Source organism: Haliotis asinina, chromosome 16 (genome assembly GCF_037392515.1).
Source record: "Haliotis asinina isolate JCU_RB_2024 chromosome 16, JCU_Hal_asi_v2, whole genome shotgun sequence".
Taxonomy (NCBI): domain Eukaryota; kingdom Metazoa; phylum Mollusca; class Gastropoda; order Lepetellida; family Haliotidae; genus Haliotis; species Haliotis asinina.
Genome location: NC_090295.1, coordinates 7582434 through 7726612, shown reverse-complemented (window position 1 = coordinate 7726612; position 144179 = coordinate 7582434). Strand labels below are relative to the sequence as shown.

The 144179-nt window shown below is 39.9% G+C and overlaps 3 protein-coding genes and 1 pseudogene across 4 annotated transcripts; 3 read left to right on the top strand and 1 right to left on the bottom strand.

The window, feature by feature from the left end:
- The first annotated feature begins 7137 nt into the window (after nt 1–7137).
- Nucleotides 7138–19222, top strand: LOC137268113 (uncharacterized). The gene is made up of 2 exons (XM_067802636.1): nt 7138–7307; nt 17803–19222. Exons 1-2 carry the CDS (start codon nt 7233–7235, stop codon nt 18775–18777), a joined length of 1050 nt encoding a protein of 349 aa, XP_067658737.1. The 5' UTR covers nt 7138–7232; the 3' UTR covers nt 18778–19222.
- Nucleotides 19223–21559: 2337 nt separating this feature from the next.
- On the top strand, nt 21560–35485 carry LOC137268797 (uncharacterized). The gene is made up of 7 exons (XM_067803366.1): nt 21560–21787; nt 32309–32456; nt 32585–32920; nt 33347–33640; nt 34436–34603; nt 34688–34834; nt 34920–35485. The coding sequence occupies exons 1-7, from the start codon at nt 21560–21562 to the stop codon at nt 35483–35485; spliced, it is 1887 nt and encodes a 628-aa protein (XP_067659467.1).
- Nucleotides 35486–70049: 34564 nt separating this feature from the next.
- On the bottom strand, nt 70050–111895 carry LOC137268306 (uncharacterized). Of its 2 annotated transcripts, none has more exons than XM_067802858.1 (3): nt 111570–111895; nt 71267–71419; nt 70050–70833 (listed from the first exon to the last, which is right to left on the bottom strand). In XM_067802858.1, exons 2-3 carry the CDS (start codon nt 71360–71362, stop codon nt 70510–70512), a joined length of 420 nt encoding a protein of 139 aa, XP_067658959.1. In that variant the 5' UTR covers nt 71363–71419; nt 111570–111895; the 3' UTR covers nt 70050–70509. The 2 variants fall into 2 exon arrangements, with proteins under 2 accessions (XP_067658959.1, XP_067658958.1); XM_067802857.1 differs by lacking the exon at nt 111570–111895 and adding an exon at nt 93636–93719.
- On the top strand, nt 76416–77618 carry LOC137268698 (uncharacterized; annotated as a pseudogene).
- Nucleotides 111896–144179: the final 32284 nt, after the last annotated feature.

Sequence of the window (144179 nt, the reverse complement as noted above, 5' to 3'; positions counted from 1 at the left end):
GTTGTGGAACATACATTAATAAACTAAAACCATGAAAGAACCATATCAGCAAATGACTTTCTGCTGACCTTTAGGACATGCTCAAATGGAAAGAACGTGTAGTGATCGGGTACTTGTAGATAAAGGCCTCCTCATATAGTGATTGTAAGTAACAAAGGCGCAGTGTCAAAGAATGGGAGTTCCCCTTGATCTTGTTTCGTGAAAGGAGCCCCAGAGCCACCAAAACGATGTGATTATGAAACTGGGGACGGATGGCCTTTCTGATGCCACTGTTTAAAGGATGGCAACAGAGTTGAAAGGAGGCAGGGAGATCGCCCCTGTTCCGGACAGCCTGTCACTTCCAAGCGAAAACTGTCAGACCATATACCTAATTCATAAAACAACACACAAGACAAAACACCGATTGCTGCGAACAATTATGCTTGATTCTAGTTTCAACAAACGCGTCAGGAACATTAGGCCAATTTCATCATTGAGATTACTGGTATTAGCCTTCTGAAAGCTTTAACGTTGTGACTATTTATTGCAGAAAAAAAGCTTCTGCGTGTTGAGGACGTGATCTCATCATGACAAATGTTAACAGCCTTACAATCATATCAGAAACTGGTCTAATTAGGTGCAACTAATGGGATTAGTATCGATTAGGTATATACCTGTAACATAGCTGAGAACAGAGTGTATACTATTTCAACAGAGCCCATATCGACTCATATTGAAAGTTATCGAAACAGTTTGAAACAAACCCTACTTTAGTCACCTTATATTGTTGCAAATGAACACTAAACAAATCTGGGCTGTTTGTATGTTTTAACAACAAACAAATGTTTCTATAAACATATATCAAAGAAGTTACGCAATTTCAAATTAAATCATGAGGTTTTGTGATGAAGTGATTTGTACTTGCCTCAACAATGCGGCGTCTAACGGTGCTGTGAATTATAACACATAAACAACCATGAATGCATTTATGTGTAAATTTTATCGGTGACAGACATAATTATAATCATACAGACCAACAAATTAGACAGCTTCTTCCAAAGATATCTTAGATATCAATGGTTGCCGACTACGGACCGAGTGGTGGTCATAGTAATGCAGCTACGCGGTCCTGTTGGAGGTATTCTGTTTCAATACGAGTCTGGTGTGCTTTTGCTTTTTGCATCCTGAAACACAAAACGATGTCCATACCGGCGCTCAAATGGCACCATGTGAGTCTCCAGATTGTTGTCACGGTATTGCTGCCCAGTCACACGTCCGAAAATAACATGGAATGGTATCATGCCTGATCAAACTCTACAATATTACTGAACCACCCCAAACAGGTCGTTCTGGCTGACGTTAATTAACGAACGCTCATCCCGTCTACGTTACAATTGTTGGAAAATGACATTAGCGAAAATTAAACCTCGATTAACCCGAAAACATCGTCTGGCACACCATATCCTAAGTGAATGTATATCTTCCACAACATTGCGTGTTCTGTACAGGATGTCCTCGTTATATACCTTTAATAATCATTTACGTACGTTCAAAAATATGACCCCTACTTCGATATTTTAAGAGCTATTTTCCAAAGCGGTTTACAGAAGTTCCTCACATTCCGGAAACTGACCCAAACAAAGAGTAGAATACATGGGTTTGTTCACCAACCACTCCACTGATATCTGTAGATGTCATGGCATGGTCACGTATGGTCTTACCGTACGGTTCTCCACATATTATCATACACAGTGACTATTCAGCATCACATCAGGATTTTCTAAGGCAGTTAAGAGCCCCGTCTGAGGTGTATACACATATCCTAATTTGTTTAGGCTCAGATGTCGGATGTCAGAACCTGCACGATTGACCGTAACTCAATGCAAATACGAGTTCCCCAATACATTAAGTTTGCTCATGTGGTATGGTACATGCAGCATCGTAATCGCTACAGCTTTGGAGTTATGTACTTGTGCTAAGAAGAAAACAACATCTTGGAATCGTTTTAAGCCAATGTTAGGCGAAAGGAATTGAATGTTGTGGTTAACAAGGAGTCTACCATGTCTCAAGAAAATACTGGATTCTGATTGGTTGTTTAGAAAAAAAATCAGACGGCATCAATTCTGGATTGACGGCATCTGATTTTAGGCCGTTTCACGGCGCATTAACAAGTCTTATTGGGAGAACTATTTCCATTTGACCACAATGATGGCGGGTCATAACAACAACTCCATGGATTTTGACGCTGACTCGGGAATTTGCCACATAGATCTATGTAGTTCGAATTTTTTGGATTGAACATGCGTCTGATTTCACGGCGCTTCACTACGCATGTATGTACAAGATTGCCGCACTACTTCAGCTTGACCACCAACATGACTGATATGAACACAACAGACGTGATGGAAATGCTGATTAAAAACATTTATTCAAACTCAAAAAATACAATTATATGATATTTCATCCACAATTCTATGGGAATTTCACTATCATATTTCCTTCTATTATAAAAACATTATTACAATACACAGCCCCTCACATAAACAATATCTAAACCATAATTGGCATAAATCAGAATGCCTTGTAAAATACACCCCTATCTATAGAAAATTGTGCAGCAAAATGTTAGTAAACATTTACCTACCTGGAATATGCTATATTTGTTTCCATTTAGACTGGGAAATTCGCAAGATAACGGTTCTGGCGAAACACCAGATTTATGCTACTCATACGCTATCATGTCACGATGACATCTATATGTAAAAATTGAACCACCGGAGTTCTGCTCTGCCATCATCCCAGCATCACTGTTATGTTAGTACACTTTGAGAAAAACTTGGCCTCAATTCATCCATGATGAAAACAAAGTTTCCAGAAATCCCAAGTTAGTCGCATGAACACACATTTTGACAACACGGCACTGTCACTCTTTTGCCGCATGCCGGGGTGGAGGCACGTACATGAAAGCAAAATCGACACTCACCGAGCGTAAAAATCAACAGTTTTTGATGAGATACAGATCGTAGGTCTGTTAGAAAGGGATCTGTTCTTCGATTGTGGAGGGTTCTGATTCGACATCCAGTCAAGTATTTTCTCCTGGAAATCACGTCAAATTTAAAACTCTCGCAAAACGTAAACACTGTCTCGTCCGCCATTTCAAACTGTTGCGTAACTCTACTTCCATGAAAATAAGTAGGTCAGACGATTCCATTATTGTGTAATCAAGGGGGTAGAGTATCACGGCAAACAAAACAATAGGCTGGTTTCAGTCATTGGGATGAAAAAAAACCAAGCTCTTAGGCATTACATTATTGCATTGAATATTAAACAATTGTTTGTTTTCTTTAGACTGAATATTTTTTATGTTGAAATGTTTATAAAATACGAAAGGCACCAACCACTCCCTTCACAGACGAGATTAACTCGCCTCTCATCCCTTGCCGGATCACGCAGTGTCTTCCGCAAAGCGAGGAAGCTCGATTTTAAATGGGTTATGGTAGAATGGAGATAAACCTGGTGTGTTTGAAAATCAGAGACAAGCTGTACTGAATTGATGGCGACTGATTTTCGAACACAGTAGGTTTATCTCCTAATTAACAAGGACTTCTGACAAGTATATCAACTGAAACAATGGACCCGTGAAGGTCTGGGGTAGAATAGGCCTTCAGCAACCCATGCTTGCCATAAAGGAGACTATGCTTGTCGAAAGAGGCCACTAACCAGCGCCAGGTTCGCTGACGTGGTTGACACATGCCATCGGTTCCCAGTTGCCCAGATCGATGCTCATGCTATTGATCACTAGATTCTTTGGTCCAGACCTCCGCCATGTAGCTGGAATATTGCTGAGTGCGGCGTAAATCTAAACTGACTCACTCACTTAAACAATCACCTTAAGTTTCCTATATCAGTATGAAATCACACACTGAGTAGAAGGATCGAAAGTCTGTTTCAAGTAATAATGTTGGCAATAGTATATTTCTAAACATTGACATGAGAATATGCATAATATGTGTGACCATAAACCAAACTTGAGTTTCTAAAGAGACATCGGTGAGTTTGAATAGCGAGCATTGCCCAACTGAAGCCTGAACGACGATAGCACCTGGTCACTCGCTACTACATTAAACAGTTATTGCGATAGTCGTTGAACTACGGACACTCGCCCAGGGCCACTTAAACGTTTTTATACAGATTCTGTCCAGGAGGAAATTATCTTTTTACTCAGGAAAGATTTTTTGACGAATGAAAGGAACAAAATCATTTCGTATTTATAAGTCTTAGATATCTCTGCAAAAAGCATGTTCCTAAAGCAATTTGTACAATTGCAACTGTATCGTGAACTTTTGAGTATGAATTACACTGACAAGTCACCGCACTACTAGTTCGCGGACATGTAAGCCTGTCCAATCATTCGTCCCCACCGTAATCATACACAAAGTCAGCTGTCCATCTGACAAAAACAACAACACGTGAGAGCGTATGGTCAAGGTCAAAATCGGGAAGTCTACCAGTTTTACACTGAAGAGTCATAGTTTGGAATGCCATCCAAAGCATCAACGCGTTTCAATCTTACAAAGAATTGGCATGTCGCTAGATTCGAAGTCAGTTGTTGATGAAACTGGTGTATCATGGACACAGCTGATGTTTTCGACAAGTCACGCTGGGAGGTGTAACATTGACGGAAAAATGAAAAGTAGCTAACACAAAACAAACAAACCAACAAAAACAAAAGCAAAAAACCAACAAAAAACAAAACAAAACAAAACAAAACACAAAAAACAAAACAAACAAAACGATCAAACAAACAAAACCCAGTAGGAAGTCGGTGATGTAGTGGTTAAAGCGTTCGATCGTCATTCCGATGACCCGGGATGTTTTCCCACATGGGTATAATATGTGAAACCCACATCAGATGACCTCGGCGGTGATATTACTGGAATATTCCTAAAGCGGCATAAAACGACACTCCTTTACATGGCTATGGGGTCGTTGTTTTCTGACCAAAGCAAGTATTCACGCAATAGCATACAAATATATATGACATTGCGAGAACATATGTTGTATAGTTTAGCGTTACAGCCGACAGTGGCAGCTTAACTAACAATGGTCCTCTCATGCAGTGTGTTTTTAGACGGCTTGTTGATGTTATGGTGATCTTATGTTCATGACAACCGACCTGAGGTGTTGAAAGTTTGCAAAAGGTATGATGTAAAGTGGATTTAATGAGTGTGTGTGTGTGTGTGTGTGTGTGTGTTTATTTTCGTGGATATTTTTTATACCTATGTATACATGGTTGGCAAAGTGTAGAGAGAAAGTGCTACAGATTATACTTAGTGCATTGATTATTGGGGAAGATCTTTAGAAGCAAACTTTTCATCTTTACAGGATGAAGATAGAACCGGATGCAATTAGGTTTGTTCCACAACGCTGCATGAATATTTTACTCGAAATATATTGTACATGCAGAAATGGTTATTTAGCCTGATCTTTCTTTGAAGTTTAAGAACCTTTGTGCTCAAAGTATTAACTGATGACTTTACATTGCTTTGCATATGGCACAGTTAGAACATTGGTTTCCTTCGATTTCCCTAAACAGGCTGAGAATTTCAATGTAAAAATATCTATGGTTGTTGTGATGCTGGAAAAAGTTTTATTATTAGTATTATTATTATTATTAGTAGTAGTAGTAGTATTAGTGTTAAAACAGGTCACCAGGAACATATCCCTGTCCACGAGAATCGGTTGGCTATGCTTACTAACATAGTTTATTGCGTTCCATCTTGGCCAAGCGACGCGGATGAATGCTCACCATATCGACCACTGGTCCAGTCTAAAGGTGTAGCATGAAACACGGACAGGTACACAGAAACTATGAATGGATGTTTCTATCGTTTGTTTGTTTTTTATTTAACGCATCATATGACGGTGATCTGTAGACAAAAGAGTCTGACGACAAAGTAAGTGATATTGTGAAAATCGATCTCCGCAATGTGTTGGGATACTACATCAAGAATCCAGAAAGTCACTGACCCGAACACCCGGTCCCGCTTCTTACGACAAGCCCTATGAATGTTGGTACATATATCTTTTTTCTTAGTTTTGTGCATGTGATTAAAATCATTTTATCTTTATATTTAGTTTTTATTTCAGACGTTTCTAGCAAAACCTAGAAAATATTGCTCCTTGTGTGATTGCAACTGTGAAAGTACAGCACAGCCAAGACATCGCTAATACAATGTGGATCAAGGATCTCTGGTACGGTTCGGTGTCTTTTACGATTTGTAAAACTCCCGATTTATGATCTCCTCAAATAGTTATCGTCATATTCAACAGTATTCGGTATCAATAGAAAGGAACGACAAACGTGTCGATACAACTAAATACTCCTTAAACGAAATACGGTGATGGTTAATGTTCATACAAATCGGCAATGAAGCAACTTTAATGCATTAAGCGATGTGACCCTCAAACATCTGCAAGACACAACCATCTACATGGCTTGGTTTGAATGAGAAGGGTGTTAAAGGATGTTCTTAAAGGGATGCCGTTAAGCCATAATGTGTATGGTGGTTTTACTATCTGAGCCATTCCTTTCGTCCCGACCATTACAATTCCTAATCAAGCTCCCTGGTCACTTTAAATGCACGATAAAGTCTCACTTTATCTCACACCCACACAAACACACACATATATACGCACACGCAACGGCGCACAATTATGCATTATAATATTGCACAATTTTTATTCAAACTGAGATTATGTAGTTTTATTTTAACCTCCTAGGGCTGTATGAAAGTGTCTGGAGTTGAATTGTTTGTTTCAGACGTCCGATTTCCTATATGGTTACAATATACCCGTAAAGATTTTAACCGAAAGATTTTGAAACTCGTAACTCGCCTTGATACGTTGACTAGAAAAGTCTTAACGATAACAAGAAAAACAAACTTGATTCTTGTAACGATATATATATATACCTCAACCGTTCGCTGAAACAAAAGCGAACACTGTAGCTATCGACGACTTGTGCCATCGTATATAGGCTTGGTAATGCTTGTCCCTACTGGAAGATCATTGGAGCACGCACGTCGCGTATAACTGGATTACCTCGACATATCGATCAGCAAGTATTGTTGACAGATCCACGTGCCCCATCCTTATAAAGTGGAACTGACTCCGTGGTCGTCCACGAGTCGGTGGCCTTGTCGACCGAGAGAACACTTTGATACCAGAGCCACTTGTTTGACGCTACTATAATGAAACTGGTATCTCTTCAACCTGGGCTTGTCCTTGCTCTTGGTCTATGTCTTGTGCTAGCAGAAAAAGAAGAGGTAAGTTTGATTGCCTTTAATTGTTTCAGTTAATCAAGTTTCCTTCAGTGGGCAAAATGTGATTTGCGCGTGTTGTGTTGCGGCACTTGTTTGAGTAAAAGAAAATTCTCCAAATGTTTTCCACAATATTATGTCATGTAGTTTTAAGAGATACAATAAGAAATATTTTGTAAGTCAGAAGTCTATACCCAGGTTAATGTTACAGTGCAAAAATATGAACTGGAAAAACGATGTGATGCATTTGGTTGTAGTAAATGTATGGATTAGAGGCGTTGTGTCTTCAGTTGTCATTCGGATGCTACTACAAATACAATGACACTGTTTCAACGACGTTATTTTCCTGTCCTTTTGTCGTGATCAATTAGACATGTAATATCAGTGTACAATGAAAACACGGTCATCATTTAAAATTACACAAACTGTTTTGACAGAGTGGATTTCTGTAATTAGAAACATAATCATTTTGTATCTTCAAGAACTGTTTTCATAGCACCTAAACAATGGCGTGCATAATTTCACCTGACATGTGACAAGTTTATTTAAAATTGCCTTTCTTAAAAGGAATGTAAAACTTCGACAGTCCCGTTAAGGAATGTTTGACTGAGAACCGCTTTCAGATATCTCCGCTGAAGTTATGATTGCAGTTGCGAAAGAAATTACAAGCTTCCTCGTGAAAGATAAGCGTAGGAAAAGTAACAAAACTATTCCGATATATGATATATCTAGTAAATGTGCTACCTGCTAATTGCCAGGTAAGCACTGACACCACATGGACGTATAATAAATAAATAAATATGAATAAGGTTCTCATGATATGAAGCAAACAGTGACTTTGAGTATTGTTTCCCGTCCTTGTTCCGCACCGTAAACCGAACTATTTCATTCTACAAAAGACAGAGAAATAAGTTATTTAAGGACATAAAACGTTATGTAAATGTAAACATAGATAATCGTGTTGCACTCCATGTTATTATAAAGCTTTTGCTTTAAGTAGTTGATAATTTCCTGGAAATCTGCACCATTATGTTTCCATAGAGAATGCATTAAGTGTGAATGGTAGTAGTTTTTGCATGGCAGTCTATAAATAGGATGAGTTGCTCGCCGATTGATAAACGTTAACTCACCCTCAGTGCACTTGGAAGATTAAATATTATCATATCAGCAGGCTACATTAAGCTTCATCTTTTATTCTTAAAGCCAACTCATGTGCAGAAACTCTCATTCAGCGTTAAACCTTCTTTCACTGTATTTCAAACCAATTAAAGAGAAATGTGTAACATGACAGAATACCGTAGCAATTACCTTCACAGTGAAGACATACAAGACAGAGGTCACTGTTTACACGTTTACATATACAAATTAAGTCATTTGAGAACAACGACATTTACAAACGTGTACATGAACAATATTATCAACGAGCGCTAGTATCTTCTCGGTACCACAGAAATAAACTTTTCTGATATTTATGAAAGTCTCTTCAGTTTGTGTTCTAGAACCGGGTGTTAGGTTACTCGAACCAACACATTTGTGCGTTTTCACAACCTCAATACATGTATTTTAAGGGCACAAGAGCATTGTTTTGCCTTGGGTGTGTTCCCAAAGAACATGACATGACACTCCATAACTTAATCATTTCATTTATTTACTTTGCGCAAGATAGTCTCCATACCAATGTTGACCCAGACAGACAGACAGACAGACAGACAGACAAAGAACATATTTTATTAACGTCTCATCGCTGTATACCGTACGAAGAAAAATATATATACAGACAAGACTTGGTAGAGTAAGAATATGGCATAGCGCCGCTCAAATTGGGTTATGAAGGACAAACATTACGTTTATGGTAAAACAAAATTATACAAGCAGGCACGAGTACGTACATAAAGCGATTGTTTATTCATATATATTATGTTTTCTACGTTGTAGTATTGGGAAGCAGGGTTTGGCCCAAAAATGGACCTCGTGCTTAAAAAGGACACGTAACTTTGTGTTGCCTAACAAAATTAAAAAGTTGGACACTTTGACTGTAACATTTGTGAAAAGAGCTAAAAAGTCGTCATATCAGAGGCACTGGTGATCACCCATGATCCTCATCTTAAATAACTCCATTATGATAAAACAATGCCCTCAATCCTCAACATTTAAATCTATATGTCTGCCCTTTTCAATTCTTAAAGGCATAATACCACGTATACATTTGGCAAAGGCCGAACGGTTATTCCAGGGCATAACTACTGACATCACTTTCAGGGCAATATAAATCGTTGCAAGATCTGTAGGTATGAAGTTTATTTCTACCATTCATATCAATATCACCCTATTAACGTTTTTGCCAAAGCTGAATGTAGTTGTAGCCCCGTGACGTAACCATTAGCACTGCAACGTACTGTTTTGATTCCTATACTTATACAGGACATTAATGCACCCAAGCAATGGTCTCTGCATGATGCATTTCACCATGCCCAATACAAAGCGTGTACTCGTCAAATAGTATTCTACTTTAACATTAGGCATAATTATAACTGGTTACTTTGAAGAAGAATTTCTATGTGACTGGACTTTCGTAAAAAGTTGTCTTTATGACATTCGAAGAAAGTATAGGATCAAATAAAACTGGAGCTCTTGTAATTTAGAACGGATTCTATAATTTTCGTGAGCAATTTCAATGGCATTCAAGAAATGGAGATTCCGTCGAAGCTGAGAAATGTTCTTTGGTAAGAAGCAACAATAACTGTGTCTCTTCAACCTTTCATGTCATGATGCACATGAAAATATGTTTTTAAAAAGAAGAACAACAACTGCTAATTATGCTGTTGAAACGTAGTCTTTGGTATGCAAGTAGAACTTTACAGAACACGACGACATGAAACGCCTATGAAATAAATATTCGTGTCATAGTTAATGACGGTTGAATGCTACATGAGACCCATTCTTCAGTAAAATACAGAGTAGGCTTAGAAGAGAAGCTTAAAGAGTATATATGGCCGCTGATACCATTACCCAGGTAGCACTTATAGACAAAGGTACCTCTACAACGACGCATGTAATACGAACAGAAGAAGAAAATGCACCTAACCTAGTGATGGAAGTCATCCATTACTCTTACGGATGTAATGTAGAACAAAAGAGCGGGTAGTTAAGTCCCATGTTCTCTGCTGATCTCATGCAGTATTTGAATTGCCATGGTTTCTTGGTGTTCGCCCTGTTTCCATTGGTTGACGATGGTGTGGAAAAAGCTGTCATGTTACCAGACCAATGTGGTTAGAATTGTGGGTGTTCGTAAGTACGGATTTCAATCCGATTAACACGCATATTTAGTGTTGCCTACAAATGCCTATTGGACATTCCTGTTATACACGAACTACATGCATGTTGGTAATCCAATATTGAACCCGAATTTCAAATGAAACAGCACAAAGACCATGGTTTCATGTAGATATATTTGGAAGAAAATATTTGCACACACATAAATATATATTTCCCTAAACGGTTTAGACATTGTTTACGCATTTACACTATTTAAAATTCGTTGTGGATATTCAACAAAAAGGTGACACAAGTAGTTTAGCAGTGTAACAGGGTTATGTGACCGAGATTTGCATTTATCGTTAAACGTCAGGTGACAATGGGTTTTGTAAGGTTATTGGCAAAAGTGTACATAACGTCATTTACCTTGAAAAGTCAAAGTCATTAATATTGCGAGCGTGCGTCAAGACCACCAAGGACATTCTACTAATCAAACGTCCAGAGTCAGCTTGGTTCATTCCATCCGGCACACTCATCCATCCCGCAGAGCACCGCCAGTTCCGCTGACAGTGTTCCGTGGTTCTTGACGATGATGTCGTCAAGGGATATCTTAGACATCAATGGTTGACAAGTACGGACCATGTGGTGGCCACAGCAATGCAGTTAGGTTCTGTTGGAGGTGCTCTGTAACAATACGAGTCTGAGCTCTTGCTTTGTCATCCTGAAACACGCAAATGCGCGTAAATGCTTCAAGGGGTCACGGTGCTGCTGCCGTATGACACGTCCGTGAGGAACATATAACGATGTTCTGCCAGCCAATATTACTAAGTCATCCCCCAAACGTCCGTCCATGCCACGTAAGTACATCACTACAGCCCTGGATACACTGATACCGCTGGATAACACGTGGGTACCATGTGGGCGTCGGGAATGCTGACTCCATATGTGTAGTCTATACCGAATCATCTGTTCAGTTACTCTAACACCTGTAAATTTTTGAAGCTCATCTCCATTTTAAGAGGCACTTTTGCCAACAGTTTTGAAACATAGTCGTTCTGATGGAACTGTGCAGTTGTCACCAGTGTCAGCTAGATGGACCTTTGTCATTAACGTGATATGTCCGTCGATGTCGTGATTGTTCAGTGGTAATTACCGACCGCTAGACATTAACGTTTTTCAGAGCATCTGTCTGTTTTTGTCCGAAGAAATGTAACAGACTGGCACGTTTAACTGTAAACTTTTACCTCTACAATGTTCTCATGCACATCCTGATAAAAGTTCGACAATGGAGTCTTTCTCTATGGAATTGATTACACTCAATAAATAGGATATTATAGCAATATTTTTTTCTAAACCTACACGCTAAGATACAGTTTGGGTATCCAATAAATCCCCACATCATGAAATGTCCCCTACCTTTTAAACAGTATATTTTGTCCTGATCCGATCCTTCTGAAAAGACGATCTTTATGAATGAAGGTCACCGTGACATCCCAATTGTGCAAAACATCTGATTTGATTAAGTGGCTGTTTAGTCCCGTGTATGCGGAGGTCACTAGTACGGGTGATGGGGCTGCTTTGAACTGGTGGCATTGTGACTGATTTCCTGTTTTTTTCATAATTCTCTCTCTGCTCGAGATACCTGCATACAATTGAATGTTAGACAAACCGGAGAAATCGTCACCTACCCAAGACATGAAAACACTTAATGTTTTGTTAACTGTACACGACAGTCAAGGGATCAAATTTCCAATGTCAGCCTGGTTTATTCTATCCGGCACATTCATACCTCCCGCAGAACTACAGGTAATGTCCGTGAGAGAACCGGATGATGTTCAGATGATGCTCTGATGTCATAGTGTATATTCAAGAGGTAGATGTGTGGCATTAATTAAACGCCTAGTTTATATTTATGAGAGTATTTTTCACATAACGTATCAATATTTTGGTGATAATTTGTATTCCCAAATGAAAGGGTTGTTAAATAAACTGTCATCATTTATTTGTACGTGTACCAAGTTAGTTACAATGGGGCAATGTCAACTAAAGGAACAGCACAAAAAGCGAGATGCACATGCGTTAACGGGTTCTCAACAATTTTTGGAGCTGGCGAGGTGACACCCCAACTGCATACGCGGTGCGCTGTGTGTACTAAGTGCATACTGGGATTTCCCCGTCATTTTCATCCTCATAGAAATCACAGCCGTTTTAACGTTACAGACTTTACTTCCGGAGTAATTATCACTTTCTCTCACTTTGTCAATCAGCAGTAATCACATGCCTCTGACGTCACTAATGCACGCGTATCTCTCCTTTCGCGCTGTTCCTCTAGTTGCCACTACCCCTTGTAACAAGCTGGTAAAACTTACAAATAACTGATGAGTCTCTGCAACAACTTTTCTATTTTTGTCACACAAATTATGCCAGACTCATCTAGAGTTCGTCGGTTGCTTTTACTGCACTATGCGTTGGTTTGATACATCGATGTCTATTTTTGTGTCAGATTGCAATTCACCGGTTACATTTTTGTTTCAAACGCGCTGTCGTGATATTAATAACGTCACATTATGTATTTATACGCACAGATAACGTAACATAAGATAAAGGTGTTCAAACACGGGAGATATGCAAAATAATGTTATACTCAGTGTAAAACGTCGAATAATGTATTTGTATATTTAAGCGAAAGGTAAGACCAGAAAATATAATGAGATCTTTCTTGAGGGCTAAAGTCTCACAGTGTGTATATAGTTATATAACGTCATAAAACATAAGGTTTTCAGACACGAGAGATAACGCTACATAATGTAAGGGTGTCTCTACCTGAGGAATTAAGTCGCACAATGTATTTATACACTGTCACTAGAAATATTGTCAGACAATGAATTAGTGTGTACACGCGGAAAAAACGTCAAATTGTATACAGGTATTCATACAAGGTAAAACAGCACCACGTAACGGAAGGGGATCTTTTCTCGAGGAAGAACATTGCACAATGTATTGACATTTATACACGCAAGTAACGTCACATGGCAAGAAAGGTCTTTATATACCGTCAGCGGAGATAACTAGAAACAATGGGATCTCACAATGTGGCCGTATTTATGCACAATGGTACGTCACAAATCTGTTGATATTGATCCACGATAGATAATGTCAAATCATATATTGGGATTTATAGTCATTATGAAATGGATTTTATACTTGGAGATGCCAGGTAACTTGATTATAGAATCCCAAGTTCCTCTAGGGTGCTGGCACAAAATGATTCTGTTTCAAGAAACGTTATTCTCTGAAGTCCGATACATGTAGTCGACTTTGGTATTGCTGGCCTGAAGAAACCTCGCACAATTATGTTTGTTTGTGACCTGACGTTACGCACATAACCTGGTCACTGCAGCGTTGTGCATTGGGCAATGAACTGAACGGGCATGGTCCATCTGACCACCTGGTGTGCACGAATGTCCCGAAAGGAGCAACGTGTCATTCGGTTTCCTCTTTGTCGACGTGCAGAGTGATACAGGCAATGTTTGCAGTAGGTTTTTGTATGAGTGCGTGCAGAAATAAAATTCTGGATATGTAGTCAAAATCTTTTGCGCGTGAAATTTTCATTACAATCCTGAATCATTTCAAAAGTTATTGTTTCTATATGTTGCTGTTTTAATGTACTTCTTAAAATTGAGTAGATCATAATCTATGCGTCCAAAAACACGCACGCAAAATATTTCTTGCGTTTTTGATAATTCTTTTTGGCGTGAAAAACGCAGGTTCTGCGTTGACGCAAACACTAGATGTGTCACTCAGTCCACTGTGCGCATGTTCGGCTGAAACGACCCTCAACGTGGTTGTTGCAACGAGGGTACAACTGGACTTCTCCCTGTCATTGTGAATTTCTGAAACATTTGGCTGCAAATAGTAAAATTACTCTTGTTTTGCACATTAATTCACAAATGGCAATATTGCACACTGCCCAAAGGCATTGATATAAGTTGTATTTCGGAGATTAATGTCTGCGGAAAGTAAGAACTAGGAGAACATTACAATAGTCATATGAACTATGCCGACTGACTCACGGGTGTGAACATAATGGAAGATGTCGGGTGTTCGTGTGTTGGCAGCCTACTCCACTCATGACCTCTGCCGCAATCACTATCAAAATGAAATCAGTTGTACAAATGAAAAAAAGCCACGGCAACATAAGCTGTAACTTAAAAACAGGGCAATGCATCGGATATCACGTTTGACACTCTTCCGTAAACTGTGGAAGTATGGAAGCAACACTTCGCTGGATGGGTATGCCCGAATGTACCTCTATAGGGAAACGCAAACCATAAGGGTAGGACCTACCTGTATACTGCACTATTATTTGAAAAAAACGTGTGGATGTACGTTTGAAGACTTCTATGACGTGTCAAACATGCAAGACACTAAGTGCTTCCACCCTGCCAGGAGTATAGTCCTTGGAATTATGTCAAATTCAGATGTGATTTGGGTCCCATCAGTGAGTGAGTGAGTTAATATATAACGCCACCTGGGCAATATTTCAGCCACACCGTGACTCGTCCCATCAGCAAGTATTCAGATCGGAAAGGTGGTATTATGCGCACAGACTGCATTTCATTTCAAGCATTCCACGGTAAAACTAGAGTATTATGTAAAAGTTAAAACAGACTGACATTGTACTGCTGTGGCACTGATAAAAACAATATGTTTGTCTTCTGGCTTGATTTCCACCCAGTTTTTATCTGTGTCAGAATAGTGTTACATGAGAGGAGTTATGTCGTTTCCCAGTGTCTATGTAACCGTGGCTTGTTTCAGTGGGATTCTAGAAGTTGCTGGCATAGAGATGACACAACTTTATGGATTATCATCTTCTGTATTTTAACAATTGCGACGATTCGGTATAGGTTCTTATACCATATGCTTGAAAACGGCATACGAACATATACCGAAACGTCGCAACTGTTAAAATAAAGAAGCTGCTGATCCATAAAGTCTATATAACCGTGTCTGTGCCACCAGGGTACCTTTCCACATGTGCCATTCAATTTTCTGTTTTCCTTTATGCTATGTTTCCCGTTCTCTTTTAAGTAAGACGTGGGGCATCGATGGGGGAGAATACGCTCACATTTCGCACATAGGTGATGCCGATTCATACACATATGCATAATTGTGGACGAGTAGGATTCGTAGACTGACTTTTGTGCGTGAAAGGGGGATGTTATGATGATGAAAAAGCGTTTTATCCTAGGTATATAGATTGTTGCATAAGTTCATCATCACCCAAAAAGCCAGAGGGCATGAAGAAAGACGGTCATGGATCGCAAGGAGGTGAATCCAATTGTCGACTGAATTGCCTTCCACGTTATGCTTTACCGTCTCAGTGGATACCATACAAAGAGAATAACGTGTGTGTGTCCTCCATAGAAGAGGTAGCCTATACATGATACACGGAGCAGTATAAACGACAGGAGGTGACATTTAAGGACTGAATGTGCTGTGAGATTTTTGTCAGCGATCTACAACATCAGTCTCCTCTTAATATAACTATGAATGTCTGGCACATACACGTTGTATCTGATTATCATGTGACAATTACTTAGATTTATTTGCAGCATACATGTAACAGTGACCAAGCCATACATTTCCTACATCCAAATACCTCGACATGGAGTCCCTGTTCTCAAAAATACAGCCATAGTCATTGCGTCTAATTTGATTCTCATTTATTTACCAACGCTCGGCTAAGCATGACGGTATAAATACTTACGTCTGTGTCCAAGGCGACTGGGAACAGTCTATAGCTCATCATGTTCCTATTTCCTAGGATAATGACACAAAAGCATTTCACACTCCCTTGAAAAGAGGATCGGAGAACAGGAAAGACCCGGTTTATCACCAGTATCTGCTCATTGTTATCGAATCGCATGTTTCGTTTGATGTTGTATATTGACGTCCCTAACGTATCATTTGGCGGTGCGATTGATGGCTTCTCTTCACCGACCCGCACTTAACTGAGAGCTGTGCCGTGTCATTATTTTACAAGCCTTATCTAAACTAATTGGAGTTGGGTTTCCAGGTGAAATCATTCTTTGACCACTTAAGGATCCAATTTTGATGTTTACCGTTATTCCCTGAAATCGCACGTGTGCGGCGTAATGTTGGCCTGAGCAAATTTATTGACAGATGTTTAATGATCATCCGAAAATGTGAAACCATTGTACAGGAATAATGGCGAAAAGTATGGCATCATGATAATTAGTTGACGTTGATTATCCGTTGATATTGCCATTACTGTGTAGCGTATCAATTGTGACAACGAGAATATGTACTTGTTTCATTATTTGTCAGTCATTACGTGCTTTATTATACGAATGCATAAATGCATTGATACATGACATAGAATGAGAGATGATAAACCAGGGGACGGCGCCAAACCCTCATGTAAATATTTAGGGTAATACCATAAAGGTTCAGCATTGTAATCCAATACGAACTGATCTCTAAACCGTTCTGAAGCCATGCGAGCGTGATGGTGTCCACAATATAAATAGTAACCTTAAGAGATATTACCAATAAGTTACATAAATACGCGGATCAGTATAAATGTCAGTATCTGCGACTTAAGAACTGAATATATTACCAAACATCAAAGATTTTATCACCGATCGACGACATAACTCTCTTCTTTCAGAAATTATGAATGTCTGACACATACAATTTCTTTCAAATGATACATGTTATTTCTTGGATTTGGGACACTTTATAACCTCATATATAAATCCTTGGTCCTAAATATACCTGTCGTTTATGCATTGACTTAACTGAAAGCTGTCACAGACACGCACATGTGAAAAATATGGTTAAGTAAACGATGTGTACATACACTTGTCTGGTCATACAACTGTTATAAATATCAATGTGTATGTGCTTCCCCATCCTTGGCATCTGTTTGCCCAAGACAATCCACACCTCCCAAGTGCTACTTCAAGACATAATGCCGTCAAATAATGGACTACATGAGTAGGCAGTTAATTATTTAGCGTCTCTTGTTTGCTTCATGTTCCCGAATTCTCCTTCAGCGTCCAACATCCCAACACTACAAACGGATTTCTCATACCATAGTTAACCTTATGAACACAGAGTCAATATGGCCTCTTGTCTTTAGTAAATCGTTATTCAACCGGACACCTGTCATATTCAAGAATGCAAATGTTGAATGAGATGGTGTTTTGTTTTCTTTCAGGTGAAGGTTGGCAAGTCTGATGTTACGTCTGTAGCAGTGAAGAGATCATTCGATTCAATCAACAAGGGCAGTGGCTTAAGTGGCTTCATGAAGCGTGGGTTCGATAAGATATCTCACAGCAGTGGGTTTTCGGCCTTCAACAAACGACCCTTTGATTCAATATCCGGTTCAAGTGATTTCTCTAACTTCGCTAAGAGACCGTTCGACTCCATTGCTTCTGGTGGAGGAATGGCAGGGTTTGCTAAGCGTCCATTAGATTCAATTTCTGCCGGAAGTGGGCTATCCGGATTTGCCAAACGTCCCTTTGATTCCATAGCAGCTGGTAGTGGTATATCGGGGTTTGCAAAGCGATCCTTTGACTCCATAAACTCTGGCAGTGGACTGTCGGGATTTGCCAAGCGTCCATTCGACAAAATCGAGGGTGGAACTGGAATTTCGGGATTTGCTAAACGACCATTTGACTCCATTGCATCTGGTAGAGGTATGTCCGGATTTGCCAAGCGTCCCTTCGACTCTATCGCAGCAGGGAGCGATCTCTCCGGCTTCGCGAAGAGGCCATTTGACTCCATTGCCTCAGGGGGAGGTATGGCAGGATTTGCAAAACGTCCTTTCGACTCAATTTCGTCTGGAGGCGGTATGGCTGGCTTTGCAAAGAGGCCGTTTGATTCCATCAGCGCCGGAAGTGGCATGTCAGGGTTTGTCAAGAAATCCTTCGATAAAATTGCCCATGGTGGCTTCGCATCTTTCAACAAAAAGTCAGACAGTGAGGAAGCAAAACGTCGATTCGATTCAATCAGTCGGGGTGCTGGAATCACAGGCTTTGCTAAACGACCATTCGATTCGATTGGTTCAGGGGGCTTCTCCACGTTCGTCAAGAAAGGCTTGGACTCAATTTCACACTTCAGTGACATGGATGACTTCGGTAAGAGGTCAGTTGATAATGCTGTCGAATCTGACAGTGGTGAACGAAAATGAATGTTGAACAACAATTAAGACACATGCAAGGCTAACATGATCGTCCAGAAAAGAGTATGCATATCAAAATGATACTTTTGCACTGAAATATTTTACCCCTTCTAACATATATGATATCACGAAGCCATTACTGACAGTGGACAAGTTCACATCCAATTTGAGAAAGAATGTTTGTGCATCCTACTGACTGCATGCATACTCAAAAGTCCTACACATACATATATGACAAACAAGTCAAACCACAAGCTTAACTGTTTACACACGAATACTGCTTCTCTGGAGTATGTCATAAAGACGCTTAACACTATATACAAACAGCCTTAATCTTTCTGAAAGAGTTTATATCAAAACTGAAAGGAATATATTTTGTGTTGTTAGATATTTATTTGTTATGAACCGCTTCGGCAATAAAGAGTTGAAGAGTGCCTAAGTTTCATATTGTTGATCAATGTTTTGTTTTTTATTATGTAAATTCCTTAGGCTAAACCCTTTACCTACGCAATGCATATTAAGATTTAAACAAATTAAATTGAAGTTTTAAACCCAATCCCAGACATAAGAAGCTGAAGATTGTCATGGCCTTTGTCGTTCATGAAGACGGAATAACGGCAAAGTGTGTAAAGCACATCGCTGGACCAAAGGGTGATGTGAGCTGAAGTAGAGGTGAGTGAGGTTTCTCGACTTTTCATAAAACCCCCGTCGTAATACAGCGTATCAAATCTATATATGTGGGAGGAGACTACATCATTTTGTAGGTTTTAGACAATTGGTTAAATCAAATGAAATAATGGTCTGATTCTTCCGTGAATGCCTTTAAGTTACTAACTTTGTCCTCCTGACACACACTATTCACCATATTAACCTCCACAGTGCCTCATCTGCCCCACCCGGACCCGTCCAACCTACCCGACTCTCCTGGACTTTAACCATGTGATTGACCGCGTCACTCTTTCTTCAACCTGACTCTCCTTGACCACCCTGACCATCTGATTCACCTGACCCATCTGTCCCACCCGGACCACTTGACCCGTCCAACCTACCCGACTCTCCTGGACTTTAGGGGCGATGGGGTAGCCTAGTGATTAAAGCGTTCGCTCGTCACGTCGAAGACCCGCGTTCGATTCCCCACATGGGTACAATCTGTGAAGCCCATTTTCTAGTTCCCCCGCCGTGATATTGCTGGAATATTGCTAAAAGCGGCGTAAAGCTAAACTCACTCACTCACCCCTGGACTTTAACCATGTGATTGACCATCTGTCCCAACAGAACCGCGTCACCCTTTCATCCAACCTGACTCCAACCTTTACCAAACTGATCCATCTGTCCTACCTGGACCACCTGACCAGTCCAAACCGACTCTCCTGGACCACACTGACCATTCACCTAAACCATCTGGCCATCCGACCTTTCCAACCTACTGTTGACCAATCTGGGCCATCCGGTCCATCCGACCTTTCCAACCTACCTGACTCACCTGGACCACCTTGCCCACTCACCTAAACCATCTGACCCATCTGGGCCATCGGAGCCATCCAACCTTTCCAACCTACCTGACTCTCCTGGACCACCTTCACCATCTGATTCACCTGACCCATCTGTCCCACTCGACCCTTCCAACCTACTTATCTCTCCAGGACAACATGGCTGTTCCAATCTTCCTGACTCTCCTGGACCACCTTCACCATCTGATTCACCAGACCCACCTAATTCATCTGGCTCATCTGACCTCTCTGGTCCACGTGACCCGCCTTGCTCACCCGACTTACCTAAACCACATGTCCCACATAAATTACATAGGGCATTTTACCCAGAGAGAGTATCTACACAGAGTCTCTGCAATGTAACTGTTTCTTTTTGAGCTGGACAGTAGAAAACTTTACACAGAAACCACAACGGATTTGGAAAATCTGATTGTGTTTTGAACCTGTTTCACATCATTCAATACGGCACATATATTAAACCTTTTTCCCCTTCGCCAAACGTATCGGTGATTACATGTACTTTGGTATGCCAAGTATGCTCTGGACACAAAAGAAATATAATCCAAAACAATCAGCGGCCAATTATTCCTATTCAGTGCAGTCCTAGGAAGTGCTTGCGTCAGAACCATACCTCTATTCATCGTTTTGGAAAAGGTTCCTGTGGTAATTGTGAGACAGAGCTTGTCACATATGACGACGTTTATAGGAATACAGTCTGGTTATCGTCCCCGTAGCTGAAGTCTACCAGTAATGATCTCAAGACCGACGGCTTCGAACCACGCACCCCCAAAACGGTTCCAAAAGAAGACACCACACTGTCAGTGTATGGCTGCATCCAATGACCTAGCGATTGCCTGATCCTTGAGCTTTCCTCGGAGGAGGTCGGTCATCTAATGCCGTGAATGCTCACCAATGCTTTGGATAAAATATGTTTACATTGCGATTTATTGTGTTTTGTGGAGGCAAATTCCTCTCACTGTAGTGACAATATGACTTCTTCCAAACTCTCACACACACAAACTCACTCACACACACACACACACACACTCTCTCTCTCTCTCACACACACACGAAACGCATATGGGATTTGTATTTTTAAAAATCTGTTAATAACCTATTGTGTTCAAACAATCGTTAACATATGTATGTTGATAATATGATTTTGCACAAATGCACAAGTTAAAAGTCGATTTTACCTGAAAATTACCAATCTTCTGTTGCAAGACGTCTGAGTGTGCGTCTGAATGAGCAAAATACCATGACTTGCGGCTCGTTGCAAACAAACAGGTATAATAAATTTAATGACCGTCCCCGCACAGGCTGACCTCGAGTTACCACTGCAGCCTGCGATCGGTACATCCAGGTACTACAGTTGCTTGGTCGTACTGCCACGGGTACCTGGTCTTCAGAGGATACCCGGTCAAACTGTACGGAACAGACTGAAAGAGATTGGTCTGAAAGTCAGAAAGCCCGACGTTGTGGTCGGGCTGCGTCGTCGCAATCGAGCTCAGCGTCTCCGCCATCTAAAAGTATCCACCTGGTTGTAGAGACATTACCTGCTTCTAAACTGGTGTAAACTTACATGCACTGAAAGCTCTGTGGACGAGTTATACATGTTTGAAGATAGAACATTATCGCAACAGACTTCTCGCCTATTCATCTCCTTTTTGGGATACATATGGCATTCATTTTGAGGGATATATCAGATTATGTAATCTATATAATAAACTATATCACGAAGTGAACTCTTTAAGTAGCAGGACAGGATGAGATGGTTTATGTATGTAGGTGTCCTTCTTCAAGTGTAGACCAGAAGCACAATGGACGTAATTACACGCGTTTTAAATATTTATGGTGTAAACATTGGGTCAGGATGCTAGGAGTAGCTGCACTATCAGTGGCAACAGGTTTGTACTGAGATAGTTTATCGTTCTCTGCACATTCTAATATCATTCACCGCGAGTTACACGTACCCTGAAAATTCTTTCACTTCAATTTACAATATAAATTACGGGTAAAAGGAATGGTGTGCACTTCGTTTTTAATAAATACTTTTACAGGATACTTTTCATGGTTATTTTTAATCGGATGCGTAAACCTAAAAATCACATATCAGAGCAATTCTTAAAATTGGCTAAAATTTGGATAATGATATTCCAGGATATCGATGTTAAACTATACCCATTCAGTCACGTTTACTACACTTGATCAAGGTTCGTCATTCTGATCATTTTACATACCTACAGCGTACTGCAAAGCTGTATAATCTGTGGTGCCGCAATATGCTGTGCAGTGTTGCGTCATTTGGCCACGTCAAAAAGCGATCTAACTTAACGTGAATTAGATGCAAATAGGTGAAGCACCTCTCAAGTTGGTTCTAGATCTTCGTTTTGTCGTGCTTGCAAATCTTCATTCTAGAAAGCTTTGCTGAAAGATCAAAGATTTGAACAGTACTTGGTCATTTGATAAAACTCGGGTTTTGCGTTATGTCATAATAATCTAACATCATTGTGTTCATCAAAAAACACGCTCCCCAGATCTGATTGATCTTGGCCAACATTCTATCATTTCTCTCAATCAACATCTTCTTCCATGCCAGAAGTTTGATGAAAGTTAAAATGAATAAGAGCCACTAATGTTGGAAACTTCCTTGCTGAACAAAATCAAATATTGCTTACTTGCTGTGTTCCCTAGCTTAGACGTTCATAGTTAAGAGCAATACTATATTGCATTACACCACTCATGACCACTGAACAAACTTAAATTATTTCTTCATTAACTCACTTTTGGTGAAATAAAACGCTGTGCCTTCCACCGTTTACTTTTTAAAAAACATTTCGACAGTACTAGCAGAGATCTGACCACAAAGGAAACCGATGTGTATACTAATATCGTTAATTAATCCAATTCACTTGATACCCACACAACGTGTAACATGACAAGCTGCCCTTCATTCACACAACTGGCGAAGGGAATGCTACTTTTCGATGAAAGTAAACACGAATGCGTCTTCTTACGATCAAAAGCATGCTGCACAATGTATAAAGAAGTCTCATATTCGCAGGGATAAATGTAGTTTCCATCATAACCTTTCAGCAAACCGGCACTCGCTACATTAATTTCCTCTTAGCCTATCTCCCGTTAGAAGGAGTGAATGGGCTATATTGCATGCCATCTTTGAAGTGGTCTAACAATGTTTGAGAATTACCACAACATATTGTGCCCTCCCTTGGAACAAACAGACACCGTCAGTGTCGTCTCTCAGTAATATGCCACGTAACAACAGGCCTTCTAATGTTGCTTTTTTACGACTGAAGTTCAAAATGTGTCTACATTTTTCATGTGTCAATATATTTGAAAATATGGACATTTTGAGATGCTATCGTATCAGTTAGATATGATGATACTAATTAGTGTTTCTGTGAAACACGCACTTTACCGTCCCAGTGTTAAACGAACTATAAATAATCCGTGCAATGTGTCAGTGAAAAAACTAAAGACTATATTCGGGCTGTATTTAGGTAGATGTATCCAGGCGATAGTGTATACTCTCCCTGCATGGCCATGATGTTGACGTTATCACTAAACTCAGTTAAAAGTGTAAATATAAGGTTAAGCACTACTGCCTAAAACTTCATTTCCCTTGAAGGCGTTGAGAAGGCATGTAGCACGCATGTGACACAGGCGCGCACACATCACATATCAAATCCTCAGTACGTTTTAGTTGCAATATGAAATACTTCTGCGTAAATTAATCTTTTTTCTTCTTGCGCTGAATAATGTATGAAGTAGTGAGTGTAGAACAGGTTTTGTCAGGATCTTAGTTTCCCGCATTCTCTTCCCACAGAGGTTACTTGTCATATCTTCCTACGAACCTCTGTTCTAATACGGCCACATTTCGCGGTTCTCATAAAATACCCTAGCGGCAAAAAATGGCAGCAGATTTATCTCCCTTTTTTCTTTCCAATCCGAACACGTGTTACATCGACCTACATTCAACTTGACAGATTCAAACAATGCGGAGAAACAAATATGAGATGACTGAGTTCTGTCTAGAAGAAACATTTGAGTATTGCGATCTGGAAGAGGTTCTGTTTTTCACGATGCATCCGGAAGTAACCGTGATCTTGCGAACGATCACTTTTGAAACAAGGTCGCTGATTGCACTACTAAATCTGATTCTCTCCAATCACGTGTCTTCAACACTCGCACCACGAAAGGGTCGTATTAGAACAGAGGTTACGTAGGAAGATGTGACAAGTAACCACTGTGGGAAGAGAATGGGTTTCCCGGGGTAATGTAAAACATTCATATGGCCTGTGCTCTGTCTGAATACCGGCCACACTGTGGTACATAATAAAACATAATGAACAATTAGGTCAGAATAGTTCTTCAACAACCTATTCTTGTCGTATGAGGCGAGTAACGGGATCATGCTCGCTGACCCCGGTAGGCACGTGTCATCACATCCAAATTGCGCTGATCGATGTTCATGATGTTGATCACGTGTGTGGTCCAGACAGATCGCAGCGATATTTACTTGAATGTCGTTAAACAACAAACAACAAAGCACAATTCCAACTAAAACACGACAACATACTGCCATACTGTTCACAAGCAGATTCCAGTAACGTGGCAGTTTGTGTTGGCTTGTATCATGATAAGTCAGAATAAAATATTCATATATAGCAAAATATTCATTTGATGTTAGACAACTGTATGCTATATATATAGGATGTGTTCCGTCGATGCTGTACTGGAGAGATATCGAACATGTCAACAGTAGGTGATATATGTTCGGGATAGACTATTGAGTTCTTGTATAACTCGTCCTCCAACAAAGTATACTGCAACATAGCCAAATAAAGCTTTCTATTGACATATTAACTGCAAACCAAAAAACGGCGATACTGCTACAACTTTTACTGAATAGACCTGCTATTATTATCTCATGGTGTAATGATGATATTATATTTCGGTTTTAACTGACTTGCATGGACATGAGTGTTCCCCAATGGCTAGTTGCTGTCAGTGATGTCTGCATCTGTAGCAGGCTCGAAGACGCGAGGGATAACGGTCTCTTGGCCCTAACTACTCCCTATTAACGTGAATCTCACGTCATTTAATATGATATAAAGTCAGACTTTTAAACACCATCTCTCAGGCGAAAAGATAATCCAATCACTACAGGTTAATCTTCTGTTGGAGAATATAACGAAGTGTTGTCTACATTACTAAGGAATAGCTCCGCTTAATCTTAACTCCTCGCTCCACCAACTTGAATAATGTCATCACTTATGCTTATCCTGTCTACCACGATACAGACGCTCACTGGAGATGACCCTGTATGGAGCTGATAAGTCGGATGTAATTAAATCAGCATTTTGTTAGGCTACAGGTTCCCGGCATGAATACAAACGAGATTTGGCGTTAGTTCATGGATGCGTGCTCCACGTTATTAATTCGCAGTCAAACAAACGAGCATTGCATTCATAATTTTAATTTTCGTTACAACATTGAAATGCTTCATTTTTTACGCAAGCAAAATGTTTAAAAATGCTACCGGCACGAACAGGAGTTCACTCTCACACAAAGCAAACAAAAAAAAATGAAAGTAAATTAAGCTTAAAAGTATGAGCATCAATGTGATATAATGTGAAATGGCTCAAAGAGAACGGAGTGGAGAGAGCGAGAGAGATAGGGGGAGAGAGGGAGAGAGAGAGAGGGAGAGAGAGAAGAGAGAGAGTGTACGATCAGATTCGGTGTGTGTGCGCGCTCGCGCGTGCTTGTGTGTGTGTATGTGTGATGTGGTGGTGATGTTTGTGTGTGTTTTGCAGTCGTGTTACCTGCAAAGGACCGGGTCTGGATCAGACAATCCGATGACTGACATGACGAGAAACGATTCTGGTATTTTAGGTTGGATGTTAGACTATCTATCAAGTTGGAGAACTTAGCTCCCCGATCGAGTGCATGGCCCGGTACGGTGGGAATGAATGTGGGTTGAGGGAAGATGTCAACGGAAAGGTTAAGTGGGGCTGGGTGGCCACGGGAATGCGTAATCTAGTCAACGCTACTCTGTAGGCTTCGTGACTCTCAACAATAAACGCAGCTTGTGCACACCTGTGTGGAATTTCCCTGCGGGCTGGACGGTGATTGTGAGAGCAGATATCACTGGAGTGGACTGTGGTGACAACTGAGGTCTTAATAGGTTATGCTTGTACAGTTATTGGTGGAGCTTTTCTTCGATGTGCTGCGGCTACCAAGTCTCGCCAGTGATCGTTGTCATTAAAGGGAACAGTATGTTACAGTAATGACGATAATTGGTTAGAAGGCTGTCTAGCACAGATTTTCCAAAGATAAGGAATGTTTATGATAATTTTGATCAAAGCATTTTCTCAGTCCACCATCTGCATTGAAGAACATAAATGTGAAACTTTCGGAAATAGAACTTGGATCGTTCCATTACGACTATCTCCAGTATTGAATCACCATGTGTTTGTGGTTGAAGCCTGTATAAAGTACCCCTTATCTTCAAACAGTTATTAATCGAAAGATGCACTATGTTTTCTGACCAGAAAATGAGATTCAGTTAGACTGTGAGGAAACACCTCACACATCTGTCTGCATTTGTCATATACTGTGGCCATGCGCTGTTATCCTTGAGTGAAACAGTTTATTAGACTTTGTTAATCTGCTAAATGGTGACATATGCAACGTACTCTAACCCTGTAGTTTATAATATAATAAATAAGTATAACCCCCCTCCCCTCTCACACACACACACATTGACACATACACACTCAATACCAGTACCTTCAATACGAACACTTACTTCAGATGGGTCTGCATTGACGCCTCTCTGTTTCTACTAACACGTCGAGACCTCCTAAAGACAATAAGGAATATGAATGGAACATTTGTTAACAAAGTGCCAAGTGTTGTTCCCGATACTCCATCTCTTGATGGGACTGCAAGCAATATCTCTTGGCTAAATTTCACAAATTAGCAAGACATACCATCCTTGCCATACCATTGCAAAACTCACACTATCCCCCAAAACCTAAGAAAGAAAGTCAAACAAGCAACAACCACAAAACAGTAACAAACAGAACAGTGGTAATGAGTATTTTTAAATTAAAATGAATGTGGTCATCTTCTAACGTCATATGGTTAACACCTGCATTTCCGCTTTGACATCAGCTTGTGCAGCAATACTGTGAGCTGTTTGTTTTGTTTCTCCCAACCGAATGAACCATGTATAACAAGCTAGATGCTTGCTTATAATGTCTCTCAGTAAGATTAGCCCCATGTGTACAGTTAAGTGACGATATGTCATGGACCATCACTGGACATACTGGGAGATGTAATATAATAAGCAAAGGCGCCATTAACATGCTGCTGTCTCCGCTGTGAACAGAAAAGGTAGGCATGTTCATGGTTTGGACGGAATAGTTACAGGAGGACATATGATAAAAATCTTGATCATATTTCGAAGACAGATCCTGTTTATATGGTTTCCCCGCTCATTGTTGCTATACCATCTTTATCTCTCTCATCCCTCACTCGTTAGGGTTCAGTAGGTGAAAGAGGCTTACAGAACCATCTCCTGGTCCCACAATAATTATCTAACAATAATATAAAAGCAAATCTCACGGATAACTGCTCATGTCCCTATTGCATCAAGTTTGCTCATTTTCAATTATCGAATCTGAAGTATGAGGATTGCTCGGATTACCTCCCTTTGAAGTTGGCTGAGTGTCAGATTTTAATCATGGCGAACGTATTTCAGCCGGTGCTTTCGAGAAGGCGTTATGTGCAGCATTGAGAACAGACTTAAGATAGATTTTTCTACATTAAGCATTTTTGAACACGGATAATATCTGTCTTATTTGATTAGGCTTCTTCTCGACCATATAACAACAGTACTGTGTTACTTAATCGTGATTGATCACGTTTTTGAAAAATGACAGGAAGGAGCTACAGACGGGGTCTCCCCAAATATGAAACTCCAGAATATTATTTGTGGACATTCAAACGGTAATTGAAAAAACGGGAAAATCATAACTTCGTAAAAAAGTAAACAAACCAGAATAGACATGCTATAGAAGGGCATAAAATTAATGAAGGACTACTCTTTGGTGAGGTGGTGTGATAGGGTAGTATAACCCGTGATGGCTTACTCTCTGTACTGTGGTGAGGAGATGTGACGGGATAGTATAACCTGTGATGACTTACTCTCTGTACCGTGGTGAGGAGATGTGACGGGGTAGTATAACCAGTGATGGCTTTCTCTCTGTACCGTGGTGAAGAGATGTGACGGGGTAGTATAACCAGTGATGGCTTTCTCTCTGTACTGTGGTGAGGAGATGCGATAGGGTAGTATAACTAGTGATGGTGTACTTTCTGTATAGAGGTGGGAAAGTGTTGTAGGGTATTGTAACTACTGATGGTATTGTACTGTGGTAAGGAGGTGTGATAGGTTGCACCCTAATGAAGGATCACACTCAGTATTATAGAGTCACAATTTAGCTAATGAAAGATCACACTAAGTACTGCAGTGTATCAGTGTAGCTAACAAAGGATCACACTTAGCATTGTAGTGTGTCAGTGTATCTAATGGATGATGGCACTTAGTACTGTAGTGTCACAGTTTAACTAATTAATCATCACACTTGGTCCTTTAGTTTCAGAGAGTAGAAAATGAAGGATCACAGTTAGTATTATAGTGTGTCAGGGCAGCTAACGAAGGATCACACTGACTGATAAAATGTGACAGTATAGCTAATGAAGGATCACACATGGTACCATGAATGATTACCCCTAGTACTGTAGTGCGTTTTGCTGTTAATATAGGGTCATAAACAGAACTATGAATGATTACATTTAGTACGGCATACCATCACATACCGCGCTGTAGTGTTGCAGGGTAGCTAATACTGGAACACGGGTATTTCTGTAGCTGCACATTTCTAATGCTGACGTTGGCCAGTGCACCTTGTAATACTTAGATTTATTTTACGATATTTTACCAGTGCATATAGAGAAGGCTTCCACTTCCTTCTGTATTGTGGTGCTTAGTAGTGCAGGAAGTCTATCAAGTGACGGATTAAGACCGCCAGCGACGCAGTGTACCCAGCAGGGACGGAGTACAGTTCCGTAATGGATGACGGTATGCAGATAAGGACTACTCTCTGAAGGATAGCTCAGTTTCCGTCTGTTCTTAAACATTCCACGTGTGGGAATCCTTAAGTGATTTGGGGGAGTAGCAACTAATATTTAAAAGCTTTGTATTTTGCTTACAGAGTTTACAATACACGATTCGTCTTCGATTTTCATACGTCATATCCTTGTAGTGCACAGCTATGGTTCAGCAAATGTTTCAGTAAATATACCATCATTTAGTCTCACTCTAACACACATAATCGATGTGAATTTAGTTTTGTATACAGCTTACGTCGTGATTTCATACAGGTATATTGAATCGGGTAATGTCTTTGTGCCATTTTGGTAAACCAGTTTGCGTCAATACGTTGTCAGTACAGATGAATTTCCCATTACGTTTCCCATAATATATGACTTGGTGTTGAATTTCGTGATTCGGTTGCAAGATCTGAAAGTGTAATTGCATTTTTATGTGCTTGAAATGGATATATTTCCTAGTCATGTTTGAAATACATAATATTTTAGTTTTGAGTCAATGATTTGATTAATTATGGATATATTCCAATTTCATGGTTATGCCAAATATCTCCAAATTCAGTAGAAAGTAACAATTGTTTGATATCACATTTTATGTGTTCATTTCTATCAAACAAAAGCACCATATTGTAACATTTCTTTCTTAAACGATAGGCTGGTACGTGTAATAACTTTATCCAATTACCCTTTCAAAAGTAGATATTTGGAGTGTTTTGTTTAACAAAATTTACAATCTTTAAAACCACCTGCCCCTTGTTTTGGCGGTCTCACTGTGGTTGAAATGGTCAAAGAAACCAGAAATTTCCTGTAATATTATGTTTTCTGTTATACTTTGTGTATTCAGTGTTCCTCTCTCTCACACACACAGATACGAGTATATATATATTCCAAAGTCATCACTATTTTTCTCAAGTATAGATTATTCCATTTCAGTGCATTATGTGTGGCCTCTATGGACATTGTAACTAGTTACTGGATGTATGACTAGCTATATACGTAGTAGGAATAGCTGGTTTAGCTTACTGTGTTTCATGGGACGGGTTATGCATGGCGTCATACTGTATACTCTCCATCACAACTCAACCGTCAATCAAGGGGGAATAAAACCCCGTGACTGTTTATGTTGATCCTACAAAACTAACCACAATCCACACGTTGTTGATTGTGTGATACTACCTCTTATCTAGACGTTGTAAATCAGTACAATAATAATGGTTGTTATTCCCTTTTCATGGCATACATCCCAGTTAGGCACAATACACCACCTGCTGCCCTCTTTCGAATTCCACGCCGTGAATGGCTGTTTTTGATTAATCCCCTCAGTAGACACGTGAAGACATGATCAAAGTTGCGACCAGTTATTAGCATAAATTGAGGAGACGGCAATAAAAGCAAACAGAAAACGTCAGTAATACAATTGGAATTCCAATGGTGGAAGCGTTAAGACGGGGCTCTGTCCCGAGCGTTGCAACTGCGCATCAGACTAACTTACGAAACCCTATTTAACCCCGGGAAAGACTTTTTCGTTGGATGGCGACTAATTTTAGTCTATCATATTTCCATCATATTTTGTTGCCTCTTTTACGCGATGTGAGTCAAAAGTGTGTGAACAAGCAAGCAGTTACCAGTGAAACCTAAAAAAATATATGTAGTCAGAACGAATGTCATAAAAGAAAAATACAGTTATATATTTGACAGCTGTTTAGCGGTCACATTGTGGTGAATGTGAGTTATCAACATTAAGTTCGTTTCTGGGAGATGACGATTCTAAATTCAGTTAACGCATAAAGTGCTTGGACCTTTCCAACGATAATAAATAATTGACGGTTGACCGGGCATGGCTGCCCTTATGGTGTTATTGATCCTCTTTAAGTGGCCCTGGCAGAGAACAATGTTCACATATTTCTATTATTTGTAGGGTTAAAAAACCCGTTTCAATAAATAACGGCGACGCAGAATGTTTTGAAATATTTTAAAATACATCTTTACTGTTGAACCGAATTACCGCATTTATTGGTACACAGAACCCGACCCGTTAATCAATTTCTAAATCATGTTCAAACAAAGAAATATTGTCGTTCTTGGAGGTGTGGATATGTCCAGACTGTATTTCAAAGTTGCATAGCAAGGTAGTCAATCAGTGTCAAGTACCAATTGTGAGTATAGCGACTTTCCTTGTTGGTGGCTATTTCTGACGTGTTTCATGGGCGAGATTTACAGCTTGCTGACACGGAAGAGTTCACACCGATGGACGGAAATGTATCGTGAACAAGAAGGATGTGTTTCCCACATCCACCGTTTCAGAAGGACATATCACACGCAGTCAAATCTTATTGTTTTCAAATATTATTTTCCCATGAAATGTAAAATTAATTATTTGCAAATAATCAGCATGGCGGAGTCGACATGATTTGTCTTCTACATTTAAAAAACTGTACCAATAATAAACGCTCCAGGCGCTGGGCTCCTGCTGCCTCGGCACTGGGTTGATACAGCTTCCCGGTATGGGATACAGAAAGTAGGTGATCAAGACTATCAGGGGGCGCGATGAGCGAGGGGGTTTAATCGCTGATATTCCGTGTTGGCCTCAGGGATTAGGTGCCTTACTCTCATAGCATGGGTTTGCGTTCCCAATAGGACTCTACCAAACAGAACACTGAACTGTTTAACTAAGACAGTAAAGGCATATATGTCAAATAGGCATATGTTAGGACTGCATCATAGTATGGTTCGACATAGGAGCCCAGGTACCTTCATGTATCCCCAAGGTGCCTTCATACATCCCTAAGATACCTTCATGTATCCCCCAGGTGCCTTGATGTATATCCAAGGTGCCTTCGTGTATCCCCCAGGTGCCTTCATGTATACCCCCAGGTGCCTTCATGTATCCCCCAGGTGCCTTCATGTATCCCCCAGGTGCCTTCATGTATCCCCCAGGTGCCTTCATGTATACCCAAGGTACCTTCATGTATCCCCCAGGTGCCTTCATACATCCCCAAGGTACCTTCATGTATATGTATACCCCAGGTACCTTCATGAATACCCCAGGTGCCTACATCCCAAAGGTACCTTCATGTATCCCCAAGGTGCCTTCATACACCCCCAAAGTGCCTTCATGTATCCCCCAGATGCCTTCATGTATACCCAAGGTGCCTTCATGTATCCCCCAGGTGCCTTCATAAATCCCCAAGGTACCTTCATGTATACCCCAGGTGCCTTCATACATCCCCAAGGTACCTTCATGTATACCCAAGAAGCCTTCATGTATCCCCAAGGTGCCTTCATGTATCCCCAAGGTGCCTTCATGTATACCCCAGGTGCCTTCATACATCCCCAAGGTGCCTTCATGTATACCCCAGATGCCTTCATGTATCCCCTAGGTACCTTCATGTATACCCCAGGTGCCTTCATACATCCCCAAGGTGCCTTCATGTATCCCCAAGGTGCCTTCATGTATCCCCAAGGTGCCTTCATGTATACCCCAAGGTGCCTTCATGAGTGAGTGAGTGAGTTTAGTTTTACGCCGCACTCAGCAATATTACAGCTATATGGCGGCGGTCTGTAAATAATCGAGTCTGGACCAGACAGTCCAGTCATCAACAACATGAGCATCGATCTGCGCAATTGGGAACCGATGACATGTGTCAGCCAAGTCAGCCAGCCTGACCACCCGATCCCGTTAGTCGCCTCTTACGACAAGCTGAGTCGCATTTTATGGCAAGCATGGGTTGCTGAAGGCCTATTCTACCCCGGGACCTTCACGAGGTGCCTTCATGTATCCCCCAGGTGCCTTCATGTATCCCGCAGGTGCCTTCATACATCCCCAAGGTGCCTTCATGTACACCAAGAAGCCTTCATACATCCCCAAAGTGCCTTCATGTATCCCCCAGGTGCCTTCATGTATCCCCCAGGTGCCTTCATGTATCCCCCAGGTACCTTCATGTATCCCCTAGGTACCTTCATGTATCCCCCAGGTACCTTCATATATCCCCCAGGTACCTTCATGTATCCCCCAGGTACCTTCATGTATACCCCAGGTGCCTTCATACATCCCCAAGGTGCCTTCAAGTATACCAAAGAAGCCTTCATACATCCCCAAGGTGCCTTCATGTATCCCCAAGAAGCCTTCATGTATCCCCAAGGTGCCTTCATGTACACCCCAGGTGCCTTCATACGTCCCCAAGGTACCTTCATGTATACCCCAGGTACCTTCATGTATACCCCAGGTGCCTTCATGTATACCCCAGGTACCTTCATGTATCCCCAAGGTGCCTTCATGTATCCCCAAGGTACCTTCATGTATCCCCAACGTACCTTCATGTATCCCCTAGGTACCTTCATGTATCCCCCAGGTACCTCCAAGTATCCCCAAGGTACCTTCATGTATCCCCCAGGTACCTTCACGTATCCCAAGATACCTTCATGTATCCCCAAGGTACCTTCATGTATCCCCAAGAAGCCTTCATGTATCCCCAAGGTACCTTCATGTATCCCCAAGGTGCCTTCATGTATCCCCAAGAAGCCTTCATGTATACCCCAGGTACCTTCATGTATCCCCCAGGTGCCTTCATGTATATGGCGGCGGTCTGTAAATAATCGAGTCTGGACCAGACAATCCAGTCATCAACAACATGAGCATCGATCTGCGCAATTGGGAACCGATGACATGTGTCAACCCAGTCAGCGAGCCTGAGCACCCGATCCCGTTAGTCGCCTCTTACGACAAGCTGAGTCGCATTTTATGGCAAGCATGGGTTGCTGAAGGCCTATTCTACCCCGGGACCTTCACGAGGTGCCTTCATGTATCCCCCAGGTGCCTTCATGTATCCCGCAGGTGCCTTCATACATCCCCAAGATGCCTTCATGTACACCAAGAAGCCTTCATACATCCCCAAAATGCCTTCATACATCCCCAAGATGCCTTCATGTACACCAAGAAGCCTTCATACATCCCCAAAATGCCTTCATGTATCCCGCAGGTGCCTTCATACATCCCCAAGATGCCTTCATGTATCCCCCAGGTACCTTCATGTATCCCCCAGGTACCTTCATGTATCCCCCAGGTACCTTCATATATCCCCCAGGTACCTTCATGTATCCCCTAGGTACCTTCATGTATACCCCAGGTGCCTTCATACATCCCCAAGGTGCCTTCAGGTATACCAAAGAAGCCTTCATACATCCCCAAGGTGCCTTCATGTATCCCCAAGAAGCCTTCATGTATCCCCAAGGTGCCTTCATGTACACCCCAGGTGCCTTCATACATTCCCAAGGTGCCTTCATGTATCCCCCAGGTACCTTCATGTATCCCCCAGGTACCTTCATGTATCCCCCAGGTACCTTCATATATCCCCCAGGTACCTTCATGTATCCCCCAGGTACCTTCATGTATACCCCAGGTGCCTTCATAAATCCCCAAGGTGCCTTCATGTATCCCCCAGGTGTCTTCGATGTATCCCCCAGGTGCCTTCATGTATCCCCCAGGTGCCTTCCTGTATCCCGCAGGTGCCTTCATACATCCCCAAGGTACCTTCATGTATCCCCCAGGTACCTTCATGTATCCCCTAGGTACCTTCATGCATCCCCCAGGTACCTTCATATATCCCCCAGGTACCTTCATGTATCCCCTAGGTAACTTCATGTATACCCCAGGTGCCTTCATACATCCCCAAGGTGCCTTCAAGTATACCAAAGAAGCCTTCATACATCCCGAAGGTACCTTCATGTATCCCCAACGTACCTTCATGTATCCCCCAGGTACCTTCATGTATCCCCTAGGTACCTTCATGTATCCCCAAGGTACCTTCATGTGTCCCCAAGGTACCTTCATGTATCCCCTAGGTACCTTCATGTATCCCCAAGGCACCTTCATGTATCCCCAAGGTACCTTCATGTATCCCCTAGGTACCTTCATGCATCCCCAAGGTACCTTCATGTATCCCCCAGGTACCTTCATGTATCCCCAAGGTACCTTCATGTATCCCCAAGGTGCCTTCATGTATCCCTTAGGTACCTTCATGTATCCCTAAGGTACCTTCATGTATGCCCAAGGTACTTTCATGTATACCCCAGGTACCTTCATGTATCCCTAAGGTACCTTAATGTATCCCTAAGGTACCTTCATGTATACCCAAGGTACTTTCATGTATACCCCAGGTACCTTCATGTATCCCCTAGGTACCTTCATGTATCCCCAAGGTACCTTCATGTATCCCCAAGGTACCTTCATGTATCCCCTAGGTACCTTCATGCATCCCCAAGGTACCTTCATGTATCCCCAAGGTACCTTCATGTATCCCCAAGGTGCCTTCATGTATCCCTTAGGTACCTTCATGTATCCCTAAGGTACCTTCATGTATGCCCAAGGTACTTTCATGTATACCCCAGGTACCTTCATGTATCCCTAAGGTACCTTAATGTATCCCTAAGGTACCTTCATGTATACCCAAGGTACTTTCATGTATACCCCAGGTACCTTCATGTATCCCTAAGGTACCTTCATGTATCCCCAAGGTACCTTCATGTATCCCCAAGGTACCTTCATGTATCCCCCGGTTGCTGCTGACTGCCTAGCTCGAATACCATATGAAATGTGCATGAATCATGGTGGAATCACAATGAGCCAAATATCTTCCAATATCACCAATTGAGCATTTTACCTTTTACACATACGCAGATTTATATGGCAAATACGTTGCTATTTTCAATAATTATCAGTATAACCTCAAAGTTTGAACAGACACAGTTAACTAAATATCATGCCGATGTCAAAAAAGACATCTTGCTAATTTCAAACACATACTCGGTGGGGAATGTAGACGAATGAGTAAAACAAGATCCTGGGAGGAAACCAGTATTAATTACAAACCTCTAATGGGCCATATTTGCTGTTAGGTTACATCCTTAAGACAGACACACACACAGACACAGACACACACAGACACACACACAGACACAGACAGACAGACACACACAGACACACACACACAGACACACACAGACACAGACACAGACAGACACACACAGACACACACAGACACAGACACACACAGAGACAGACAGACACACACACACAGACAGACACACACACAGACAGACACAGACACAGACACACACACAGACACACAGACAGACAGACAGACAGACAGACAGACACACACACAGACACAGACACAGACACAGACACACACAGACAGACAGACAGACAGACAGACACACACACACACAGTCTGCTCCACGATAGCTAAGCCCCGTTATCCAATTGTCGTGGGCCTCCTTTCACATAGGTGATCACTAAGCTACCTTTCACTAAGGTAACCTTATAGCAATGTTAAAGAGTCGGAGTTAAGGTTAACGTTAGTAAAGGTTATTTCGTGAAAGAAGCCCGTGACGTTGGAGTTGGTGATTATGATATACATTTTCAGAATGTAACGTGATGAATGCTGTTTATATTAATTCTTCCAAACAGTATCCAACTAACCTAAAGTCGGAAACATAAGGATGACATTTTCTGCTTGGAAGACGAACTTGTATACTATCAAAACGTAAGCCAACTTCATTTTTCATTTATGTTTTACGGGAAATATATTGGAGTCAATCAATGTTGATATAAAAATAATGAATGTTTTGTGAGTAGATCACCACATGCACTTCCTTATGACTATGGTGTTTGTGCAGTAATCGCTCTTGAAATATGATTGGTGTGTGACGTAAAATAGCATGTGTATCTAATAGTTTTATTCAAACAAACAAACAAACAAACCCGAACTAGAAACACTAACAACTGTGTGACGCAAGATGCATGTCAATATTAATGGTGTACGCTGATTTATCAACCTTGGTGACAACTTTTAAAATGAAAAGTGACACCCCATGCGCATGCATGGGGGCTGCTGTGTTGTGCACGTGCATCCTAGGCGTTTTGTTTAGGGAGGTGCTGATAAAGAAGCCTGATGGAGCGCACATAGGATATCTGTCTTTGATCATTTTTTTAACACGCACACTTCCTATCCAAAATTGAAAGTTCGGGTCCCCTACAATGTTTAAGAGTATCGTGAGGAAAACGTTCAATTGAAGTAACTGAATTGTGGATGCTTTTGCCTTTGATTGAGAAACGTTGTACGAAATACTTAACAATAGGTTATGTGCGTCTAATTTTGTTCCGACACATTCATAAAATATAGTTTCTCCTCACATAGAGTAAGGATTGTATATGTAGCTATAACTATAGTTCCCTCACAGAGCTATACACACAACAAAAACTGACACTGCTATATACACACAGATGAAACACAGCAAAAGACACAACAGCAATTGACTTCTGCTACACAGACAATAATCTACCATTGCTATACACACATCAATCGAACACTCCGATATACTCACAACAATCGAACACTGCTATACACAAAAGAATCGAACACTCCTATACATACACCAGTCGAACACAATCACACACACTCTCGCACACACACAAAGATCCAACACTATTACGCACACACAACAATCGAATACTGTAATATACACAGAACAAACGAACATTGCTACGCAAACACATACACACCACAATACAGGCACCACAATCGAACACTACTCTACACACACTACAGTCGAACACTGCTATACACACAACAAAAATCGATCACTGCTTTATATACACAATGGGACACTGGTATACACATAATGGAACACTGCAATACAGACAATAATAATCGAACACTGCTATACACACAGCAATAGAACACTGTTGTACACACAATAACAATCGATCACTGTTGTACACACCACAGGACACTGCTACACACATACAAATAGTGCAACAGAACGCAGTTATACGCACATACTAAACTAAACTAAAAGTGCTTTATGGTTCAACTTCTTTATTATACAAGGTCACAACGTTTCACCTGAAGAAGAGACTAGAATCTGTCTCGAAACGTTGTGACCTTGTATATTAATAAAGAAGTTGAACCATATAGCACTTTTAGTTTGATTCCTCCAACTTCTAAATGCCTTTCAAACAACTTATACGCACATAATTATCGAAGACTGTTTTACACACAACAATCGAACACTGTAGTACACACAATAGCAAACATACAGTACTATTTACTCACTGCCATGTACACTATATGTATACGCTTGTACTATATACTCAGCTATGATATACAACTTGAGACATTATCATTGTCTTGGTTTACAGATGCTATCTTAAGACGGTTGTTAATGTCTAAAGGTGTGAAGTCATTTTGGAAATGTAACCCAAAGACTAGTTGAGCCATGCGGAAATGAAGATGGTCACCATGGCCTAGTAGGTAGGACGGCTGCTTGTTGAGCGGTGCTTCGCTGTTTGCTCCTCCTGCATTGAAACCTTAAGGGCAATGATACCATGATATGCTGGCAAAGAGCTGATGGTCTTGCTAAAACCCGCTACCACGAAACTCGAGAGAGGTTAACAGCCCTTGATGACTTACGTAACAACATAACTTAAATGATCTTGAATGCGCCTCTATACATTGTGGAAAATATTGCTTTGTGTCAATAATTACTAATTATATGTATAAACAGGTACATGCACTTGTGGTTATTTAAACTCTGTCAGTTTTGTGGCTGCACATCTTCTTCGTGTTTTGGGTACATATAAACACACAGCTGAAGTCCAAACATTGCTGTATTTACACACCATCTGTTGGCAGTGTCCGCACCTCAACCGAGCAAACATTTCTTGTTACTCTCAAATGACGTTATGCATTATTACCTGGGATACACAAATACAAGAAAGACAATATAAATATACTGAGCTTCTTGGTGCTGAAGTGTTGTCTTACACCGGAGAAAATACGATATTGTTGTTTAATAGGAATATACAACTGCAATCACTGTATTTGCATTGTAATAGCGAGAACAGGATGGGCAATAATGCACCTGTACTGAGATAGTGTCTTTATATTCAAAATGTGAAGACAATGGCCGTGAAGTGAGAGACGCATGCAGCACATGAAAAGTTGCCAAACGATGAAGTTTATTTCAAATAAACACACCTACTCTGAAACACCAAAACATTCGCACAAAGACGGAAATTATATCCAGAAAGCTATCTACGCCATATCTGTATAGGAAAACCCGATGAAAATTATGAATTATTGATTTCTTAATTGACGTTCCATTGCAGTAATAGCCTTAGTGTATGGAACAATACAATTGTAAAATACCGTACTATAGCATAATGTGCACACTATCGACCCGTGGACGCTTTCCTAATGGTCCAACGTTAACATCCAGCACCGCCTATGGCTTTCTTCTCATCACACCGGCCATGAAACTGGTAGAGCCTTGATACGTGAGATGTTTGGCTTCTTAATGTCAATTGCATTTACACGTTTTAAAAAAAGTACTGTTTTGAATTGGACGGTATATTTTGTATATTTCCTACCAGTCGTCATTCAGTACCGTATCATTCTTAGTACATGTGTAGTACAGTCCTAAACTGGTAATGTTCACTGACTGTGCACTTCTAAGATGATTTATAACACATACAGTAGTATATACAATGGGGGTTGTATATACTACACATACAGATGTACTTTCACCTTCGTTATGGTGCTTCTTAGTGTGCTGTGTTATGCATGTGTTTGTGCTGTTAGAATATTTGTCACAGCATCACGTATTTATCTCCTGTAATGTATCAGGACATTCAACGGCGTTTCAAAGTTGTCTACCTCAGACATATTTCACTCATTACTCATGGCATGTTGTGGCAGGCTGTTCAATTCAGTTGTCTTGTTCTTTGACGAAGTAGATTACGTAAAGTTCTGTTATCTCCACAAAGGTACTCACTTAGTTGACACACAACGATTACATTTTAAATAATACAAAAAAAACAACTTTTTTATAAAACTGATGACACTTGATTTATTGGCAAGTCCTCAGTATAGCAGCTGACAGCATACATGTTCACAGACAAAACTGAGGCACTCACACTCGGAAATAATGCAGTGACAATCGGTATGTACATATACGCTATATGTGTACATCACGCCGAAGAGACACATTTAAGTTCAAAAGATGATCTCTGCTTCTAACACGAACATAACCAAGTTTGTCATACGTCTTCCAACATTCATTGTCAATAGTAAGAACGTGTTCGTAGTCTATCTTGGTTCGCCATTTAACTGATTCATATTCTGTATTTGGTCGCACGGCACATGTCATGCAACCATCGGTTTCATTCCCAGTTGTTAAAGCTTGTACAAGTCCAGGAAGACTATCTCTGTATTGAATTTCTAGAAAGTCATAAACGTATTTTATGTTTGAAAACATGTCAGCAACCAGGTCCTCATAAAACAACACTTTTATATTCCGGGGCCGATACTTCAATAAAATCTTCGTATCATCGAAATCGCTTTGCAGTCTTGCGCATTGATGTCTGGCAATCGATTGCACCATTGACCAATTTCCAAACATTCGTTCTACCTGAGATTTAATGACTGCACGTGGATCGCGGATGAGATGAATTATCTTGATGTTTGGGTCATTTTTAATCATTTCCCTGGCTGCTTGCATTGGGAAATTGATAGTTTTGACAGCGGTAAATTTTGCACGCAGGCATACATCTTTGAAATAGCCCATACAAGGATTAATGTCGTCCAAAAACGATGCAGGGTCTCGGAATGCTGTCTTCATACATTTCAGAAAGAGGCTAGAAGATTCGCTCTGCCGCTGATGACCCTGAACGAGCGTCTCAACAGGGAGATCGTGGAGGTTACATGTGAGGTAGTTCTTGATGATCGTAATGGCCTCGGAATTGTAGTTGATAATCTTCCTGCAATATTTAATAAACAATTCGCAAAATATGAATTTAAAACAAAATCGGCATCACTATTAAAAACAAAATTACAACCGACAGGATAAATGCGACAAGTAAACAAGTGATGCTCGAAAAGTGTTCCAGTAGTTCGTCGATGTATATTCAAACTTGTTTGTTGCCTGAGAAGTCATCCTAAAATACCTCGACATCCACTCAGGGCCTGTTTTTCTATGCTGTGTACACGTATGTATATGTATGTAAGTATGTTGGACGGAGGTAAATACACACAGCAGTGCACGTGGTCTGGTGGAGCAGATCTGTAGAGCAAAAGGGGTGGTGGGTCATCATAGTTATAAAAGCGTTAGCTTGTCATGCCGAGGACCCGGGTTCGATTCTCCACATGGGTGTAATGTGTGAAGCCCATTTCTGCTGCCTGATATTGCCCGAACACAGCTAAAAGCGGCGTAAAACCACTCTCACTCTTTCACTTTTAGATATATTTCCTCAATATAACGGCGGGAGACACCCCAAATGGGTTTCACATATTGTACTCAGTCTAGTGTGAAACAGTTAACATGTGTAAAAAGGTCCATGTGAAAAAAGAAACCCCCAAGAACAACAAAACATGAAGGTAAAGACTGATGCCACATGCGCACTCTGAAGGCAATAACGATGACGTTGTCAAATTAGGAGTAAACAACATATTTGAAACACTTATATACATGAAGTTGCGACTATAAAATTCTATTTCTCAGATAAAATGAACTTCACTTTGACAACGTGTGTGGTCGCTATCATCGTTTTGAACATGTGCTACGTGACGCAAATTCAATTTGAAAACAGTCGTTTGGAATTCTTCGCATATAGAGGTTTGTTCTAAACTGCGAGACATACACTCACGACATCAATAGTGCCTTTGCATTGATCTTGATTGATCGGTGCAGGACGTTCCCACATTCTGTGATCAGAGTGATGAGAAGATCATGAACTTTATACTAAGTTGGTGACATAACGAACTCAAGTATGTCGAGTTTTAGGTTTCGACTTGGTCCATAAATGTAGGGAATAGACCCAGACCCCAACGAGTCATTATATCAGCATCAAGGACGTATAGAAATGAACGTGTTACAATCAGATTGTGAAATCAGTCGTTTCGTGAAATGACTAAGAGAGTCAGCCATTTCCCGTCATTTTGTGTAACAACAATAAATTTACTTCATTCATTTCATGAAATTTTATTTCATCTATATGTAATGGACAGGAGTTTGTGAGATGTGACAGCTCTGGACACAGCAGGTGTCAAACAAACAGGTGTAAATGCTTCAATTGAAGTGTTGAAGTGGTAAATGCCAGGTGGAAGTGCAACAGTCGCTGCTACAATAGGTTTAACTCTTAGTGACAAAAAGTGATATTGAAAATGTGATTCAAATTGTTATTCCGATTAAGACATAAAGTGAAATTTCATGAAATGACTGAAGTATCGACTGCTGTTATACAAAATGACGCGAAACGGCTGACGGAAAGCTTTAGTCGTTTGACGATATGACTGATTTCACAGTCTGACAGTAACATATATCCTTGTACATCGCAGTCCTGCAGTGCTGTTGGTGGCCAGCGTCCTAATTATTTTATCCCAGATGCATCCAGTGATTGACAAATCTGGTCATCTTGCAGAACATTAAGATCGTTCTGATTAAAATACTACTGTACAACTCGAGCAAATATTTGTCTGGAGTGATCATGGTGATGCGTCACTCCGAGGTGTTCTGTTGCTCACACGGTACAGCGGCCACACATATCATCTTGGTACCTTGCAACATTCAAGTTTCCCTCAATCACAATCATTGGTGTGATAACTTGATGCTGCTGGTATCACAACACAAATCCTATAGCCCCCATCTGCAACACGATCTCTTTGCAGGACAAATGGCCTGATGTAACGTTCACTTGTTCGCCAGTTCCGCCGTTCGTGTTGTCCTCATCGTAAGTGTCGTCTGCTCTGATGAAAACTTGAACATCGATGTTCTGTCGTCAGAAGGGGCCATCGTGCTGGGCGTTTCGTGCGGATGCATTAGACACGTAGGGGTCTCTCCTCTCCGCTCAGTTACAACGCGTTGCCAAGGGTGGAAGAAATTGTTGGAACATTCTTACCGATGCCTTGTTTGAATCCATCGGTCTTGGAGTAATGTCGATACTGTTGGGCGGCCACAGGGCGTCGGATGGACGTTACGTGATCAGCAATACCATACTGTCAAGTGTCTGACTGAATCATATCAAACTTACATACCATCTTTCCCGAGGCGTGGCATCCACCATTCAACGAAAACGATTGTTGGAAGTGTTTTTCTTCAAACTGCGTTGCGTGATAATAATACGCGTCCTGTTCTAAATCTGAAGTGAACATTTGTCGAGTATGTGTTTCTCTTGCCTTATAAGTCGGGCAACAACTGCTTTGTTGCGTATCGTAGACCGTTTTAGCATACTCTTATTCCAGTTCAAACTCCAATCTATTCACAAGATTAGAACCCAAAATATCCATGTCACAAAATCCCTTACATGCGAGTATACTTGGAGAACACAAATATCAGTTATCTGAATCACTCTTCACAGAGTGTGTTTCCGACATTTAAAGGCTTCAGAACAAAATGTTTTAGAATGGTAGACTAGATTAGTGTATACTAGGTAATAATTATTTATAGCGTAATGGATGGTTGGCAGTTTAACGCTGCACGCTGCACGCTGCAATATTCCAACCGTAAATAATAGAATCTACACCAGACAGTCTAGTGAACAACGGCATGAGCATCTATATATACGGGATGTGAGGACACGTGTCAAGGAAATCCGACAGTCTGACCACCCGTTAGTTACCTCGCTAGTCACCATACGACAAGCACAGTGTTGCAGTTTAGAAATTATAAGAGGTTTATGAGTCCCCTTTAACCAGCAAAATAGACACAATCAAGTTTTATGTTCAATAAACAAAGTTACAGGTTACAATACTATAGGATCATAAGTCTAAAATATAGTGTCACAAATGTGCAGACTAACACACCAATGTACTGATATTCCCTATAAAAACAGATTGATGGTAGATTGTTGACAACTGCTAAAAGTTCAATGTAGACGAGGAATCTAGAGGTGGTCCTGAAACGTGGGATGTTTGAATACAGATGAGCGTAAATGCAAAGCAGTAGCTCCCGGCGTAGCTCTCAGCAACCATCCCTTATGCACCTAACATAGCCTAGGTGGTCCTGAAACGTGGGATGTTTGAATACAGATGAGCGTAAATGCAAAGCAGTAGCTCCCGGCGTAGCTCTCAGCAACCATCCCTTATGCACCTAACATAGCCTAAGATGAAGATGAAGTTCAAATCCACACTCAGCGCTTTAATCGTCTGTGACCCATAACAACTGAAAGGTAATCAGTGCGACATATCTGACAAAAATACTAATCCGGATCTTCATGGGTTCTAGCTAATGGGGTTTGCAGGTTTTATTATATTTTTGTAAAGACTTTTGAGGAAGGTGAGGCATTAGAAACTATGGCATATTGACTTACCATTTAAATTGAATAAATTCAGTCCTACCTCGTTTGAAGATTTATGGAGGTAATTTCCATGCTGGCATGGTAGGCTAAATTCAGATAATGTAGTGGTTCGTAAATATAAAAGGCATCTGGGTTGAAGTCAAACATTTTCCCGGCAAATGTTGATCCACTTCGCATGTAAGTGTTCAGGATGACTCTTGTTTGTGGATCCCGTTTGTTCCTGTTGCCTGGTACAAATATTCACGATTAATGATTTTATTATTTTCAATATTTTTACGGACACATATCGCACAATAACAAGTCAGTATTCTGTCTTCCATTATAATGAATAGAATAATTCTGAGCACTGCTTATTGAGTCCAATCGTTTGTTTGAACAGACAACTATATATCACATGTGTTGATAAAATTTCAGATTTAACATCGGCTCATTTAACATAAAATATCTGATTTCGTAACTTGATAATATTTTATATATTCTCACCATTGATCACACATCGTATTGACGACTGCCAAGTAACTATACACACGGCCACGCAGATAATACAGGTTCTTCTTATATTGGATGAGCAGGCCATCTGTCCCTCTGTTCATAAAATCTAAAGGAGAAAACACACATATCACTAACAAATCAACAGACGAAGACCGGTTGAAAATTAATACTCACTTACCATTTCTGTGACAGGAAACCCAATATTACACCCAATAAATACATCATTTGAGCATGTTAGCGCTTACCTGTTCTAGATCACCAAAGCAATATATACACATGTATGTTCGTGAGGCTGTCTCTCATGCGTTGCAGATATTACCGCGACGTCAGCTAACAGGTCCAACATGTGTATGGTACTGACACAGATGTTGCCGTCTTGTGCAAACAGATTGTTCAGCACTGATAGGCAAGCAACAGTTGTAGACAGAGTGGATGGAACTAGAATGGAGTTAAGGTGCCGTTATTTCAGTCAAAGTGTGATCTTTATCGGACTGGTTGTCGGATGAGGAATGGTTATGTGAGGGAATGGCTACAACACACCTCAAGGTACCAGTGGAACAAAAAGGACAGTTCATACCAATGGAGCTGTATTTCTTACACCAATATACCGGATCCTGTAAACTGTGCAGGGACTATAGTTAAAGTCTCGTAAATGTGCCTTTTTAATAACACCGCGGGAGACCATCCCCGGCACTCAACGTGAGTTCGGACGCGTTCATTTAAGTATGAATGACATGAACGCGCATTAAACAGTGCGAACCTCCGAACTTGTTAAAATAAACCCACGCAAACTGACGTTTAGCTCTTATATATTCTCACCTCGTATTTTTCTCGACTCTCTCATTATTGTCACAATGGTAAGTTCTTCCTTTGAAGTTGTTCCAGCACAGGACATTGCCGCAATGTTATATATAATGCTTGATTATAATTTCATGTCTTACGGTCCCATCATTTCCCTCACGTGTACCTGCCGGCAAATAGTTCTTCTAATATGAACCGCAATAGCTCTAAATATTTGAACATCATAATAATCATGTTCTCTGAACACTTTACAAATAGTAAACGAGATAAATCCCACCGTGGTCAAAGATAGCAGGATAGTGAAACACTACTCGATCTAGTGACGTCAGGTTTACTGTTAATATTGAATCATCACGAGCACTCATCACGACAATGAAGTTTGCAAACAGATACAGTCCAAGTGAATTCATAACGTGTATCATGAGATTTCACCATGTAATGTTCAGTGTGCTCAGCAGTTATTGAGACGAATGAGACCTGAACCATCCAATGGTGTGATGAAATCGAGAATACGACCGGAAAGAGAAGGCTTGTCTCTAGTGTTGTGATGATTCGAACCGTTTCCGACGACCTATGCTTCACTGCAGTATTTTCAATGAGATGCCTTGAAAACCCTTAAGCGTTCTTCCGGCGAATATGCACTCGATCAGTTTCACACAAATACGTGATCACATGCGAGTAAATCCATACATCATATCACTTGACTTCCTCTTCAACCAATCAGGATCAAAGAGACAGTGTAAAGTTGTAATGTGAAATAGTTATTTCTGTGGATAGACCCTTGGAGGCAGATCCTTTACATTCTGAAATACATATTCAGGCATGATGTATTTCAGTAAATAAATATAAACAGGCCACCATACGTAGGATGTGTTAGTAAAACTGGTGTTTTCATAAAATCCTTATGCCATATGGGCATGCAGTCTTAGAGATCTAAAATCTATAGCCTTTTTGTAGACAAGGCAACGTTCTGATGTCCTGGGGCACTGAATACTGTACTTACTGTCACTGTTTTATGATACTGGTGTCTGTCGATTGTAATGCCTGTCAAATATATTTCAGCAATATAGTTCCGTTAATTTGAGTTACATCCCTTTGTATTTCCAGTCAAAACATCGTCCATCTGATCTCGAGACAACTTCGTCGGGGTCCAAAACACAGCTCCTGGAAGGACAGTACGGGTACATATTCTGTGCCTAGATAGGCGCGAACGAGGAAGATTAAAGGAGTTCCTGGCGTCAACGTGACCTTTCAGCGACCTATCGCGACAGTTTCCACACACTGGTTTCTTGAAACAAACGTGATCTAATGACGATTTTCAAGTGTAACATATGTTATAGGTGGGATTGAGCTGAGTCCCATCCAACCCACACCCTCACAGGTACCCAGAGTCAGCAAATGGTTATTCAACAATGTGCTGAGTTTGTGACTGCCTCATATTGTAGCAGCTGTATGTATTTATACTTTATCTATCGCGTTTGCTTCAGTTACATGTCAACCTTATCTTGTGTCATTCGTTACTGCCTTCACAGTTTTGTTCGATACCTTATGCACATAATTCTGTCGAGTGGATCCACAATACTGTTTTAATACACAAAAATGCACTATCTAACAATAATTTACAAATAGTTTACATTTATACAATTATGAAAAGAATCAGAAAAGGTTTTGATGCTTACTGAAATATTTTTTCATGTCCAGATAATATTCACGGTATATTGACGCAAAATATCTCATATACTACCGATCGCAGGTTCAGACTCACAAGTGTAAATGTAACCACTTTTTGCAAAATATTCAGTTATGCTTAGAGATACTGTTTACACATAAACTGGTGTATTTTTAGACAAATTCGTAAAGGTGAAAAGGCTATTGTTATGACTTCAGTAAATACTGAAACTCTGTGAAAACAGGCGAATTCTTAACAAAACTTTGCACCCAAACGCAGCTGTTCACATGAAATACATACATACATACATACATACACACACACACACACACACACACACACACACACACACACACACACACACACACACACACACACACACACACACACACACACACACACATACATCAGTAACACAATGTATTTGAAATTTTGTTTTTCTTGTGCTTCTAATACTGTCAATTTAACCCCCTGGATGCCACAGGGACATATATGGCCTTCCTCTACATACCTCACTTGGAAGTCCAATAAAATTCTAAATATACGACGCATATATAAATACTTCACAGTTTTGTATTCTGCGGACATTTCCCTGTTTCTTCATACTATCCACTATTATCTCAGATCAAGCTAAAGTGCTTAAAATTGCCTTTCAAAATCGGCTTCATCGTAAATGTCGCCATTTATCATACTGTACAAAATCGAGATTCACAGCGTTATTTGCAGTATGTTTTGAAATGTGAAAATCGGATAATTACTGGGAGTAATGAATTTCAAAAACAGCATATTAATGATCACTGATATCATGTTTTCATGTAACCAGTAATGAGAAGTCTGAAACGTCGCCGATGAACAAAGAATCGGTGGGGATTTTTTCGAAAATACATTTACACGAACGCCGAAGTGCGCTTTCCGCCATATTGGTTAGTGTTTACGAAATCACGTTTCGAGAAGGCCGGTATTAAGACGCCTATAACATCACGTTTACTTCATAGTCAGCTGCGACAAATGCTGTGCTCGAAAGACAGCGCTTGTTTGAAACGTAAACCAAGAAAATTCCAATTTTACACTTCGTAGCATTTTCGGAAATTTTCCAACATCCAGTCGTCTAATCATTGCTTACGATGGTTCAAAACGCTTAGTATATTCATGGGAAGAGCATCGTGGCAAGAAATAGCAAATTAAAAATAGATACAATGAAATCATTTGGTAATTCATAAGAAAATGTAAACCTTTTAGTGCAGCGTGACGCCAGGACTGACGCAAAATCACGCAGAACGACAGCGGTATTTATCGGCATTTCTGTCTTCTTCCGTCACTTACATTGTAAACGATGAAAACATATAACAATACACAGATAGTCAGAATAATTCTGATAACTTACATCTCACATTTATGTACAAAAGATCCCTGAATCAAGGAAAAAGTCGTCGCAAAATCCTGTGTACCCTTGTCAGCGAAGTCGCCATTTTAAAAGAAATCGGTCATCCGTAGTGATGTCACACGTCAACATTGTTGCACATATTAGGCAATTTCTTTGAGGTGAAGGTCGGTTGAACAAGAGTAAACACAATGCCCATACCATTCCGAATGCACTTAAAATTAGTATTGTGATGTATATTTTTTAATGAAACTGATTTCAGTATCTACATATATCCATGTTCAACACCATATCATGTGTGGATATAAGGTATCCGTTTTTATTCTTTGAAAGCTTTTGATTGTTTGAATAATATTTACATGGGAAATTGACTCAGTAAGTGTATTATACCACATTTTAAGCCTCTACACAAGTGTTGGTAGATCACACATAGCCATTACTGCAACATGTGCTTTCGTTCACATGATGTGCAATATTCAATACATTGGGACAAATATTGCAGTTACATATGAACAGGTTAATAAACAGCGATTTAATTCCAACTTATAAGTAAAACTGATAATATTAATGAAAATGATTTTGTACATTATATGAAATGTATGGGCACACATACTACTATTTAAAGGTTTGAAAAGTGAACGTTGTGCGAGATTTGCGCTCGCGTGGTCCTGGATCTGCGTACGCATGTAGAATATCTAATTTCCTATCCGGTGGTATAAATATAACTGCGACTAACTCAGGGGGTTGAGAAATAGACACGACTAAATGTTGTCCAAAACTTGTGTCCGTTAAAAAACAGTAAATTTCTTATCATTGTTTTTCGATAATAAAGTCAATTCAAATGCGATTAAAATATATCTGATGGCAGAATGTCTAACTCAAACAATATTTATACGGAAATTGTTAAAAATATATACATCAGGTCAAGTCTTAATTTCGACAAGCATTACGTCCATTTTCTAATAATTCTTTACTGAAAAAGCGATCTCTTTGTACCTTTCATTGCATACTTATGAAGGGAATTGATCTCATAATCATGAGAAGAAAAGTCTTTTTCCTAAATGAATACTCAATGAATATTCAGGTGTTGTGAAATTTTCATTTAAGCTAAATTGATGGTAGGCAGGTGCGCGTATTGCTCACAATAAGATATGTTGTAAAACCGTGTAATTGTTGATATATTCAGGACACTATTTCAGTGATAAAACCATTCATCTCATATTTTGGCTAAAAAGTGTTGAATTCTGACAGAGAAGCCGATATCTTTTACACATTGAGTGGAAATTAGGTTAGATATATACTAATCAGCAACCAGAGTTGTCTTTTTCCGACGTCACAAAATGCACAAAACATGCTGTGACGTGAACTAAAATGTCGCATTATTTTCCGTTATTTCATTACGTTTGAAAATGCGGCTGTTACTCCTTTAATAATGATGGAAAATTAATAAAAATACATATACACAAACAGGAGAATATGGGAATCTAAGAACTAAAATATGTATCGGATAGGGACATCCAAATCGCTATTGCATGATTTTTGATGTAGTACACCTGCATCTTTTCTTACAAATTGTGAAACTACCAATAGGTGTCCTCTCACATTGGGGAACTTTGTATTGGAATAGTTTGGTTCACTGTGAACAAAACATAATGAAGCTATACTGTCCGTATCCACAGCAAATTCTCTCCATGTGATCTGAGTTACATTGACCTAAAGTAAACCATAGCAGAGTTATGCCCCCCTTATATTTATACGTGCATGACCTCTCTGTCGACGTTTGACGTCATAGTAGAAAATCGATTTTTGACATTTATTGCGGGTCATTTTTGATTTTGTGAGTATGACGTTATGCATTAGCACATACATCCATTTCATATACACTTATGTCGTTCAGATATCAAGCTGTATTTTCTTCGCTCACACTTTCCGTAAAAATGCCAAATTAAAAAAATCGTAGCAGAGTGCTTTTATTGGTGCACGATAAAAAACTGAGAAAATTTACTGTTTTTGAACACACACACAAGTTTTGGACAACATTTAGCAGTGTCTATTTCACAAACCTCTGAGGTAGCCGCAATTATATTTATACCAACGGATAGGAAATCAAATATTCTACATGTCTGTGCAATTTCATAGCCGTACGCAGATCCAGGACCACGCTAGCGCAAAACTCGCACAACGTTCACTTTTCAAACTTTATGAAAATGTGCGCCTGAAAAAAAACTCGGCATCCAGGGGGTTAAAGCCGCCAATGTGACGTTATGGCAATGTCTCGTCACATCTGCATTGTGACGTAATGATAAAGTGACGTCATAACAATATGTTTAACTGTAATCGCTTCTCCCTGTAATTATTTCAGAAACCACCTGTTATATATGCGCTACTTAAGAAATACAGTTCGTTCTACCACCATGTATAGTGTAGTAAAGCACACTTTCGCCATGAACTATTATAGTTAAAGCATGAGGACGCTACACTATACATGGTGTTAGAGCGAACTGTATTTCTTTTCTAAGATGCCGTATTCAATAACTTCTAAGCCTAATTTCGAATAATCTACGGCAGAAAACAAACTGTGACCTAAATTAAGAATCCTCGCACAGGGTTAACTGACGCGCTGTTCTTTTGACGTGTCAGCACCCTACGTTAAGACAAAGGTTACTAAAAAAACAAATGATGAACAGTTTGATGATGGTTTATGTTCGGGTTAAGTATCTTCTCTAGATCATTTTATTTACATCCGTGATTCTCTTAAACTATACAAGGCAATATCGCCGCCACATTTCTACTACCAACGAAAGTTTAGATCAGCACATTCAGAGGAAGCTGACAAGTCAAGCGACATTCCACGATTGCATTATGGGAATGTAAATAGTGCCAACATGACCGTTTCTCTATAAGATTTTGAGTCGAACTATGAGACATTTTACCTTCGGAAAACATACACTTAATGTTTCCACAGTGATGTTGGCTGTGTGGTGCAACTGCAAACCAAGAAACGGGATGCGACGAAGCAGTTTACTGTGGAAGGCTGTACGAGGCGATGGCAACTGACATCCACCCTGACGTCGGTTACATTGTGACGTAATGCAAAAACGTTCGATTACGAGGGGGCAGACTGGAATGGCGCATTGACGTCAACACATTGTGACGTAATGCAAAAAGTGCACATTATCGTCTGATAAAGTATTGTCGGCGCCTTTGATCTTTCGCCGAAGCATCTTAGAATTAGGAGATAAACATCATGTGTTGGCCAATTTCCGGGTGTTATTGAGTACTTGAAGCACGGGAATATTTCATTTGAAACCTCCGGCGTTAGCCGTCGGTTCCAAATGCATTCCCGTGCTTCAAATACTCAATAACTCCCGGAAATTGGCCAACACATGATGTTTATCGACATTGTAAACACAAAAGTAAACCAAAGGGGTTTTACTGTCTGCACTCGTTTACATCGAATACGGACATAGCAGTGAAGTGTCATCAGCTGGCCGTTTCAGCTGGTTCTCATGGTAGCATCTGGAGTTGCTCATTTGTGACGTCATTCTAACTTTACGTCACAATATGATTTGAATGACGTCACCACTGTTGATGACACAACAAAACAATTGTTTACGTGTCAATACGCGGTGAATAGTCTTTCAGTTTCCGGGAATCTAATACCATTTAATCATGTTTTTCAACCAATCAGATTACAGAACACAGTAACTTTTGGTTTACAATGTACGTTCGGTGTTCTCATCACTTTCTAACTACCTATCTATCTATCTATCTATCTATCTATCTATCTATCTATCTATCTATCTATCTGATTTCTGCAGGTGTATAAGTAATACATATATCATCGATGATGAGTCTCCTTTATGTCTCCACAAGATCTTTCGCCGTAAACGGCTCTTCAGGTGGTTAATGAAAGCTAAGCGACGCACAAGTTTAATAGATATGTCGGTATCATGAGTATGACGTTTATTTAGTGAAAATAGCGGGAGACGTAAAACGTAGTCATGGGTAATAGTAAGGATGTGTTTGTGACAGCATATAATTGTTTGACGTCATAGAGTTTGCATTATGGTTTCAGTGCTCACGTGAATTACATTCGGAAGAACACAAAATTATACTTTTGAACTGAGCTTAGGTGTAGACAACCTTTTGAATTTTTTTTCTTTTTCCACCTGTAATAAATTATTGCTTACCATTGTTAAACGGTTGATAAACCGGAAAGAAAGGAAACTGGCCATTTCCGCATTCATCAATGTGTTTGCTTACATTTATACATCGACATATCCGGATCTCGAATTTGCTGTCGGTGTGCAGTGACTCGGTCCTTTAGTTGCATTCCAGTTTCTCCAGTATAATGTCCACCACATCCCGCACATGTACAAACATATATAACATTTTTGCTGAGGCAGTTCATGTTGGTTTTGATAGTAAATACAAAATGTAAAATTGCAGTCTCCGGTTATGACTGAACAAGTTCCGAATCGAGTGTGTACGTGCGTGCGCGTGCGTGTGCGTGCGTGCGTAGGTGTGTGTAAAATCCTGGAAGATTCTTCTGATGCATATAAAATTCCCAACAGACAAAAGCGTTATCCTTTTCTCAATGTTTGTATATCGACTGACTAAAAACGAACGTGTTTCAGAAGACTGTAGAAATCTCGTGACAGCAATCTAACATTTATCGTATCGTCGTCAGTATGACTTGAAGAACGTGACATAGGTCACTAAAGGAAAGGTGCTAGCTGATCATCACACTAGCCAAAAAAGGGCGCTTGCATGGTACGTGCATGGGTTCCATCAGGAGTTAGTCGCTCTTCCTTCAGCTGTTATTGACAACTTTGGCCGAACTTTTAAATTAAGAATATTCTAGATTAAGAACATGTTTTAAAATTATATTGAAGGATGAAGACGTGTCTACATTGTCACGTCAGGCTTTTTCGAAGTTCCCTTGTATTTCAACGTTATGTTTATAACTCAGCTACAAGTAACCTATGCAGATAAAATTGCTTTTGGGAACAGTAAATGATGCGCAATGCCATGATGCTCTGAAAATTAATATCTACTCGTGTCCAAGAAGATAGACTCGTTGATGCCTGACGTCCCTGACGGGAGTACACACCTCATCATTATTCAGCATCGATATGGTAAGCTTCAACTCGTCCATTTTCTTTGATTCGAGTTCACGAGAGATCAGAGTCGACTCGGGTCCGAGAACTCGAAATTTTGTAAATGAAGAATGGTAGTTTATTGTGACACATTGTCTTGTCATGCGTTACACTTTTTTCAGACAGCATGCCATTGCCGTGCCACCATGGCTAGCTGTCTCTACAAAGTCTGTCCAAAAGAAAATACATGGAATAAAGGACATGTTCAACCAGTAACACCATTTCGGATGACTCAGACTTTGGTTACCATGGTTTAGCATAGCATCCAACAGGTTCTTTTCATTCATTGCTTCACATCATTCACAGTTATAGCACTCGCCATGCTGACATCAGATACGGACTTCTTCTCTTCTTCTCTCACTGCTCCCTGTTCCTGTATGTGCTACACAGCGTTTATTTCTAATACACAACATTTACTATTATTAAAATACACAATCATGACAACCTTGGTAATAAATGACATATTTACATTCTCCGAAATACTGTAATAGCGTCAGAAAACGCACCCAGTAAACTCACGACGTGAGGTAACAAACGACCAAACCCAGCTGCATAAATATTCTTGATCACTTTTAATTAATGTCTCTGATGCCTCATATGGCAAGCTGGAACTCTTAGGACAAATGTACAAACACAACCTGGATGCATTTTGTTTAATTACACTAGCACCGGAGTGCGTGCATCAGGATGAAGAGGTCATGCTAAAGAGTATTAGCCCAGGATGATAAATTAGGCCAGGAAGTGGTCTACAGTGATCAACTCTTGTCTTGAAAAGGAAAGGATGTCTGACTCGTCTCTCCGTGTTAAACCGAAAAAGAAGAGACTCACTTTTCACTCAGTTTTGTCTCTTTTATAATGTATCGTCGTTGTTTCCGAAGAGGTTCGTACTTTTCGGTTTGTTTCATGGGTGTTCTGTTGATGAAAACATCACTTAGTTTCATTTAGTTGTCTGGGGTTTCACAATCAACGTTTCTGATAATGTGTACGGTTAAGTCATTTTACGAACGTTTCCCTCAATACAAAACAAACCCCGTGTTATCGGTTTTTGCAGGTCGAGCGTATGGTCATGCTGAAGGAATGACACTGTTAAATTGTCAATAGACGCCAAATCTATGCTAAGCATTGATCCTTAAGGACCGTGGAAGATTTTGTATGTTTGTTTTAAAACGTTGTACCAGCCTTATGTATGCGTTGTACGTGGGATTGGTCGTCCTCGTTAGTTTGACATAGTGCCGAACTAAGCGATCTCGCTAAGCCGCAGTCACCTCTATCTCCTGTTCAGTATATCTGGAGGAAACATGTGACCTAAGCGCTATCACCCCTTGTCCTGTTCAGTACATATGGGTGACATTCACCAATCGTCTCCACCTCCTGTGCAGTATATATGTCTATCACTCTCTCTCTCTCTCTCGATCGATAGATAGATAGACAGATAGATAGATAGATATTAGCAAGTAAGTAAATAAATAAAAACAATGTACTAGTCTGTTGAGAAGATGTGACCTAGGTGCAATCGCCTCTAACTCCTGTTCAATATATATGGTATTGTTAGGGGGAATACCTGACCAGACTGTCTTTCCCTTTAACGCTTACTCCTCTGCTCCAATTATTCAAATGTGAACTACATATGTTGGAACTTTATTAGGGCCAGGCCACTAATCGCCGCAGCTATAACCCACCCAGTCACCGCAGGTAATACTTTCACCTAATGTTTGTACATAGTCAGAAGGAAAATCAGCTTTGTTGTGTATGTGTAACAGCAAGTTCTACATTCAACAATGGGAAGATCGATTCAGGTTGCCTAATTGGAGAATTGCGACTTCTGTATCGCACCATTAGTCTGATTTCACTTCTTTCCATGTGCCATTTTGTGGGAGTTTTGATGCTCAAACGAGAAATAGAAACAATCCATTCTGTGGGCAAGTGTTGATTTCGGTAATGATAATGTATGTATTGATGAGGTCAATGTCCCTGTTGAGGTGCGGGTGTCACATGACACAGCTGTTAATAGCTTCCACGCGTTTAATTGAATTATGATATGTTTATCATCTGTTGATATTGATGGGCGAGTTAAAGGCTGTGACGGTGGCCAGTTAACACATTTGGGTGGTAGTAAATCTAGTGCTGTTCATAAAATTCTTGTGTGTATTGTATCTGTATGAATTTGTATGTTTAATGTTAGTGAGCGATAAGAATCTGACCATCTTCTTCCAGTAGCCACGATACACTCATGGTAGATTCGGAAGATCATGGCTCGAGGTTTAGACTTTAGGATGGTTGGTGTTTTTCGTCTGTCAGCAATATGCCAGCTACATGTGTGGTAGACACATGAATAACAGCGTCTGGCCCAGACAATCCAGTAACGAACAGCCAGAGCATAGGTCTCCACAAATGGGATACGATGACGTGTCAGACAAGTCAGCGAGTCTGACCACGTTATTCTTTGACGACAAGCATGGGTTGCTGAAGACCTTTTCTAACATGGGTCGTCATGAGTACATGCTTCAGGAGATTAGAAAATCGTTCAGGATGAATCACATATTGTTGGAATTAATCTACACAGGAAAATTCCAGATATGGTTCTTATCGTTAGTTTAAGTCGTTGATTAAAGCAGCGTCATATTTAGCGAAATTATGCCACAGAAATATTCGTATTGTCTTTATACGTTTTAGACGAGGCTTTCATCATTAGGATTGTCTCCCGTTTCACGACACACTCGTTTATCTCACTAGCCTTAGATAATTGAATATTATATAACATAAAAATCCCAACGATTTTGACTAAAGTGGATGCACATCACGATGGGCATTCCAGGCGACGCTTGGAGAGGCAGGATTGGAAGATTCTGCCTCCTAAGATTGTGAAACAGAAAAGAACTGTGCTACCCTGCGACATGACCAGTGAGAGGCGGTCATTGATTCATTTTACAGTATTCGTCTGTGCGGATCGCTAGTTCTCACTGTGGTGTGAGCTGCACCATGTGTTGGATCTTATATGAGGGATCTGATGCATTGGTATCGACCAATGATTAAGGAGTCGTGTGTGACATATCTGCACTTCGTCATTGTTTATATGGCGAAATCAGGAGACACTCGACTCGGCCACCGTTCCCGCTGTGACAGATTCTGCATCAGTGATCCACCCTGTCGGAGACGTCGAGATGAATCCATGACATCGGGTAGGGAATGTATCCGATGATATGAAATCTGCTTGTATATAAAATGGATAAAATATTCCGAGCAAAGGCTTTTGGAAGACATCATATGTATTAAAGAGGACATAAAATCTCTGAAATGCGAATATCAGAGATCCGGAGCGAAGTGAAAACTGATACGGTGAACAACAGGTTTTGCTGCAAGATACAGATGGTCTTGTTAAAAGAACTGATCGAATGGAAGAATATGTAGCTGATCCTGAGTTGAATCTTGATCTTAAATATGAAGGATCAGGAAACGCCGACGCAACAACAGGGTTTGGTACGGAGTACCCATGCAGTGAACGATATATATGTATTCAGGTAATGTGATTGGACTAGAAGGCAAACAATAATAGGTAGGGTTAAGGTAAGTTTTCATATTTGAGTTAGGTTTAGTCCCTTCCAACATGAAATTTAACGGGGGGACATGTCATTCTCGAAAATGGAACATTTCAAGAATCAAGGTTACTAGAAATAATTGTTTCAATCCATCATGGAGGACTTCTGAATAACATAAACAATTATAGCGGCATTACCCCACCTAGTACATTTGTTAAAATATTTACTTACATAAATAATAAATTGTTACTTTTGTTGGCAACTGCTCTAATCAAACGTAATGAAAACCAAGCAGATTGTAGAGAGGGTTATTTACAAACTGATGATATTTTTATCCTCCAAGCTAGTCCACAAGAAACTGAGGAGGAACATTTTACGTACACTTCGTTGACTTTGCCAAGGCATTTATATAGTTGTGTCTGATTGTATAAATTGTATTGTAGTGTACGATAGGCCCGTAGCCTGATCAAGAACTGAAATAAAGATTTCACACTGTCATTGTGATCATCATGACAATTACATTAATACTCCTGTGTATAACGGCGTTGCAAAGTTAAGACATCGCTAAGTTATGGTGTCACAATACCAAAGTCAGAGAGCCACAATAAAACTCTGTGCGCCTAGTGCCATCAAGAGTTGTATACTCCCAAGGAAGTTGAGATTGATAATACGACGTGACGCTGAGATTGACATCCAATGATCGAGGGAAGCAAATACCAGCGCCTTGAGCAAGCACTTGGATATGTGCGCTATATGATTATCCTGTCATCATCATTGTTCCCAAAACACCTTTCATCACGAATAATTGATATATGTTAATGTACTGTACCTGCTTCGAATATTATCATATGACCTTTAATGCAATATAGAACTGAAGTGAACCATCAGTTTTTACTTTAGTGGGTGGAGAGTCGTGAGAATAGAGACGAATTCACGGGATATTGAGGACGTTCGATTGTTCATGGTAATTGAAAATATCGGCATTCAATGATACGTTTCTCTTGGACAGAATACAGGCGGTTTTAAATCCTGGGCTGTGAAGTGTAAGTCATTAAAATTAGTCTTTAGTCCGGCATAAGCTGTGCATCCCACATGTGATGGAAGGTTTCAGACACATCAATTTTCTCAGACACATCAATTTTCGAACTTCTTAGACCGATGGATCTGATTAACAAATCCCACGGAGGGTTTGGCGATTCCCTGTTTAACTTACGACTCTGTTTAAATAAAAGTTTGATTGATTTTCTAACAATTTGTTTCACATTTGTTTCAGATAGAGGTGGTGTGGCGAACTGACTCCAGTATAGCCCCTTCTATGCAAATTATTCCTGATTACAAGGTGTCTGAGACTGTGACTTTCCAGGAGTTACATTTGAAGTTAGAGCGTGAGAGCGTTAACATAAGAAAATGAAGCGGATCGGCTGCCGTCCGTGAGAAATCAGTTGGCCTTGTTGACAAAGTGCTGAGTTTGGTGTGGTTTTAATTTCGAATGTTTTCATGGTCACATGATTCTTTTGGCTTTAAGCTTTGAAGACGTTTTCGCATAGGAAAAACACTTACTCTACTTTATTCACTTACTCTATTTATATAATAGCTCTTTGTTGTTTCCTGATTATAGAGAGAGACGTCTGGTCAGGTGTTGATAGCATAGTCTTAAAAAGTGGAGGAACCTGAAATTTGAAGTCTGGTAGACAGAAAACCCACTGAGGAACGTTACAACGATATTCATCTTGTGTATGCAGCATCATTTCACGTTATCGCCACAAACACAATGCATGGGAAGCAAGTGCACAACGTTTGAGCCTCCTACACGTGCATGAGGTGTCATTATAAATCATGACGTTTTTCTCGATAAATCACTGTAGACCATTTTTTCCGATAATTTTCTTGCATCTGTGCATGGTCAGGGTTTTCAGGATCGCATCACACACTACTGACTGAAAATTGTAACGGGTCACCTAACAAGGGAGATAACTGAACGAACAGCTTTGCTGTGAATGAAATCCATGTGATGATGCATTCTCAAAACATCCATTATTATTGTATCAACATTGATGCAGTCACCTATTATATCCCCTACAGTCCTCCTACTTTTTGGAAGAGTATATTAGAGTTCATCAGTGTACATTTGCATGAAAGATCCCAGTCTAGTGAGGAGGAAATTTAATGGAATTGAAAAATCACAAAGGATTTGTAGTATTTGACAAAGAAACATCCAACCTTTCCGGACTTCGAGGAATTTTAAAAGCAAATGAACACAGGGTAGGGGGACCCATTTTATTAGTTAGGGCCTATGGATGGTGGCAGTTGTGATTGGTTCCGTGTATGTGCGAGACTGCACACTTGTGGCAGCTAAATGTGAAAAAACATGCTGGAAACTACATTTTCTTAGTGGCTGATAAATTCTTTCTTTCACACATACAAGCGCATTGTCAGCTCAACATTTTCATGTACAATTTCTCTGTTTTCGTGAACTCTCTTTTCTCCAGCTCAGCCTTAGTATCGTACAGTATGTCAGTTATTTAGAGGGTTTCATAGTCAACCTCGGCGTGTGTTACGTTTCATCATACAAACTCCAATCCATCTCGTGAATGGAAATAATAAAAAAAACCCCAATTATATGTGTACCAACTACGCGAGTATCACCGACATGCAAGAGAATCACCGATTAAGTGTACTACCATTAGATCCAAAAGATGACCCATCATCACAAGAGGTGTGCGCCATGAGACAGTTCACTGGTTTTGAATGTTTACATCTGATATTTTATGACTTTAATCCAACAGTTGTGATTCACAGTGCTTTGTATGCCAAGTTGGTTGATAGTTAAAATTTGTGATTTAGCAATTACATCTCATTTTCCAGACAATAAATTGTGTAAATAGGGAGCAGGGCTTTAAGAGGTCAGAGGTCAAATTCGAATTTAACCTTTTTCACGTGATAGTTGTGTTCAGTCCATAAAAATGTCAGCGTAACGCTATCATTAACGGAGAATGTTCCCGCCTCCCAAATAACATAAATAACTCAATTTAGAAAATAACGGTTTCCGTGGGATAATAAAATAATAATACAATACAAAACAAAACAAATCAAACAACAACAAAAACAAAACAAAAAACCAAAAAACCCAAAACAAAACATAAAACAAAACAAACAAAAACAAAATATAAAAAAACTCCACCCCCAACCCACTCCAAACAATACAACAAAAGAACAAAAACAAAAACAAAAAAGAAAACAAAACAACAACCCAAAACACGAAATGAATTACACACACAATTTAAGCATCCCTTTCCGAATTCGTCTAGGATGGGTGTAATGTCGAATTGGTAAAATATGAAATATTAAGCGACCGCAACAGCTACAGATCTTCCATAGTATTCTTCCAACAGACATTTGTATAATGGTAAACGGTCGGAAAGCCTTCATGGCGAAAAGCTGACACGACGCAGTAATATTGTCTCAACGTATCTCAAAGACACTGTGAATGTTCCTGGTAAAGAAGTACCTGGATGGAAAGTCTGCTGATACAGCAAAAGTGAGTGAGTGAGTGAGTTAATATTTATCGTCACATCGGCAATATCGCAACCATATCGTGACGAGAACATGAAAAATACATGATATATATAGAGAACGTTTGAAACAATCTAAAAACTGTTAACGAAGAACAGCAAAACCACTAGTAATGATATCTAAAACAGTTCAATTACTGAGCACAATACAAAATAAAAACGGGCTATAGATTGCCAACAACTGAAGGGAGATCACCATACTGGGTACATTGGGGACTTACAGTACATTTACTTCCTGCATGGTCCCCAGTTGGATTTACACCGTCCCTTCAGCCGTTAGCAATTTCGTCATATCTAGCCATACATTAAAATTACACGTATGCTACGAGTAAAACAGTGGAAAGCTTTAATTTACTTCGAATGAAATGGGACTTACGTACCCTCTCGGGAAGACAATACTTTTACAGTACTTTAACCCCCCTTGAAGATAATGCCACCAACGATCTCAGTTACTAATTCAAACTTCCATTCGTAAAATATTTATCTATTTACAGTTCAGATAACAAATCTAACTCTTTCAAAAAAGCAATAATGAAATGAGAACTATGATTAATAAAAAGATCCTTCAAAGTTCGTGATGTAAAATATTTATCCCTTGTGATGGAATATTCTACACAGTCAAGCAAGACATGCTTGACTGTGATTCGTTCATCACAAGGGATACAAAACGGAGGATCTTCACCTTTCAATAGATGCTGATGTGTATACCTGGTGTGGCCAATACGGCATCGTCGTATGATGACCTCCTCAAATCTGGACTGACAACCAATGTAGGGGTAACTAATATAGGGTTTTATTTCATGTAATTTATTGATACCTACTTGAGTGTCCCACTTCTGCATTATATCACGAATGTATGATCTGATAACAGTTTTGTAATCAGAGTAGGGAATAAGAAGTGGTGTCACTGATTTGTTGAGTGCTTCCTTCGCAGCAAGATCCGCCATTGTGTTCCCACTAATACCAACATGGCTGGGTAACCAACGAACGACGATGTCGTACTAGCCAGTAGCAAGATCATTATATTGTTCAATAATTTCTATTAAAAGTGGATGTTTACATGATACGTTTTTAATAGCCTGAAGGCATGAAAGAGAGTCTGAATAGATTATATATTGTTGATGGTTAGAGTGTCTTTGAATATATTTATGAGCCATTAATATAGCGTTTGCTTCAGCCGTGAAAATTGAACTGCTATCGGGTAATCTTGAAGATACTGTTTTGGATCCAATGACAGTGGCACAAGCTACTGCGCCACCATCCTTGGACCCATCTGTAAATGAGGATTTGTTATTGCAATATATATTTTTGAGTTGATTATATTCTTGTTTATATTGTAATTCATTAGTTTCTGATTTTTTAAATGTAGTCAGTGTAAGGTCCACTTTTGGCCTCGCCAACTGCCAGGGAGGAGAGGAAATCAAACGGGAGGGAGCTATATGTTGTCTAGCAGTATGCCAGCAGCAGAAAGGAAAGGTTTCACTCTTAGTCCAAGAGGCGGAACCAGGGAAGACCAGGGAAGATTATACAAATCCTCATACAGAGGTTTAAAGCCAAAGTTAAATGCAGGGTTTGACTCGTTGGAATATAATTTTGTTATATACTGTAAAGATAATTTTATACGGCGTTGTTCAAGAGAGGGCTCATCAGCCTCGACATATAGGCTGTCAACAGTCGTTGGTGGACAGAATCTAAAAGTTTTAGGTTGCTTTTGCAGGCTCCACCATAGACTATGGAGCCATAATCAAGCTTCGAACGGACAAGTGATCTGTATAGGTGTAGGAGGGTAGTCTGATCACCTCTCCACTTTGAATTAGACACAACTGTCAATAAATCATGTGCCTTCAGGCATTTAGTTTTCAGTGATTTGATATGCGGAAGAAAAGTCGAAAATCAGACCTAAGAACCTGGCCTCCTTGACTACTTTGATGGGAGTGCCATTTAAGAACAGTTGTGGGTCCTTATGTGGTTTGTATTTACGACGAAAATGTAACTAGTTTTTAATTTTGAAAATTTAAAGCCATTTTCAAGACACCATTTATCTATTTTGTTTGAACAGAACTGCAGTTGGCGTTCAATGGTATGCATATTTATCCCACGACAAGAAATATTAAAATCATCCACAAAAAGTGATCCACCAATTGAATCATTAAAAACCTTTGATAAACTGTTGATTTTAATACTAAATAATGTGACAGTCAAAATACTACCTTGCGGGACAACCTGATCCTGACAGTAATGATCAGACAGGGTTGAACTTGAAGTTGCCTGTCATTTAAAAAGTTGGATATAAATTGAGGCAAACGGCCTCGTAATCCAAAGTTATGTAAATCTTTCAAAATCCCATGTTTCCATGTCGTGTCATACGCTTTTTCTAAATAAAAAAGATCGACACTGCGTGTTGCTTATTAATTATGGCATTCTTAACAAAAGATTCCAAACGCACTAGATGATCGATAGTACTTCTGTTTTTACGGAAATCACATTGTATATCTGTTATTAGGTTATTGGTTTCCAAGTACCAAACAAGTCGATTATTTATCATGCGTTCCATGGTCTTGCAAACGCAGCTAGTTAGTGAAATGTGCCTATATTTGGAAGGATCAGAATGATCACGTCCAGGCTTGGAGATCGGAACAACTATAGCATCGCGCCATGACGAAGGGAAAGTTCCAGTTGTCCAAATGTCATCAAAAATATGTAAGAGTGTCTCCAAACATGATTCAGGTAAGTGTTTCAGGAGTTGATAATGGATGTTGTCAGCTCCAGAAGCAGTGTCGTGGGCCTGATCAAGAGCAGTATGAAGCTCATGCATCGAAAAGGTTTCATTGTAGTCTTCCCCATTATCTGAATTGAAATTAATAGCTTTCTTTTCTTGCTGTGTTTGATATTTTTGGAATTCAGGTAGATAATTAGATGAGGAAAAATGTTTGGCTAACGTCTCTCCAAACTTATTTGCAATATTTGATTTAGTGGTTAATAACTGTTTCCCATCTTTCAGATGGTGAATGCTAGATTTAGAGCCCTTACCTTTGATTTTCTGGATCATATTTCCACACCTTTGATATCGGCGTACGCGCATTGATTTTTGATACATAGTTTCGCCAAGATTGCCCTTTACTTTGCTGGAAAGTACGCCGTTCTTTAGCATTGATAGTTTCAAATTTATCTAAGTTGTGGACCATAGGATGGCGACGGAAATAATGTTCAGCTTTCTTCCGTGCCTTCCTAGCCGGTTGGCAATCATCTGTAAACCATGGTTTTCGGACATGAGGAACTTGAGAGGAGTTTGCGATACATTCATCAGCAATTTTATTTAATTTATCTGAAAATGTAAGCATTTTATGGCATCGGGAATATCATTAAAAAGTTCAGTTTTGAGTTTGTCAGTGCAGAGAACTTCATATAATGGCCAGTTGGCCTTTTTAAAATTCCATCTTGATGATGGAGGAACATCGGATGGCGTCACAGGCTTTAGTATTGTCGGGAAATGGTCACTTTCACAGAGGTCATCGTGGACTGACCATTCAAATTCACTCAATAGGTTAGAATCAGTAATAGATAAATCAAGAGATGAATATGTTCCTGTGCCAGGGTGTAAATACGTATTTGAACCATCATTATAAATGCATAGATCAATAGATAAATGCATAGATAAATGCAGTAATTTACCTTTAGTGTTGGTATTACTACTGCCCCAGAGAGGATTGTGCTCATTTAAATCATCCATGATTACACAGGGTTTAGGGAGTTCATCATACAGTGCCTGAAGATCAGCTTGCTGAACAGATAATGAAGGGGAAATGTACAAAGAGCAAAGGGTAACTGCAACATGCAAAGTAAGCCTTACTGCAACGGCCTGGAGATTTGTTTTAAGTAGAACAGGGCTGTGAATTACATCATTCCGAACGAGGATTGAAGATCCTCCAATGGCGTTATCACCCAGAGGAGAAAAACAATGATATGCACTATATTGACGTACTTCAAAGTGATCTGTCTGCTTTAGATGTGTCTCTTGTAAGCAGAATGCTGACGGTGTAAAATCTTGAACTAAAAGATGTAAATCATTCAAATTTGTCCTGAGTCCTCTGCAGTTCCACTGTACTACGGGTGACGAAGTTATCTCTTCGGGGGATTAACAGGAGAACGACCCCTCGCTCTTCTCGAGGGTGACAACCTAAGTGTCCGAAAATGGCTGCTTTCAGACACATCCATGTCCTCGAGTGATTCAAACTTATTGAATAGTTGGACCTAATCATTTGACCCGTTTGGGGCGCTTCCACTAGGGTTCTGTTTTGCAGATTCAACTTTAGATTTCGATTTAACTTTTGTAATTTGTTTCACATTTGTGGCAGATTTGGACAATTGAGTTGAGTGTGATAATGACTGTACCTGAGGTAAAGATGAATCCTTATCACAGGACGCCTGAGACTGAATGATTGTTTGACTTGAAGGAATGGTTTGTGGATACAGCAAAACTATTTAAACTCCGAAATATGCTGCTACACAACTATTGGTAACCCGTGAGACTTACAAACCCGGGTTTGTATGTGTCAAAGTCCACACCATGCTTGCGATACGCACTCGGGCTACAATACAACCATACATATTTTAATCTTAAAGCAGTGTTCGAGTTAACGTAGAAACGTGCATTTTACCGCAAGAGATTCTGATCTACTTAATCTAAAAAGTACCTTAATACAACATCAAATATAAAAGAATAAAACTTTAAATGTGTCAGGATTGTAATTAAAATTTCACGCGAAAAAGATTTGGACTACATATCTATAATTATATTACTGCACGCGCTCGTTGAAAACGGTGGTAATTGTATTTAATCTAACCTGTATATGTTTTCTATGCTATGCAATTTGGTTCATTGTATTCTAAATGCATACCTGATACATTCAGGCTTGGCAATTTTCCTTCTGTGCTGATGAGTGAGAATTGGCGTTGTTTGGTTCAGCCGATAAACAGATGAGTAATTCTGGATGATGTATATTGTCATGCTTTCACGAAGAAACATTTGAATGAAATATAGAATGCAATGATTTAATACATTCTTACTGTCCACGTGAGTGTTCATTTTACTGTTAATAGTTTTAAGCAAAACTGTGACACATACGGTATGCTAATTGTTACGGTTAATAATTTGCCTTGACAAAACATGTAAGAAATACCCTATGAACCAGCAAAATATAACACAAGACTGAAATATTCAATATTATGCATTGAACAGACAAGAGCAAGATACAAAGATTCACAATAGAGGTTTCTAGTACAATGCAACTGAGTCAAACCTAAATTAATGGGTCACGAATATAATATCAACTCACCAAAGTCTTGGATTGTTTCAGTGAGATGCAGTTCTACTTTACAGGTGTGATCCCATTTGTAGCTTGTGTTCTTGATAATTCAGACCTTTTTTAGAGTTTCTCAATTTCTTCGTTTACTGTCATACTTTGTATTTTGTAATTACGAATTTGTGAAGGGAGCTAACTTTAAAACATTATAACACGCAATCACCGGTCAGGAGATTTGCACACAAGAGTACACACCAAGACACTCCCCCTCCTCCAACACACACATCCGCTCATTCGTATTAACCCCCACATCAGACACAGACAACCTGATCGATAGACGGAGGTAATTACATGTCTTCCGTTAGCCACCTTAAGCGTTTTGTGTTATCACTACTGTTGTTTCCCCAACGATCCCGTAAACCCTGACCCGTGGATACGTCAATGAAACTTCGTGTTTGGATATGTTGCTTCAGGAAAATGTATAATCTAAAGTAACTGTTTCAGTGTCCTTTGATATCAAATATATCAATTTAAGCCCACTGACGTCGAGCAGTCGTCATGCCGGACACATGTCTGGATACTTCCAGGGTGATGTAAACAAGCACTTAGAAATCACTGACTTGCTTGATGTTTGTCCAAGAGAGTCGAGGGAGCGGTGTCCCTACTTGTCTAAATGTACGTAATCCAAAAAGTGTTTATGTAATTAAATGCCTACACATTGACTGTTATGATTGTGCTGAAGGTGCCTCACATAACACGAACACGTCATTCTTAAGGCGTGGTGGGAGAGCCAAGAAGCGTGAAGCCCATATCTGGTGTTCCCCGCCGTTGAACTGCTGGAATATTGCTAAAAGCGACGTAAAACCATACTAACTCACTCCTTGTTTTTAAAAATGCTTACTTAGAAAAGCCAAAGGAGTGAAGTGGAGGTGAACCTTTACAATGAGACTGGAGTGAAGTGGAGGTGAACCTTTACAATGAGACTTCATGTGAATATGACTACATTTTCATTTCAACTTTCTCTGATTCATGATTTACAGGCCGGTTACGTATGTGCTGTTTGAAGCTCGCCAGACAGACAGCCTTGGATTCAGAGAGTCTTGGATTCTAGTGTCGGAGATTGGAATCACAGACTTACGACACGTGTCTCTGGAACCTAAAATGCTGCAAATGGTACAGTTTGGAATTGTAGTTCTATCTTCCCGAAGGAAGTATATTTGCTGCAGGCTATCAAGCGAAGTATTATTCGAGCTTACCCAGAGTATGACGTCAATATTAAGCGTTGTAACAACCAAATGTATGTTATCTGCTAAGATGTATAATTTAAGCATAATGTAATTAATAAACAGATGAATATAAATTGTTCAGCTATTATGGGTCAGGTCATTGTCATGGATAATTACAAGTCACCAGTTCTCAATATCAATGGCGTGAATTGAACTGCCAGGCATTGTCGAAGTATCAAACCAAGCAGATTACAAACTGTGTCAAGGAGGAATGGTCACCATACAATTCTTATGCCCACTGGTGGAGGTTCTCATACATGTTCCATGACGAATTGATCTAGAGACCTTGATACCTTCACATTTCGATTCCACAAAAAGGCTGTTGTCAGTCGTGCCGAGGGCGTCAAGAATTGTGTTGAAAGGTTTCATTTCCTTGTTGCATAATCGGAAGGACCTCCGGTCGACACTTTTCATCTGTGTAACGCTGTGCCATGAAATTGCGATGGACGTGTACCACGGGTGATTTGTCTGTCGGTTAGATGACGGTCCACATCGTCACCAAACCTGACAGTTTCTATAGGATGCATCGTGTTGTTATGATGCTTGGCGATACTTGAAACAAGCTGGCTACGTCCGAAGCTGAGTCGCCTGTCGCCTTTAATCAACCTTTGGCGTTATTACGTTGAGCATCTGTCATGTTTACACTTTGGATTTACTGTAAAATTGTGATGACGACAGGCAAAAATCTATCGTTTCCATATCCCAACAGTTCCTGCTGAACGGACCAGCACCTGAAAAGTATGCTGTAACGTTTAATATTGACACTGGCTGATTACCAATAGTGACTGCACATGGCTTTGATGGCCATATTGTTATTCATTCTTAACATGCCGCTGTCGAAATGTACTTCGTTAACAGAATAATTTCCCGAGAAAAGGAACTGAAGGTGTCTGAGGTGATCGATATGAATTCTTCAAAGATAACGCATTGGGATACTTTATCAGTACCACGAAAACAAATGATACATTCTTCATATAGCATTGATTAATCTACTTTCAGGAACTCTACTTTTTACAACCTTTGTCCCATTTGAATATTAAGAAACTGCTTTATGTCTTTGCTTTGCCCATTTTAAGCATGTTCTCGAAAATGACAGTATCATATCTGATCATTGGTATAATTAATTTATTGTCCTCATGGTGACAAATTACTGTATTGTCAACATGTTGGCAAAGTCGTACACAGATGCCTGCCCTAATACAAGATTGGTGTTTCTGTTGACCATCACTTTCCCAGACACAGGCCTCTCATCTCAGATATACGATTCAGGTGTGCATAAAAGTGACATGGGGGCAAAACAATCAGTTTGATAGTAATACATCTTGTTCGGAACTGCGTTCACTGACGGCTACGTACGGTTCTGCCACAAACTGATACTTGTAACTGAAGTTTTGAAGCCAGTTTCGCATGATCAGAAGCTGAATTTCTCCACTTTCCAAACCCGAAGAAGGAACTGTATGATAAACGGTTTTGCAATTCATGCTTTGGATTTTCTAAGGCAAAACTTTCTAGGCCATAGGGATTCAGTATCGTTGGCAGATTACGAGCGTACCTCAGTTAATGTTGAACCATGATAATGTTGAACGAGCTGTTAGGGCGAGCTGTTTCATAGCCAATATATGTTACAAATGGAGTCTGGTGGCTAATAGTATGTCCATTCTATGTAATACTTCCATTATTTAGCATATTGTGCAGGAATGGGCAACACATCATGTCATCAGTCAGGATCTGTCCTCATTGATCATCAAATGGACAACAAACCATCCGGTCCACGATACACACGAGGAACATTGATGGTTATGTTCTCTTATTATGCTCTGTTTATATTCGCCTCTCAGCTGACAATGCTATGGTTGTTAGCGTAGCAGTTTGTGTGTTCCAGAAATTGGCTTCACCCTTTTTTACATATGTTCGGGTTAGAGGCCATCGGAGTGATGCCTCAACGTATGAAACAGTCCACCTCATCTAATCGCTGCTATGACGCTGTTTTCTGCTCCCAAGTTATCTTCAAAGCGTGGACAAATAATATGAGGGCATTAAACCTTACTAAAATAGTGCTTTATTGTTCACAACAATATGAGTGAATGTACAGTTTTCGAGATCAGTCATTCCGACTGTTTAAACCTTTGAGAATAGTTAAAAGTCTACAATACGTACATTCAGCTGAGTAGATAAAGATTTCATTGATCGAAACTGATCGCATATTTACCTCTTACCTTATACGAAATGCTTGTACAAACAGTTATTGTGCTTAGGCATTATTGTTTTTCTAACTACAAAATGAAATATATGAGTCTTTATGTGACCAAATATCGACATTTGTGTGGATGCTTGTATTGAGAGTTCATGCAAAGTGTTTTGTTGAATCTTGCATATTGCCATCAGCAATGGCATGAAAAGCGGATATCTACAGAAAGTGGTACAAAATGAAAGTTTTCATTTATTTCATTCCATGGTATCTGCTGCACAGTCTATTTCAAAGAAAGTCCACGATAGCTAACCAAACCGAGCAAACATGCCATAGCCTATGGGGTCAAACTGCCTTTTCTGTGCCTCTGGGACGCGTTTGTATTGACCTTGGCGAACCCTAGCCACAGCCAACACCTGTTTGAGAAGGTCCGCGATGTTGCCACCATCTATGGCCTTCTGAGCGTCAATTTGCCCTTTGTAACCCAATGCACGGTAAGGGTTGTATCGTTTCCCGAAACTGCCAAAGTTACTTGCAGCCTCGATAGGATCAAATATTCGTTTCGCGACAAGTTGATCTGACGATTCTTTGTCAGGAAGGCCCGTGTCTGAATCCGCAGAATATTCCTTGTCCTGTAAAAAAAGAACAGCACATTATATCATGTGTTTGTGTGATAAAGCAAGTGTTTTCGAAGAAACTCACCCACAAACAATGTTTGCGAAACACGCATAAGAACCAATCAGTGGGTATAGTGATTTTCTCACTTAATCAGATACTCGCTTTTACTTTCACATATATCTGTGTTACGCTGGTTAGGTTAAGACGTGCACATTATCCTTACTTGCAATATTCAATATCGGTCATTTACTGTCATCCCTAACCTAGTCAACCACGAAATGCAATCTGGCCATATTATTAATATCGGACCGGCAGGAATTATGTGTCGGAGGCGGCTTTGGCTCGCTTATGGATCATCCGGGTTAGCAGTAGTCGAGAGTAGATTGACTAATATGATGTCTGGATGACTCCGCCAGCCATGAGAGCAGTTTATGCTTTATTACACACCTTTGCATCCAACATTGGGTATCCCGCCACAGTGTTCACTAAGCATAATGCCGCCGCGCCGACCATCAGAGATGAATAAATAAACCTGAGACCCATTTTACTTTCTTGCTTGCTACTTTGAACCTTCTGTTGGTTGTTTCGGCGGCTATTTCTCTGAAACAGAAAAATACAGAATCAAACAAAAGGTATTTAATAGCTAATCTTGAAGGCAATAGTATGAAACCATATAAACATCCATTGGGAAAACGAAGATGTTTTTGTCTCAAAGCTCTCAGAAATAATCTTTGTCATTTTCCGTTACTTGAAAGATGTGATCGGAAGTTTGGCGGTCGCCGTAGTCTTGTATGAAATATCTTAGCCTCAGGCTTTTCATCTTTTTTGACCATTTGAGATAGAAAAGTGCTAAAAGCAACTGATAACAACGATCTTTAGTTTCAAAGAGTACAATGACGTTTGGACTATTCCTCGTTTCAGGACACCACTTTGAAACGTGATACTTTTAAATGGCTGATTACATACGCTTAAAGCCTGATTACTATGATGAAAAGCGTCTTTTGATGTAAAACTTCAAGTCCATTGGTGTGAATTTAATTTGGACTTATTGCATGTCTCATGAAAGATTGCTATGCAAGGCTCGTGTCGTGCTGTGCGACGTGCAACTCTTTTAGACTTGACGATTTTGATCTCATCCATTTCAAGTAACATATGCTTCCTGGTGGTGTCATGATTATAAATGAAGTCATGCATGTTGTTATAAATGCAAATAATGTTATATCTCTGGATTCGAAAGGGTGTCTAGCAGATCCTGACAGCCTGTGTGTATCCCCATAGACCACCTGTGTGATCAGTGAACAGAGCGTCTCTTCGGTGAGAAGAGGGTGGTGGGATCCATCAACGTCCGCGCCATATAAGGTTGACGAACGGGTAACTTTAGGGGCGTTTGCAAACACGTACATGTATCAGAGCAAGAGTTCTCTACACTGATATTTCTACTTTTCAAGTATAAAATGTGTTTACTCAAAAGTGTCTACGAGAACCTGTTCTAACCTGGGATTGATTCGAATTGTCTTGTGCAAGTCATACTTCTTTCTTCTGTACATTCCACTTACAGTAAAGAAAGAACATACCTACACCACAAGACAACCGGGAACATACAGAACATACCTACACCACGAGGTATCCGGGAACAGGCAGGACACACTTACACCACAGGGCACAGATGAACAGACAGAACATACCTATACCACAAGGCACCCGGGATCACACAGAACATACCTTCACCACAAGGCATCCGGGAACATACAGAACATACCTACACCACGGGGCACCCGGGAACACACAGAACATACCTACACCACGGGGCACCCGGGAACACTCAGAACATACCTACACCACAAGGCACCCGGGAACATACAGAACATACCTACACCACAAGGCACCCGGGAAAACACAGAACATACCTACACCACGGTTCACCCGGGAACATACAGAACATACACACACCACAGGGCACGTGGGAACATACAGAACATACCTAGACCAAAGGATACATATGAACAAGCAGGTAAAATATAACTATGCTACAAGGCGCAAGTGAACAGACAGGTAAAAGTATACACACGTCAGTCAGTATCCTGACAACAACGAGGAGTAAATCGTCACGGCAAGAAAAAACGAACCTCACGCTACATTGTTTTGACAAAGATAAAACACATTAATGTAGAAGAAACTGTAGGTCAATCTAACATGTATGAACAAACTTGAGGAGAAAGAAGTAGTCAAGAAAAAATAGCATCCCTGAAAAAAACCTTACTCTGTATGCAAAAACTGAACACAATTTGCAGAGTTGAAGTACCCAACTTTAATCTATACAAGAAGCTACAAAACATCTTGCAACCGATGCAGATGATGAACCTCCGTATGAAGCTAGTGACGAAGCATACGTAAAAGAAAGAGAACATATGACAAATACCAGCACATTATATCTGTTCAACTACAGCTTCTCCATGTTGTCGGAAGTCGTTTAGGGGCAAATGCGTATTGGAAATATTCATCACATTATCGGCCCATCTTTCACTTGTTTTGTGTCAACATCAAACCATAACATACTTGAATAGAAACGTACACCAAGGCCGGGGCTAATTCAATTCTGCCAAGAAGGAGCAAGACTTCACCAAACAGACACCACCTGCAGACACTGCTAAACATTCCCCGATGATCAACACTGAGACGTTTGTTCACAATGAGAAAAAGGTATGGTGATTACTACAGTTACTGAATGGTGTTAATTTTTTCCTTCTCCCAAATATCTGACAACCACGAAGCCCAATGGACTCTGTATTCAATAATGTACAGTAACACCTGCGACGACTTGTGGTTTAAGGCCAAGTTAAGACACGTTCTCTGTAACTACATCTAATTAGACACACGCTTATTAGACATTGTTATTGTCCTTTTAAAGCGATTATGTGAGTTCCGTTCTCACTGTAACTTAAGCTCTTAAGTGGTAAGAGGGATAATAAGATTAACTACGATTGGCTAACTCCCTGTACCAAAATAGACATGTCTACTCAAATGCTAGACACTTGTTGTGTATGAAGGTGATGTTCCGGCACTTCGCCTTCATCTTCTGGTAGTTCTCCTGCATAGACCTGACATGTTTGCACAATCTTTATAACATTCAGCTCTTATTACGCAAACTCTCTAATCTTGTTTCTAAGTATTCAGTGCCATATGATCTTGTATTAACTCATTTGCTTTTCTGGTGTGTCTCCATTGTGGCAACAAAAGCAAACGCTTGATCCATATTTTGTCCAGCACATTGATAAATTTCGACGGTATCATTTGAAACCGGGTACTGCATTGTGCCATTTGGTAATTATAAGTTACAGCCGAGTGGCATGACACTTTAGTGTGAGGAAGATTACACTCAAAATCACGCCAATTTTAGGTACACCTCGCAGTGCCATCACCCCTGCTATATCAATCGTTGACTTGTATACATAGTCGGCAGCTCCACTCATGGAATGAAGAGACATTCACGACATGCGGTCACTTTACACTGATACACAACTTTGTTTTTTCATCACATATTTCTACATGATCATCATGATGAGTATTTGCCGAACAAATACATCTGTGCATCATGACGGGATTATCATCTTGTCCTGGAATCATACTTCACATGTGTTTTCTTAAGGGGAAGATGCCTCTGGGCATTCTACACATCTTAATTTGTTCAAATGATCTTGAAATTAACCGGAAAGATTTCTAGAGGAATTCAGAGATACATTTGCTATTAGAAACACGGCCTCCGGAATTAAGCCCACAAGTGGGAGCAATAGAAAGTGAAGCTGAAAACATCATCTCTGAATGTGACCATATTGAACATCCGTTATGGCAATACGATTTGACTGGAGGTCCGGTTAAATCAGAGCCCTTTGAAGTGGTGTAATTGCTGTGACTAAAACTGAAAGCACAGAGTTTACAAAGTTGTATTGAAGCCTTGCGTTTTTACAGAGATTAGAACGTTTGCATGAACGGAGACGTCCCTGTACCGTTTGCCGTTGAAGTTGGTTTTTAATATTATTAGTTATATTTTCCTGTGAGCTGTGAAGCCAGCAGTACCGTTACACGTCCAGACCCCAACCCGACACGGTCCAATAACGCTAACGTACACACAGTGCCCGCCTGGACGTGAGTGGACCCGTGTACAGTCATCAGAGCTTTCTATGTGAAACATTTACGTGTAGTTTTACATAGAGTTACTTCCAAATTCCCGGTCTCCAACTTGACCGAAAGGACTAAACGTACTGTTAAAAAGTGGGATCCAGTTAATCAAGATACGTTTGTACATCATTTTGACCAGACGTTTATAGAAGATATTTGTAAGAGAATCGATGCCTTTGATGTGAACGATGCTGAGGAATGTATTAATATTGCTACCAATCTTGTCAATGACAAACTAGTTTCTGCAGCAATGGCTACTTTGGGCAGTAAAAAGAAACGTAATATATCCAAAACAAATTCCAAACCATGGTTTAATCAGGAATGCAAACTGGCACGTAAAAAGTATCATAACTGCAAAAAGCAATATGGTAAACGGAATTGTGTCGAGAATAGATCGGCTTTTTTACAATCTAGTAAACGATACAGTAAAATTCTGAAAAAATCTTATAAAAATTATAAGCTCAAGTGTACAAATACTCCCCGGGATACAAAAGATAAAAACCCTAAAGAGTTTTGGAAGTTGCTAAAATCTTTTAATAATAAGCCCGAAAAGCCTATAATTGCTGTAGATAAATTATATGAATATTTTAAAGAGTTGAATGAATGTGAGTATGAGGATATTAGCTTGGATGTGAATGATTTGCCTGTTAACGAGGAACTTGACTGTGACATAACTGAAGAAGAGATTCCGTCAGCTACAAGCAAGTTACGTAACAACAAGGCTTGTGGTGTAGACAACATATACAATGAGTATATAAAAGCAACCACTCATGTTTTAATGCTTGTATATATGAAATTTTTCAATTGCGTGTTTAACAATGGTGTAATGCCTGAAGCTTGGCTTGTTGGTTACATAAAGCCAATCTACAAAAATAAAGGGAACCGTGCGGAACCATGTAACTACAGGGGAATCTCTTTGCTAAGTTGTTTAGGAAAGCTTTTCACTTCCATCTTAAGTGCAAGACTGCAAAAGTATTCAGACAAATTTGACTTAATCAGTGAGGCACAAGCTGGCTTTAGAAGCAAATATTCCACGATGGATCAAATTTATGTTCTGAAATCACTAATTGACATTTATCAAAATTTTAAAAAGAAATTGTTCTGTGTTTTCGTGGATTTCAGTAAAGCTTTTGATACTGTTTGGAGAAGTGGCCTTTGGTATAAATTAATTCAAAGTAATATCAATGGAAAATGTTTCTGTATCATAAAGAATATGTATGAGCGTATAAAATCAAGAGTTGTACATTCTGATGTTGTAACTAATGCCTTCCCATGTACGAGCGGTGTCAGACAGGGTGAAAATCTATCTCCCTTCCTTTTTGCCTTGTACATAAATGATCTTGAGTGTTTCCTCTATAAACATGATGTAACTGGCCTCGAACATGTAAATAAGCTTATTGAGGACCAGATTGGTATTTTCATGAAACTGTTAATATTACTTTACGCCGACGATACGGTCATTTTAGCTGAAACAAGTGATGGGTTGCAGAATTCTTTGAATGCTTTTGACCAATATTGTAACAAATGGAAACTTAGTGTGAATTTAGAAAAAACAAAGGTTGTTATATTTTCAAAAGGATATTGTAAGAAGAAATACAATTTTACGTTAAATGGTACAACTATTGACATCTCTAATGAATATATATATCTTGGTGTACTTTTCACTGGTAATGGACGGTTCGTTAAAGCGATCAAACGTATTTCTGTACAAGCCAATAAGGCAATGTTTACCATCTTCAAAAGCATTCGCCAACTTGACATGCCGATAGACTGCCAGTAGAAATTATTTGATGATCTTGTTAAACCAATTCTTCTCTATGGTGCAGAAGTGTGGGGATTTGAAAATGTTGCCATGATCGAACGTGTCCATCTTAAATTTTGTAAATATATTCTGAATGTAAAACAATCAACTCCAGATTTTATGATATACGGTGAATTAGGTAGATACCCCATCAGTATATCCGTTAAAGTTAGAATTATATCAAACTGGGCCAAAATGTTAAGTTGTAATAACAAATTAAATACTATCTTTTACCATGTCATGTGCAATCTATATTCCGTAAATGCTGATTTTAATTTCCCTTTGTTATCAAGTGTCAAGCGTATCCTTCAGGATACGGGGTTGTATTATATCTGGCTCAGCCAGTCTGTACCTAGCATTGTTTGGCTTACAAATAATGTTCATCTCACTCTTATTGATCAGTTTAAGCAATTATGGTGGCGCTCTGCTGTGGATTCGTCGAAAGGTTATTACTATGTAATGTATAAGCATTCTCTATTTTTAGAACCTTACTTGTTACAACTACCCTATTACTATAGACGCTGGTTGACTAAATTCAGAACTTCAAACCACAGGTTGCCCATTGAAACAGGACGCTGGTACGGCACCGAACGGTGTAATAGAACCTGCCATCTTTGTGCATCTTCGACGTCTGTCTGTGACGAACTTCACTTTTTATTATACTGCCCAGCACTCAATACCTTCAGACATCAATTTCTTCCTCAATATTTCTGTAAGCATCCCAGTACTGAAAAATTTGTGTATCTAATGAAATGTGACTATCCACCACTTAACTGTAACATTGCCAAATTTATCAAAACTGGGCTTTGCTCTATGTTTTAAGTAATTTTATGTATGAAATTGCTGTATGTTCTCTGTGTCACGATATGTGATTTTTGAGAATAAAATTTCTGTTCGGTTCTGTTCTGTTCTGTTCTGTTATCTGTGAACACAGGACTGCCTTAACAATTAATAGCACACCTATCCACGCCAAGCTTGTCTTGTCGGATCATAGCGTTGACAAGAACCATGAGACCTGAGCGATGTACACACTTACTCTGTTGCGTACGACTTTGTATCGAGTTGTGCCACGAGTTGGGGAATTATTTATGCGGTTCTTTAGAATCGATTCCGTCGATACACTGTACTGCGAGCTGATTTATGGTATAAATTATTTAAATATGGCATAAGTGGGAAAATTCTGTCTTTTATCAAATTATATATCATATAATCTACTATTATGTTAAATAACCATATTTCATCTTACGTTCCATGCAACACAAGAGTAAGACAAGATGAAAACATTTCCCCTTTATTATTTTCACTTTTTATAAATGATGTAGAATCGTTTCTCTACAGTAAATTTTGTACATGAATTAACTTAGAAGTTGCATAACAAGCATGGTGAGTTTCATGTTCCTCTTACACGCAGATGATGCTGGCCTCATAAGTGATACCCCAAATGATCTACAACTGTCCTTAAATACTTACCGTGAATATTGTACCCAGTGGAATTTGAAGGTAATATATATGAAACCACAATAGTTGTCTTTGGGTGCGGTGTCAAACGGAGAAACAATACTCAAAGACCAATATGTGAAAAAATGGCAATGTGAACTAGTGTGTAGTTCGAAAGGTAACTTTTACCAAAATCTTAAAGACAATCTATGCTTTGAGAACTACCTCTTCCTTCCTAAATTTATATACAGTTCAGTTCTTAGATTTATGTTATGAAATCGCAATTTACTGATAGAAACCGGTCGCTGATACAACAGTGTTAGAGAAAATAGACTCTGCAGGCTTTGCGGTTCTCCTGCTGTTGGGAACGGATTCCACTAGGTTTTCCCCGAACCCCTTCCCCAGCAGCGGACGATGTACGTGCCAGAATATTTCTGTAAATGGCATAACCTGCTTAAACCTAAACAGCTATTTTCAATAAAGAAAACAAAACATTTGAAAAAAAACCTTGCTAAATTTCTTAATGCTTTGTCAAACGCACGGAAATTGTACAAGAATTGTGGTAATAATAATACTTTATCTACCTATTCTAGTATCCACCACCTTGATCGTATATTTAAGTTGAACTGTATTTAATTTTTCCCATGTACCTATATAAGATTAATGCTTCCATCAAACACATAAACGTAGCCATGAATATATAAGTTTGAATGACGGTGTAAAAGCCTTGGTAATGTCTTTGTAAATATGTCTTTATGGGTGCATAATTAAATGTTGAGATGTAACCATTTTTATTGAACAGTATACAAAGCATAATAGTATATTCCGGTCGTGCGAATGATATGAACAGAAATCACACTGTGACTGTGTGACAGCGGACATATCATAAATAATTTAGTGAGCGTGACCTAAGGATGATGACAATAGCTAAATTTCTGACTCAGAGGTTCAGATACATTTTCAAGCAGTTGGGTATTTACTCCCGTTTCTTGTTTATGTAAGAGTAACTGCATTTTTGTGGAGTGACTAGCATTTTGTATACTCCCACTAGTTAAAAGAATTGAGTACTTTTACACGGACATTTTTAACTCTTCTAAATATATAAATATAAATACATCTCAAAAGACTAGAAGTTTTCAGAAATTGTCATGCGGACAGATATTTGACAGCCATTTCTAAATACTCAACATGGGAAGTCATGTGACTAAAGTAGACCACGGGCAGTGGCTACGACTATGATAGTATATGTATACATATATCGGCATTGCCTACCATCAGGTAATCCTTTGTAGACGCCACGACGAATCATAGTACGCAAGCCAATGTAGTTAATGTATGCAAAGCATTATAGACCTTTTGGGTTTTAAGTGATTCTTGTTTCTTGATTCTCATTTTTGTACTCCGAGATTTGTAATTATTTGAGTAAATGAGATTTTTATTGAGTAAAATACACAAATACACCCCTTATCTGGAGCTCTGCTTACTGAGGGTGATTGTTGTGTCTTGTGCACCTTTCAACATTCGTTAAACACCCTTACCATCTGCCTCATTATAACGCTACTACAACACCACACATCACCCCCGACTCATTACGACAATACCTGTACAACACCATCCATCCCCCCCGCCTCATTACAACAACACTCCTTCAACACCACTCATCCTCTCCGATTCACTACGAAAACACATGTACAACACCACTCTCCCCCTCCCCCTCATTACGACATCACCTCCTACAACACCGCCCATCCCCTGTGTTCCATTACAATACCACCCGTTCAACACCACTAATCCCCTCCACAACATTACGACAACATCCGTACAACACCATCCATCCCCTCCGCCACAATACGACAACACATCTACAGTACCATCCATCCCCTTCGACTCATTATATCACCCCTACAACACCACCCATCCCCTCACCCCCAATACGACATCACCGCTCCATTAGGACAACACCCGTACACCCCCACACCCCCGCCACATTACAACAACATCCATACAACACCACCCATACCCTCTGTCCCATCACTATGACACCCTTACGATATCACCCCTACATCACAACCCATATACCCCACTCATTACGACAACACCTGTACAACACCACCCCCCCCCCCTCTCAATCCGGCATCACCCCTACAACACCAACCATCATATCCGCCCCATTACGACAACACCCCTATTACAGGGCCCTTTAGGGCAACTACAATCCCCACCGCCATAGGATGACAACAGTTCTACACCACAACCCACGCACTCCACCCCGGCATGACAATTCTACAATACCAACTAATCACTCTGCCCTACGGCCCTACAACAACATCCATCCGCAAAGTCATGGCAACAGCCCTACAACAACTCTCACCCCACCTGCCCCATCACGGCAACAACCCCACAACGTTTTCTGCTGTTGGTGATGACAGCTTGCAGACTGACTGAGCGACCTCCATATCGATCATGCAGTGCTCTGTCACACTCCTTGTAGTGTTTTTGATCACACGAATAGGTCTTTCAAGAAGCTCGATGAGTCAGTGAATGTGGTGACGCTAACAACGCGTGTTTGTCACGAGCAAACATCAGCCTGCCATTCATGTAGCGATTACTTTTTCGTGCTGTTTCAACGTAATGCGACGCGTTGCTTCACTAAGCCACCGGTGGCTGCTGGTTCTAAACGTCAACGCTGAACGATAATCTGTATTTTATACTTTAAGCTACGATGCCATCTCGAGGATTGGCTACGGTTTCCAGTGCAGTTCCTTTGTTCGTTGGCCACACAGATCACATAATTTGTGACGATTGTTACACACCTCCGACTGAGGTTGCCTACCATTATGCACCATTGACATCATAGCTATGTGTACGAGAGCAACAGTGTCTACTTACAGTACACGACATGTTAATGTATGAGTGACAGACCCTCTATACACATCGACTTTTTCCGTCGAACTAGATTTGAACAGCTGGGTATTTAAGCTGAAAAAATGTATGACTATAATTACCTTTCTTTCAATACAATGTTTTGTGTCTACAGGCAACGTCGCACTTTTACCTATGATTACAACATAGGGATAACACTTCCCAGTTATCACCTATTGCGACCATGGTACTTAATTACCACCACAGCCAGTCACTTTTGTTATTTGTAAGAATATGGAGTCAGTGATGTCAGTTTGTCATAACGTTCTTGAGCTTTGATATCAGAGGATGCATTATGGCAAGTGTGGGAGAGTGTCTGTAACATGGTAATATTCGTTACACTATTAGTTTTATTTAGTTATGATATTAGTTTCGTCGTGTGACGAATTCATTACCCTTAAGGTCTTTTAATTTAGCTCACCTATAAACAACAACATTCAACATTCGCCAGAATGAGACACACAACGTGTCGCCATGCTATTTCCTGAACGGTCAAGAAGGAAGATAACTTGGGATGGCTTAGTTCACAGGAACCCGATATCGCATTGTAGGTTAAACATAGACCATAGATATATACTTACGTCATATATATTTACAGAGTAAAGGAGCAGCAACTGCCATATTGGATTGTCGTGCAGACATCGACTCGTTCCGATTTCAAGCTGAAATGTATGCTAAGAATTCAGTGACATTCAAACCTATGCACACGTACCTCTCAATTATACATGTCCCCACACATCCTGCCTGATTTCCACGACAAAACACCCATTTTATTAACTTTAATACGTCCTCAAACTCGAAAATCAAACCAAAACACCTCTGGGGTGAACGTTATCTCGCACTCGCAGCCTTTCGAGCAATCTCATTGGTCCGTTGAAAGTAAGTAATTTTTCCAGAACAAATTCATTACATTAGCGCGAAACTTAAAAATCGTTTTTGTTTTTTGTTTTGTTGAAACCTGATCGGGTGTCAAATTCATAGCTCATCCAAAACTTTTCGCTCTCAAACCATGCCCTCTTGTTTACCGATACTATAAATTTTCCGGTTCAGCGATCAAGCGAGAGGCTGCGAGTGCGGGATAACGTTCACCCCAGAGGTGCTTTGGTTTGATTTTCGAGTTTGAGGACGTATTAAAGTTAATAAAATGGGTGTTATGTCGTGGAAATCAGGCAGGATGAGTGGGGACCTGTATAATTGAGAGGTATGTGTGCAGATGGGTTTGAATGTCACCGAATTCTTAGCATACATTTCAGCTTGAAATCGGAACGAGTCGATGTCTGCACGACAATCCAATATGGCAGCTGCTGCGCCTTTACTTTATTACTATATATGCCGTGAGTGTATATCTATGGTCTGTTGATGAAGAGGCAGACACACACAGGTATGCCGAATGACGCCGAACTCCAGTATAACTCCGAGTGTCAGTCCATGTGTGTGTGTGTGTGTGTGTGTGTGTGTGTGTGTGTCCCTTCAACACAACAGCCAGCCTTATATATACAGTCACAGATTCTTGAATGTTCGAGCACTGTGCTACCTAATCGCAGTGAACTTAGAACTTTCTCGTTCGGATTCGTGTTTACCAACAGTCAAAACACATACTCATATACAGAAGAGCGCATAAAGGGAGGCAACTCTAAAGCATTACCTTAAAAAGGGTGCTGCTAAAATGTTATTACCATGATACGAAATGTGACCCATAATAACTATCACATAAAACTCTAAACATTGTGAGCCAATAATAACGATCACTTAATCAATGACAATGCAAATTACATGAAATACACTTACATAACGCTCTCCCCTTAAGGAAAAGAAAGTTGCACCGACACTTTCTGAGCAATTATAGCAAGATAACTAACATAATAAAATGACATGCAATAACATGAATAACATGAAAAACATTTTCCAACATTACTATGATATAATACAAACTCAAACATACAGCACCGTCAAGTCATCATGCATTTACAGCCTGGAAAGTACATCAGAACATTGTCTTTGCCTGTAATCTGTCTAATCACAAGACTTAAACCTTGCAAGGTCAAACTCCACCACATAAGACCTTGATTCTTGTTATTCATTTCATTCAAACAGCATCACTTTGTATTGATACGGTTCCTCTGGTGTAGAGAATGCCAATATTTTCTTAGCTCGGTCTTTGAGTGGAATCTGGCACAAGACCTTAAGTAAGTCAAACTTACGTCATATATTTAGCTTAACCAATGCAATTGTCTACTCTCGGAATTGGATACGAATCAGTCCGTGAGACTGCAGTGACAGTTTTCATATCAGCACATCAGTGTCAACCACCCCCACCACTATTCAGCACAAGAACATATGGTGAACTCCATGGACTGTCACTGGGTTCAATAATGTCATTGTCCAGCATGTATGTCACTTCTTTCTGCAGCATTCATAGGATTCACGCAGTATGAGTGTTGTTTCACAGGCACAGCAGCACCTACATCTGTGCCATGGCTAACAAGATCAGGTCGACCAGTAAAATCAGGAAGTAAGTAAGAGAACTCATGAATCAAATCTGACATTTGTACTCTCTGCTCAGTGAATAAATGTGACAGTTTCTCATCAAGGTGAGTTAACACATATGGAGTTCTTAACTCTGGTGAAACATTATCACTCAGGCCATCAAACATCACATTGCTAACACCATCATCAATGTTGTCAACATGTTCACCATTGCCTTTAGTGCAATCAGTAACCGGGGAGGGTGTGACAATGCAATTGACGTGTTTGGTTTCTAACCTGTCATGATATTTCTTAATCATGTTTACACAACACAACCTCTTTTGTTTACAATGGTCAGGCGTCAGGACAGCACAGTCTGTGTCACTAACCTTTCTCGTCAACAACATAATTATGGACCTTGATATCTTGCTTGTTGACCAGGAATAGGAAGTAAAACTAACATCTCATCACCAATGAATTTGTTCTCATTTGACTTCCTGCCATAGTTTTCAAGTTTTGTCAGGCCAACTCACTTGCTTTTCAAAGTCTGTCCCAAAATGTAGAAACATGGTCAAAGAGATCGATCTCAGTATTGTTAGTCAGCCACTGGTCTTTTAAATGTTCCAGTGGCCCATGCACTTTGTGAAGAAATACAAGCTCAAAGGAGCTAAACCCTAACTCTTTCCTGAACTGACACCCTGACAACAAACATCAACAAATGCACACCCTCATCCTAATCTTTCTCTGTTTCAAAACGATAAGTCTTGATCATATTCTTCAAAGTTTGAGAAAATCTCTCTAAAGTTCCCTGCGACTCAGGATGATATGCTCTAGACTTAAGTTGCTTAATACCCAACCGGTACAACACCTTAGACATAAAGTTTGAACCCTTATCAGACTATATAGCTCCTGGCAAAACAGCTAAGGTGAAAAACGTGATCAAAGCCTTGACAATCACAGGAGCAACAATCGCAAGAAGTGGAATTGCTTCAGGAAATCCGGTACCACGATTTGATGACACAATGTCCAATCATCCCCCGCAGGAACATCCAGCAACCAACATTTCCTCATCAGAACACCATCCTTGTAATAATAACAAAACTGGAAACTTGCTAACCTCCTCAAAAGAAACAGTCTTACAAGCAAACTTCTGCACTTCAACATCCTCACCCTTCTCCCTGGAAAGATTGTGATCACCACCTGACAAACTATCAGACTTATCAAGAAGTTACTGCTCTTTGAAGATAAGTCATCAGTCGTCTCTACTTCACGCAAAGAATGATCCATTAAAGTACCTGACAAATCATAAATGGAATCATTCAGCAAAGAATCAACAAATGCTGGGGTGAAATGGGTAAGCCACCGTTTTGAGCAAACCCTAATTCTCTCTTGACACACTGTAATAAATGATTCACATACCAATCTCCTGGAACAGTATCCTGTATACTATTTGCCTTGTTTAAATTAGAGATAACACAAAGGTACTGTCTTACCAAAGCATTACCAAAGCACTAAATATGAAATGTACAATCCATCCTGCTCAAGGCACTGGGTCAGTGTTCAGTTTATCACAGGACACCATTAAGCACTTCACGTAAGTCTTATATGTTGCCTTTGTGGATTCCGCCCAGCCACGGGATGCTAATCAATCTGCACCCATTTGTAGTTTGCTCCTCATTAGGAATAAATGAAACGATCTGAAAAATGCAATCTTAGGTTATCAATGGGAAATTCACTTTATTGGAGACCTGGCAGCAAATTATATAACTGACTAAGTCTATGTCACTCATGTAGCCTGGGTATACAGTGTGCCACAATGTTTTCTCTGCCTGAACACAGCTTTAAGCCAAAACAACCACCCATGGCACTACGAAGGGGGTATTTGATGTGCCTTTGTTAATAATTGCATTGCTTGTAATGTTGCCAGACCTGACAATGACTCTCCTATTTTGCCCAGCACTGCACCATCTAGCTGCTGCCAGAAAACAATGCCATCGTCTCTTTGGTATTAATGTGCATACCAAAAATTTCAGGAATATCACACGGCCAGTTCGTATACATAAAATCACTATTGTAGTAGGCTCCAGCACATGTAAACAAGCATCATTTTGAAGTGATGTGATAGGTCTCTCATCCAGGAATGACACAGAGCCATTAAATACTTTCATGAAATGTCTCCACCAGTCAACATCAAGCTTAAAATCACTATTAAGCACAAGTTCATCATTCCGTCCCCCACCCCCACTTTCAGTTCAGTTTTTGTGTCAGTTACGATCCTCAGAAAAGTCCTACCGCCTTGAACCACGTTACATGCCCATTTCAGTATTCCAAATACACTTTCCAAGTGTCGTTTGCTAGCACGTTTCCTCTCAACAGACTCATCTAAAGCATGCTCAAGGTTTGACAGCTTTTCAAAAGGTAGAGAGTGTGTCGTCTTGAGCGTGTCTGTTTGCACTCCTAGAAGAGTTAACACCCCAGAAGGCCCCTCCACCTTCTTCCAGTTTGTGTATTTTTATCTGTCATACTATAATTGCCCAGTATCACTTGTTTGATAATCTGCTTTTCTGTACATTCTCTATTTTGGAAACAATATCTATGATTTGGCACTAACACTTTCTCAATAGACTCAGCAATATCTACTTTATTTGAAGCCTTCCTTCACTCCCTCTAAAATGTAGTCCCTATCAACATTATCAGGGGGTAACAGTTCACTCCTCGCCTCATGACTTCGTAGTTTCTTGAGTCATGGGTTTTGACTCAACTTCTTCTTCCTTTTGTTTCCAAACAACTTGTGTGCAACAGCAGTCGCCATGATGATCGCTGTACGTATGTTGCTCCTAAACGCCCTCTACAGAAAGGCAGTTCTCTTATGTCATCAGCTGGTCAAAGGGAGGAAACTCTTTATGTACTGATAAAACAGGTTTTACTCTAACCTGAAGTTATACAATAGCAAGATGCATGATTGTCAATAGAGGTCTTGCAACTGAGTCAAATGTAAGGTAATGGGTCAGATATATAGTATCAACTCACCAAAGTCTTGGCTGTCAGTGATATACAGACGAGCGCATAAAGGGATGCAACTCTAAATCGCTACCTTAAAGGGCGTGCCGCTAAAATGCTATTAGTATCATACGAAATGTGACCCATAAAAACTGTAAACAGTCTGTAAACATTGTGACCCAATAATAAGTAAGCCTTAGTCAATAATAATACAAACAAAACACACCCTCGTAACACTATTGGCCAATCAGAATTCGATACATTTATCTTAAGGGTACGTAATCTTTCATACGTCGTGTATATGTTGGTATGTGTGAAGCTATACGTGACTGTACACAGTGCAGGAATATTCGCTGCAGTAAGTTAGAGCAAAGGGTCCTCATGATGTATTTGACCTATAAATGGTTTACAATGAACCAAATACACCATCACATGGTGAGAGTGGTGAAGACTGATGACTTGTTCATGATATTACAGATACTCCTTCGATGAAGCCTTTCGGTTAGTGAGAACTCCCAAGATGACAAATCCAGAAATGCTGGGTGATGAGGGAATTGAGGATGATGAGTGATGGGCACATTGAGTTGGTGATATCATTCCTACCACGATTCATCAACACTGGTGCTGGTCTTTTAGGCTGTGTTCATATGCCCAAGATTTGCACACAAAAGTGAAACGAGTGTATTGCTCTTGAGAGCAAAGACATAAAAGAAAGAGGCAGAAAATTGTTTGAGGTTTTTCAATAATACAAAATGAAATGAGGCTTTAAACTTCTTGTGTGAGCATCTGGCTATTTACCGTGGGAAATAACACGTAGTGTGTGAACCTACTGAGATCAAGGATCAGGTTGGAGCAGTTGTATATTGGCTTTCTAGCTTGTTTCAGCACAGAATGCTTTCAAACCTTTTCTGGCCGTGGAAAACCAACCCTTTTTTGAGTGAGTTCACATGGTCTGTAAAGCCATAATAGATCATTTGTCATCTTTGTATGTAATATTTCCAGCTGGAGGCTCCACTAGTTTTCACCGATGTCTTGCATTGCATGTTGCATTGTATTGCATCTCTTACGTGTGTGCAATTTTATTTTGCACTGCCCAACGGATTTCTCAAAACCAACGTCTTTCAGAGCTCTAATTAACTCTTCACAGATAGCAGGTTTGCTAATGTTAGGATTGTCAAGTTGTTCTTCTGTAAGTGCTTCTCTCAGCCCATAAGTTAAGCAAAGCTTTAGTCTGGTCATCTGTTCAGCCCTGACCACGAACGACAACGACGATCATTGTTTCCTATTTTCGACATGTTGACATGGAACTACTGAATGACTGCCAAATTTGACAGACAGAAACCAGACATTGCGTCTAGGCAGTTGCCTTAAAATACCAATCATGCAATATCCTGTTACTATAAATAGTATCAAATCTGGTAGTATGGGCCGTAGGGGCAACGTCATGCATAGTTTGCCTTGAAATCTTCCTTTGATTGAGTCAGTTTAGTTAACGTCGCATTCAGCAATATTCCATCTATATGGCGGCGGTCTGGACCAGATAATCCAGTGATCAACATCATGAACATCGATTTGCACAACTGGGAATCAATGACATGTGTCAACCAAGTCAGCGAACCTTATCCCGTTATTCGCCTCTTCCGACAAGCAAAATCGAATTTTATGGCAAGCGTGGGTTGCTGAAGGCCTACCCTGGACCCTCACGAGTAAAATCTTCCTTTGAGAACTGGACTGACGAGAGTGTTGTGTTTCGTTAATTTCACCCATACCAAAGCCTCAATTGAGGGATACTTGAACAATGCATGCAAGTTGATATTTATTTGAATCATTTTGTGTTTACGTAAGTATGTAAATTTCACACTTCAAAAGGACGGTTCCCAACACTGCAGTTCGTCAAAACGGTGGCTCTCGATATTACTCGAGATAATAGGTTAATATCTGTACAGTTCCTCACGACACAATGCGTTCAAATGTCTAATGATGTTTTCAGATAAAGCGCACAGTCGGGCCATATGCCCTGTAATAACCAGGATTACGTCATTAAAAGTACAAGCCCACATGCTCCCGACAACACGCTGCTAAAATATGGAGAACAAATTCAATACATTTCTTGAGAAATACCACAGGAAGTTTTAACATGTTTTATGTATGTACAACGGATGTCCCTGCAGTTTCCTGCCTCGCCATTAAGGAATAACAAGAACTTAACAAAACTCGCCATGTATCATGAATTGTATGTGAACATTAAATATAAATATCTATCTATCTGTATGAGCATATGTTATGATTTATAATACATAACTGTCAAACAGCATGACCTTGTCATTTGCTGTCAAAATGGCGAGAACCGAATTCAGGTGTGTTATGAAGTATCCACGTTCAAAAGAGCTTACGTCAAAGCAAATTCATGATGACATGGTACAATATTAGGTGACATTTCTCCTTCATTTTGCACCGGTAAACAGAGGTGTTCTGAATTTACAAGGGGCACGTAGTAACGAGGTCTTGTCCTCGTGAAGTGACTAACCAAAATAAAACTGATGTTGACAAAGACACAATAATGTAGGACAGGCGAGTAACGTTAAACCGTTAGCCACAGCACATGACATTAGCAATACATCACTGGAATGAAGATTTCTTGGAACATTTGCATATGCACAAGGCATCTTCATAGGTGCAAGGCATCTGCCTGTTGGCTGTCCAGAATGTTATCTGAGTCATGGTTTGTCGTCAGTTACTCGAGGACTATCGGAGAGATCCACATGCTTTAATGGGTCACATTGTTGTGGAAGTACGTGACGTCACCAACGACCAAATAGTTTAAAGAGAAGTTTAAAGTCATGGCCTCCTCCACTTTCCGCGACTTAAAGCGCGTGATCATGACAGACTATTTAGAAAGGGTTCCACAATGTAAGACGAATATTACGCTGTGTATTCTGTAGGTTACTTGATCAGTTTACATGGAAAGGCGCAAGGTAAACTTCGTCGATTTGTCTGGGTCCTGTTCACAGTGGCGGTGAGGACTGCACAGGACTGTGGCTTCAAGATCGTCCCTCACCTAACATATTCTCCAGATCTTGCCCGTTATGACTTCTTCCTCCTCCCTCAACTCAAACCTGTCTTCAGGGGCTGCAGATTTAAGACGGACACTTTTTGTTTTACTTTTTTGAGTTGAGTGCTATGCAGGATTCGAACCCACACCCTCAGAGTCAGGCACCTAATCGCCAAAACACAAACTAACTGACACAAAATAACTGACTTTGTGCGGGTTCGAATGAGCATGGGACTCAACACAAAAAGTATTAGAGTGTGTACTTTACTAAGAAAGTGTAATCCCAAATATGACACATGTTACATTTGACCATTTTCTAAATGGCATTGTGTAATCACGAATGAGGAGGCCATCACTACTGTGTAAGAGTTGTTAGGGTCACGCGACAAATTTTAAGACGGGTTAAATATTCTGGAGAAACGTTTGAACAATGACATTGAAGAGAAGTGAGGGCGTGTTGTTTTACGCCGCTTTTAGCAATACTCCAGCCCTATCAAGGCAGAGGACACTAAACTTAGACGCCACACATTGTATCCATGTGAGGAATCGAACTCGGGTCTTCAGCGTGAAAACACTTAAGAAATGAAGGGGGAGATTTGAAAAATAGGTCGAGCAATTTTCATATAGATCGCATATCAGGGAGACGAGGAACTTTTGGGACACCCCTCGTATACATGATTGGCTGCTTCAAGCAAACTCATATTAACAGTTTCTTTAAAGGTGGCAAGCAGTCTTTTGTATCTTGAGTTAAGACACGTCTAAATCAAGCATGTTTTTTCAAGCACCAAAAGAATAAAGATCTGAGGGTTGACACACTTTATAATTCAAAATGAGAGCATTTAGAAGGCTTCCCAATCACACTTGTGTTGCAGTAGATCGTGGGAGTAACTACACAACGCTCCAGCAAGATGACATATATGTGATCCTCTCATTAACGACTTAGACACGGAGGTTGCTCCGATTTACTCAAATGAAATGTTCCCTGAACCAAAAGGGTTTCCATCTGGAGGGTTGATTAGAGTTTTGAAATTCCTGGTGTCCTGTAACAAGGACGTTCATTTGCTGTCGTTGACCTGCACGTTGGAGGAACACGCGTGTTTGGGCTCCGTTCCTCAACGCGATCCTAGCGCTACGACAGTCCTAAATCTAAAGGGCTGCGACAGTCCTATGCCAAAGTATGGGAGTTATGGTCATCTCAGCGGTACGAACGCTTTGAGGGACGAGGTCCAATGTGGGCACTTGTGATTGTCATCTATCATGTCCGTTGGTCATTTTTTGGAACATAGCAATTTTAAATCTCTAACAAATATCTATGGGACAGGTGAACGCTTTTCCGCAAACCTAATTCAGTGAATTTACCATTATAAAGTTTCATTTCAAATTTACGAGTAACCACGCTCCTGATTGCGACCCGTATATCCGGGTTACAATGGGTCTTCAGTTACGCATGCTCGTCGTGCGAGGCGGAATCGAATGGTCTGGACGACATGGCTGACACATGTTATTGTATCCCAGCTGCGAAGATAGATGCTCATGCTGTTGATAACTGGATTATTTGACTCGATTATTTATAAACCACCACTATATGACATATATCACTATATAGGTGGGTGCAAAATTAAACAACCATGGTTAAATAAGAAATGCCCACAATAGATCGCCTGTCAGAAATTATCATCAAGTAATATTTTAAACAATCACTGGTCAAGGGGTCCAAGTACAGATCAATTTTTGATCAAAGTTTGTATGTTTCGTAATAATGTCACCTGGAACAATATATTCTCCCTGCAACGCATACATGACTGTAACGAGGAATAGTGAGTAAAGGCATGTCATCAAGCTAGGTTTTAGATTCAGAATGATTATTGTTATTCTTGATCAAAGATAATCGATGAATCATACCATAAACTTGTGCACATCGATTTTGCTTTAGAAAAACATCTGACAGCGACAGACTGTAAACTAACAATTAACAGTATGACTTCAGTGACCTGACGTTATAAACCTGGTCACGTACATGATGAGAAGACAAACACTGCAGTTTGTGTGCGCGCGCGTATGTGTGTGAGAAAGTGTGTGAGTGAGTGTCTCTGAGTATGTGTGTTTATTGCTTGTGTGTGGGGGTGTCTCTGTGTGTGTGCTGTTTGTGAGAGAGAGAGAGAGAAAGAGTGTGTGTGTGTGTGTATGCACGCGTGCCCTTCTCGTTATACAGGAAAGTTTCATCCAAACAATGCCATCATTAAACATGTTCTTATGTCTTCTGTTATGTATTTAATATGACAATATGGTTCATGAAATCCATGACTTACTTCACGGTGATATAGTTTAAGAATCATTTCAGGTGCTCAGGCGTTTTGCGGCTCAGCATATTGTACAGATATTTACTGTAAAATAAGTACAGATATTTTGGATAAAGCATTGTACAGTTTACTAAATGGTGATTTTAACAAATGTTTGTTTGAGACAAGTCAAATGCGACAAGTCACGTGTACTGGCACACCATTACCGCGCCTTCCACTTTAGAGCTGGAAGAGATTGTTCTATTAAGATGTTATCTCCCAGCCTTTTTATAGTTGAAAGAGGTCTCAAACTGCCACACTATATTTGCGCCCCTTCCTGTACAATCTCGTGTTAGTTAATGCCCTATATATACCCTCATCATATTCCAGACTTTTTACTGTAGGTTTTCTGTCTTTAAATTTTGCATCATGTCATCCGATTCGAGAGATATTTGTCAGAATAATGTAAAGAAGATTTTAGCTCTGAGATGTCAATTAAAAAGTCCTCCACATTGGCACTGTCAAAACAATGCACAGAAGGCACATCGCGTTGCAGGGTTGTAGAACTCGTGGACACCAGTTGGCTCAACAGCAGTCACTGCTGGGTCCAAATTGAAAGTAGACCGATAGTCAAAACTTGTATTAAGATTCGAGGCGCGTGTTGACAATGTGCCATCTGACTGATTAGGACTGATGGTGATGCCATGCACCTGGCGAAGACGACTATTTACATAGGACTAGACGACAGCTGTGCATCTACGGAACTTCCACTCACTCACTCAGTTTGTCTACATGTAGGTGTCAAAAGCAACCGTCGACCGATTGATATGTGAACAATTCACAATCATAACAACTTGAGTTTCCCTCCCTTTAACGTATTCGTGGTAAACATTAAACATGTATCCAGGAGCGTATTAGAAAAGTATCTCCACTCATCAGCTGTATAGCATTTTAATTTGAAAACTGAATCTACAATCTTGTGAAGACTAACGTTCATAACCAACCACATTAGTATAGTATATATCATATAAGGTTGTTAAACTTTCTTTGGATGTCAAATATTCAGTTTAGATATCATTGTTTGATTGGTATGGCCTTCAGCTGGAAAGTATAGTATTTAAGGACTCGTACGAGCTTCGACAAGTCATTGACTGCGTCCAGACAGGTCTGTTGATATTCATTAGAAGGAATGGAATAACATATGCTTACTTAGGAAATCATCGGTACTTGTCATTGTCATTTGTCTAAAATGAGAAAATATTTAATTTCTGAGCGACTAAACTAAATGAACATCAGGTTGACTTTTGGATTTGTATTACTCTAACAACAAGACGTGCATGATAACCAAGCACTGGAAGACTTAATTACCTGAATCACCGTGACATTTATCGCTACCTAAATTTGGATAGCATGATTGGCAATATAACAACTATCACTACATATATGCCAGTAATATCCGCAGCAAAAGTCACCAAAATATACAGTGAGAACATTAATCACATATGACGAATAACTAACAGAGTATGAAGTTTACGTTTCTAGATGTTAAGTTAAAAGGCAACAAATTTGAAAACATCCAAAGACAAAAGGTGATTAGGAAGCACCTGTAAAGGTGCTTGCAGAACACATAACTAAAATATGTGAAAGCTCCCGTGGGCAAAAATCTGAGAAAAATCAACTTACTGCTACCATGGGCTGGACGGCAAGAACCAGCGTTAACGATATTGGTTTCCTCTCTCGCGCCCAGTTGACAGATGAAACAAGGATTTACTGGCACTATATTGATTCTTAAATACTAAGCTCATATCAACTGAGCCCCATTAGCGAAAGACTTTTCTCTCCCCACTCCCTGCTGAAGAACCCACGTCACTGATGGCGTTTTGATTAGCATTTCTGATCAGTCATTTGAGATGTTGATGGTATGGGTGCTTGTAATGGGAGGACGTTATTGTGTGGGGGTAGGTCGTTCAGCACACTGAATACATTACTAGCTCCGCCCAGTGCCCACAATTTTACAGCACCCGTGTATTTGGGATGGTACTTACACAGCCAGTGTGTGCAGTCACGACATGAATTAACCGTTACTAATTGACTGAAGGAACGTCAGTTTGAGAATGTCAATTATCCTGTAGAAAAGGAAGATAGAACATGAACATTTTCCTTTCTCGTGAATATAGATGGTTGAAATGGTTACATTACCTCATGGTTTTATGAGAAGTTTGAACGTGTTGTATGCATACCGAACAAATTTGGCACAGCAACATCATTCACTGGCCAGGTCAAATAGTGGTTGACCTACGAGTGATCAGTACTAATGTCATTGCACCCATTTGTTCAGGTTCATCAGTCTCGAAGCCGCTGTAATTGTAATATGCCCTCATCCCGTAAATATGATTCATGCCCTTTTCTAAAAGAGGCTATTACAACTGCCTATCGACGCCCATCTCGTCAAACAACTTGTCGTTGTGTGACGGAATGTCTTCTCAGAGGGTATGAAACACAAGACAGTAGAATGGAGTCTCTTGCCGAATCTTTTGATTTGTGAGTTCAGATAGTGAGACCAGAACTTCAATGTGAGACCATCCGTCTGTTTTATTATTTAGGTTACTGGGCATGTAACCATTTCATTTGCTCAAATCCAATTCTCCGCCCTCGGGGCCTGATCAGAACTGGCCGTAGAGGGGTAGGTAGATGGGTCGATCACGGTCTAAGTCAACTTTTTAAAGATGGAACTTGTTTTTGCCCTGTCTGGAGATTATGAGGTACAACTAAGACTAGGGCCCGGAGTTCATATTTGTGCGTGTATGTGTGAGGAGGGGAGAGAGATATTATATCCACATGCACACACATACACATATACACACGACGTTAAATACCATTTGACCTCACATAACCTCCCAAACAAGCAGCGAGAGACAGAACCATACACCCCCTCCAGTGTCTGGTAACTCATGGTCAAAAATGACCACAAGTAATCGTAACAGTGGCGGTTCATTGCAAATAATCTTCTTGTGTGTGCAGGAACAAAACTTGTATGAACTACTGCCCAATTCGGGGTTTTGTCATGTTGTCTTGGCGCATCATTTACATGTACGCCCACATATGTCAATCATACATCAGCCGTATGTCTGTGGACAGGTGTTGTCATGTTTGATAATCACCGTCTGATTATTAACAGCTCACGTACATTTTCACGTGTATTAATGACAAACCAGGCGAGAGAATGCTGCATATCAGTTTACATGTCAAGGGGTCCAAACACTGTATACTGTCACGTGACTGTCACACGTCAGTTTAGATGTCAACACTGTATATTGTCAAATGACTGTCACAAATCAGACCAGATACCAACATTGTACATTGTCTAGTGACACACATATCAGGCTAGATGTCAAGACTCTAAAAAGTCAGGTGGCTTGTCACATGTCAGGCTAGATGTCAACACTGTATATTGTCAGGTGACTATCGCATATGAAACCCTGTACACAGGTGCTGTCTGAACGGATGAATTGCTTAAAGCCAACGCTAAGAAATGGGGAAGTATGTTGTGTTTAAAGATTGACAATGTTGTTTTTTTTAAAAAAAATCGACAATCATAGAGATGACACTGTAACACTCAGAAAGGACAGGAATAATATTGAAATAAGAAGGTGGCTCGTGATGCGTCATTAAACGTGTTTCCATGGAAACGTTTGATGAGATTACCTATCTCTGATTCAATGAAGTCGTCGGCATCCAAAACGGTTTGTCATGTGATATCCTCTAAGAAAACTTTAAAAAATGAAGGTGTGTGTGAGTTTGGAGTTTTATTACCGACGCATGATGAACATTAACGCTTAGCATATGGACTTTTTACAGTACTGCTATGGTAATGTGAGGAGCCCACTCTTCAACCCTGAGGCAGTCCCTTCTTTAACAGGGTAAACGGAACTGCCATGGTTCTTAAACACAGAGCTATATGTGTTCAATATACTATGTGGAACTAGTCGACAAATCGTGCTGAAGAAGCTTCACAAATGACAAAATTACAAAGCGTGTTCGATGATTGTGGAATACATCAAACCGGTCCGGATATTCTTTTAAGATGAATAGCAATATCAACCCTTTACAGACATTGGCTGATGTCTTTTAGACCATAACTTAGATGGTATTACATAATTGGATACAATATGAACTTCGGGATCAAAGCGCGTCTTTCAGGAAAACCGGCGCGTAAAATACGTGCGAGGATTTTCATTGAGCCTTTGATCTCGTGTGCAGTGAAGGAAACAAGATGCTAATTCTTGTTTATTCTTTTGCAACGGAAGTAATCAGATTTAAAAAATCCCAGGTACTTCACAGTATACCTTTCTATATTTTTAAACACTTTATTTGTTGTCCCTTTGACCAAAGTTTGTGACCGGTATTTGAATGTAGTATCGTTTTCTTCTGAACTGGAGTTCAAGAAAAGTGCAACTGATTTCCTTACAGCGCCGATCTGGCAATATAACGCTACACACCATTGTTCGATGTTCAGGTAATACATACATCACCCATCTAAATGCCCTTCAAAGACTTGATACATCACCCACTTTGTAAAATCTGATAAGTTACCAAACTTACTTAAATATGAGTGAGTTAGTATGCAGGTCGCTGGATCATTAGGGAGATCTGAATTGTTCTATCTCCAGATATCGCAGCCTATCGCTCACCATCCAAGCGCAAATTCACGGGGAACTTAATAATAACTCGAACCTACTCTCCAAGGCTAACCTAAAGATTCTCACGGCGACACATTAGGTTCTTGTATTTAAGTGCTACGTTTGACATCTGTGCGCCGCTAAGCTAAGTGTCGGCATTTATGATGTCAAGTGATCTGTGCTCAGAAATCAGGGATGTTTACTTAGTGTTGTAACTGACAGGAAAATTACATTTCAAGGGAATCCTAAGGTAGTGACTAAATTAAAACCGAATTCAAATCACTTGCGACAAATTCAACTTGCGGAAATGATCTCTCGAAAAATGCTGTTTTCCTGAAGTATGCTTGTCAGTTTCACATCAATGCGTTCAGGTTCTTTGATCATCTGCCTGTCATATGTCAACATCGGTATGGAAGTTGCAAGACTTTTTAAACGTCTCCGGACCTGTTCTATTACAAAACTTATGCTTGAGTTCAGTGCTGCTGTCTAATCACTAAGTCCCTGTGAGTATCTACATCCAATACACTGAATGACGTGCCATTAATGCTGAACGATAACGTGAACGATAAATATTATCGTTTACAGAGTTTCCATTTGTTAAGAGAGGTAGCGTGGTATTCTTTCCGGTAGTAGCTGGAGCAGAACGTTTTCACCATGAAATCACTACTCCGCTACATGGCTGCCTGATATGGTTGCACTGTACCCACGTCATCAGTCCAACACGTGCATGGAGGGATGACATCAACCTTCCAACTGCCCCTTTATGTCGAGCAGTATTCTGGCAGTTTCAGACTTTGTTCTCTATATTTAAGAACATTTTAGGGTTAATCGAACCCAACGATCCCACGAAACTCTGAAAGAGAGTAGTACGAATATTCCTGAAACATTGCTCAATTTGAAAACGCCCAAGGCCCAGTCGAGCTTCCATAATGCTTTCTAGCAGATATGTGGCTGACATGTCCAAATGTGACGCTTCAGTGACAACATAATGCTGTGTCAATTCCCATGTTTGATGTGTAACATTTGTTCTACAACTTTTCAGGTGAATATTGACATATGTTTCAATGTGCCTGTGAGTGATGCAGCCAGCGATCAGAGTGCCTTCACCTTTCACACCATACCGATGGAAGCATTCTCATGCTATTTTCTCAGCTTTGGCAGAGATTTCTTATGAATATGCAAAGGGTTTGCCCTGGCATTTCTATTTTTCTTTAAAATACGGAAGCGTGGTAGGGCCACTGTGAAAAACTTTTGGGCTCCCTGCGTTTGTCATAAACATGTCTCATAAACATGTCTTAATATGTCCTCCGTATCAACGGTAGATTACACACACACACACACATCATATGTTATACCATATATATTTGTCCATATACACTACTAATGATCCGTGAGGTGGAAGGGAAATTGATAATATTTTTTTCAGTTTTTAATATTAAATTTATGTCTGCTTAGAGGCTAGTAACGGCTAGACATCGTGATATGCTCAGAAACAATCACTCCGACCTCGTGATAGCTATACAGAGTGCGGAAAACTGTGGTCGACAAACTGGTATAGTTTGAAGTATTCACTTTGTCCGTGAATCTTGACATTGTCGAAAAACGTCAAAACTGTCTCACTGTCCTACTAGATACCCTTTCCAGGCGAAGACCAGAAGGGAAATTGATAATATTTTTTTCAGTTTTTAATATTAAATTTATGTCTGCTTAGAGGCTAGTATCGGCTAGACATCGTGATATGCTCAGAAACAATCACTCCGACCTCGTGATAGCTATACAGAGTGCGGAAAACTGTGGTCGACAAACTGGTATAGTTTGAAGTATTCACTTTGTCCGTGAAGGCTGACATTGTCGAAAAACGTCAAAACTGTGTCATTGTCCTACTAAATACCCTTTCCAGACGACGACCAGAAGTTTACACCTTCTTTTGTAAAGCTTTGGGGGATTGTGGAGAGATACAAGTCATGAGATTGTTGGTTCTGGACATTCCTACTGACAAGGCAGAGCTACAAGACCGTCATTGTCATCTGGACTTTGGAGCTGATGCGGACACCAAGACCTGTGTATGAACAATACAGTTGACTTCTTTTCGGTATTGGTCTGTGCAAGTGAGTCCTAGTCAAATGGCCCAACCAGGGTTTGTGAACTTAATCAGAGTGGACGCTTGCAAGTGTTTTTTAATGTGGTCTCGTTCTCAAGATATTGGAGGTAGATGATGATCCCTGGGCCGAACATGAAAAGTGGTCTTAAGACTGCCATGTTTGGCACTGGTGGGAGTACCTCAGAAAGAGGTAGCCCGCTGACGGAGTCATCTGGATTTATAATTGTAACGTGAGGTAAAATACAGAAAATTTGTGAATATTGGTAATACATAAATATTAGAGTATATCCGCATTAGTTGTACGTGTAAAGTCTCTTGTCGAGGGATAAATATACGTTTACTCAAATACTTACCTCACTGAGATCTCAACCAGAAGCTTACTTTCTAGATTTATAGCTAGATACGTGATGAAACATTACTATTTTAAGGTTCACGTTAATGTTTCAAGACGTCAAGGAGATTCGACAAGACATCTTAAAATTGAACAGAAAACAGGTTCTTGAAGTCAATGATAATATCAATTGGTTGATGAAAGATAACCAGTTACTTCAAATGAAAGACATTGTTTCCAGACTCGAAATGAGAGAAATAACTATCTAGCTACGTTACGAAGATTAGATTTGTAGTCTTTCCTTCAGTTATATGCCCATCGCAGCATCGTTTCCAAACATATTTTGCAAATGCACTTAGAGATTAGGCCATTGAAAAAGCCTGACAGTTACATAGAGCATTTGCTTTGTCCATTTTGGTACTAATGCACCCATCTCAGGATTACTTTGTCATTCCGTGGGGAAGAGCATGTATGAAAATCCTAGCAGTGATGCTGGAAGCTATACTAAGCCATGAAAACTGTAGGGCAATTAAGACCGCGAATGGCTACCATGAAGGGCCACTAGGGCAAACTAGTTTCAGTTAGCTGTGGACCACTGACAGTGACACATCAACTCAAGTCACTCCCGTATTCATCATGAATAATCCACTATGCAAACTCATTGTACCTGATGCTGACAAATGCTGACACGATTTTACATGCTCAGGGGTGAAGAGAAAGGAGACTCTTGAGGAGAACAATCTGCCATAATTTCTGTGGATTAACATTTGGAACTGTGTGACAAAGAATGGAAGGAAGACCGACAAAAGCCAATAACAATTAATTGTTTTAGCCCTACTCAACAAGTGGCCAATGTGGCCAAGGCTCTTATTCAGATGCAGAAGAAAGGTGAATATAAAGCTGATACGACGATTTACTCATGAAGAAAGGGAAGACGAATTCTTTCAGATAAAAGCAGCCAGTAGATAGGCTCCCAACCATTTCGACTAGGATCCTATGCCATGTGTGCCGTGTGATATCAGATCTTTTCGAGGACAGATAATGTGTTGAGACATAGAAGACTGGAAACATCAACAATCATCTCATCCTCGTCTCAGGAACAACCTCCTGTGGGAAACCTACTTAGAGAAGCAGCTTCAAGAAAGGATGAACATTAAACCACACCATGAATGTATTACATGGCTCTACAAAAGATGGTAGCCACTGTATAACACCATTATCCCTACATCGAATTTCACCAATGATTTCCTTCTTACCTCAAAATGGATGCCTTTCTGGACCCCATTGTTGAGAACGTCATTGTGCTTGACAACCTAATGTCTATTGCCAGCAAAGACCCACACATTATAGATCTTTTCACTGAAGGAAGTTATCATCAAAATCTCCCAGTGATAACCTTGAATCAGAATTTTTATTTCAGTAATTACCTCACACAACAAGGGAACTGTTTGCTTGTTTTTCAACCACTCAAGCCATAAACACACTATTATGACTCTGGTAAGCCAAATGTATCCAGAAAATCGTAATTTTTCATGGAGCTGTTTCAAAAGGCTACTCAGAAATTGTACGGCTACTTGTTGGTTGATGTAAAACCCCAAACACCTCCCCATTTGTGCCTTTGTTCTAGTGCATTCAGTTTAAAAGGAGACGTCCAAGCTAGGATAATTCAGTCCGAGTGACACTTTCAGAGTGAGCAGATGTGTGAAGATAACCTCCAAACAATGCCATCTTGTGATGATTGTGCACTGGTGTTTCAAAACATGCAAACTTTTGCAAAACACAGGGAATCACGTGTCCCAGAGAGTCCTCAGTGGGTCCTCCTGGAATGCCCCAAGGAAGACATAAAAGGAAGTGGGAGGAAGGCAATAACTTTTCTGACCACAGGTTTGAGCCAGAACCGTTTGCAAACTGGATAGATAAACTTTTTGAGCGAGGGGCTTTTGTCTATGCAGCTTTGGTCCTGTGGGGCTTTCGTCAGGCAAACATACAAAGTGAGATACCTATTGCATAGTTCAGCTATTTCAAGCACTTGGTGTTCTATCTGGTATGGTACACTGTTACATCCAAGAGGGCTGTTTCTTAATCCAATAAGACATACACAAACACTGGTATGAAGTATAATTTTATGTACAGTGTGCAGTCACTTCAAGCACATCCACAACCTGCCTCCGGGGCTTTGTGGAGTGTATTGTTCAGAGAGGGACTTAATATACCCATAACCTTCCCTGTATGTATGTATGTATGTATGTGTGTGTGTGTGCGTGTGTGCGTGCGTGTGTGCGTGCGTGCGTGCGTGCGTGCGTGCGTGTATGTATGTGTGTGTATGTATGTATGTGTGTATGTGTGTGTGTATGTATGTATGTATGTATGTATGTGTGTGTGTGTGTGTGTGTATGTATATATGTATGTATGTATGTATGTATGTATGTATGTATGTATGTATGTATGTATGTATGTATGTATGTATGTATGTATGTATGTATGTATGTATGTATGTATGTATGTATGTATGTATGTATGTATGTACTATGACCTACGTAGGGGATACTATATGCAACATCTATAACTTGCACTGGAATTTCTTTTTCCTTAGGGAACAAAAGTTTGTTGGAAGAGACCATGGCTGGATATCCAGAGAGAAAATTGCAACCAGTACAAACTAATTAGTTTTGTGTGTAATGCGTGATGACAGAGGAAACTGCATTCCTTTATACTGTAAATCATCATCTATAATGCGTGATGACAGAGGAAACTGCATTCCTTTATACTGTAAATCATCATCTATAATGCGTGATGACAGAGGAAACTGCATTCCTTTATACTGTAAATCATCATCTATAATGCGTGATGACAGAGGAAACTGCATTCCTTCATATTGTAAATCATCATCTATAATGCGTGATGACAGAGGAAACTGCATTCCTTTATACTGTAATTCATCATCTGTAATGCGTGATGACAGAGGAAACTGCATTCCTTTATACTGTAAATCACCATCTGTAATGCGAAAAAATCGTTAGTACTTATTATAATGACGCATTTCAATCTGACCATGTTTACGTTTGAGACAACCGGGCACTAATATTCAGGACACTAATTGGAATCCATTTATTGTGAAACAACAGCGGCGTTGACTCTACACAATACACAGATACAGGCCATTTCCTCATTACAGGTTTCTCAAGTCACATGTAATTATCACTGGTTACAATCACTCAAGTACTGAAGTCACTCAAGTATATGTGACCTAGCAACCTGCTAGAAAGTTCTGTGACATGCTTGATAAGCTGGCATTTCTGGAAACTTCTCAAGAATATTTTTCACTCCAAGCCTAAATACAGTAATTGACTAGCACTGGTCCCAAATAGAACAATATAATAACAGTAAAACATATTGTTACACAATACATTACACAGCGACATAAACGCTGTCTGCACTTCTTACTATAGCGTTACTGTGAGCTCTAGTTAATTCGTTACGGCAATATTGGTTACAAAACCCAGGTGTTAGATAAAACTCTACTGTAATAAGGTTGATTCATTGATCTAATTTACGTCAAAGTTACACTGCGGTTGGGCAGGAATTAACTTTTGCAATTTCCCTTAGAACTGAACTGTTTTTACTTTGCATGTATACACAAGACACATGTGGTGTTTGATGACAGTGATCATGCTGTCTAATTATTGTGCATTTCAGTTGCTGGAAGACATCACTTTTTATCCTTTCCCCACATCTGTGTTCTTCATAATGCATGTTGTTTCCCGACACATCACGGCACCCTGGCTTGTTTGTGAATAATTCGGAACTAGAGGGTAGTTTCAGAGTTAACCCCAGGGCCTGACCATGACTGTTTATGTTCACTCAGCGTTTTGGAAAGAAGCCTTGTTGTTAATTCCCCGAATGTTATGAGAATGACATAGGTGTTAATTAGTGTCCTCTAGTGTTGATAATAATGTTCCATCATTGTTCATTTCTAAAGTACGCACGGCTATTTAGATTCTATTTACTCAAGTAGTCCCGGAAACAACAATATGGCTCAATATTGATAACATGACATAAACGTGTATAGCATACCTGTGAAAGTGAATATGATTAATGTGGATTTCTAGATCATTTCAGTTGATGGCTCTGCCTTATGAATGAATGAAGATAAGCATCGCTCTCTAAGAGCATACACTTCATTATCATGCATTTAATACATAATACAACACGTTTCTAAATCTGGAGTATAAGATACAAATAGAAAGGCACAGGCTATTTATATAGCGCACATATCCATGCACTAGTGCATGCTCAAGGCGCTGGCATTTTTTCCCTCGATCACTGGATGTCAATCTGAACAGCACATCATATTTCAATCTCAACTCCCTGGGGAGTATACAACTCTTGCAGGCACTTGGCGCACCGAGTTTATCGAGGCTCTCTCATCCTAACGAAGTGCTCATTTACAGCTGGGTGGACTGAGACACACAGTCCCAGTACTTTGTCCACGTTCACTGCACGTTGCTGTACCCGCAACTAGGTGTTTGCACGCATTCATGTGACCACCATCTGGTCACATACCAACGGATTCGTGGGTTCTTTCAAGTGCACAGGGTTGTGTACTGTACACTAGGGGTTGTGACAACACTGAAAGAGTCTGCACACAATGTTGACTCCAAGATTTTTACACCCGGCCACAGGTGAGTTTGATCCCGGCACCTCAACCTCGCTGGATCACTAGTCTAGGGCCTTATCCAGCTCGCCCACAGCGCCCCTGCGGTAAGCGTTTACCCCCAGACCGCTGCCACAAGGTCCACTGACCAAAACTAAGCTCCAGCCTCTTTTTATCGCCTCCAAATGTTGCAGTTTTAAACATATGTTGAATGTTCAGTTATCATCTTATTCATTTAATCTTTTTAAGCACATATGTATCTCATTTTCATAGTTTTAGTAATTTAATATTTTATGTTGTCAGTCATTCCTATTTTTTCTCAGGCTCTGTTATTCAAAACGAATCCCTTGTAAGGAGATAAGATATGTTCGGTCTGTGTGTAAATGAGACATGCTGCGATACAACAGATGAAGTGTGAAATTAATAGACATTTAAAGGGTGGTTTGGTTTAGAAGTTAAGCTAGCTAGCGAGTCCCCTTTAAACCAGGAAATGAGAACACAACAAGTCTCTAATATTCAAGCGTATATTGCATGAACAATAAACAAGGTTATAGTGAAGATTGATAACAGCTGTACAAGTTCTATGAAGACGAGTGGTCGACCACTGAAATGGTCAAAATTCGATGTCAGAGACAGATGGGCGTAAATCCAAAGCAATTGTCCCTCATCTCATAAACTACCCCTATTATACCAGTTTAGACATTTTCTACCGAAATCCACGCCAAGCTATAACCATATAGATCACACTCTGACCACTGTCCTTCGCCGAAGCAAAACAAAGGGGAAGTAACTCTAACTTACTCTCAACAGGTAAAATCAATTAGCCTGAGTTCAAAATGGCGGGACAAATCCACAGTTGGGCTTTATATGTTAGGTGAGTCATAACAACTGAAGTTACTTAATAGGATGGTTTTAGTTAACAAAAACACATCGTCATAACAAGAGTAAGAATTATTTACAATATATAAATGATGCACTCTCCCATTTACTCTGACTGACAATTCCAAATTGTGTTTAATTTGATCCCAAGAATAACGCAAGCGTATCTGTGTCTTCCCTATCCCTTCCAAAAGATTCTATCTATCGACCTTATCGTTCGAAAACGGTTCCTACAGTTAGAAGTATGGCGGCAGTTCGCAGTGTTTTGCGATGATATATATTCAAATAACAGGATAATTAATCAGTTGGGTCATATTGTAAACAACTTATGCGATCACACTTCCAAAAGGCAGTGTTTAGCCCTTAATTCTATGTATTTCTTTTTCTATTTTGCCAGGTAATTATACAAATTACATCGATAAATATCGATTTACTTTGCCGAATCATCTCAAATGTAATACATCCATAAAAAATCCCCAATGTGCATGACTCGACATCGCTGAAGTAACTTTATGTTTTACGTTTTAAAACAACAACATGACGTTTCACCCAAATACATGCCTTGAATTTTATTTTTTCTGCATCTGCACTTCACATATTGTTATTGTAGAACTATACTCATACAGATGAACTATTGCTCAAAGCTATATTAGTTATTTTTGACAGAAATAGCTAATAATGAGCAGATGTGTGGAAAAGATCATTGGTAATGTGTACGCGTCCCATAGTAAAACGTAATGAAAATGAAATGAAAACTGAATGATACACAAGTTGTTTAAACGTTGGCGGAAAAGAATATTTGCACTATAAGCTGGAAACATGGGAGTTGACTGATATCCTGCGTAGTGACGACTCCGTTTCATGCACATCTGTACTATGTTCCTTCCGTCAACACATATTAGACGCTTTTGCAGTTTTTGCATAAGATGACTACATCGGGCTTACCTACCCGTTTGTCGATATATGTGTTGGAATTATAATCTCATATATTATCGAATGTATTCTGTGAAAGGTAATTTGCAGTATATCTATTTGTCAATTTTTCATTTAATTCCGGACAGAGAACTGCCGGGTTTGTGTCCAAACTGGACATTTTGTCAAAATATTGTTTCAGCTACTAATAAATCTTCCTCACGCAACATACCGAAAAGTAAACACAATAAACGAGCACATTGAGAAATGTAAAATGAATTTCCTAAAGAGGTGTAATGCAATAATGTTATCCCTGAGATTTTGTCCATAAATATCATTATGTAAATGTTGAAAGATGTGACTGTAAAAGAAACAGGATTGTGAAATTGTCGGATGTATAAGACAATCAGGAATATAAATCCCCATCTTTACACATAGGCCACGAAACCGTACTGGGCCATTTGAAATAACGTCATAAAGAATCAATTACTGCAGGAACGCCCACCATCAAGCAAAAGAGAGTGCTGCACCCACATATGGAAACATCAAATGCGTAAACATGTCAAACGACCGACCAAGTCATTGTGTGACAGAGCAATACATCTCTCTTACCATTATTTTTATTTCACAAGTCATCCGTCAGTGGTCTCAAATCTTTCGCCGCTCCAAACCGCGTTGACAGCACGCGACCAAATTCTTTCAACACCATTGATTTCAACACGTTTTTTCTGGTGTAATGAATTATCAGTTGTTGGTCAGTGACAATCAGACACATGAACGGTATTTTATTTTTATATGGCAGCTCTGGAATGAAATAATGTCATCAGTTATTGACGAAATCATAGTGATGATGTGAAGAACAGTGAACCAACAGAAAGCTGCCAAGAACTGTTCCACCTCCCCATCAAGGATCTCGAAAATTTACAGCCAAATTGCAATGCCATCACAATCAACATAAAATTGTATGATCAACTTGAATGCTTACTTTACTTAACGCACATTCATTATATTATCATATGTACATTAAAATATTCTACGTGTGTTGTTGTTTTAGTACTTTTTGCTGCTATTTTGTACAAAGGTACAGTGGAAGCTGTGAAAACCGGCACCTGTCCAATCCGGCAAGTTGTCAATACCAGCATGAAATCTCAGTCCCGTCCGGGGCATGTACATTTACAATCCAGCATATTGTCTAAACCGGAATAGTTCTTCAGTCCGGATGACTACCGGTTTAGGCAGCTTCCACTGTATTTTTTATGTTAAATTTTGTACTATCTTTAGACTTGTCTCATTGTATCGTCTTTACACGTGACTGACTGTCTTCTGATGTGTCGTGCTACCGTTGTGCCCTTTGCACTGTAACGCTATCATTAGTTCTATCATCAAACACGTTGCAGTGCTGTGTTATTTGAATCTGCTAGTGTCTGCCATGACATCTACGTTCTTCATGTCAGTAGTTCGCAAACCGAGCCGACAAAGTCATTTATTCAGAGCCATGGTGATTATTGCTATCTGTTATCTCTTATTATCTGTTTTCTTAAGTGAAAAAGGTTTTGCCTGTGAGAAGAGATTTATCATTACACCACAAAAGGTATTCTTCGACATCATCACCTGATGATGACTGATTAATGAAATTCACATTCACGTGGTGACGTAAAGTCAGAGACCTAATAATTTCACTAACAATTTAGTGATGTTCGTCTTTCACTGTTACAAACCTTAGCACAATTTGCGCCATGATAAAGCGGTGCAGTCCTTTAGTAGATCGATAAACCACCGTATCATCATTTACCTGGCGTCTTTGATGTTGTATTCAAAAGCTTGTGTCGGTGGGTTCAATGTATGGAGTGTTGTAGCGTGGTCTACTGGAGTTTATCACTTGCAGACTGAGTACCATGAAATCAACTTGCCTTTGATAATGCACAAGCCAAATGGATGGCTTGAACATTGTTCTAATTCCTTTCCTGTTTAGAATGAAACATGAATTTGTAAACGCTAAAAGGTCTTTTGGTCGTATACTCTCCTTATCACAACGTCCATGTGTACTCATTTTCCCTTCGTCAGCCATGTCAAAAAGTTGATGCACACATGGGGCTTGAGTGCTGAGGATATCTATAGATGGAACAAGCTTCACAAACCAGGAACATTGATCAAGGCTATGTATTCCCGTCTCTCTCATGCTTCTGTTCATAACCACGGTGACCACCACACAAAATCTGATCTAAGGTTATCATTGTATTATAACTATCGATACCACGATTCTGTCAATTAGCTCTGTCCATATATCTATTCATTATTCACATTACACTGACAAACAACAGACAAATCCTAGCATATTGTTCGACTTAATCCTCTGATTGAGATCAATGATGCTTTGCGGGCACAGATTTAATGATAATTGTATAAATCGTTACTGGCAGATGAACTCCACGAGCCATTTGCTTCCGTAGCAAGATAAGACGAAGGTCCTAAAGCTGTCATTACAATCCTTGCATTATCCCGTACAGAGAGTACTGTAAATTACTGGGTCTCGTTGAATGAAGTAAAATGTCAGAATAATTGTATTGAGGGAGTCAGTGAGGTCGTTGTTGTCGCTTTAATGAACGAAACACCGTATCCATCACTTCCCATGGAGCGTGCATGGGGTGTCGTTATGTGGGATGGTGCATAAGGTGTAGTATCAATGAAGACGTTCAGTGTATGGCTATATCAACCGTGCATGTGATTGATAACGGCACCGCAGTCTGAAACATCTCATTAAAGTTAAGAATTTGACATCCGGAAGTCATACATCAGCGTGTAAAGTCCCACATGCTTGTACGTGGTAATGAGAACAATTGGTTTAACAACGACTGGAAAGAGCCAATAATGACTACACCCTGATGAATATTCATTTCAGGCACCAGAGGGTTTTCCTGGCCCGAGGTTAGTACATTTTGAAAATACACGTCTCGGTTGGAGCACATACGTGTTGAATAATATGATAATAATAATATGGCGCGTGTTTTACGTGCAGTCATACTCCCAGAGATGATGACCTTAGTATGCTTCGGCTGAACTGGAATTACATACAACAGACAAGGTTACATCAAAGGTCATGAAGTATAGACATGAACTCCTAAACACGTCTACCATCCCGTGCGATGATCAGCAACTATTTAGAAAATCATCTGTTCAAATGCAACTCACAATGCGAAGTATTACGTTAGGATCACGTCAGGAACTATATTGGGAAAAGGTGTACCTTTGACGTTATATGCTACCACCTTCCTGTATGTCGCTTACAAACGGGCAAAGACAAATAATAATGGATCGCAGACTCTCTAGAAACGACAAAACTTTTTTTGCAATGACAAGTTCTCCGAATACAGTGAGACCCCGGATATCGGACACATTAGCTTTCACGTAAAACGTCCGGATAACTGAATATGCATTTATCTGGATTTCTGTCATCCAGGATTCTTGGTTAAAATCATTTAAAAAACAGCGTGGTCGATTTGATTTACCAATTATAATTCACCGAGTCCCAGATAGGCCTAGTTATCACCACCAATGCCCTGCTTTCAGCTTAAACTACTTTATCCGATGGTAATATTGGTAGTAGTAAACCCGATTTAGAATACACAGAGCACTTGAACTCATCGATTCGGTAGGGACATGCATGACGTCATATTGTTGAAAAGGAAAATGTGCTAATGAGGATCGCCTAAATATTTAAGCTGTAAGAGAGTATCATGATATATAGCTATCGTTAATCACAGAACCTGCTATATGCAAGCTGCACGTACTGCATGACACACAGATGGCCTGTTGGCATCTGACGGAATATGCAAGCTGCAAGTACTGTATGACACAGATGGCCTGTTGGCATCTGACATAATATGCAAGCTGTAAGTACTGCATGACACACAGATGGCCTAGTGGCATCTGACAGAATACACAAGTTGTAAGTATCGTATGTCACGCAGGTTATGAGGGGTAGAACAGGTCTTCAGCAACACATGCTGTCATAAAGGCGACTCTGCTTGTCGTAAGATGCGACTAAAGGGAGCGGGTGGACAGACACGCTGATTTAGTTGACACATGACGTCGGTTGGGCAGATCGATGCTCATGGTGTTGATCACTGGATTGTCTGATCCACACTCGATTATTTACAGACAGCAGCCTTGGACAGTACTTGGAATATTGCTGAGTGCGGCGTAAAACTAAACTCACTCACTGACGCAATATGCAAACTGCAAGTATTGTGTGCCACACAGATGGTCTAATGGCATCTGACACAATGTGTTAGCTGCAGTATTCTGCGACACACACATGGGTCAAGCAAGGACGGGTAGATATACATGACGGAAGTACTATGTTATACACATGTAAATAGCGTCATCTGAAGAGTGCATACATGCTTGCCACCTGTCATTGGTACGCAAAAGTATAAAGCTTAAACTCTGAAATTTATACCAATGCTACCAGTACCATGGTACATAAACATGGATTAACCCAGCCCGTGATTACAACAAAGCTGCCAGTACCTTGGTACATAAACATGGATTAACCCAGCCCGTGATTACAACAAAGCTGCCAGTACCTTGGTACATAAACATAGATAAACAGCTCCTGCAATGATATCAACGCTGTTAATATCATGGTACATAAATATGGGTTAATACAGTCCTAGACTGTATCATGGCGTCCAGTACCATGCTACATAAACTTGGGTTAACCCAGTCCGTAACCAGATCAATGCTGTCAGTACCATTGGCACTGGTCAACAAATCTCGTGTTTCTGTATATGTTTTACTGTATCGTGGAACACAAAGATGAATTAACCCAGCTCTTCTGTATATAGATACTGACAGACTATCAATATAAAGGAGTTGGAACAGATTAATGACAGTTGTCTGCATATGAAAACTGCATTATCATACTGGATCAATCTGTGTTGCCTCAATACACGAACTGCCCAAAACTTGGCTAAATAGAGAGGTTAATTAACTACGGCCACGATCTGATTGACGAACATACGTCGCTATAGAGATATATGCGGCTCGAGAAAGGATGCATGCTAATGGGTTTTTCAGCACTCGTACCTCACACGGGCTTTTTCCTCCAGGTACAAAATAATCGCTGCATGAACCTAACAGGGGAAATAGGTCGACCACATTGTCGCCTACTATGTATACCACTCTAATGAAGAGAATTGGTGAACTATTGACAATGATCACGCTACTGATTGGTCCCTTCCTTCAGTAATCACTAATGAGTCATTTGTCTTCCTTTGCAGAAACGCCGGATCTCTTCCCAACCACACATTTTGTCACGAGTTTTATTACAGATATATATATCAAACGACTATCAAAACAAATGGAGCTTGTTAATACAACGGCATTTTCGTACCTAATTACCAGAGTTTAAATGGTTCGAACTTACTTATCATGTTTGTCCTATCTTAGCGTGTAAGTACTTTGATGAAGGTATCAGCAGGCTTGTACAGAAGCCGAGCGTATATCAAGTGTGTGTTCCTGTTCTCGTTATGTGATTGGACGTCCTTTATATTTAGTGTTCAGAACTGCCATACATAGTAACTCCCGATTATCCAACGATACCTCATTCTGCAGTACTATGATGAAGCACACACATGCCTACTGTGAATAGTACTGTTGAAAATAAATCCAAAAATTCAGACTTTACCAAATGAACATAAACAATCTTATCATTACTTATCAAGGCAGGTAAATATTTCAACGTCAGTAAGCAATGTGTCATATGTACAAACCTCCTGTCATGAACGGAACCACAAAAATATACTTTAGTTGTGATGGAAACGCAAATTAATCCAGTTCTTATGCCACGATTTGCGATTGAAATTCAGCACAACGAGCAAAAGAATGTAATATGAAAACTTTCCTAGCTGTCTGTGCCGCTTATCGTAAAAGGTATAAAAGTCTTGCCCCATAGCTTGGCGGCATAATCACACACACCACGTCAAAAACGAGCGAGTAGTACCTCACACATCAACACAGTTCTCTAATACAACAGCGCGTAACAGCGAAAGTTTCTCACCTGGGTGCGTGCACAGATCTCGACGTTAGGGACTCTTGATTGGAGCAAAGGTTCGCTTGGAATGGTCGCAGCTAGAGAGGTTCTCAATTTAAGTCTTTGAATAATCAGCTTGTTCACGACGGAGGTAGGCTGAAATCGATGATGCTAATTGACTGTATATTAAAGTAACCGACCATGTGTACGGGTGTTTAACTTAGACGGGCCTACGAGCACTTTCCATAAATGGGCATCATCTTCATGCGTAAGCAGGGAATTTGCCAAGCCTTATCGAGATAGCACTCCTCAGGGTTATCGTTTTGCATCAGATTGCTACCAATTCGCAGAGTGACAGCACGTTGAGTGCCTGGGAACAACATTAATGGTTTGTGACGTGAGAGAGGTACTATATGATTTACCGTGCAGGGGTGGTTTGTTAACACAGTGCCATGAGATGTCGATGCTAATAATTTTCTGGCTTATTTGCAACTACTCGTGCAACAGTTCGTCAGAAAATGATATTTACTTGTAGCATGTTAATGTTTCAACATTTTATAGTTCACGTATTTTAGTTACAACGAAAAATCCTACTATTCAGTCCTTCAGCGAGATATGTGAAATGCCATGCATTAACGTAAAAATGACAGTTCTATCAGCATTCTTCATGTTATTATTATTTATCAAGTTCATTATTGTGATAAACGTTTGGGATTTGTAAACATAATACCAATTCCAGTCATATGATTGCTGTAGAAAGAAAAGTTCTTGGTCACCAACACAACACACGCACAATTCCAAGACACTCCAAGATACGAATGTGAATATTGTTTTTAGGTGATTCTGCCAATCTGGCCTGTTTTGGAATAGAGCTATTGATACAGGGCAGAAACACCACAGGCGGAGGTATTCCGTCATGATGTTTTCTTCATTCACGTTTCTATGCATGACAATATTCACAGTGCCTTGATGTTGAAGATGTTGTCCTTGAGCCATATACACGTTGCCATTCGGGTATGTCTTCAACTGTGTCAATTTGTTGAAAGATACTATAATAGACCATTATGATGTGAAAATTAGGGACGCTTATTTAAATGCGCAAAGATCAAATTGGAGTTGGGTTCCTATTAACACTTCGCCTACTAGCCGTGGGGATAAATCTATCTGTCCTGCAAATCAATACTAAAAGAGATTTAACGGATCAGGTTCCTTTCCAATATTTTCTTCACTTTCTTAACACTGAGTGAAGACAGGCGGAAAATACAGTAATTTTATCTCAGTTACACAAAATCAAATTTCTCCAAATAATAATGTTTTTGGCTTGATGACATCATGATACGTTTTTTGTCTAATTATTTTCAAAGAACTCGAGAGAAAATCTGTAGCTTCATGTGTTGGATTCAGTAATTGTCCGTAAGGGAAATCGATGTTTTGTAGGCAACAAGAAGACTGAAGGTACTTCGTGCTCGCAGGAAGGCGAAGCCACCGACCTCCTTACAAACAGGTACTGTTCTGACGGTAGTCTGTATATATGTTTCACTACAGCCGTGTCATAACGGGTTTTCACTGGAAACACATATTGGGAAAAAAACACGCACCAACTTAGCTTAACAAACAAGGCATCCACACCTAAATGCAGTGCCAACAAGCCATCCCTTCTAATCAAGGCCTGATTCCTCATTCCGTATGGAGATATGTGATGTCCATGAGACGTGATTAGTCGGGTCCCCTGTCATAGCGAGGGGTGTCATTCGCTGACACTCCTTTTAGAACATTGCTTCCACTCTCCGTCACAAATACCGCTTGTCGTTCGGGTCGAATCCCAGATTTGTTTAATAATGATCATTGAGCATCATCTCCGGCCTCGTAGCTTTCACTAGTTTCAAATTGGGAAAGGATATCTTAAAAAACGTGATCAATAATATCGGAAGAGTTCATATAATAACAAAAAACTGATATTTATTTCCTTTTAAACTGTGTATTGTATTTACTCAACATGTTGGTTTAATCTGTTCTACGTGATTGCTTGATTACTACATCAAGGTATAAATAACCTCGTTTAACGCTCTAGAGGACTGGGTCGTAAGCGCACGTTTTCTCCTTTCACTGTATTTTAAAGCTTTAATAGTATTCGCTGAATCCTAGTCATTCTACAGTATCGCTGCATACACAATTTGTTGTACCGTGTGCGTACAAGTATATTGTACCAAACAATATCTCCAGCCTGACTAAGGTCATATATATTCTATTTATAAGTTTTATGAGAATATACATATAGATAAATTTTGCAATTTTGAGTTTTGAACGACTGAATGTATCTATGAGCAAAAAAGAAACTGGTAACTGCAAAATGCCGAGATAAATGATCACCTTTACTGAATCATAAAGGATAATGCCATTCACATAGGACCTCTAGCTCATTGTACTTGTGGTTCATGTGTTCCTAGGTCAGTGATGTTTGCTGTAGAGAACAAATGTTTTGTTCAATCGTAGCCAAGGTCTATGTTTATGTGGTTCTCGATGAGGATGTATTTACTTTGTTCTCGGGAATCTTGAAATCATTACTTCGGCATTATTTGAACCTTCAGTAGGCAAACTGCACCCACCTAAGATGAGAGGTACGAATCCGGTCGGGACGTAACAATCAATATAACATATCTTTATTGTGATCACAAGGCACTGTGAGATCCATAAATGGCGGTGGCATGTCTACTGTGGGAGCATTAGTTAAGTACATCATAATTAGTTGGGATTTCTCAGAACACCTGGCTTCACATTTCGGGACAATTGCAGCTAAGTATGATAATTCGATATTTAACCTTAATAACATCGTCGCTCATGTACCACTACATAATGAAATTCACCGCTTGCTGAAACAGTACATATACTTTTAGTTCACACTAAGCTAGGTACAGTGTCATATGTCCCTGGAGACGTGATTCATTGTTTCGAACGGAATACCACTGGTGTAAATGTAAGGCTTTTGTTCAAACGCAACCTTCAGTGAAAATTACGGTTGAAAGGATCGGTTCTGTCATGACATCAGGCTTACATATAAGTAGTTCACACGATCATTAGAAAGTACCATTGTATTTGATATCAGCGACTGTGATTGGACCAGGTAGAGAAATGTCATGACATGGTTCTAAACACTAGGAACAGTCGGCGTTATACCAATCGTTCTATGCACCGCAAAAATGGTTACTGTTTCTAACAAGTGAAATAACTTTAAATACATTTCATGAAAACTCCCGGGACAAAATACACATGCTTGCTAAGCATACAAGGTGAAACCATTCCTGAGCTATAATGAGATAATATGAAAGGAAACGTCTTGCCAATGAAGCTCTCGTTATAGGAATCTGCAAAGCTGGCGACACTTATTCCAAAACCTCTTTAGTGAATCATTTTTTGAAGTTGTAGAGTGAGATATGGACAAGTGTTATGGTTTAACAACTTCTTTATTCAGGTGATATGACGTTTTGATGCAGATTCTTGCATCGTTGTCAAGTATTTACTCGTAAGATGAACACATAATACACCAGATCGTAACTTAGCTATCCTACTGTTATAAAATTAACCTTTAACGTTCAAATGTTCACTATATTTATCGGATGCTGTCGTCTAAACACGAAAGAAACCTCAGTCTAAAACTATTAAAAAAACCGTTTGCAAGTTTGGGTATTCATATAGGATTCAATATCATTCTATTACAATTTAGTTGAAAATATTTTTGTCCCAGTGTTTTCCATTTACATACACCATAGATTCTGAAATGTCTGATCGTACAGACAAACCTCACACAAACATTGAACGTGGACCGTGCTAGGGTTTGGGGGTCGTTGTTCATTTTCAGACCAGTGAAAGGTCGTGAAAGCGCTCTGAGCTACTGTTATTGTGTGTTTTCATTAAATACAGTCACACATAAGTCCTCTCGTCTTGCTTGAATGTGGTGTTTGCCATCAGAACTGGAATGCGTCGTCTACAAGATGATGAACGCCTATGGGCTATTGTCGTGCTCCAGTATGAGCGGACTTGACGTTAGGGAGGCAATATGTTCAATGTGTCTCAATCTGCGATTTTCACAATTTGTCACAAAATGTTAATGATCGGTCAATGACACAAGTCAAGAATCGATAATCTGAAGCCAGCTTTCACGAAATCGACCAAAATCGCTTTCCACTTGCGCGAGGCCTTTGTAGTGAGAAACTGTCTGTGTGTACGGATACCATAATGTTGTAGCGTTGTATCACCGTCAGCGAATCAAAACATTCTAGTCTTATGCCAAATTTGTTTTAAAGATAGAAACTGAGGGATTTCTGTATGCATTTTTCCTCTTAACCAAGCTGTATCAAGTTTGAACTTTATATTGTTTGTCACGTCATCTCATGTTGGAGAGATTGGTACTACTTTTGTTTGTTCTCTTAAATAAACACGTATCTGACATTCGCAGATAAATACATTATCGTTCTCAAACTGATACTGATTTTACGTGAAAATCATGGACTATTTTTTCTGACGGCACCCTTGAACTTCACTTCCCGTGGGTCATGGTACGACGATGGTGGTGGGTCCAAGACAATATAGCTTACCTTATGCGTTTCACTAAAAACAACAACAACAACAGCAATAAAATAAAATGTAAACTTGGAAATTAGATATTTCTTCATCTGTCAGAATGCAGTAGACATGAACGAAAAATAAGTAATAACATCTACTGTACTGATTTCTTTATCTATATTCTCAGCTTCAATCATTAAGGCAGTTCTCCCTCTCACATGCTGCATTGTCAAGCGGACGGGGTGGTTGTTAGGATGTTACGATTCACCGATGTATCGGTGCATCGTCGGCAAGCTTTTCATGATACTATAGGTGATTCATGTGATTTTATCGATTCGGTTTATTTACATATATCAATTACCATTAGCGCTGGAAACAACAGCTGAGACGCTAGTATATGCGAATCGTTGTTACTGTGTAAGTGTCCGTTTCACAGCCAAAATGTATTTTGTGTGGCGGTAACATTTACAAATTTCGGCCACAAGAATTCTTCACCGTTTTAGGTTATATTTCGCGACATATCATTGTTTTTGAACACACGTGCCAGCTTTTGCCTCCCGGACATATTAGACTGGGTGAAGATATGCAACGCGCTTGCGCAGGGGAAAGAGCTTCAGTTTCGTTCCTCCAGTTTGAATGCTTATATGATTCGGGATTGTCAGATTTCTGTCTTGTCGTATGTCACGGATAAATGTTACACTTCACATAAACAGTAAACCTGGATATATGAAAAAATATTCGAAGTGGGAGACGTAACCGTATCGGAAACCTATACTCGTCAGTTCCAGTCCCACAGTTGACCGTTTATGCCACGTGACCTTTCTTTTCATCAGCGCTCCTAGCTTTACTAAAGCGTTAAACTTCTGTAACCGGCGTCACATTGAGAATTCATTATCCAACAAAATGACGCCCGTGATGTGATGAAAGACAAGGTAAATTACATCAATACTTTAAATATAGGCTCCACTATCACAACGAATACGAATACATACATGTTCACGAAAAGTATGCTCTTATTTCAAGCATATAATGACATAGAATAGGAATCGAAATACTATTTTCAGCTGGAATGGGCAAATAATGACGCTGAATCAATAAAAAGCTGAAATATCTCATAGCGATGTCATCAATTACACTCCCCAGTGCTGCAATGCTGCTCTTGGGGTTGGTATGACACATTTTTTTACACAAACACATGTGTCTGTTGGGAAGAAATTAGTCTTTCCTTTTCTGCATCCTTAAAAAGAGACAGACCTTCCTCATCACTCACCTCTGATTTCAAGAGCATATCGTGTTTATACAGGAGTAGGTTGTGTGTAAGTCGTTCGCAACATAAACGTGGTTGCAGAAAATTTTAGCTCTGTTTAGAAAGGACATTTCGTCCCAGATAGGTTCACAGTGTGAAGTCAAAAAAGCGTTTTTTCTTACTGTTGCACTTCGTGCTGACTCCATTGAAGCATTCGTGTGATTCCCCATTGTACCGTTTTTAAATCACAAATACCGTAATTTAGCAGGTTGAGAAGTAGATCAATTACAGAGAACCTTGTGGTATTATATATGTCTACATGTACGTTTTATAGGTAATCAGACGTAATGCACTAAATATGGTATTTTTCGACGACAGAAACGAACTTCACTCTGACTAATTTAAGAGGTTGAGAAGTAGATTAATTACAAAGGAGCTAGATATAAAATATTACGTTTTATAAATAATCAAACGACAGGAAGGCGTTTCACACAGACATGTCTTCTGGAGATTGAACTACGACGTAAGGAACCAAGTAAATGGGTGAGTGAGTGAGTTTAGTTTATGCCGCTTAGGGATACTCAAGCAACATCACGCCGGGGAGTACATGATATCATGACCCCCAGAAAGACATGGCCTTTCACGTGCGGATGGAACAAGAGGTTGGCCCATCTCGCGATGTCATAATATTAAGGAAACACATATGATTTACTTGTTAATGCCATAACTCACCCGGCAGAGATAAGTGAAATATACAACACCATCAGTGTGTACTGGAGGATGAGTACTGTTATAACGACATTCGAAAGAGTGGACGTCATGGCGTCTATACTGGGAGATCATTACATAATCACTTTGTAGTAATTTATTCGAAGTTCTTTGTCTGTACGAGTCATGACGTTATTGTGGCGGCATCACACGACTGTCTGAATCAAGTCTGACGTACATCTCACCTGTCCTCAGCTCATCATGATTATTCTGACAATGCCTATGCTAACAAACCATGTAACAAGGACTCTACTTTAGTATCATATGATCACAATACGATCTGTCTGAAATATGAATCTGAGTAACATCTTCGGAAGAAGAACAATCTGTAAGTACACATAGTGACATAACGCATTCACTTCACGCACATTAAGGCGGTGGCCACATGGAAAGCCAGTGCCCCGACAGGACTTAGCAAACACGTTGCTGCACGTATTACTCCCGTTGAATATTGGCTGATACATGAAACCTGATCATTATCACGTGTATCAGGAAGGAGTACTATACAGAGTAAACATGTTCTGTATGTGTTATGTCATGGGAGAGTGTCGTGTATCTTATGTGTTGATAATAGATTAGACTGTTATAGGTACTCTCCAAGGCATGTCCACAGTGTACGATCATGACCTTCATACAGGTGAGCGTATTGGCCTATAACACGACATGGTTGTAAATTGTATTACCTCACATAAAGACGCCTGCGCAAATTTTACGCACAGTTTATAATACAGAACTCTTACAACAATAGTGAAGGTTATATTGATAATGCCAGTGACATGAAATATATAGCTGACATTCCCTTTTACGACACGCTGGTGGATGACTTCTCAGGTTGATGACAGCGACTATGCCAGTATCTGGAAGTGCGCTGTACCTGATACCTCAACATGACTTATTGCCACTGACATCAAGTACGTTTTTCTGTATTTTGACAATACATCACCTTCAGTAATCCCCAAAACCAATCTAATCACAACTAATTTGCCAACGGCAGCTTAAGTGGGACTAAACACTGACCATTATCCAGGCTAATAAAATGAACAATATTTCTTCCGCGTTATTAGCCCCATGCGAAATTGACAAGTATAACTGACGGGTTGAGCACTGTCACGTAACACGGTCTCTAGGTAAATAGAGAAATTTACAACTGGTGATCAATAGACAGCAGTTAGATCAAACACAGACATACTTTAATACATTGTTTCCTTCTGTGACACAAGTACCATCCTGGTTAAGTGCTAGGTCCACCTAAGCCGACACCACGTGTGGGCAATACTGAAATCAATAGCCCAGGGAATCCCGAGCAATTGCCTGTCAAATATGTTTGTTATGGCAAATAATGTGTCACTCATGTGGAATTGCGTGTTAATCTTGTCGATAAATTGAAGTAATTTGGCTGGACACAACTTGGTGGACGTTTAATAAAATCACATCCTTTATCCAACACAGCAAAATTATTTCATTTGTTCATATTTGCATTAATTAAGTTTTTCTAATGGGGAGATTGTTTTTTATGGTTTTGGTTTAACAAACAAGCACATATTCTTACAAATCAAACGATTTGTTTGAATCGAAATGGGCATTTCAGGTGTAAGGCGGGGTTTGGGGGAAAAATGATTATCTAGGAAAACAATGGCACCTTTCCAAACATATTTTGCATTCAGTCTCACATAATATATCTTAATTGACAAATTGTAATTTAGACACATTTCGTTAAATATCTCAAATTTATAGTATGAGAGTCAATGCTCCCGTCGATAATCGGAATATGTGTTTGTTGTGTTTGACCAGAGTAATTATGCCACTGGTGAAACATCAACGAATTAATGAATATCCTTTAACCTCCAACCGCTAAACAGTGCACGCTTTTCGCGGATGTCTGAATCCGCCAGTTTGCACTGGATAGCGGAGCCGGAGATCTAACTAGAGAGAAGGTAAGAGTGAGAATATTCATTCATCGAGCTAACGTAATTATACTGTGAAGGTACACATTTTACACGTATCTGTAATGAAACCATACAAATAGAAACTCTCATGCTCACATAATGATTTAATGGTCTTTCTGGTTTTACTTTGTTCGTTTCCAGTATCAAAGGCGCAGGGCAAACACCATAGTTATTGTGCGGCCAAAAAGTCAAACACACCTTCTTAATTACCGAGCACGACTGTCAACACGTGTCAATAACACTCACAAACTTGTAAATAACACATACCCCCAAGAACACATCTTTGCACTCTATTTCGATTGGTCTTCTTTTCACAACAGACCGATGAGAGCAAATAGCACTGTTTGTTCGGAAATGAGTGAAAATAAAACGGCGTGTCAGATTCACACGGCGTGAGGCAAAGTCGCATGTTGATTCCAAAGGGATCTCGATATCCCTTTCAGACTCTATAGCATTAGCCTGATAAATCCGTTAGGTCTGCTCGGCGACAAGGGTTAATAAAAGCACAGAGAGATAATCGGCATCTGAGGATCTGCCCAAGGGTATATATACTCAAGGAAGTCGGTGTGAATGCTGTACAATGTGCAGCTGCTTACCCACCAGTCGTTTCAATGATGTCACTTTCTCTACATGAACATGTGGAAAATTGTATGGCATGGATATAAAGACAGATGTCGGTCCTGATTTATTGATGGATTTTAGATACAAAATATGGCACATCACTAGTCGGGTCAATTTAGCAGCTCGTGGACATTTAACTCAGATTGTCACAAATTATCCAATAATAAAAAAAATATTAAATTATTAACGTGGGGCTCGAACCTACGTCCTAGGGATTAAGAGTCCCGTGCTCTACTGTTCGTTACCACCACAGCGATATATACGTTATAGGTATTGACGCTGCAAGTGCTTACAATTATTACACTAACACCACAATATTTTGCTGCCTTTCGTCCATATTACGTTCTCCTGCACTTTGTCACAAGATTCACTCACAATGGAGGTTCAAGGACATGGTTGGCACCGTGTTCTGAGTGGCATCACTGGCATAGCGTCTTCATTGAAATGGGGCGGTGGGGTAGCCTAGTGGTTAAAGCGTTCGCTCGTCACGCCGAAGACCCGGGTTCGATTACCCACATGGGTACAATGTGTGAGGCCCATTTTCTGGTGTCCCCCGCCAGGATATCTTTGGAATATTGCTAAAAGCGGCGTAAAACCAAACTCACTCACTCACACTTCATTGAAATGATTACCGACAATTCTTTTAACTATCAAAATTCGTTGTAGGTGCTTCTAAATGTGAAAATATAGATAAGCATGTTTCATAAATTGTCAAAAACATTTACCAACAAATTACAAAATCGAAAACCTATATCAGCCATGTAAATACTGAAAAGGTGTGTATGCTTTACATTATTTGTTTTCTTTCTGGGAAATGATAAATTACACGGAGTGCTTGATCTCGTGATAGAATGCCATTCTATACTGACTTTATACTGATAGACGACTCGGAGCCTGATTGTGAAGTAGCCTGTAGCACTACAAAGCAGTTTCTAATAGCGGATTAAGAGTTATATGACTACAGTGCCCCAAGAAGAGATTTATTTTATTTGGCAAATACGGTAACAAAGAATCTTGACATATGTAAACACATGACCTTGTTATTAAGTGGTTCAATGAATTAACATTGAAAGTCACTTTGGTATTATCTTAACCACGTCACGACTCGAGACGACGTCCATTAACATCAAAATGCTATAACTTGTTGGCAATGGACAAATGAATAACTAGGTTTTCACAAATTATACATCCTTCAAAAAGTAGGGGATGAGCAAATATATCTTTATACCCTTTATACCATGTATGAAAAACAATATTGTAAGAATTTTTGTCAAATGCAAGAACGTTGACATAGACACACACGCACACCCCAAAAAACCAAACCAAAACAAAAATAAATAAATAAAAACTAAATAAATGAACAACAACAACAAAAACAAACAACCTCTCCCCAAAAATAAATAAATAAATACCTCCCACCCACCCACCCCAAAAAAACACCAAACACCCCCCCCCCCCAAAAAAAAAGAACAAAACAAAAACAAAAAAAACCCAAAAAAAAAACGAAACCAAAAACAAGCAGACAAAATACAAAACAAAAACAAAAACAAACAAAAAAACAAACAAACAAACAAAACAACAACATGGGTTGCACGTGGCGCTCCCAATAGCGTTCACTCAAAATATTGATGATCGATCATGGCGCGCCAGACGGACAGGACAATGGATGGAATCCATGGTCGTTCTGAAAGGAAGAGGCTCTGAATTTCTTTGATAATCATGATAGGAACTGCCGAGGTCAGCAGATTTCATGGTGAATATGTTGACATGTACAGTAGTGTGGGAACAGAATACCGGCAAACTGGCAGCTGCCGGTTGTTAAAGTCATGTGTGTCTGCATTTTGTCTCAGTGCTCAGCGTACACAGTTCCAGTATCACAACACAATGTCAAGAAGCCAGACCCTTGAAGTTCCCTTCTTGAACATGACATGATACATGAGTATGTTTACGTCGAACAGGTTGGCTTGATAGTACGACACAGTATTACTCTGCGAGTACCCATTAACCAATAAACCGGTATTAATTATTGCTGATTTTGAAAAGTGTACTTTGAAATTGTTATCCTTCCAAAATGAGAATTCAAGATCTAGTGCCATAATTTGTTGACGATTAGCATCGGTGTTAACATTTCTTACAGTTTTGGAAAGATGAAGCAGTGTTATAGCGTATTTGAAATCATAGCATTGGAATCCCACAGCACAACATGAAACCATAAGGTAGATCACCACACCAGCTGACATGGGAAGGACTTCACCCATTCTACTTTCATGCTAAATTGTTCTTGATATATTTGTTTTCAGCACAAAACACATGTCATGAGACAGTGTCTTATCTGTTATAATTGTACCTGTAGATTCAGTGGGTGATTTATTTAAACTTTGCAGATTTAGAGGGACTGGTCTGTGAAGGGCTACAATCACCTTACTCCAGATTCACCTGTGTTAGTTCAGAATGTTCCGAAGGTCAGAAGGTCCCTTGGTTGAACAGACCTTCAGCAACCAATGCTTGCCATAAAAGGCGACTATGCTTGTCGTAAGAGGCGACTAACGGGATCGGGTGGTCAGACTCGCTGACTTGGTTGACACATGTCATCGGTTCCCAATTGCGGAGATCGATGCTCATGTTGTTGTCACTGGATTGTGTGGTCCAGACTCGATTATTTACAGACCGCCACCATATAGATGGAATATTGCTGAGTGCGGCGTAAAGGTAAACTCACTCAGTCACTCAGAATTTTCGTGCGTCTGTTTCTTATTGAAGGCGAAGTCGAATAGACGAGTTTCTACTCCTTTGAGTAACGTTTCCCTCTTCAACACGCCATCATACTATGATCCTCTGAGCAAGTCAAGGATGAAATATGGCTACGTTTGCGACGACGTTAACACTGCAGAAACTCCATCAAACCGTTCCGCACATATGGAATGATCTTCATTGAACTTTCTTTTGCCTACCAGTTAAAGCGTTCAGCGAGGAGGAATGACAAGAATTTTGGTTCGATTTCCTATGCTGGTACCTTGTGTGACGCGCATTAATACTGCTGGTGTCGCCCGTCGCCGAAATGCTGAGCGATTGCTGAACGTGGTGGTTCTACCACACCCACCCACTAGCTAAACAAGACTCTACCTGGTTATTATGATATTTGATTGATTATTAGGAGGCTGGCTGCCGACACACCATTACAAAACATCCAGGCAACCGGATCCGTCAGTCACTCATCCTTGATAACATTCAGCTAATGCATTAGGAAATTGTATTGGAATAAGCTATTGTATTTTTTTGAATAAATAATGATCCTAATAGTAGTCTTCTTAAGTATGTCTGTCTCGAATGTAGGCAAATAGGTTATAATGTCATTGCACTAGATGACACTCAGTTTATTCAAATGCATTGGTTCAGCAATATGATGTTATATATGGATGAATCATTTAGATCGATGACTATAAACCATTTCAACACAGGCATGGGGAACATGCATCAAACTGCAAAAGCAGGTGCATTTATCGTACATGTGAACATGTTCGGTTTAAACTTCAGAATTCGCCAATTTTCGCTCATGTTTAGGATTTATTGAACTCACGACAATTTTTTTCAACGTTACGAATTTGCTTTCACCAAACCTTTAAACAGTATGGAATAGTTTGCAAAATATAGTTTAAAATTGTCTTCTGAATTGAGTGGTTATATTTACACTAGTGAGTCTGAACCTTTCAGGAGAAGTAGAAGTGTAGAAATTGAACTGAAATAATTACACCTGAAGGTGTATTTACCACAAGCTTCAACCGACATTTTTATTCGAAGAAAGCACATCGGAAAAGTTCAAAAACCCTTGAATTATTGCCATATACTATCTTCCGTAATGTACAAATAAACATGCCACTAAAACAATCAAATCATTACACATCTTACTGAACAATAACGCAAACTTGATTACCCATATTTTGCAGTGAGAATTACTATTAGACAGACATTTATAGAACGTTTCAACTACAAAAACGAGTTACCTACGAATAAGACATAGATTTGATAAATCTAAGTACTAAATTCATGTAACCAGGTTCTATTACAGTCACAATTCCAATATGTTCCCAAGTGCATCTGTGACAGCCCTTAAGAAGACATACTACTTCAAACACACTGACTGATGTTAACTGTGAATTCGGAATACCAGCGAATATACATGTCACGTGCGCATCTAACATTTGTTGCGTGACAATATGCAAAGTTTTACTTTTATCACAAAGGTCAACATGTTTTCTGCCACTTCAATCAAAACGAATTCATTATATATCAATGAAAGAAAGTCTGCACCACGAATTGCAGTGCATCCCAGAAGAGAACATTTTTATTGAACGCCCAGTTATGTATTCATTTGAACTTCCAAGGATCCTTTTCAATCTATTCATGGGCAGTGCCGCGTACCTTATCAGTTTTATGTTCAGCAATAATTGTCTTCAGTATAAAAAAGTGTTATAGCAGCGTATTATGTTCTCTACTTCATTTTGTTACCAATGAATGAATGTTATCTATGAATACCGTGAGCCACAACCCAGCAGGACACCGTGTCTTCCCACCTGGAGTCCCCTTGTCAATTCAACTTACAATCTGGTGCCTTTTTTCACAATAATAAGACTTGTAAACATCATTAAAATTAAAGCTGGTTACTTGTAACACGTGCCATGTGTATCCTATGTTATTGTGAGATGGATTTAGGTCACGTGTCGTCATTCCACCAATCTATTTGACTGTGATCAGTTGTTGGTACTTGTAGGTACTTGTACACTTTTACGACGTTATCACATAACATGATCCGTATTCATACAATTTACGTATGAATACGGATCATGTTAAATGTGATAGGGTCTTAAAACAGCACGGAATATGTCCAGATATGGTGCTCATATATACTGGAACCTTCCACTAATGTGTTAATCTGTGGAAACAGCAATATATCCGATGGTATATGTAGGTAACGTACTTATCAGAAGGATACAAAACGTTCCCTCATCACAAAGCAAAACTACAGTCACCAGGAACCTAGCTGAAACATAAACATTGTGAGCCTCTGTTCCCCAGATTCCAGAGACTTTCCATTGTGTTTCGGGTATCTCCTACTGTCAGTTGGATTGTTATTTACATTTTGCGATTTTTTCGATTACGTTTCCAATTAATGATGATTGAATAAATGACATTATACCTTCAAATACATTTTTTCTACTGCTGTTATCTCAACACCAACTGGACATAAAATAAATATCAATCAGTCAGTCGATTTCTCTTTATTCATCATAAAGATATTTCTTTTAAAATATCATCAAAATATGCTCAATAGCACCAATACACACAAAAAGCCCACATACCTATAGCACACATATCCAAACTACCAGTTTCGGACTTTAATTTTTTTGTGGAATCCACGTTGAATGAGGAGGTTAGGTGCCTGAGTCTGAGAGTGTGCGTTTGAATCCAGGATGGGTTCCAACCCATCGAGAAAACTAGAATATGTACTTTATAAAGAAAGTGTAATCCCGAATACAACATATGTTGATCACATTCTAAACGATATTGTGTATTAATTGAAACATACCTTCTATATACCAACCCACAGTGAAGGCAATGTCTGTGTATTTATTGAGCTGACACCTACCAGCTTATATTGAAGATATGATGTTGGAATGCAATGAACATGAATCCCCTTTCCCACACACATACCCATAAGTCGTTTACTGGAGCCCCACCTTCCACACACACATACCCATAAGTCGTTTAGTGGAGCCCCACCTTCCCCACACACATACCCATAAGTCGTTTAGTGGAGGCCCACCTTCCCCACACACATACCCATATGTCGTTGAGTGGAGCCCCACCTTCCCCACACACATACCCATATGTCGTTGAGTGGAGCCCCACCTTCCCCACACACATACCCATAAGTCGTTTAGTGGAGCCCCACCTTCCCCACAGACATACCCATATGTCGTTTAGTGGAGCCCCACCTTCCCCACACACATACCCATAAGTCGTTTAGTGGAGCCCCATCTTCCCCACACACATACCCATAAGTCGTTTAGTGGAGCCCCACCTTCCCCACACACATACCCATAAGTCGTTTAGTGGAGCCCCACCTTCCCCACACACATACCCATAAGTCGTTTAGTGGAGGCCCACCTTCCCCACAGACATACCCATAAGTCGTTTAGTGGAGCCCCACCTTCCCCACACACATACCCATAAGTCGTTTAGTGGAGCCCCACCTTCCCCACACACATACCCATATGTCGTTTAGTGGAGCCCCACCTTCCCCACACACATACCCATAAGTCGTTTAGTGGAGCCCCACCTTCCCCACACACATACCCATAAGTCGTTTAGTGGAGGCCCACCTTCCCCACACACATACCCATAAGTCGTTTAGTGGAGCCCCACCTTCCCCAGACACATACCCATAAGTCGTTTAGTGGAGCCCCACCTTCCCCACACACATACCCATATGTCGTTTAGTGGAGCCCCACCTTCCCCACACACATACCCATAAGTCGTTTAGTGGAGCCCCACCTTCCCCACACACATACCCATAAGTCGTTTAGTGGAGCCCCACCTTCCCCACACACATACCCATAAGTCGTTTAGTGGAGCCCCACCTTCCCCACACACATACCCATAAGTCGTTTAGTGGAGGCCCACCTTTCCCACACACATATCCATAAGTCGTTTAGTGGAGCCCCACCTTCCCCACACACATACCCATAAGTCGTTTAGTGGAGCCCCACCTTCCCCACACACATACCCATAAGTCGTTTAGTGGAGCCCCACCTTCCCCACACACATACCCATAAGTCGTTTAGTGGAGCCCTACCTTCCCCACACACATACCCTTAAGTCGTTTAGTGGACCCACATCTACCCATAAGCTCTGCTCCCAAGTCGCTTTATGGAGCCCCATCTTCCCCAGAGCTATACCCAGAAGTCGTTTAGTGGAGCCCCACCTTCCAAACTGATTAATTCACTAGCCGTATCCTCCCCCGTACTAATTTTACAGATATTCCAACGAAGCTTGGATATTAATAAAATGAAATGGTCAAATCTGCCAGAGGGTAGGCGATAACATCAAATTGGTCCGAACAGTGAGTTTGGTAAGATAACATATTAGATGGTCAAGTTCAATATTTACGTTTTCAGCCAACGTAATTAAATCGGACCACGTCACGACTGATGGCCACACATACACAAATACCTCGAGACATGCTTATGATGAGTAGACTTGTGTCACCCTAAGTCATTTTGGTATACTGATCATTAAGACCAGCAAAATGTACATATATTTTAAACTGAAGACGCCGTACACCAACATACATGTTGCATGGTGAAACTGGCAGGTCAACTCTTGATCAAATTGCGCATGGTACAGAATAGTATCAGGAAAATGTAATTAACATACAACATTATATCAAATATCATTAACAAATTCAATTAAATACAATCACATATATAAATGGCTTAAAATCTTATTACGTAATATTGGTATGTCCAATATATGGCTATCTCAATATATATTTTCCTTTCTTTGGTTCAAATAGGTTCTTGGGTCTTGCTGTCCAACTTAGAAGTTCCGATCAGTCACTTAAATTGCTTCACAGCCCCATAACGTCTTCCTCTAAAGCTGTTATCCTTGAAATTACTTTATGATATTTCTTTACTGAAATGTAAACTAGGAACAAAGCGACTGAAACAGGTCGCCTGGAAACTACCGAAAAAAAAAGAAACAACCCCCCCCCAAAAAAAACAAAAAACAAAAAAAAACAAAAAAAAAACAAAAAACCTCTCACACTCAACCCCCCTCCCCAACAACAGCAACAGCAACAACAAGAACAACAACAAAAGAATAACAGAATTTGTCCATCACGCCCCTCAAGAATCGGAGATGAGTTTCATTACATATTTCAATGTAATTAATTCACTGCTTCCAGAAACTTCGATTTAAAGATATATTTTGCAAACAATCCTAAACATTATATAATGCAAGTCCTATTTGAAACTCTGATGTATAGCAATTACGAAATCTGTGTAAATTCCTTTTCTCCATAATGGATGAAATGAAATGATTAGCTTATCTAAAAGTAATTACTGGAGGTGTAACTTTTTCAAGCCATAGTTTCAAATGTAATACATTTTGTGAACATACTATGATGCTTTGCATGTTTTGTAAACTCATGGTAACAAAACGCATGACTGACCGGTTGAAAGGTTGGATGGTTGATTGATTGAATGAGTGATTGATGGATTGATGGTTGATGGGTTGATGGGTTGATGGGTTGATTGATTGAGTCGTTAAGAGTGAATGGCATTTTGGGGCACTGGCGTATCCGTCTGTCAGAGATGTCACACTCGTGGTCAGTTGGAGAAAGGCCAACGCTGTAGCTGTAGTCCCCGACACTATAGGGAACCAGCATTATCTTTAAAGACAAACCGTTGGACAACGCGTTCAAATGTTACGAAGAGTGGTGCAATGGCGTTGTTCTCAATTTGATTTTATCAACAAGAGTTGACCTGCCAGTTTCACCATGCAACATGTATGTTGGGGTACGGCGTCTTCTCTTTAAAATATATGTACATTTTACTGATCTTAATGATCAGTATACCAAAATGACTGAGGGTGACACAAGTTTACTCATCATAAGCATGTCTCGAGGTATTTGTGTATGTGTGGCCATCAGTCGTGACGTGGTCCGATTTAATTACGTTGGCTGAAAACGTAAATATTGAACTTGACCATCTAATGTGTTATCTTACCATACTCACCGTTCGAACCCATTTGATGTTATCGCCTACCCTCTGGCAGATTTGATCATGTCATTTTATTAATATCCAAGCTTCGTTGGAATATCTGTAAAATTAGTACGGGGGAGGAAAAGGCAGTGACAGCCATCACTCCGTTCGACGTAACCGCTCATTAGCACGTCTCCAAACTCGTTTCTTTCGGTCGTGGACATCAAGTAGAATCTCAAATCGTTAGAATGATATTCGTACAACACTAGCAACTTCGATTAAAATGACATGCAGTAATTTGTAGAATGACACGTATACCTTTTGATTGCTGTACTCTCAGCTGATTGTGCAGTGACTGTGCATGTACTCACACGTCATTTCAGCTGATCCTGAACTGAGTGGCACTTTCTTAATGCCATCGTTCTGCCTAATCTCTCTCGGGTTGGAGTTATTTCCCTTAGGCGTCCAGGTCCATCATATGTGTTTGTTGTTTTCGGGTCTACAATCTGTTGATGACAGGGTGAGAAACATGCAGCGTTTGGGCAACCAACAATGTGCCTATGGCACACGAACACTGATTGCCTCGGATAGAGTGGCTTTGGTTTGCTTCCAAGAAAGTCATTATCCGTCCATTCACGATCCTGACTGACAATGGTAAACCTGTCATGCTTCACAGCAATACTTTTTTTTAATGTCCGGGAATGTTCTTGCTTAAAGAATCATCTGTTTATCTGTTTGTTTCAGTAATACATCCCATCCTTGGTTTGGGCAGTAGATACTGACACACTCCGTAGCAACAAAAAGTATACCAAACCGTAATTTACAGTTTGTGGTAGTCAAACTGAAATGTTGTTTTAACACAAAAATGCAAGTGAAACGTGGGTTTCTGAAAATCTGAGTTATGTCACGAAACCCTGTGCAACGTGATTGGAAGCTCCATGGTACCCGGACAATGTATGAAAGCAGAGTACCTATATTCTGACGTACCTAAATCAGCGAATATGAACAGTCATGACAAGGCTGTCGGAGGAAGGGCAACAAGCCTGATGCAGATAAGAGTTATATATGGCCACATGACAGGATGTCTCGGTTCTAAAGCCACAGTTATGGGCACAGTGACCATACCCAGGACATCTCCAGTACTGGTGGAATCTTTCCCAACCTATAGACGCGGATCGGTACCCGATCTTTCCTCCATAATTCTGTTGGGAATAATTTCTTTTAGCCGCTGACGGGTAGAGCGAAGTGCACGTGCATGAATACAACATGCCATTTTGTAAGTGGCCAAATGTTTGATCGTAATTTGTCAGTAAAGTATAGAGTCTAGTTCTTGAGGTGGAGTCCCGTCCGGTATTCGAACTGAGAAGCCGTAGCGGCGGAATTGCGTCACTTCAGAGGCCAAGTATCTCGTGACTGCGTGTGATGATACAAGGTACTGAGACACTGGTAACCGTCATGGCGTAATGACTGGTCATAAACGGTGTTTCGATGTAAATTGTAGACATATTTTCCACCTGTTATGGTCCGAGGTAAAATAGCAACCCATGCTTGTCAAAAAAAAAAAAAAAAGCTTGTAAGAGGCGACATAACGGGATCGGATGGTCAGGTTCGCTGACTTGTCATCGGTTCCCAATTGCTCAGATCGATGCTCATGGTGTGGATCACTGGATTGTCTGGCCAGATTATTTACAGACCGCCACCATATAGCTCGAATATTGCGGAGTGCGGAGTAAAACCCAACTCACTCACTCACTCACTCACTCATAAATCCTACTGTCACAACAACAGTGTACTGCATATCACTGTTTAATTTCCCTGTTCACGAAATATAATATTAAACGAGCTTCCCCTTTTATATCAAGTTTATGTCCCAAGTGAAATAATTTTGGTTTGGCACGAGCTTTATTTTGCTTTCCTATACAGAACCATGTAACGCGGATTAATACATCACATTGGTGATTAGAATGTCAAAAGCTTCACTCCAGGAAAACGTACTTTACGTAGAGGCAATGAATTTCCTGTACGGCGCCTTATCACAAGAAAATAAACAAATTAAGACAGAATAAAGTCGTAATCAAAATTCATTTCTTTTCAGTTGAAGATTTGTTTTCAAAAGTAATAATGTAATTCATCCAAACATTTGTAAAGTGTAAATATTTTGAACTTGACAACGTGACTTAAATCTTTTCTGAACGTCAGTCGGCCGTCACTGTCGGGCTAGTCGTCATGTTGAGAAGTGTTCACCAAGAAGATTATAGGGAGCATTTAATAAGGAGCGGCAAACTCAACAGCAAAGATGAATGTGAATAACTGGGAACAGCATGTCTCAAATAGTTGAGCTTAGTGTTCTTCATCGGAGATTACTGTAAATAATTCGGCGACGGTCAGCTTCGAATTCCCACTTGTCGAGATTCGATGTTTATGTTGAAGACTCCACCGAAAATTGGGTCTGAAAACACAACTTTCAACTTCGAACGAACACGATTTCAAGCCTATTGTGTTCAGATTCTGGGAAGTGCTTTTGACCTCTACAGTCATAAGAAACCACGAGAGGCATGGCAGTGACAATATGTTTGTGCGGGAGGACGCGAATGGATGCGGCAGACAGTGGCAGTGATAGAGATACAAGAGCGCCGCTCCTCTTTTGATGTGTGTTTCTGTGCTGTGCTGACACCATACACGCAGAAGGTATTCAATCTCTTGATAATATTCACAACCCTTCCAACCAACTGTCCGTCAATTTTGACGAAATCAATAACTTTTACGGGCGAGGCCATATTTGTTTACACTCATGAGAGACCCACTAGACGTATTTGTTTACTTATTTTTATAGATTGTTGTGTTTTCGTTTCTATTACAGAAACTTGAGTTATTATAGAATTGAAAATAATGCTAGTAACCACACTAAATGAAATAAATTTTATCTAATTCCATAGAAGTGTATTCGTTTTATATGCTCTCAGATGTGAAAACGTTTGAATGAAAATCATGACTGGAATGAGTGAGGAAAGTAGTGCCAGTGATGTCAAATTTCACGTATTAGCCAATCAAATCACTCGAAGGCTTTTATGACACATATTTTTATGACACATATGTGTCATAACACTTTGTTATGAAACACCTTTACGAAGTACCACGTGGGTAATAAATAGACATTACGTCTATCAGTTTTCTTTCTTAGTTGAATGAATGTGTTCTTGTCTTGTTTCATTTAGGACAGAATTATGTTTGTTGTATATGAACACACACGAACAAAAAGAAATGAGTGTTCCGTTTCGTTCCCTCACGTACACGTATGCACTACTGCATGAACTGCATGAACTGCATGCATAACATCACCAACACGTGCACGGCTTCGTGCAGACAAGAGTGATGATGATTTGCAGTTTATACCATGGGGTTTTAGGAAACCCTGCTATGGTCACTGTCAGTACAGATACTAATCATTTTATTATTTTGCCTCCTTTTCCATTACTTTAATTGCCTGAGACCGAAATTGAGCGTGCTATTGCAATGTGTACAAGATTCGATTTTGGTTAGGGATTCGGTATATTCTTCATTTAAAATACACGTTCCTCTCGTAAACGTTCAGTTTAAAGTTCAATGCACAGGCAGAAAACATGGGACTGAAAGACCGATGAAATAAAACTAACGGGAAAAGGGGACAAGTGTTTTTGTCGTCTTTTGTTTGATTTTCATATTTTTTTAGTGGAAACGTATTAAACAAATACCGGTTATAGAGGACGCCCGTGTCCAGCAGATACGCAGCTCGGACGTGCCAGTTTCACAAAGAGTCTAGTGGAAATGCCATAACAGGTTTCATCAGTATTGTGTGCCGCTTCCGCCCAAGGTGTACAGTTGAGACGGCTGACGTTTCATGTTTGAATTGCTGCCAGTTTTTCAACATACATTCTCAATATACGATAAATGTGACATTATAAGAATGTAACATGTATGGAAGACTCTTCCTTTGTGCCAGAAAAAATCACTAGAGTAGTGACAACAATATATATGACTCGTGTAATTTCCTCTACCAATTTCACCAGAAACTACAGCAAGGGGTGTGTTTGGGGCAGCTTCAAGATGGTGCCAGCTGTTTGTTACCTGGAACAGCCATGGAAGCGTTATGGAGAGTCCAATCTGTTACCAACCACACAACCACACGATAACCAATATATCTCGTTCTAATTTCCATTCACGTTATCTGCCTAATACTTATAACCTTGACTCAGACGGAGAAGTATTAAGAAAACATGTGGTCTCAACACTGACCGACACGACGTGACTTCCATTACGTGCGGCCCCGTGGTCAAACATTCGCCAGCTGGAAAAAAATACTTATCAGCGCTTGACCATGGCATTTACGAGAGAATAAATGTCGCTGCTGAAATTGTTGTTTGCAAGCTTGACAACTTCGTCCCGGGAACGTTTACCATTATCTGTATTATACAATTATATGCTTGCCCGTTTGTTTACTAAAGAAAGTGTGCTCTTCTACATCTGTGCGTGACGGGAGGCGATAGTACAAGACATATAAGGCGAAGGAAATCTCGTCGGGTTTCTATACAAAGAGAGGGTTTTTAATATGAAGACTTTTATAACTGTCTAGAGTAGGCTGAAGCTGAGATCAATAGTATGGTGATAAATATTTGACGAGACAGGCAACAATTTTATGCAAACAGGATACTCTAAACTTAACTGCTCCCAGCAAATATGTGTGTTATTGCATCTCGACACGGATGTGAATAGTGAAACATGTGTTCACTCAGCGATCGGGTTTGATCGACCAGATGTGCAAAATCCCCCACGGTTCTCTCATCAGAATCAAAATGACCATCCAATTCTTGTTATTTGCTGAAAGTTTCATTCAAAACTGAAAATATGGGTGATATCGAATAAGCGTTGTGCTCAGTATATAAGTACTGTAAATAAGATAATCAATAGTCGTAAAATGGAAGTATGTCACTAGTTTGTAAAGATTCAGATCATCAGGGGGACTTCAGGTGCAGAATGTACCAGGTGGGCAGTCTCGCTGACGTGGTTGACACCTCCCACTGTATCCCAGCTAAGGAGATAGATGTTCATGCTATTGATCACTTGATTGCCTGGTTGTTTATGGTATACAGACTCTACTGTCAACCAGGTCAACCACGTGTGACGTCACAGGTGGAGGACAGTCAGATGGTGTTGCGTTCCTGGTGGCCACACATGCTAAAACATCAGATTCAATTTCTTGTAACCTGATACTTTGTTTACGTGTTTCGTTGATAAATGCCGTTACCACGTGGAACTTTTGGCATTGTGGTTACTCTCAGTGTATCCTATTGACCTTCACAAATAAATGATAACCTTCGTACCATATTCTTGTGCCCTTTCTTTTATACATATATACTTAATAAGCGATTGTGAAGTTTCTAATGTGACTTGGCATATTTTCAGACTACATATCCTTCCTTCAAACTGTGTCGTACATACCTATCCCTTATGACATATCCATAGATTCTAAATTTACAGGCTACATTTTCCTATTCTTGTTCTAAACGACCCCAATCTTCCTGTACATCCAATAAATAAACTCTATCTTACCTGACACACAAATGTCGGTCTCTAATTGGCTGAGCGCTCTTCTATACATCTCAATGCCGAACGCACTTGGTACCTCGTGGTAGCAACTGTTTATCTCGAATAATACTGAATCACATATCACATACGGAAATTACCGACCTTTGTGAAAGCAAATCGATGGAAAGGAGGTAACTATAAATCTGTTTTTCATGTCGTCTGCAAAATCTAGCGATGGCTACAAAAAGTTTAATACCCATGCTTCAAACAATTCTAAATTAACACTGAGGCGTTCGGTAAGAAAACATTACACTGATCCCTCGGGGCCTACTGCTTGATGTTTGTTTATGTTCCCCTCTCCATCGCCTACATAGAGGGTTCATCAACCCATGTTCCCTTCGTGACCAGTGAACAACTTATAATGTACCAGAAATATTTAACAATGGATTGCTTGCCTCAATAAGGTAATTCGATTCGGGTTTTAAATGGCGAAGCAGTTCGTACAAAAATGCAAGCAAGCACCATCTGTTGTTTAAACTGTCTTATAGCAAGCGTCCTACCTATGAATAAAATACGTTAAGCGTGCAGCCGTTTGTAATGATCAGGGTGTGATAAAAGTAGAGAGGTTACAACAAGTAACACAATCCCAGTACTGTTGACTCTTAGCCCTACCATCTACCGATAGTCAAATCAATGCCTGCACAAAATACATTTCTAGTGTCAGACGACACACCGTTAGATAAATGACAAATCGAAGAATTTCATAATTCCGTTCCTATTAAGTTGAGTGTGTGTTTCCATTAGGAGCATCAAAGTGCACACATATTGAAGTCAACTACACTCTGACTTAATGGCTTTTATTATGCTGGCTGTGTTTCAAAATAACCTCATTCATGCCAATGGACACGTTATTTATTTAACCAATGTCTTTTCTCCATATACCTATTACAAAAAGCAGTTGTATGTTTTCACATAAGCATGCAGGCTCACTATTCAAAGGCCAACACTATTATACTCCGTCCTACTATACAACTGTTTCTGTTAACTGTTATTACAGCAAGTGATTTTATAAACAGCTATAGACCCTGTTGTTCCACTGTCTAGTTCACACACTGACAAATAACTATTATGCACGCAGGCACTTTTTATAATTAGTTTTTTTTTTATCCCGACATTTGTGTCAGTACTTATTCATACATACATACATAATACATACAGCCTCTTTCTTAGTCTCTAGTGCAGTTATTGCAATTTACCTGTGTTGGAACGCACGTCCTCACATCATGAAGTTGGTGTTTTATCATACCAATGTATAAAAACTGTCGTGTACACATTATGGGCCTGACTGTAGCTAAGCATCTAAGATATTGTAGCTACAGAAGACAATGCGACATGAAAAATCAGGCTAAAGATTGCTGACAGCTGAAGGTTGATCACCATACTAGGGGTCATGGGGACTTAAAGTACATGTGCTTTCTGCTTATACCCAAGCTAGGGTTACACCATCCCTGCAGCTGTTAGTTAAATTAAATACAATATAATATAAATATTATATATATATATACACACACACACACACACACACACACACACACACACACACATATATATATATATATATATATATATATATATATAAAGTTTAATACCCCCACCACCATCCCAACAGGTGGACACTAACGTTACAATGCAGTAGACAATGATTGGAGTATGATCGTATGTCACTGCTTTTCACTAATTTAACACTTGTTAACTTGATTATCTTTCACTTCCGCAAGTGCCAGCGCTGTTCTCAAAATACTCCACGCAAATTCTGAAATAATGTGAACTCCCGTTTAAAGAATTCTGTCATGAACAAAGGCGCCTACTGTAAACTATTCGGAAAACACACCTCAGGTTAATGATGTGTGTATTGGTTTCTAGGTGTTCAGTGATTGTGAGATACGTGTTTTCAGTAACTGTCATAGCTGTCGTATTGGGTGTGGCGCAGTAACTGTGAGAAATAACTACTTGGGCTCCGTGTCAAGTGCTGTTGTAATGAATTTCCGTATAAATGTCATACTGTACACAGTTTCAGCTCTTGACATGTGTCTTATTTTCTCTATTTGTCAGCTTTGTTCATTTTCCATACTGTTCTCGGAAATAGTTTAATATGCCTATCAGAGCTACTTGGCGTGTTTCACGAGAGAGAAGTTGTAAAGCAAGCTGATCCATGTCCAGCCATAACCACTCTGTAAACTAGCTACATCAACAGCACTGAAGCATAACACTTACCGTCAGATCCTCTTCTTGCAGCTGACATATAACACGCAACTTAACTCCTAATATGTATTTTATTACATCCCGTGTCCTCTGCTACTTGTTGCCACAATGGTGAATCATAGGATGTCAACATTCTTAAAACACTCTTAAACTGCATTGGGTGTATATGTCTAAACTAGAAATGTGTGCAATAGGTAATGGTAAGTGAACATTGTGCATTTTCAACCATAGATGGTTCATCGATTTATTGTATAGAACAATGGACACTGAACATTCCAATCAGATCAGTGGAGAGAGAGCTGCTCTTTTGAAAGGGTGCAAAAAATGTGCAAATGAAAAAGCAAAGTGTAGACTACGATGCAGATCGATAGCCTGGAGATGAATCGCAATAATGATATAGATAACATTCTGCTTAACAAGGCTAGAGGATCCTCCAGTGACAAGATCGCACGGAGGTGAAAAATAAGCATATGTATTTAGAGTGCGTAGGTCATATAAAGTTTGTCTCCTACAGACAGAATGATTGTGGGAAAACGCAAATCGTGGAAATTCGCCATTTGTCCTCTACAATTCCACTGTACAATATTGTTGGAATAACTTCTTTTTGGGGGATATCTATTTGGGGATCTACCACGCACGTTCGTAGAAAGCAGCATTTTATGAGCAACAGAATGGAAGTTTTCAAGCACATCCGTGTCCTCAAGGGACCCATATTTGCTAAACAGTTGAATTCGATTTTCTGACACTTTAGTCTTTCATCTGCCATGTCACCGAACAGTCGATCCTAGTCTCTCACGACGGTTTTGCTGGCTTGAAATGTTCTGTTTGCAGAAACTGACACGAAAAGAGTGACAAATGACTCCGTTCAAATGAGCTTGGTTGCCTGTTGCCTCATACATCGTTCTACTAAATGTGATCTGTACCTGACTAAATGTGACCTGTAGGCCATGTTTAGAATACTCCCAAAACCATCAGGGAGCATCACAATGGCAATGCCAAAACGTTGGTCACCAGCTAGCAGCACCAAGGATACTCAGATGAAATACTACGGATTTGTCGTCCATAAGCTATCTGAACAACAAGCTTGAAATTTGAAACTGGAAGTACCAAATCATTTAGCCAACCCTCAAAAATCATATTTAGAAATATTAGTCAATGTTGTCCAACACATGGTCGAAGTACAACGGTTGCCATGAGTACCCGATTGATACAACCTGGCCCATACCAACTGAAGCTAACATCTAAGTACTACTAGTATAATGAGTGAACAGGGGAACACAACAACCCCGTCGTTCCTCGGCCCCGGGCCCGTGGTGCATCCACCCCGACAGGTTGTTCAATTTGGTCATCGTTTACGACTCTGGTCAACACGGCTTTCCCGTAAAAGATGCAAATAGTTTCACACCGGACAAAGCAAAGTTCTTGCATGTCTGAGCAGAAGTTCTGCAGAATTCTAGTGGGGTGTCTGCGTAGGGTCACCGAAAGTTTAAGATATATTTAATGGTAGCAAGTCTTTAAATTCGCTTTACGCATATGTATTCTCTCGATGATCGTCGCTGCGTGTCCAAATTTGTTTACATCCATGAACGAAAGACTGTGCGAAACGTGTACAATGATTTATTGAGTTCATTCAGTGACCTAAACATAATCAAGAGGTATGCGTGTAGAAGAGTGAGTGAGTTTAGTTTTACGCCGCACTCAGCAATATTCCAGCTATAAGGCGGCGGTCTGTAAATAATCGAGTCTGGACCAGACAATCCAGCGATCAACAACATGAGCATAGATCTGCGAAATTGGGAACCGAAGACGTGTCAACGATCCTGACCAACCGATCCCGTTAGTCGCCTCTTAAGCGTGTAGAAGACACAACGACTACCAGGGTTTACAAGAGATAGTGAACCCAGCTGTGAGAAGGGATGTTCCCGACTCTCAGTGTTCACAGTCTCTGGTTACTCCGACTTATCAGCCGGTTTTGTGTAAAGAAATCTTTGAAAAATAATATACTGTGGGAGAAAATATGGATTCGCCTGTATAGGACAAGTGTACCATTACTTTCTTCCAGGTTTCTTCGCAAGCTTTGTATTGCAATAGTTTGTGAAAAACAACTGGAAAAAATAAGGGAACACTTGCGCTCTCATGAGATCCCTTATTTTATTTCCTCAGAATACAGAACGATGGCTGTCAATTCTCCCCTGTGCCTTATAACACATTTTCATTTGGTACGCGGTATAGCGAGTGCGTTGACATCACATGACCGTAACCTGACCGATTTTCATGAAAGGCTCGTGCATTCCATGCACTGCAGCGAGCACATGGTAAGAAAAGCAGGTAAGATGTGCGACAGTCAGAGTGGGACAACAAACGTTTTTAAAACTTAAACTCTGTTGTGGGTGAACCACTATCTCGAGTATACCGTATTAGATATAATCTGCCAGAAAAGTAAACAACAAACTGTCTATATCCCTGGATAAGGGATGTCTACCCGACACGCGTTATAACGAGTTTGTTCGGGCCTCTGGATTTTCCCTCCTCCGCGGGTTTAAATTTGTTAACAAAAGAGAGGAGAAGTGTTTTAACCGATTTATGAACCGTCATGAATGTGAAACACAAATATGTATCATTTTACCTTATGCAAACGTTGTGTACATGTACTCATAATTAACAGAACAAAATTGATGGAATCGCCCGCAAATGATGGAACAGCCGGTGTCAGCTGGGATGAAATGGTATCCAAGACCTACCAGCTACCCGCGCGCTGAGTAACACACGGTCTATATCTGATCCACCATGCTAGAGAGCAAAGGGATGCCAGGTATCGACACTCTATTGGAACTTTTCAGTAATGTGATATTTTACGACCAGTGATAACAAGACAAAGTTATTTTAATCAACAATAATGATTATTTCCAAACCTAGTTTTGGGAAGTATCAATGTAAAATCACAGCATTCACAACTTTACAACTCACATGGAGAGATTTACAATACACATCTCCTGTTGTACATGGTAACCATATGACATGGTCGTCAAAAGACTGCGGAAGGCGACCCGTTAAACCTGACTTGGGTTGATAAAGAAGGTTGTGAAATTACGCAGGTTCTTCTGAGGCGTAAATATAAGCGAAAAAAAATGTATTCACATTCAGAAAATATCTCCCCCTAAGTTCTTTATACCCATAAACGTAATCAGTATGAAAGTATGAAAATAGATATTGCTGGAGAAAAGTGAGCTGAAGGCAAGTGGATCACTCATCTGATACAAAGACATGCGAGCGTATGCTACAAGACAAAGTAGGTAATTGGGCAGAGGTGTCCTCTATGTCTGTCATTAAAGCATTGGAAAAATGTGCTAAGTCCAAGATTATAGTAAACCTGCCTCTGGATATGTCTGTGCGTAAGAGTCGTGTAACTTTGAAATCTTTGAGAAAATAATAGCGACTGAAAGCTTTCAGTATCCAAAAGACGCAGCCGCTAAAAGTGGAGTTGATTGCATGATTACTATTATATCGTTAGTATGAGTTTAGGAATGACTATCAAATATTGATAATGCAACAAGTGTTTGAAAAAGTGAACATATCTTGGCCAGTCTTTGAAGCCTGTCATGCATAAATGCAAAGGGAAGTCAGTTTGCTATCTGACAAAAGCACGTAAGCATATGTCACTGAGGTGTTTATGTGCGTAACCTTGATTAAATAATAACAATTCATAACATGTCAATTTTAATAAAAGGAGCATGTTCGAATGTATCAGAATTCTTGTGAAATGTAAGCGCAATGTCGTGAATCTGTAGGGAAAGTATTTTACGTAAACGGAAAGCTGACTACTGGAAAGTGGCTGCCTGGTCACACAGTAACTATTTTCTACAACTTTATCTAAATACGATACACATGAGGTCGTCAACACCATGACCATCGATATCGATCTACGCAACGTCGATACGATGAGCGTTCCATTTTTACAAAAAGCAGGTGTTAATGAGGACCCATTCTAGCCCGGCTCAAACTGACCTGAACCAATGAAGGTATATACATCGCTGTATTTAAGTATAGAGTTGATTACTGGTAAATGTAATGAAGAGTGTTTTAGATCGTCAACATATTGACATTGTGTCAGTCGTTACTTCCTGTTCTGTAAACCGGGTTCTGTGGTCAAATAATTAATGTGGTGACAGAATTCTTGTATTGCAGCCAGATCTTGTGTGACAGTTGACAGAGACCATGCTTGATTGTTCCACCAAACGGTTGTGTAATGCTGGCATACTGCTAGTCACAAAGGGTAAGCTGACTGGGGAGCTTTAGCTCACTTTAAAATACCGGTCCCTGCAATCACTAATACTCAAACAGCTAGGATAATGGTACCCTTAACTGGAGGTGACACTGCCATAAATGACTTCACACTTCATATCCGAAAACTTTGAATGAGTCACTGGTTCGTCAGATGAAACATAGCTCATATCCTATCTGCGTACTTGCTGAATGTCACTGAATCCCATAAAATATTATTACAAAGTCATTTTAGGAACTATTACATATCCGTCTGAGCCATTATTTCATAATCTATATTACTTGACGTTCAGAATTATTCAATACGTGTATTTGATGTGAAGAACTTTTGGCCGTGAGTTGGATTACGTTTGAGTTCACTAACATATAGGAGGCACGGATAACGTCTGTGGTCATGATGAGGATTTACTGATTGTGTTATGTCATTACCGTGGTTGAAATACAATCCATTACATTAACAATAGCCACCTAAATACATGGTGTTGTCATGATCGAACTGCATTCCTCGTTTTACTTGTGACCGAAAAATAACATGTACAGAAAACAATCGAAAATGAAAACCGAAAATTCTGGCTACTGCGTGTTGTGTGTAGTGACATTGTTTGTCAGCTAACATTATGGACCACATCAGAAAATATACTCAGTCCACCACAATGGCCAGCTCCACGCTAATCTATATACACATGCACACAGTCCCTTGCTTACTGGATCATGATGGGAAGGCCAAATAGATGTATGTGAGTGTGAGTGTGAGTGTGTGTGTGTGTTTGTGTGTGTTTGTGTGTGTGTGTGTGTGTGTGTGTGTGTGTGTGTGTGTGTGTGCGCGCGCGCGCGTGTGTGTGTGTGTATGTGTATAATTCAGTCATCAGTAACGTTGGAGACACGTTTCCGCTATGACGTGGCAGATGACAACACCACCAGGGTACAGTACTCACGCGTGCACAGTTGTACTGTTGGGATGCAGTCACGAGGGTGCAGACTGCATCCAGCGGTTCAATCCCAAAAGACAGACCTCCCAAAGGCAGACTCAAAGAGTGCACTAACTAGCTGAGCCATGCGATCCACCCGTATTTAATTAATGAGCTGATTCAGAGTCACTACTAGGTAGTAACAATTAAAAAATGAACATTTTCTGTAATTCTTAAATTTTCAAGCCCCATAGTTCAGCTCCATAGGTTAAGATTGGAATCACAATAGCATCAAATGACTTCAGCTGGCTGACGATAGATACCTAAAGAGCCTCTTCGCATATGATCTTGCTGATGTGAAGTAACATTTCTTTCTAAATATGACACCCAGGTATTTATATTCACCAACATTATCTAGGTAAGTATAAGGTATTGCAACTTTACGACACTTCTCATTTTTATCTATACATTATCTAAAGCTTTTCCGAAATCTATGAATGCCCAAAATAACTTTTTCTTCTCACTTTTTAAAAGATGAATAATTTTAGAAAGAGTAAAATAATGGTGAGAGGTCGTATGACCCTCTTCTAAACATAATGTTGTCTTTTTTAAGTGGGCACATATCATTATTTTCAAGGATACATCTTAATTACGCCTTATGCAATCAACCACAGAGTGTGTTGTTTTAAGCGGGCTGTCTTTTGGAAGGTCTGCCACAGGGACAGCTTCACGTGATGTGTACTCTCTGATTACGCACGATCATGTCTGACCCCTAGATCTCGTCCCTTGTCACAAATACAGTTTGAAAACAAAACATATTTGGCCAACATTGTAAAAATAGAGCGTCTATTTCCCGTCAACATGTTTGTCAAACTTAAGAAAAGGCTGACTGTTTTCCCAATATTGACCTCAAAGATCTTATGTTTCTAATAACAAGTTGTCGAACTAATGTGAATAGTGTGGCACGGCCACTCAGGTTCAGACTATAATGTCGTATGGTAAAGTTCGGAAATGATTATCTCATTATTTTGAGAAATGCTGAGTTTCATCAGCTTGGTAATACCACCAAGTTCTTAACGTCTTTGGCATCGCAACTAACCGTCATTACAAACGACTGTGTTTCAAACTGTAGAATCAACTAAAGCGACTGCCTCTTATATGGGATCAGTATGTGGAGTCTATTTCCATGTTGTCAACATATGATCGCTAACTATTTTGTATTTCAATTATAGAATTATTCCCCGGAGTAAATAATCATAGGTCCTTTTCTACGAGTGCTCAAGCAATATTTCTGATGAAAAACAATTGGCTAGGGAATATCTCGTGATGGTTTCACAAGGTGCCTGTAACTGAACAAATACATAACGTGATTAGTGCTCTAATCCCGCTGATAAAATCCACTCTGGATCAGCCCCTAATGCCCTAGCCATATGTAATTACTATATCATTGCAAGAGGTCTGCTTATTTTCTGGAAAAGTAATTTGCCTGTGGTGTAGCCAATCTTACGAGTTCTAATATTTAATCGAAATGTAACTTTGTCACGTCAGTCCGTCTCGTTAGACTCACTATATCGCGACTTCTTGTCGAAAGGGTACCCATACACTATATTTTTGCACGCACATTTTTGACAGCATACTGAAAGGCAGATAAAAGCAGAAATGTCTACTCGGCATGTACACTGAGACGTTCAATTACAGGTTGTCATAATAGTGGAATCAAT

Coding starts and splice junctions, on each gene's coding strand:
- LOC137268113 (XM_067802636.1), top strand. CDS start 7,233: ATGAAACTGGTATCTCTTCAACCTGGGCTTGTCCTTGCTCTTGGTCTA. Junction 7,308..17,802: donor TGCTAGCAGAAAAAGAAGAG/GTAAGTTTGATT, acceptor GTTTTCTTTCAG/GTGAAGGTTGGCAAGTCTGA.
- LOC137268797 (XM_067803366.1), top strand. CDS start 21,560: ATGACCGTCCCCGCACAGGCTGACCTCGAGTTACCACTGCAGCCTGCG. Junction 32,921..33,346: donor TGCCTTCATGTATCCCCAAG/GTGCCTTCATGT, acceptor TGTATCCCCCAG/GTGCCTTCATGTATCCCCCA. Junction 34,835..34,919: donor TACCTTCATGTATCCCCCAG/GTACCTTCATGT, acceptor TGTATCCCCCAG/GTGCCTTCATGTATCCCCCA.
- LOC137268306 (XM_067802857.1), bottom strand. Junction 70,834..71,266: donor ACCCAATGTTGGATGCAAAG/GTGTGTAATAAA, acceptor CTTTTTTTACAG/GACAAGGAATATTCTGCGGA.